Below are 130000 nucleotides of genomic sequence, written 5' to 3' on the forward strand. Positions count from 1 at the left end.
AAAGCTGCTGCAGGTCCACAACAAATGTGTACAGGCAAGCTGATGTATCAATGCAAACACACACACACAGACAATGGGAAGCTTGAGAAGAAATTTGTCCTCAAGCTGTAGAAGCTACTACACACAAGCAGTTCTCGCCTCTCAAGCTACCAGTAACCCCGTCACTATACAGCCATACATCCATATAGCTACACAACCATACAGCACATTACAACAGTTGTTTATGGAGGGATTGACTAGTATGAGAAAGGACTACTGCCCAGGTTAGTACCCTGAGGAAATGGTTATTTTTCTGGGTTATTTTTAGTCTTTGTTGAGTGGCTAGCTCTGAGCTTGGGGGGGCATATTCATTCAGTGCTAGTTCAGTCAGACTCATATTTAGTGCAGTGCTCAGTGCATCATCTGGGGTCGAGCGCTGGTGCAGAGCCTTTAGGGACCCTGTATGGCACAGTGGGAAGAGGGGGGGGCTGTATGGCACAGCTGGAAGAGGGGAGGGACCCTGGGCACAGCGGGAAGAGGGGGGGGGGCCTGTATGGCACAGCGGGAAGAGGGGGGACCCTGTATGGCACAGCGGGAAGAGGAGGGGGGACCCTGTATGGCACAGCGGGAAGAGGGGGGGCCCTGTATGGCACAGCGGGAAGAGGAGGGGGGACCCTGTATGGCACAGCGGGAAGAGGAGAGGGGGACCCTGTATGGCACAGCGGGAAGAGGAGGGGGGACCCTGGCACAGCGGGAAGAGGAGGGGGACCCTGTATGGCACAGCAGGAAGAGGAGGGGGGACCCTGTATGGCACAGCAGGAAGAGGGGGGCCCTGTATGGCACAGCTGGAAGAGGGGGGACCCTGTATGGCACAGCGGGAAGAGGAGGGGGGACCCTGTATGGCACAGCAGGAAGAGGGGGCCTGTATGGCACAGCTGGAAGAGGGGGGACCCTGTATGGCACAGCTGGAAGAGGGGGGAGGGACCCTGTATGGCACAGCTGGAAGAGGGGGAGGGACCCTGTATGGCACAGCGGGAAGAGGGGGAGGGACCCTGTATGGCACAGCTGGAAGAGGGGGAGGGACCCTGTATGGCACAGCTGGAAGAGGGGAGGGACCCTGTATGGCACAGCGGGAAGAGGGGGGACCCTGTATGGCACAGCTGGAAGAGGGGGAGGGACCCTGTATGGCACAGCTGGAAGAGGGGGAGGGACCCTGTATGGCACAGCTGGAAGAGGGGGAGGGACCCTGTATGGCACAGCGGAAGAGGAGGGGGGACCCTGTATGGCACAGCTGGAAGAGGGGGGCCCTGTATGGCACAGCTGGAAGAGGGGGAGGGACCCTGTATGGCACAGCTGGAAGAGGGGGAGGGACCCTGTATGGCACAGCTGGAAGAGGGGGGAGGGACCCTGTATGGCACAGCGGGAAGAGGGGGGGCCCTGTATGGCACAGCGGGAAGAGGAGGGGGACCCTGTATGGCACAGCGGGAAGAGGAGGGGGGGGACCCTGTATGGCACAGCGGGAAGAGGAGGGGGGGGACCCTGTATGGCACAGCAGGAAGAGGGGGGACCCTGTATGGCACAGCGGGAAGAGGGGGGACCCTGTATGGCACAGCGGGAAGAGGAGGGGGGACCCTGTATGGCACAGCGGGAAGAGGAGGGGGGGACCCTGTATGGCACAGCAGGAAGAGGGGGGACCCTGTATGGCACAGCGGGAAGAGGGGAGGGACCCTGTATGGCACAGCAGGAAGAGGGGGGACCCTGTATGGCACAGCGGGAAGAGGAGGGGGGGGACCCTGTATGGGCACAGCGGGAAGAGGGGGAGGGACCCTGTATGGCACAGCAGGAAGAGGGGGGACCCTGTATGGCACAGCGGGAAGAGGGGGGCCCTGTATGGCACAGCGGAAGAGGAGGGGGACCCTGTATGGCACAGTGGGAAGAGGAGGGGGGACCCTGTATGGCACAGCGGGAAGAGGGGGGACCCTGTATGGCACAGCAGGAAGAGGAGGGGGGACCCTGTATGGCACAGCAGGAAGAGGAGGGGGACCCTGTATGGCACAGCAGGAAGAGGAGGGGGACCCTGTATGGCACAGCAGGAAGAGGAGGGGGACCCTGTATGGCACAGCAGGAAGAGGAGGGGGGGCCCTGTATGGCACAGCAGGAAGAGGAGGGGGGCCCTGTATGGCACAGCAGGAAGAGGGGGAGGGACCCTGTATGGCACAGCGGGAAGAGGAGGGGGGGGACCCTGTATGGCACAGCGGGAAGAGGGGGGGGACCCTGTATGGCACAGCAGGAAGAGGGGGGACCCTGTATGGCACAGCGGGAAGAGGAGGGGGGACCCTGTATGGCACAGCAGGAAGAGGGGGAGGGACCCTGTATGGCACAGCTGGAAGAGGGGGGACCCTGTATGGCACAGCGGGAAGAGGAGGGGGGACCCTATATGGCACAGCAGGAAGAGGAGGGGGACCCTGTATGGCACAGCAGGAAGAGGAGGGGGGACCCTGTATGGCACAGCAGGAAGAGGAGGGGGGACCCTGTATGGCACAGCAGGAAGAGGAGGGGGACCCTGTATGGCACAGCGGGAAGAGGAGGGGGACCCTGTATGCACAGCGGGAAGAGGAGGGGGGGGGACCCTGTATGGCACAGCAGGAAGAGGAGGGGGGGGACCCTGTATGGCACAGCAGGAAGAGGAGGGGGGGACCCTGTATGGCACAGCAGGAAGAGGAGGGGGGACCCTGTATGGCACAGCAGGAAGAGGAGGGGGGGACCCTGTATGGCACAGCAGGAAGAGGAGGGGGACCCTGTATGGCACAGCAGGAAGAGGAGGGGGGGACCCTGTATGGCACAGCAGGAAGAGGAGGGGGGGGGACCCTGTATGGCACAGCAGGAAGAGGAGGGGAGGGACCCTGTATGGCACAGCAGGAAGAGGAGGGGGGGAGGGACCCTGTATGGCACAGCGGGAAGAGGAGGGGGGGGGGGCCCTGTATGGCACAGCAGGAAGAGGGGGGGAGGGACCCTGTATGGCACAGCAGGAAGAGGAGGGGGGAGGGGGGTCATCGTCAGATGATCCTGGATCTGAGCAACACAGAAATCCCTAATATTCCAATCGGAGGGCCAGTCATCATAACCCTATGAAGACGAGGCTTGGTGCTGTCCTAGAATCCTCTAGAACATCTACAAAACAGTCCGGACAGATCTGCTCTACATTCGACCACGAAGAGAAAGTCTCTGGGGAATCGTTGGATGACTGTTGTGGCAGCTGATGCTCTGTTGCTCTGAAAGAAAAATAAATTAGCTGTCTGTCCATTCCTCCCTCTGTCTGTCTGTCTGTCTGAGATCTGTCTGTCTGTCTATTCCTCCCTCTGGCTGACTGAGATCTGTCTGTCTGTCCATTCCTCCCTCTGGCTGACTGAGATCTGTCTGTCTGTCCATTCCTCCCTCTGGCTGACTGAGATCTGTCTGTCTGTCCATTCCTCCCTCTGGCTGACTGAGATCTGTCTGTATTTTCCTCCCTCTGGCTGACTGAGATCTGTCTGTCTGTCTGTCTGTCTGTATTTTCCTCCCTCTGGCTGACTGAGATCTGTCTGTCTGTCTGTCTGTCTGTTTAGTAAATATTTTCTTAACTCTATCTATTGAACTGCATTGTTGGTTAAGGGCTTGTAAGCATTTCATGGTTGTATTCGGCGCATGTGACAACCTGGTCCACTATGTCTCAGGCACCTGAGGACAACCTGGTCCACTATGTCTCAGGCACCTGAGGACAACCTGGTCCACTATGTCTCAGGCACCTGAGGACAACCTGGTCCACTATGTCTCAGGCACCTGAGGACAACCTGGTCCACTATGTCTCAGGCACCTGAGGACAACCTGGTCCACTATGTCTCAGGCACCTGAGGACAACCTGGTCCACTATGTCTCAGGCACCTGAGGACAACCTGGTCCACTATGTCTCAGGCACCTGAGGACAACCTGGTCCACTATGTCTCAGGCACCTGAGGACAACCTGGTCCACTATGTCTCAGGCACCTGAGGACAACCTGGTCCACTATGTCTCAGGCACCTGAGGACAACCTGGTCCACTATGTCTCAGGCACCTGAGGACAACCTGGTCCACTATGTCTCAGGCACCTGAGGAACACCCCAAAGGTTAAAAAAATAAAAATAAATAGGGAATAGGGGTCTGGTCTAAAGTAGTGCACTATATAGGGAATAGGGCTCTGGTCTAAAGTAGTGCACTATATAGGGAATAGGGCTCTGATCTATAGTAGTGCTCTATATAGTGCACTACTTTAGACCAGAGCCCGATTCCCTATGTAGTGCACTACTACATGGGGAGGAAGAAAAAGTGAGTGTTTCGGTGTGACCAAGGGCCCTATTGACAAGGGATCAAACGTAGTGCACCGTATAGGGAACAGGGTGTCATTTGGGATAGTCTCATCAACGTACCAGGCAGGAACTTGAGGTTCTGGAGAAGTTGTCTCTCCTGGGTAAAGTCCACCATCAGATGGTTCATGTTGTCTGTGACCTTGGGCTTCATGGTCAGTCTGAAGGCTGAGGCCATGGTTACCCTGTAGGGAGGAACAAGGCACAGTGAGACTAACACCGCCACAGAGGACAGATGGAAACCCTTGCTGTGACTACAGTGTGTTATTGGCAACGCCTTCTGGCTGCCGATGAGCAACGGCTGTTTTTGATGATTAAATATATTCTGGTCAGCGGCACGGGTACCATCTATCCCTCGTTCTGGTGTGTGGGGTCTTTCAGACCACCCTCCAGCTAACATAGACACACACACACCACATCACTTACCTGGGATCAGTCACAACAAACACACATACGTATGTAACCACACATAACAATGTAAACATGTAACCATGTAAACACGTAACCATGTAAACACGTAACCACACATACCATGTGACCACACAACACTACCATTCAAAGGTTTGGGGTCACCTAGAAATGTTTTTTATTTTATTTTTTTAACTGACATTTTTTTGTCCTTGTTTTTGAAAGAAAACATTTTTTTGTCCATTAAAATAACATCAAATTGATCAGAAATACAGTGTAGACATTGAAAATGACTATTGTAGCTGGAAAAAGCTGATATCTACAGTGCCTTGCGAAAGTATTCGGCCCCCTTGAACTTTGCAACCTTTTGCCACATTTCAGGCTTCAAACAAAAATATATAAAACTGTATTTTTTTGTGAAGAATCAACAACAAGTGGGACACAATCATGAAGTGGAATGACATTTATTGGATATTTCAAACTTTTTTAACAATTCAAAAACTGAAAAATTGGGCGGGCAAAATTTCTGATCAATTTGATGTTATTTAATGGACAAAAAAATGTGCTATTATTTAAGAAATGTATAAAAACAAGGACATTTCTCAGTGACCCCAAACTTTTGAACGGTAGTTCAGGTCAAGTACATGTCACTATCAGTTCACTGACGTCAGACTAGTGATGAAAAGAACACAAACACATCTGCTAAACTATCTATCTATCTATCTCAACCATGCACGAAGCAAGGCTTCTCACTGCAGCCGATAACAGACATGTCCACAGACTAGACAAGGGACGAGTATACCTACCTATCTTTGATCTGCTTGGCAGCCTTGGAAGAAGAAGAGGAGAGGAGCGTATAGGAGAAAGAAGAAGAGTTGGTTAGTACAGACATGCAGGTTGGAGGGCATGCAGCAGGGTTCTGTACACAGACACGCAGGCAGGGCCCTCACACTCAGACACGCAGGCAGGGCCCTCACACTCAGACACGCAGGCAGGGCCCTCACACTCAGACACGCAGGCAGGCAGGGTAGCCTAGTGGTTAGGGCCCTCACACAGACACGCAGGCAGGGCCCTCACACACAGACACGCAGGCAGGGCCCTCACACTCAGACACACAGGCAGGGCCCTCACACTCAGACACGCAGGCAGGGCCCTCACACTCAGACACGCAGGCAGGGCCCTCACACTCAGACACGCAGGCAGGGCCCTCACACACAGACACGCAGGCAGGGCCCTCACACACAGACACGCAGGCAGGGCCCTCACACACAGACACGCAGGCAGGGCCCTCACACTCAGACACGCAGGCAGGGCCCTCACACTCAGACACGCAGGCAGGGCCCTCACACACAGACACACAGGCAGGCAGGGCCCTCACGCTCATACACGCAGGCAGGGCCCTCACACTCAGACACGCAGGCAGGGCCCTCACACAGACACACAGGCAGGCAGGGCCCTCACGCTCATACACGCAGGCAGGGCCCTCACACTCAGACACGCAGGCAGGGCCCTCACACACAGACACACAGGCAGGCAGGGCCCTCACGCTCATACACGCAGGCAGGGCCCTCACACTCAGACACGCAGGCAGGGCCCTCACACACAGACACACAGGCAGGCAGGGCCCTCACGCTCATACACGCAGGCAGGGCCCTCACACTCAGACACGCAGGCAGGGCCCTCACACACAGACACGCAGGCAGGGCCCTCACACTCATACCCAATGGGAAGCTGTGCCCTCACACTCAGACAGGCAGGCAGGGCCCTCACGCTCATACACGCAGGCAGGGCCCTCACACTCAGACACGCAGGCAGGGCCCTCACACTCAGACACGCAGGCAGGGCCCTCACACTCAGACACGCAGGCAGGCAGGGCCCTCACACTCAGACACGCAGGCAGGCAGGGCCCTCACACTCAGACAGGCAGGCAGGGCCCTCACGCTCATACACGCAGGCAGGGCCCTCACACTCAGACACGCAGGCAGGGCCCTCACACTCAGACACGCAGGCAGGGCCCTCACACTCAGACACGCAGGCAGGGCCCTCACACTCAGACAGGCAGGCAGGGCCCTCACACTCATACCCAATGGGAAGCTGAGCCCTCACACTCAGACCCAATGGGAAGCTGAGCCCTCACACTCAGACAGGCAGGCAGGGCCCTCACGCTCATACACGCAGGCAGGGCCCTCACACTCAGACACGCAGGCAGGGCCCTCACACTCAGACACGCAGGCAGGGCCCTCACACTCAGACACGCAGGCAGGCAGGGCCCTCACACTCATACCCAATGGGAAGCTGAGCCCTCACACTCATACCCAATGGGAAGCTGAGTAGAGCATGGTGATCAACATCACACAGAAAAAGCAGCATGACTTAAACATTAGACGAAGTGGAACTGACTGCGTTTTAACTACTTTGCAGAAATTAAATAAACAAGACAATCATAAGACCAGTCAAAAATGTAAAATATTCCCAGTTTATGCTGCAAAACCAACTTTATACAGACTCTTTGAAAAAAAGGTTTTTATTTAACTCTACATCCCATGACGTACAGTGAGATATTGTTGGCAGAATAGATGCAGTTCAACGCTTGATTCATATAATTCCCCAATACACTTCTAGGGTAGCCTAGTGGTTAGAGTGTAGAGGAGGTAGGGTAGTCTAGTGGTTAGAGTGTAGAGGAGGCAGGTAGCCTAGTGGTTAGAGTGTAGAGGAGGCAGGTAGCCTAGTGGTTAGAGTGTAGAGGAGGCAGGTAGCCTAGTGGTTAGAGTGTAGAGGAGGCAGGTAGCCTAGTGGTTAGAGTGTAGAGGAGGTAGGGTAGCCTAGTGGTTAGAGTGTAGAGGAGGCAGGTAGCCTAGTGGTTAGAGTGTAGAGGTGGCAGGTAGCCTAGTGGTTAGAGTGTGGAGGTGGCAGGTAGCCTAGTGGTTAGAGTGGAGGGGTGGCAGGTAGCCTAGTGGTTAGAGTGTAGAGGAGGCAGGTAGCCTAGTGGTTAGAGTGTAGAGGAGGCAGGTAGCCTAGTGGTTAGAGTGTAGAGGTGGCAGGTAGTCTAGTGGTTAGAGTGTAGAGGAGGTAGGTAGTCTAGTGGTTAGAGTGTAGAGGAGGCAGGTAGTCTAGTGGTTAGAGTGTAGAGGAGGTAGGTAGTCTAGTGGTTAGAGTGTAGAGGTGGCAGGTAGTCTAGTGGTTAGAGTGTAGAGGTGGCAGGTAGTCTAGTGGTTAGAGTGTAGAGGAGGCAGGTAGCCTAGTGGTTAGAGTGTAGAGGAGGTAGGTAGCCTAGTGGTTAGAGTGTAGAGGAGGCAGGTAGCCTAGTGGTTAGAGTGTAGAGGTGGCAGGTAGCCTAGTGGTTAGAGTGTAGAGGAGGCAGGTAGTCTAGTGGTTAGAGTGTAGGGGGGCAGGTAGCCTAGTGGTTAGAGTGTAGAGGAGGTAGGGTAGCCTAGTGGTTAGAGTGTAGAGGTGGCAGGTAGCCTAGTGGTTAGAGTGTAGAGGAGGTAGGTAGCCTAGTGGTTAGAGTGTAGAGGAGGCAGGTAGCCTAGTGGTTAGAGTGTAGAGGAGGCAGGTAGCCTAGTGGTTAGAGTGTAGAGGCGGCAGGTAGTCTAGTGGTTAGAGTGTAGAGGAGGTAGGTAGTCTAGTGGTTAGAGTGTAGAGGAGGCAGGTAGTCTAGTGGTTAGAGTGTAGAGGAGGTAGGTAGTCTAGTGGTTAGAGTGTAGAGGTGGCAGAGTAGCCTAGTGGTTAGAGTGTAGAGGTGGCAGGTAGTCTAGTGGTTAGAGTGTAGAGGTGGCAGAGTAGCCTAGTGGTTAGAGTGTAGAGGAGGCAGGTAGCCTAGTGGTTAGAGTGTAGAGGTGGCAGGTAGTCTAGTGGTTAGAGTGTAGAGGTGGCAGAGTAGCCTAGTGGTTAGAGTGTAGAGGAGGCAGGTAGCCTAGTGGTTAGAGTGTAGAGGAGGCAGGTAGCCTAGTGGTTAGAGTGTAGAGGAGGCAGGTAGCCTAGTGGTTAGAGTGTAGAGGAGGCAGGTAGCCTAGTAGTTAGAGTGTAGAGGAGGCAGGTAGCCTAGTGGTTAGAGCATAGAGGTTGCAGGTAGCCTAGTGGTTAGAGTGTAGAGGAGGCAGGTAGCCTAGTGGTTAGAGTGTAGAGGAGGCAGGTAGCCTAGTGGTTAGAGTGTAGAGGAGGCAGGTAGCCTAGTGGTTAGAGTGTAGAGGAGGCAGGTAGCCTAGTAGTTAGAGTGTAGAGGAGGCAGGTAGCCTAGTGGTTAGAGTGTAGAGGAGGCAGGTAGCCTAGTGGTTAGAGTGTAGAGGAGGCAGGTAGCCTAGTAGTTAGAGTGTAGAGGTTGCAGGTAGCCTAGTGGTTAGAGTGTAGAGGTGGCAGGTAGTCTAGTGGTTAGAGTGTAGAGGAGGCAGGGTAGCCTAGTGGTTAGAGTGTAGAGGAGGTAGGTAGCCTAGTGGTTAGAGTGTAGAGGAGGCAGGTAGCCTAGTGGTTAGAGTGTAGAGGAGGCAGGTAGCCTAGTGGTTAGAGTGTAGAGGAGGCAGGTAGCCTAGTGGTTAGAGTGTAGAGGAGGCAGGTAGCCTAGTGGTTAGAGTGTAGAGGAGGCAGGTAGTCTAGTGGTTAGAGTGTAGAGGAGGCAGGTAGCCTAGTGGTTAGAGTGTAGAGGAGGCAGGGTAGCCTAGTGGTTAGAGTGTAGAGGTGGCAGGTAGCCTAGTGGTTAGAGTGTAGAGGAGGCAGGTAGCCTAGTGGTTAGAGTGTAGAGGAGGTAGGTAGCCTAGTGGTTAGAGTGTAGAGGTGGCAGGTAGCCTAGTGGTTAGAGTGTAGAGGAGGCAGGTAGCCTAGTGGTTAGAGTGTAGAGGAGGCAGGTAGCCTAGTGGTTAGAGTGTAGAGGAGGCAGGTAGCCTAGTGGTTAGAGTGTAGAGGAGGCAGGTAGTCTAGTGGTTAGAGTGTAGAGGAGGCAGGTAGTCTAGTGGTTAGAGTGTAGAGGTGGCAGGTATCCTAGTGGTTAGAGTGTAGAGGTGGCAGGTAGCCTAGTGGTTAGAGTGTAGAGGAGGCAGGTAGCCTAGTGGTTAGAGTGTAGAGGAGGCAGGTAGCCTAGTGGTTAGAGTGTAGAGGAGGCAGGTAGTCTAGTGGTTAGAGTGTAGAGGAGGCAGGTAGCCTAGTGGTTAGAGTGTAGAGGTGGCAGGTATCCTAGTGGTTAGAGTGTAGAGGTGGCAGGTAGCCTAGTGGTTAGAGTGTAGAGGAGGCAGGTAGCCTAGTGGTTAGAGTGTAGAGGTGGCAGGTAGCCTAGTGGTTAGAGTGTAGAGGTGGCAGGTAGCGTAGTGGTTAGAGTGTAGAGGAGGCAGGTAGCCTAGTGGTTAGAGTGTAGAGGAGGCAGGTAGTCTAGTGGTTAGAGTGTAGAGGAGGCATGTAGTCTAGTGGTTAGAGTGTAGAGGTGGCAGAGTAGCCTAGTGGTTAGAGTGTAGAGGTGGCAGGTAGTCTAGTGGTTAGAGTGTAGAGGTGGCAGAGTAGCCTAGTGGTTAGAGTGTAGAGGAGGCAGGTAGCCTAGTAGTTAGAGTGTAGAGGTGGCAGGTAGTCTAGTGGTTAGAGTGTAGAGGTGGCAGAGTAGCCTAGTGGTTAGAGTGTAGAGGAGGCAGGTAGCCTAGTGGTTAGAGTGTAGAGGAGGCAGGTAGCCTAGTGGTTAGAGTGTAGAGGAGGCAGGTAGTCTAGTGGTTAGAGTGTAGAGGAGGCAGGTAGCCTAGTGGTTAGAGTGTAGAGGTGGCAGGTATCCTAGTGGTTAGAGTGTAGAGGTGGCAGGTAGCCTAGTGGTTAGAGTGTAGAGGAGGCAGGTAGCCTAGTGGTTAGAGTGTAGAGGAGGCAGGTAGCCTAGTGGTTAGAGTGTAGAGGAGGCAGGTAGTCTAGTGGTTAGAGTGTAGAGGAGGCAGGTAGCCTAGTGGTTAGAGTGTAGAGGTGGCAGGTATCCTAGTGGTTAGAGTGTAGATGTGGCAGGTAGCCTAGTGGTTAGAGTGTAGAGGAGGCAGGTAGCCTAGTGGTTAGAGTGTAGAGGTGGCAGGTAGCCTAGTGGTTAGAGTGTAGAGGTGGCAGGTAGCCTAGTGGTTAGAGTGTAGAGGTGGCAGGTAGTCTAGTGGTTAGAGTGTAGAGGAGGCAGGTAGCCTAGTGGTTAGAGTGTAGAGGAGGCAGGTAGCCTAGTGGTTAGAGTGTAGAGGAGGCAGGTAGCCTAGTAGTTAGAGTGTAGAGGTGGCAGGTAGCCTAGTGGTTAGAGTGTAGAGGTGGCAGGTAGCGTAGTGGTTAGAGTGTAGAGGAGGCATGTAGTCTAGTGGTTAGAGTGTAGAGGTGGCAGAGTAGCCTAGTGGTTAGAGTGTAGAGGTGGCAGGTAGTCTAGTGGTTAGAGTGTAGAGGTGGCAGAGTAGCCTAGTGGTTAGAGTGTAGAGGAGGCAGGTAGTCTAGTGGTTAGAGTGTAGAGGAGGCAGGTAGCCTAGTGGTTAGAGTGTAGAGGAGGTAGGTAGCCTAGTGGTTAGAGTGTAGAGGAGGCAGGTAGCCTAGTGGTTAGAGTGTAGAGGTGGCAGGTAGTCTAGTGGTTAGAGTGTAGAGGAGGTAGGTAGCCTAGTGGTTAGAGTGTAGAGGAGGCAGGTAGCCTAGTGGTTAGAGTGTAGAGGTGGCAGGTAGTCTAGTGGTTAGAGTGTAGAGGAGGCAGGGTAGCCTAGTGGTTAGAGTGTAGAGGAGGTAGGTAGCCTAGTGGTTAGAGTGTAGAGGAGGCAGGTAGCCTAGTGGTTAGAGTGTAGAGGAGGCAGGTAGTCTAGTGGTTAGAGTGTAGAGGAGGCATGTAGTCTAGTGGTTAGAGTGTAGAGGTGGCAGAGTAGCCTAGTGGTTAGAGTGTAGAGGTGGCAGGTAGTCTAGTGGTTAGAGTGTAGAGGTGGCAGAGTAGCCTAGTGGTTAGAGTGTAGAGGAGGCAGGTAGCCTAGTGGTTAGAGTGTAGAGGTGGCAGGTAGTCTAGTGGTTAGAGTGTAGAGGAGGCAGGGTAGCCTAGTGGTTAGAGTGTAGAGGAGGTAGGTAGCCTAGTGGTTAGAGTGTAGAGGAGGCAGGTAGCCTAGTGGTTAGAGTGTAGAGGAGGCAGGTAGCCTAGTGGTTAGAGTGTAGAGGAGGCAGGTAGCCTAGTGGTTAGAGTGTAGAGGAGGCAGGTAGCCTAGTGGTTAGAGTGTAGAGGAGGCAGGTAGCCTAGTGGTTAGAGTGTAGAGGAGGCAGGTAGCCTAGTAGTTAGAGTGTAGAGGAGGCAGGTAGCCTAGTGGTTAGAGCATAGAGGTTGCAGGTAGCCTAGTGGTTAGAGTGTAGAGGAGGCAGGTAGCCTAGTGGTTAGAGTGTAGAGGAGGCAGGTAGCCTAGTGGTTAGAGTGTAGAGGAGGCAGGTAGCCTAGTGGTTAGAGTGTAGAGGAGGCAGGTAGCCTAGTGGTTAGAGTGTAGAGGTTGCAGGTAGCCTAGTGGTTAGAGTGTAGAGGAGGCAGGTAGCCTAGTAGTTAGAGTGTAGAGGAGGCAGGTAGCCTAGTGGTTAGAGTGTAGAGGAGGCAGGTAGCCTAGTGGTTAGAGTGTAGAGGAGGCAGGTAGCCTAGTGGTTAGAGTGTAGAGGAGGCAGGTAAACTAGTGGTTAGAGTGTAGAGGAGGCAGGTAGCCTAGTGGTTAGAGTGTAGAGGAGGCAGGTAGCCTAGTAGTTAGAGTGTAGAGGAGGCAGGTAGCCTAGTGGTTAGAGCATAGAGGTTGCAGGTAGCCTAGTGGTTAGAGTGTAGAGGAGGCAGGTAGCCTAGTGGTTAGAGTGTAGAGGAGGCAGGTAGCCTAGTGGTTAGAGTGTAGAGGAGGCAGGTAGCCTAGTGGTTAGAGTGTAGAGGAGGCAGGTAGCCTAGTAGTTAGAGTGTAGAGGAGGCAGGTAGCCTAGTGGTTAGAGTGTAGAGGAGGCAGGTAGCCTAGTGGTTAGAGTGTAGAGGAGGCAGGTAGCCTAGTGGTTAGAGTGTAGAGGTGGCAGGTAGCCTAGTGGTTAGAGTGTAGAGGAGGCAGGTAGCCTAGTGGTTAGAGTGTAGAGGAGGCAGGTAGCCTAGTGGTTAGAGTGTAGAGGAGGTAGGTAGCCTAGTAGTTAGAGTGTAGAGGAGGCAGGTAGCCTAGTGGTTAGAGTGTAGAGGAGGCAGGTAGCCTAGTGGTTAGAGTGTAGAGGAGGCAGGTAGCCTAGTAGTTAGAGTGTAGAGGTTGCAGGTAGCCTAGTGGTTAGAGTGTAGAGGAGGCAGGTAGCCTAGTGGTTAGAGTGTAGAGGAGGCAGGTAGCCTAGTGGTTAGAGTGTAGAGGAGAGGCAGGTAGCCTAGTGGTTAGAGTGTAGAGGTGGCAGGTAGCCTAGTGGTTAGAGTGTAGAGGAGGCAGGTAGCCTAGTGGTTAGAGTGTAGAGGAGGCAGGTAGCCTAGTGGTTAGAGTGTAGAGGAGGCAGGTAGCCTAGTGGTTAGAGTGTAGAGGAGGCAGGTAGCCTAGTGGTTAGAGTGTAGAGGAGGCAGGTAGCCTAGTGGTTAGAGTGTAGAGGAGGCAGGTAGCCTAGTAGTTAGAGTGTAGAGGTTGCAGGTAGCCTAGTGGTTAGAGTGTAGAGGAGGCAGGTAGCCTAGTGGTTAGAGTGTAGAGGAGGCAGGTAGCCTAGTGGTTAGAGTGTAGAGGAGGCAGGTAGCCTAGTGGTTAGAGTGTAGAGGAGGCAGGTAGCCTAGTGGTTAGAGTGTAGAGGAGGCAGGTAGCCTAGTAGTTAGAGTGTAGAGGAGGCAGGTAGCCTAGTGGTTAGAGCATAGAGGTTGCAGGTAGCCTAGTGGTTAGAGTGTAGAGGTGGCAGGTAGCCTAGTGGTTAGAGTGTAGAGGAGGCAGGTAGCCTAGTGGTTAGAGTGTAGAGGAGGCAGGTAGCCTAGTGGTTAGAGTGTAGAGGAGGCAGGTAGCCTAGTGGTTAGAGTGTAGAGGTGGCAGGGTAGCCTAGTGGTTAGAGTGTAGAGGTGGCAGGTAGCCTAGTGGTTAGAGTGTAGAGGTGGCAGGTAGCCTAGTGGTTAGAGTGTAGAGGTGGCAGGTAGCCTAGTGGTTAGAGTGTAGAGGAGGCAGGTAGCCTAGTGGTTAGAGTGTAGAGGAGGCAGGTAGCCTAGTGGTTAGAGTGTAGAGGTGGCAGGTAGTCTAGTGGTTAGAGTGTAGAGGAGGTAGGTAGCCTAGTGGTTAGAGTGTAGAGGAGGCAGGTAGTCTAGTGGTTAGAGTGTAGAGGAGGCAGGTAGCCTAGTGGTTAGAGTGTAGAGGAGGCAGGTAGCCTAGTGGTTAGAGTGTAGAGGAGGCAGGTAGCCTAGTGGTTAGAGTGTAGAGGTGGCAGGTAGTCTAGTGGTTAGAGTGTAGAGGAGGCAGGTAGCCTAGTGGTTAGAGGGAGGCAGGTAGCCTAGTGGTTAGAGTGTAGAGGTGGCAGGTAGTCTAGTGGTTAGAGTGTAGAGGAGGCAGGGTAGCCTAGTGGTTAGAGTGTAGAGGAGGCAGGTAGCCTAGTGGTTAGAGTGTAGAGGAGGCAGGTAGCCTAGTGGTTAGAGTGTAGAGGAGGCAGGTAGTCTAGTGGTTAGAGTGTAGAGGAGGCATGTAGTCTAGTGGTTAGAGTGTAGAGGTGGCAGGTAGCCTAGTGGTTAGAGTGTAGAGGTGGCAGGTAGTCTAGTGGTTAGAGTGTAGAGGTGGCAGAGTAGCCTAGTGGTTAGAGTGTAGAGGAGGCAGGTAGCCTAGTGGTTAGAGTGTAGAGGTGGCAGGTAGTCTAGTGGTTAGAGTGTAGAGGAGGCAGGGTAGCCTAGTGGTTAGAGTGTAGAGGAGGTAGGTAGCCTAGTGGTTAGAGTGTAGAGGAGGCAGGTAGCCTAGTGGTTAGAGTGTAGAGGAGGCAGGTAGCCTAGTGGTTAGAGTGTAGAGGAGGCAGGTAGCCTAGTGGTTAGAGTGTAGAGGAGGCAGGTAGCCTAGTGGTTAGAGTGTAGAGGAGGCAGGTAGCCTAGTGGTTAGAGTGTAGAGGAGGCAGGTAGCCTAGTAGTTAGAGTGTAGAGGAGGCAGGTAGCCTAGTGGTTAGAGCATAGAGGTTGCAGGTAGCCTAGTGGTTAGAGTGTAGAGGAGGCAGGTAGCCTAGTGGTTAGAGTGTAGAGGAGGCAGGTAGCCTAGTGGTTAGAGTGTAGAGGAGGCAGGTAGCCTAGTGGTTAGAGTGTAGAGGAGGCAGGTAGCCTAGTGGTTAGAGTGTAGAGGAGGCAGGTAGCCTAGTGGTTAGAGTGTAGAGGAGGCAGGTAGCCTAGTAGTTAGAGTGTAGAGGAGGCAGGTAGCCTAGTAGTTAGAGTGTAGAGGTTGCAGGTAGCCTAGTGGTTAGAGTGTAGAGGTGGCAGGTAGTCTAGTGGTTAGAGTGTAGAGGAGGCAGGTAGCCTAGTGGTTAGAGTGTAGAGGAGGCAGGTAGCCTAGTGGTTAGAGTGTAGAGGAGGCAGGTAGCCTAGTGGTTAGAGTGTAGAGGAGGCAGGTAGCCTAGTGGTTAGAGTGTAGAGGAGGCAGGTAGCCTAGTGGTTAGAGTGTAGAGGAGGCAGGTAAACCTAGTGGTTAGAGTGCAGAGGAGGCAGGTAGCCTAGTGGTTAGAGTGTAGAGGAGGCAGGTAGCCTAGTAGTTAGAGTGTAGGGGAGGCAGGTAGCCTAGTGGTTAGAGCATAGAGGTTGCAGGTAGCCTAGTGGTTAGAGTGTAGAGGAGGCAGGTAGCCTAGTGGTTAGAGTGTAGAGGAGGCAGGTAGCCTAGTGGTTAGAGTGTAGAGGTGGCAGGTAGCCTAGTGGTTAGAGTGTAGAGGAGGCAGGTAGCCTAGTGGTTAGAGTGTAGAGGAGGCAGGTAGCCTAGTGGTTAGAGTGTAGAGGAGGCAGGTAGCCTAGTGGTTAGAGTGTAGAGGAGGCAGGTAGCCTAGTGGTTAGAGTGTAGAGGAGGCAGGTAGCCTAGTGGTTAGAGTGTAGAGGTTGGCAGGTAGCCTAGTGGTTAGAGTGTAGAGGAGGCAGGTAGCCTAGTGGTTAGAGTGTAGAGGAGGCAGGTAGCCTAGTGGTTAGAGTGTAGAGGAGGCAGGTAGCCTAGTGGTTAGAGTGTAGAGGTGGCAGGTAGCCTAGTGGTTAGAGTGTAGAGGAGGCAGGTAGCCTAGTGGTTAGAGTGTAGAGGTGGCAGGTAGCCTAGTGGTTAGAGTGTAGAGGAGGCAGGTAGCCTAGTGGTTAGAGTGTAGAGGAGGCAGGTAGCCTAGTGGTTAGAGTGTAGAGGAGGCAGGTAGCCTAGTGGTTAGAGTGTAGAGGAGGCAGGTAGCCTAGTGGTTAGAGTGTAGAGGAGGCAGGTAGCATAGTGGTTAGAGTGTAGAGGTGGCAGGTAGCCTAGTGGTTAGAGTGTAGAGGAGGCAGGTAGCCTAGTGGTTAGAGTGTAGAGGAGGCAGGTAGCCTAGTGGTTAGAGTGTAGAGGAGGCAGGTAGCCTAGTGGTTAGAGTGTAGAGGAGGCAGGTAGCCTAGTGGTTAGAGTGTAGAGGAGGCAGGTAGCCTAGTGGTTAGAGTGTAGAGGAGGCAGGTAGCCTAGTGGTTAGAGTGTAGAGGTGGCAGGTAGCCTAGTGGTTAGAGTGTAGAGGAGGCAGGTAGCCTAGTGGTTAGAGTGTAGAGGAGGCAGGTAGCATAGTGGTTAGAGTGTAGAGGAGGCAGGTAGCCTAGTGGTTAGAGTGTAGAGGAGGCAGGTAGCCTAGTGGTTAGAGTGTAGAGGAGGCAGGTAGCCTAGTGGTTAGAGTGTAGAGGAGGCAGGTAGCCTAGTGGTTAGAGTGTAGAGGAGGCAGGTAGCCTAGTGGTTAGAGTGTAGAGGAGGCAGGTAGCCTAGTGGTTAGAGTGTAGAGGAGGCAGGTAGCCTAGTAGTTAGAGTGTAGAGGTTGCAGGTAGCCTAGTGGTTAGAGTGTAGAGGAGGCAGGTAGCGTAGTGGTTAGAGTGTAGAGGAGGCAGGTAGCCTAGTGGTTAGAGTGTAGAGGAGGCGGGTAGCCTAGTGGTTAGAGTGTAGAGGAGGCAGGTAGCCTAGTGGTTAGAGTGTAGAGGAGGCAGGTAGCCTAGTAGTTAGAGTGTAGAGGAGGCAGGTAGCCTAGTGGTTAGAGTGTAGAGGTTGCAGGTAGCCTAGTGGTTAGAGTGTAGAGGTGGCAGGTAGCCTAGTGGTTAGAGTGTAGAGGAGGCAGGTAGCCTAGTGGTTAGAGTGTAGAGGAGGCAGGTAGCCTAGTGGTTAGAGTGTAGAGGAGGCAGGTAGCCTAGTGGTTAGAGTGTAGAGGAGGCAGGTAGCCTAGTGGTTAGAGTGTAGAGGAGGCAGGTAGCCTAGTGGTTAGAGTGTAGAGGAGGCAGGTAGCCTAGTGGTTAGAGTGTAGAGGAGGCAGGTAGCCTAGTGGTTAGAGTGTAGAGGTGGCAGGGTAGCCTAGTGGTTAGAGTGTAGAGGAGGCAGGTAGCCTAGTGGTTAGAGTGTAGAGGTGGCAGGTAGCCTAGTGGTTAGAGTGTAGAGGTGGCAGGTAGCCTAGTGGTTAGAGTGTAGAGGAGGCAGGTAGCCTAGTGGTTAGAGTGTAGAGGCGGCAGGTAGCCTAGTGGTTAGAGTGTAGAGGAGGCAGGTAGTCTAGTGGTTAGAGTGTAGAGGAGGCAGGTAGCCTAGTGGTTAGAGTGTAGAGGTGGCAGGTAGCCTAGTGGTTAGAGTGTAGAGGTGGCAGGTAGCCTAGTGGTTAGAGTGTAGAGGTGGCAGGTAGCCTAGTGGTTAGAGTGTAGAGGAGGCAGGGTAGCCTAGTGGTTAGAGTGTAGAGGAGGCAGGTAGCCTAGTGGTTAGAGTGTAGAGGAGGCAGGTAGCCTAGTGGTTAGAGTGTAGAGGAGGCAGGTAGCCTAGTGGTTAGAGTGTAGAGGTGGCAGGTAGCCTAGTGGTTAGAGTGTAGAGGTGGCAGGTAGCCTAGTGGTTAGAGTGTAGAGGAGGCAGGTAGCCTAGTGGTTAGAGTGTAGAGGTGGCAGGTAGCCTAGTGGTTAGAGTGTAGAGGAGGCAGGTAGCCTAGTGGTTAGAGTGTAGAGGTGGCAGGTAGCCTAGTGGTTAGAGTGTAGAGGTGGCAGGGTAGCCTAGTGGTTAGAGTGTAGAGGAGGCAGGTAGCCTAGTGGTTAGAGTGTAGAGGAGGCAGGTAGCCTAGTGGTTAGAGTGTAGAGGTGGCAGGTAGCCTAGTGGTTAGAGTGTAGAGGAGGCAGGTAGCCTAGTGGTTAGAGTGTAGAGGTGGCAGGTAGCCTAGTGGTTAGAGTGTAGAGGAGGCAGGTAGCCTAGTGGTTCGAGTGTAGAGGTGGCAGGTAGCCTAGTGGTTAGAGTGTAGAGGTGGCAGGTAGCCTAGTGGTTAGAGTGTAGAGGTGGCAGGTAGCCTAGTGGTTAGAGTGTAGAGGTGGCAGGAAGCCTAGTGGTTAGAGTGTAGAGGTGGCAGGAAGCCTAGTGGTTAGAGTGTAGAGGTGGCAGGTAGCCTAGTGGTTAGAGTGTAGAGGAGGCAGGTAGCCTAGTGGTTAGAGTGTAGAGGAGGCAGGTAGCCTAGTGGTTAGAGTGTAGAGGAGGCAGGTAGCCTAGTGGTTAGAGTGTAGAGGTGGCAGGTAGCCTAGTGGTTAGAGTGTAGAGGAGGCAGGTAGCCTAGTGGTTAGAGTGTAGAGGAGGCAGGTAGCCTAGTGGTTAGAGTGTAGAGGAGGCAGGTAGCCTAGTGGTTAGAGTGTAGAGGAGGTAGGTAGCCTAGTGGTTAGAGTGTAGAGGTGGCAGGTAGCCTAGTGGTTAGAGTGTAGAGGTGGCAGGAAGCCTAGTGGTTAGAGTGTAGAGGTGGCAGGTAGCCTAGTGGTTAGAGTGTAGAGGAGGCAGGTAGCCTAGTGGTTAGAGTGTAGAGGAGGCAGGTAGCCTAGTGGTTAGAGTGTAGAGGAGGCAGGTAGCCTAGTGGTTAGAGTGTAGAGGTGGCAGGTAGCCTAGTGGTTAGAGTGTAGAGGTGGCAGGTAGCCTAGTGGTTAGAGTGTAGAGGAGGCAGGTAGCCTAGTGGTTAGAGTGTAGAGGGGGCAGGTAGCCTAGTGGTTAGAGTGTAGAGGAGGCAGGTAGCCTAGTGGTTAGAGTGTAGAGGAGGCAGGTAGCCTAGTGGTTAGAGTGTAGAGGAGGCAGGTAGCCTAGTGGTGGTTAGAGTGTAGAGGAGGCAGGTAGCCTAGTGGTTAGAGTGTAGAGGAGGCAGGTAGCCTAGTGGTTAGAGTGTAGAGGTGGCAGGGAACCTAGTGGTTAGAGTGTAGAGGTGGCAGGTAGCCTAGTGGTTAGAGTGTTGGACTAGTAACCGGAAGGTTGCAAGTTTAAACCCCGAGCTGACAAGGTACAAATCTGTCGTTCTGCCCCTGAACAGGCAGTTAACCCACTGTTCCTAGACCAGTTAACCCACTGTTCCTAGACCAGTTAACCCACTGTTCCTAGGCCGTCAATGAAAATAAGAATTTGTTCTTAACTGACTTGCCTGGTTAAATAAAGGTAAAATAACCAGGAGTAACTGACACCTGCGTTGGAGCGCAGTTAAATAAAGGTGTATAACCTTTATATACAGATTTTAATAAGACTGTCAGTTGCCACTTTAAGATTCTGAAAATATTATATAGGAAATTGAGAAGTTTGTTAGTTTAATTAAGAGAACCATTCTACATGGGTCACCTTTAAAAGTATATTTTAAGCTTGTTAAAACAAAAACGTTGTCATTCATTTCCATTAATTTAATCACATTGTATTTGGAAACAAATCCAAAACAGTCATATAAACTTTCACTTTAGAACGAGGACTACAATCTACCAAATTTAGCTGGATGAGGCCAACATTTTCTTGACTCATTTTCCCCAGCAGCATTCAACGTTGACCTTTACCTACTTCCTGGTTTCCCTTGTCAGCTGATCACATTCAAATAATCTTCTTGTCTAGAAGCCTAGAAAGCCAATGAGCTGTCGTTTCACACCACATCCTGTATCCTGTATGATGTCACAGACCAGCAGCCTCTACCTTAGTGAACTCGTCCTCGTCTTGAACATCCAGAGCATTGTTGGCGAACTCCAGGAGCTCCTCGGCACTCTCCAAGGCGTCGCTGCTCTGGGTCAGTTGATTCTATGCAACACAGGGGAAACCAAGAGGGAACTAATGAGCTGGTACAGCACATTCAGTTCGCAGGTTTGTTTCTGTTCAAAGGCCAAATGCAGCTGTTTTTATATCAATATCAAATCCTTTCTGGGTAACAATTAAGTACATTACTGTATGTAATAGATTTCCAAATTAATTAATACAATTCAGTTCCAAACTAATTTTTTCAGCAAAAAAAGTATTTCTCATGCAAAAAGGATTTTGCCAGGACTGTCTGGGAATTGCCGAGGGGCGAGTGGAAAACTGAACATCTAATTTGATTGGTCACATGCATAAATTTAGCAGATGTAGCGAAATGCTTGTGTTCCTAAGTCCAACAGTAAAGTAGTAAACAAACAATACACACAGATCTAAAAGTAAAATAATGGAATTTAGAAATATATAAATATTAGATTGAGCCATGTCGGAGTGACATAGACTAAAATACAGTAGAATAGAATACAGGATATACATATGAGATGATTAAAGCAGTATGTAAACATTATTAAAGTGACCAGTGATTCCATGTCTATGTATATTGGGCAGCAGTCTCTAAGGTGCAGGGTTACGTAACCGTAGCCGGAGAGTGGTGGCTGTTTAACAGTCTGACGGCCTTGAGATAGAAGCTGTTTTTCAGTCTCTCGGTCCCTGCTTTGATCCACCTGTACTGACCTCGCCTTCTGGATGATAGCGGGGTGAACAGGCAGTGGCTCGGGTGGTTGTTGTCCTTGATGATCTTTATGGCCTTCCTGTGACATCGGGTGCTGTAGGTGTCCTGGAGGGCAGGTAGTTTGCCCCCGGTGATGCGTTGTGCAGACCACACCACCCTCTAGAGAGCCTTGCGGTTGAGGGCGGTGCAGTGGCCGTACCAGGTGGTGCAGTTGCTGTACCAGGTGGTGCAGTGGCCGTACCAGGTGGTGCAGTTGCTGTACCAGGTGGTGCAGTGGCTGTACCAGGTGGTGCAGTTGCTGTACCATGATACAGCTCAACAAGATGCTCTCAATTGTGCATCTGTAAACATTTGTGAGGGTTTTAGGGGCCAAGTAAAATTTCTTCAGCCTCCTGAGGTTGAAGAGGCGCTGCTACACCTTCTTCACCACCCTGTCTGTGTGGGTGGACCATTTCAGTTTGTCAGTGATGTGTACGCAGAGGAACTTTACACCTTCTCCACTGCGGTCCCGTCGATGTGGATAGGGGGGTGCTCCCTCTGCTGTTACCTGAAGTCCACAATCAGCTCCTTTTGTTTTGTTGACGTTGAGGGAGAGGTTGTTTTCCTGGCACCACTCTCCCAGGGCCCTCAACTAGCTGTTATTGGCAGAGAGGTTTGCTCTTGGTGTATTAACCAATTTAACACATGGTGATGTCACCAAGGGAAGCTGAAACTCCCCCCCATATAAACCTGCTGATTAGAAGGTCCTGAAACTCCCCCCCATATAAACCTGAAACTCCCACCCATATAAACCTGAAACTCCCCCCCATATAAACCTGAAACTCCCACCCATATAAACCTGAAACTCCCACCCATATAAACCTGAAACTCCCCCCCATATAAACCTGAAACTCCCCCATATAAACCTGAAACTCCCACCCATATAAACCTGAAACTCCCCCCATATAAACCTGAAACTCCCCCATATAAACCTGAAACTCCCCCCATATAAACCTGAAACTCCCACCCATATAAACCTGAAACTCCCACCCATATAAACCTGAAACTCCCCCCATATAAACCTGAAACTCCCACCCATATAAACCTGAAACTCCCCCCCATATAAACCTGAAACTCCCCCCCATATAAACCTGAAACTCCCACCCATATAAACCTGAAACTCCCCCCCATATAAACCTGAAACTCCCCCCCATATAAACCTGAAACTCCCCCCCATATAAACCTGAAACTCCCCCCATATAAACCTGAAACTCCCCCCCATATAAACCTGAAACTCCCACCCATATAAACCTGAAACTCCCCCCCATATAAACCTGAAACTCCCCCATATAAACCTGAAACTCCCCCCATATAAACCTGAAACCCATATAAACCTCCCCCATATAAACCTGAAACTCCCCCCATATAAACCTGAAACTCCCCCCATATAAACCTGAAACTCCCCCATATAAACCTGAAACTCCCCCATATAAACCTGAAACTCCCCCATATAAACCTGAAACTCCCCCATATAAACCTGAAACTCCCCCATATAAACCTGAAACTCCCCCATATAAACCTGAAACTCCCCCCATATAAACCTGAAACTCCCCCATATAAACCTGAAACTCCCCCCCATATAAACCTGAAACTCCCCCCATATAAACCTGAAACTCCCACCCATATAAACCTGAAACTCCCCCATATAAACCTGAAACTCCCCCATATAAACCTGAAACTCCCCCATATAAACCTGAAACTCCCCCATATAAACCTGAAACTCCCCCATATAAACCTGAAACTCCCCCCATATAAACCTGAAACTCCCCCCCATATAAACCTGAAACTCCCCCCCATATAAACCTGAAACTCCCCCCCATATAAACCTGAAACTCCCCCCCATATAAACCTGAAACTCCCCCCCATATAAACCTGAAACTCCCCCCCATATAAACCTGAAACTCCCCCATATAAACCTGAAACTCCCCCATATAAACCTGAAACTCCCCCATATAAACCTGAAACTCCCCCCATATAAACCTGAAACTCCCACCCATATAAACCTGAAACTCCCACCCATATAAACCTGAAACTCCCCCCATATAAACCTGAAACTCCCCCATATAAACCTGAAACTCCCCCATATAAACCTGAAACTCCCCCATATAAACCTGAAACTCCCCCCATATAAACTGAAACTCCCCCATAAAACCTGAAACTCCCCCCATATAAACCTGAAATCCCCAAACCTGAAACTCCCCCATATAAACCTGAAACTCCCCCATATAAACCTGAAACTCCCCCATATAAACCTGAAACTCCCCCCCATATAAACCTGAAACTCCCCCATATAAACCTGAAACTCCCCCATATAAACCTGAAACTCCCCCATATAAACCTGAAACTCCCCATATAAACCTGAAACTCCCCCATATAAACCTGAAACTCCCCCATATAAACCTGAAACTATAAACCTGAAACTCCCCCATATAAACCTGAAACTCCCCCATAAAACCTGAAACTCCCCCATATAAACCTGAAACTCCCCCATATAAACCTGAAACTCCCCCATATAAACCTGAAACTCCCCCCATATAAACCTGAAACTCCCCCATATAAACCTGAAACTCCCCCATATAAACCTGAAACTCCCCCATATAAACCTGAAACTCCCCCATATAAACCTGAAACTCCCCCCATATAAACCTGAAACTCCCCCATATAAACCTGAAACTCCCCCCATATAAACCTGAAACTCCCCCCATATAAACCTGAAACTCCCCCCATATAAACCTGAAACTCCCCCATATAAACCTGAAACTCCCCCCATATAAACCTGAAACTCCCCCATATAAACCTGAAACTCCCCCATATAAACCTGAAACTCCCCCATATAAACCTGAAACTCCCCCATATAAACCTGAAACTCCCCCATATAAACCTGAAACTCCCCCATATAAACCTGAAACTCCCCCATATAAACCTGAAACTCCCCCATATAAACCTGAAACTCCCCCATATAAACCTGAAACTCCCCCATATAAACCTGAAACTCCCCCCCATATAAACCTGAAACTCCCCCCATATAAACCTGAAACTCCCCATATAAACCTGAAACTCCCCCATATAAACCTGAAACTCCCCCATATAAACCTGAAACTCCCCCATATAAACCTGAAACTCCCCCCATATAAACCTGAAACTCCCCCATATAAACCTGAAACTCCCCCATAAAACCTGAAACTCCCCCCATATAAACCTGAAACTCCCCCCCCCATATAAACCTGAAACTCCCCCATATAAACCTGAAACTCCCCCCATATAAACCTGAAACTCCCCCATATAAACCTGAAACCCCCCATATAAACCTGAAACTCCCCCATATAAACCTGAAACTCCCCCATATAAACCTGAAACTCCCCCCCATATAAACCTGAAACTCCCCCCATATAAACCTGAAACTCCCCCATATAAACCTGAAACTCCCCCCATATAAACCTGAAACTCCCCCATATAAACCTGAAACTCCCCCATATAAACCTGAAACTCCCCCATATAAACCTGAAACTCCCCCCCATATAAACCTGAAACTCCCCCCATATAAACCTGAAACTCCCCCCCATATAAACCTGAAACTCCCCCATATAAACCTGAAACTCCCCCCCATATAAACCTGAAACTCCCCCATATAAACCTGAAACTCCCCCATATAAACCTGAAACTCCCCCATATAAACCTGAAACTCCCCCATATAAACCTGAAACTCCCCCCATATAAACCTGAAACTCCCCCCATATAAACCTGAAACTCCCCCATATAAACCTGAAACTCCCCCATATAAACCTGAAACTCCCCCATATAAACCTGAAACTCCCCCATATAAACCTGAAACTCCCCCATATAAACCTGAAACTCCCCCCATATAAACCTGAAACTCCCCCATATAAACCTGAAACTCCCCCATATAAACCTGAAACTCCCCCCATATAAACCTGAAACTCCCCCATATAAACCTGAAACTCCCCCCATATAAACCTGAAACTCCCCCCATATAAACCTGAAACTCCCCCCATATAAACCTGAAACTCCCCCATATAAACCTGAAACTCCCCCCATATAAACCTGAAACTCCCCCATATAAACCTGAAACTCCCCCATATAAACCTGAAACTCCCCCATATAAACCTGAAACTCCCCCATATAAACCTGAAACTCCCCCATATAAACCTGAAACTCCCCCATATAAACCTGAAACTCCCCCATATAAACCTGAAACTCCCCCATATAAACCTGAAACTCCCCCATATAAACCTGAAACTCCCCTGATATAAACCTGAAACTCCCCCCATATAAACCTGAAACTCCCCCATATAAACCTGAAACTCCCACCCATATAAACCTGAAACTCCCCCCATATAAACCTGAAACTCCCCCCATATAAACCTGAAACTCCCACCCATATAAACCTGAAACTCCCCCATATAAACCTGAAACTCCCCCCATATAAACCTGAAACTCCCACCCATATAAACCTGAAACTCCCCCATATAAACCTGAAACTCCCCCATATAAACCTGAAACTCCCACCCATATAAACCTGAAACTCCCCCATATAAACCTGAAACTCCCACCCATATAAACCTGAAACTCCACCCCATATAAACCTGCACCTCCCCCATATAAACCTGAAACTCCCACCCATATAAACCTGAAACTCCCCCCCATATAAACCTGAAACTCCCACCCATATAAACCTGCTGATTAGACGGTCCTGAAACTCCCCCATATAAACCTGCTGATTAGACGGTCCTGAAACTCCCCCCATATAAACCTGAAACTCCCCCATATAAACCTGAAACTCCCCCATATAAACCTGAAACTCGCCCCCATATAAACCTGAAACTCCCCCATATAAACCTGAAACTCCCACCCATATAAACCTGAAACTCCCCCCATATAAACCTGAAACTCCCCCATATAAACCTGAAACTCCCACCCATATAAACCTGAAACTCCCCCATATAAACCTGAAACTCCCACCCATATAAACCTGAAACTCCCCCATATAAACCTGAAACCCCCCATATAAACCTGAAACTCCCCCATATAAACCTGAAACTCCCACCCATATAAACCTGAAACTCCCCCATATAAACCTGAAACTCCCCCATATAAACCTGAAACTCCCACCCATATAAACCTGAAACTCCCCCCCATATAAACCTGCTGATTAGACGGTCCTGAAACTCCCCCCCATATAAACCTGCTGATTAGACGGTCCTGAAACTCCCCCCCATATAAACCTGCTGATTAGAAGGTCCTGAAACTCCCCCCCATATAAACCTGCTGATTAGACGGTCCTGTGTAAATGGTTATTTCTTGATTGTTGCTGGTTGAAAATACAATGTTCACATTGTTTTACAGTGTTATTTTCATCAGCTGTTGTACAACACGATACTGTAAAACGCAAGAGGGAAAACCTAACATGCTGACGCCACTGGGCCTTTCGGACATCTTGGTTCTCTATCTCGCAGCTGACTGCAGTGCTGTTCAATGTCCTTCTCAAAAAGGTCAAAGCTAAGAAGACAATATCCTTCCCTCTGGAAGTGCTGCGTGTTTGGCAGTCAGCCTGAAGTCTCTGCTGAGTCACACTGAGGATGTGTCTCTGTTCCCTATATGGTGCACTACTTTTAACCAGATCCCTATGGATGGGCCCTGGTCAACAGTACTGCACTACAGTATATAGGGAATGGGGTGCACTACAGTATATAGGGAATAGGGTACACTATAGTATATAGGGAATGGGGTACACTATAGTATATAGGGAATGGGGTACACTACAGTATATAGGGAATGGGGTACACTATAGTATATAGGGAATGGGGTACACTACAGTATATAGGGAATGGGGTACACTATAGTATATAGGGAATGGGGTACACTACAGTATATAGGGAATGGGGTGCACTACAGTATATAGGGAATGGGGTGCACTACAGTATATAGGGAATAGGGTACACTACAGTATATAGGGAATAGGTTACACTATAGTATATAGGGAATAGGGTGCACTACAGTATATAGGGAATGGGGTGCACTACAGTATATAGGGAATAGGGTGCACTACAGTATATAGGGAATAGGGTACACTATAGTATATAGGGAATAGGGTACACTATAGTATATAGGGAATAGGGTACACTATAGTATATAGGGAATAGGGTGCACTACAGTATATAGGAAATGGGGTGCACTACAGTATATAGGGAATGGGGTGCACTACAGTATATAGGGAATGGGGTACACTACAGTATATAGGGAATAGGGTACACTATAGTATATAGGGAATAGGGTGCACTACAGTATATAGGGAATGGGGTGCACTACAGTATATAGGGAATGGGGTGCACTACAGTATATAGGGAATGGGGTGCACTACAGTATATAGGGAATGGGGTGCACTACAGTATATAGGGAATGGGGTGCACTACAGTATATAGGGAATAGGGTACACTACAGTATATAGGGAATAGGGTACACTATAGTATATAGGGAATAGGGTGCACTACAGTATATAGGGAATAGGGTGCACTACAGTATATAGGGAATGGGCTGCACTACAGTATATAGGGAATAGGGTGCACTACAGTATATAGGGAATAGGGTACACTATAGTATATAGGGAATGGGGTACACTATAGTATATAGGGAATAGGGTACACTATAGTATATAGGGAATAGGGTACACTATAGTGTATAGGGAATAGGGTGCACTACAGTATATAGGGAATAGGGTGCACTACAGTATATAGGGAATAGGGTGCACTACAGTATATAGGGAATGGGGTGCACTACAGTATATAGGGAATAGGGTACACTACAGTATATAGGGAATAGGGTACACTACAGTATATAGGGAATAGGGTACACTATAGTATATAGGGAATAGGGTACACTATAGTATATAAGGAATAGGGTACACTACAGTATATAGGGAATGGGGTGCACTACAGTATATAGGGAATAGGGTACACTATAGTATATAGGGAATAGGGTACACTACAGTATATAGGGAATAGGGTACACTACAGTATATAGGGAATAGGGTACACTATAGTATATAGGGAATAGGGTACACTATAGTATATAGGGCAGTATATAGGGAATAGGGTGCACTACAGTATATAGGGAATAGGGTACACTACATTATATAGGGAATAGGGTACACTACAGTATATAGGGAATAGGGTACACTATAGTATATAGGGAATAGGGTACACTATAGTATATAGGGAATAGGGTACACTATAGTATATAGGGAATAGGGTGCACTACAGTATATAGGGAATAGGGTACACTACATTATATAGGGAATAGGGTACACTACAGTATATAGGGAATAGGGTACACTATAGTATATAGGGAATAGGGTACACTATAGTATATAGGGAATAGGGTACACTACAGTATATAGGGCAGTATATAGGGAATAGGGTACACTACAGTATATAGGGAATAGGGTACACTACATTATATAGGGAATTGGGTACACTACAGTATATAGGGAATAGGGTACACTACAGTATATAGGGAATAGGGTGCACTATAGTATATAGGGAATAGGGTGCACTACAGTATATAGGGAATAGGGTGCACTATAGTATATAGGGAATAGGGTACACAGGTCTTCTCATGGTCAGCTAACAGAAAGACGATCAGCTGCTATTGCTAAGTCTCCTCTCAGGTTCCTGGGACCCCAAGGAGAGAGGACCAGAGAGGGGGGGGGGGAACGATTACCCCAAGGAGAGAGGACCAGAGAGGGGGGAACGATTACCCCAAGGAGAGGGGACCAGAGAGGGGGGAAACGATTACCCCAAGGAGAGAGGACCAGAGAGGGGGAGGGGGAAACGGAACGATTACCCCAAGGAGAGGGGACCAGAGAGGGGGAAACGGAACGATTACCCCAAGGAGAGGGGACCAGAGAGGGGGGACAGAACGATTACCCCAAGGAGAGAGGACCAGAGAGGGGGAAACGGAACGATTACCCCAAGGAGAGTGGACCAGAGAGGGGGAAACAGAACGATTACCCCAAGGAGAGGGGACCAGAGAGGGGGAAACGGAACGATTACCCCAAGGAGAGTGGACCAGAGAGGGGGAAACAGAACGATTACCCCAAGGAGAGAGGACCAGAGAGGGGGAAACGGAACGATTACCCCAAGGAGAGGGGACCAGAGAGGGGGGGACAGAACGATTACCCCAAGGAGAGTGGACCAGAGAGGGGGAAACAGAACGATTACCCCAAGGAGAGAGGACCAGAGAGGGGGAAACGGAACGATTACCCCAAGGAGAGAGGACCAGAGAGGGGGAAACGGAACGATTACCCCAAGGAGAGGGGACCAGAGAGGGGGGAAACAGAACGATTACCCCAAGGAGAGAGGACCAGAGAGGGGGAAACGGAACGATTACCCCAAGGAGAGGGGACCAGAGAGGGGGGAAACGGAACGATTACCCCAAGGAGAGTGGACCAGAGAGGGGGAAACAGAACGATTACCCCAAGGAGAGGGGACCAGAGAGGGGGAAACGGAACGATTACCCCAAGGAGAGTGGACCAGAGAGGGGGAAACGGAACGATTACCCCAAGGAGAGTGGACCAGAGAGGGGGAAACAGAACGATTACCCCAAGGAGAGAGGACCAGAGAGGGGGAAACGGAACGATTACCCCAAGGAGAGGGGACCAGAGAGGAGGAAACAGAACGATTACCCCAAGGAGAGGGGACCAGAGAGGGGGAAACAGAACGATTAGGGGGACCAGAGAGGGGGAGGGGGAAACGGAACGATTAGGGGGACCAGAGAGGGGGAGGGGGGAAACGGAACGATTACCCCAAGGAGAGGGGACCAGAGAGGGGGAAACGGAACGATTACCAAGGAGAGTGGACCAGAGAGGGGGAAACGGAACGATTAGGGGGACCAGAGAGGGGGGACAGTACACCTTCTTGGTTGGTAAAGGCTAGATAAGCTCACAGTGACACAATAACATTTTGGTTCGTCAGCTGACAGACAAACTCATAATAATGGTGAATGCTGGCAAAACAAAGTCTAGACAGACAAACTCATAATAATGGTGAATGCTGGCAAAACAAAGTCTAGACAGACAAACTCATAATAATGGTGAATGCTGGCAAAACAAAGTCCAGACAGACAAACTCATAATAATGGTGAATGCTGGCAAAACAAAGTCCAGACAGACAAACTCATAATAATGGTGAATGCTGGCAAAACAAAGTCCAGCTCTTAGACTGTTGAATCAAAAGGTATCATTAACAACATGCTGTGGTTTTAGTCTTTCAAAAAGGTTGGTGCCACTGGCACGCATTTAACAACTTAGAATAAATTAAACAAAACCAGGTGTATGTTATTCATTTAACTGATGAAAATACATGTTTTCCTGAGTCACATGATGAGACATGAGTATGCGAGTTGATACTGGGTGTGAAGTAGAGTTGGATGTAAACGGGAAACAGAATACCAGGCAGGGCTCACCCTACAAAGAGGGACAATGGGGAATCTCATATCTGGGGGTATAATTTCAGACACTTTTTGTTCCTGCTCAATCGACTTAGAGAGTTGGCCAGAGAACTGCCATAGCAGCACGATGACGTCACACACACCCCAGGCTGTCTGAGAGAGGGGTGTATGGAGACACTACAACATCACACACACCCCAGGCTGTCAGAGAGAGGGGTGAGAGGGGTGTATGGAGACACTACAACATCACACACACCCCAGGCTGTCAGAGAGAGGGGTGTATGGAGACACTACAACATCACACACACCCCAGGCTGTCTGAGAGAGGGGTGTATGGAGACACTACAACATCACACACACCCCAGGCTGTCTGTGAGAGGGGTGTATGGAGACACTACAACATCACACACACCCCAGGCTGTCTGAGAGAGGGGTGTATGGAGACACTACAACATCACACACACCCCAGGCTGTCTGTGAGAGGGGTGTATGGAGACACTACAACATCACACACACCCCAGGCTGTCTGAGAGAGGGGTGAGAGGGGTGTATGGAGACACTATAACATCACACACACCCCAGGCTGTCAGAGAGAGGGGTGTATAGAGACACTACAACATCACACACACCCCAGGCTGTCAGAGAGAGGGGTGTATGGAGACACTACAACATCACACACACCCCAGGCTGTCTGAGGGAGGGGTGTATTGAGACACTACAACATCACACACACCCCAGGCTGTCAGAGAGAGGGGTGTATAGAGACACTACAACATCACACACACCCCAGGCTGTCAGAGAGAGGGGTGTATGGAGACACTACAACATCACACACACCCCAGGCTGTCAGAGAGAGGGGTGTATGGAGACACTACAACATCACACACACCCCAGGCTGTCAGAGAGGGGTGTATGGAGACACTACAACATCACACACACCCCAGGCTGTCTGAGAGAGGGGTGAGAGGGGTGTATGGAGACACTACAACATCACACACACCCCAGGCTGTCTGAGAGAGGGGTGTATGGAGACACTACAACATCACACACACCCCAGGCTGTCAGAGAGAGGGGTGTATGGAGACACTACAACATCACACACACCCCAGGCTGTCTGAGGGAGGGGTGTATGGAGACACTACACCATCACACACACCCCAGGCTGTCAGAGAGAGGGGTGTATGGAGACACTACAACATCACACACACCCCAGGCTGTCTGAGAGAGGGGTGTATGGAGACACTACAACATCACACACACCACCCCAGGCTGTCTGAGAGAGGGGTGAGAGGGGTGTATGGAGACACTATAACATCACACACACCCCAGGCTGTCAGAGAGAGGGGTGTATGGAGACACTACAACATCACACACACCCCAGGCTGTCAGAGAGAGGGGTGTATGGAGACACTACAACATCACACACACCCCAGGCTGTCTGAGGGAGTGGTGTATGGAGACACTACAACATCACACACACCCCAGGCTGTTAGAGAGAGGGGTGTATAGAGACACTACAACATCACACACACCCCAGGCTGTCTGAGAGAGGGGTGAGAGGGGTGTATGGAGACACTATAACATCACACACACCCCAGGCTGTCTGAGAGAGGGGTGTATGGAGACACTACAACATCACACACACCCCAGGCTGTCAGAGAGAGGGGTGTATGGAGACACTACAACATCACACACACCCCAGGCTGTCAGAGAGAGGGGTGTATGGAGACACTACAACATCACACACACCCCAGGCTGTCAGAGAGAGGGGTGTATGGAGACACTACAACATCACACACACCCCAGGCTGTCAGAGAGAGGGGTGTATGGAGACACTACAACATCACACACACCCCAGGCTGTCTGAGAGAGGGGTGTATGGAGACACTACAACATCACACAGACCCCAGGCTGTCAGAGAGAGGGGTGTATGGAGACACTACAACATCACACACCCCAGGCTGTCAGAGAGAGGGGTGTATGGAGACACTACAACATCACACACACCCCAGGCTGTCAGAGAGAGGGGTGAGAGGGGTGTATGGAGACACTACAACATCACACACACCCCAGGCTGTCAGAGAGAGGGGTGTATGGAGACACTACAACATCACACACACCCCAGGCTGTCTGAGAGAGGGGTGTATGGAGACACTATAACATCACACACACCCCAGGCTGTCTGAGAGAGGGGTGTATGGAGACACTACAACATCACACACACCCCAGGCTGTCAGAGAGAGGGGTGTATGGAGACACTACAACATCACACACACCCCAGGCTGTCTGAGAGAGGGGTGAGAGGGGTGTATATGGAGACACTACAACATCACACACACCCCAGGCTGTCTGAGAGAAGGGTGTATGGAGACACTACAACATCACACACACCCCAGGCTGTCTGAGAGAGGGGTGTATGGAGACACTACAACATCACACACACCCCAGGCTGTCAGAGAGAGGGGTGTATGGAGACACTACAACATCACACACACCCCAGGCTGTCAGAGAGAGGGGTGAGAAGGGTGTATGGAGACACTACAACATCACACACACCCCAGGCTGTCAGAGAGAGGGGTGTATGGAGACACTACAACATCACACACAACCCAGGCTGTCAGAGAGAGGGGTGAGAGGGGTGTATGGAGACACTACAACATCACACACACCCCAGGCTGTCTGAGAGAGGGGAGAGAGGGGTGTATGGAGACACTACAACATCACCCACACCCCAGGCTGTCTGAGAGAGGGGTGTATGGAGACACTACAACATCACACACACCCCAGGCTGTCTGAGAGAGGGGGGTGAATGGAGACACTACAACATCACACACACCCCAGGCTGTCAGAGAGAGGGGTGAGAGGGGTGTATGGAGACACTACAACATCACACACACCCCAGGCTGTCTGAGAGAGGGGTGTATGGAGACACTACAACATCACACACACCCCAGGCTGTCAGAGAGAGGGGTGTATGGAGACACTACAACATCACACACACCCCAGGCTGTCAGAGAGAGGGGTGTATGGAGACACTACAACATCACACACACCCCAGGCTGTCTGAGAGAGGGGTGAGAGGGGTGTATGGAGACACTACAACATCACACACACCCCAGGCTGTCAGAGAGAGGGGGGAGAGAGGGGTGTATGGAGACACTACAACATCACACACACCCCAGGCTGTCAGAGAGAGGGGTGAGAGGGGTGTATGGAGACACTACAACATCACACACACCCCAGGCTGTCAGAGAGAGGGGTGTATGGAGACACTACAACATCACACACACCCCAGGCTGTCTGAGAGAGGGGTGTATGGAGACACTACAACATCACACACACCCCAGGCTGTCTGAGAGAGGGGTGAGAGGGGTGTATGGAGACACTACAACATCACACACACACCAGGCTGTCAGAGAGAGGGGTGTATGGAGACACTACAACATCACACACACCCCAGGCTGTCTGAGAGAGGGGTGAGAGGGGTGTATGGAGACACTACAACATCACACACCCCAGGCTGTCAGAGAGAGGGGTGTATGGAGACACTACAACATCACACACACCCCAGGCTGTCTGAGAGAGGGGTGTATGGAGACACTACAACATCACACAGACCCCAGGCTGTCAGAGAGAGGGGTGTATGGAGACACTACAACATCACACACCCCAGGCTGTCAGAGAGAGGGGTGTATGGAGACACTACAACATCACACACACCCCAGGCTGTCAGAGAGAGGGGTGAGAGGGGTGTATGGAGACACTACAACATCACACACACCCCAGGCTGTCAGAGAGAGGGGTGTATGGAGACACTACAACATCACACACACCCCAGGCTGTCTGAGAGAGGGGTGTATGGAGACACTATAACATCACACACACCCCAGGCTGTCTGAGAGAGGGTGTATGGAGACACTACAACATCACACACACCCCAGGCTGTCAGAGAGAGGGGTGTATGGAGACACTACAACATCACACACACCCCAGGCTGTCAGAGAGATGGGTGTATGGAGACACTACAACATCACACACACCCCAGGCTGTCTGAGAGAGGGGTGAGAGGGGTGTATATGGAGACACTACAACATCACACACACCCCAGGCTGTCTGAGAGAAGGGTGTATGGAGACACTACAACATCACACACACCCCAGGCTGTCTGAGAGAGGGTGTATGGAGACACTACAACATCACACACACCCCAGGCTGTCAGAGAGAGGGGTGTATGGAGACACTACAACATCACACACACCCCAGGCTGTCAGAGAGAGGGGTGAGAAGGGTGTATGGAGACACTACAACATCACACACACCCCAGGCTGTCAGAGAGAGGGGTGTATGGAGACACTACAACATCACACACAACCCAGGCTGTCAGAGAGAGGGGTGAGAGGGTGTATGGAGACACTACAACATCACACACACCCCAGGCTGTCTGAGAGAGGGGAGAGAGGGGTGTATGGAGACACTACAACATCACCCACACCCCAGGCTGTCTGAGAGAGGGGTGTATGGAGACACTACAACATCACACACACCCCAGGCTGTCTGAGAGAGGGGTGAGAGGGGTGTATGGAGACACTACAACATCACACACACCCCAGGCTGTCAGAGAGAGGGGTGAGAGGGGTGTATGGAGACACTACAACATCACACACACCCCAGGCTGTCTGAGAGAGGGGTGTATGGAGACACTACAACATCACACACACCCCAGGCTGTCAGAGAGAGGGGTGTATGGAGACACTACAACATCACACACACCCCAGGCTGTCAGAGAGAGGGGTGTATGGAGACACTACAACATCACACACACCCCAGGCTGTCTGAGAGAGGGGTGAGAGGGGTGTATGGAGACACTACAACATCACACACACCCCAGGCTGTCAGAGAGAGGGGAGAGAGGGGTGTATGGAGACACTACAACATCACACACACCCCAGGCTGTCAGAGAGAGGGGTGAGAGGGGTGTATGGAGACACTACAACATCACACACACCCCAGGCTGTCAGAGAGAGGGGTGTATGGAGACACTACAACATCACACACACCCCAGGCTGTCAGAGAGAGGGGTGTATGGAGACACTACAACATCACACACACCCCAGGCTGTCAGAGAGGGGTGTATGGAGACACTACAACATCACACACACCCCAGGCTGTCTGAGAGAGGGGTGAGAGGGGTGTATGGAGACACTACAACATCACACACACCCCAGGCTGTCTGAGAGAGGGGTGTATGGAGACACTACAACATCACACACACCCCAGGCTGTCAGAGAGAGGGGTGTATGGAGACACTACAACATCACACACACCCCAGGCTGTCTGAGGGAGGGGTGTATGGAGACACTACACCATCACACACACCCCAGGCTGTCAGAGAGAGGGGTGTATGGAGACACTACAACATCACACACACCCCAGGCTGTCTGAGAGAGGGGTGTATGGAGACACTACAACATCACACACACCACCCCAGGCTGTCTGAGAGAGGGGTGAGAGGGGTGTATGGAGACACTATAACATCACACACACCCCAGGCTGTCAGAGAGAGGGGTGTATGGAGACACTACAACATCACACACACCCCAGGCTGTCAGAGAGAGGGGTGTATGGAGACACTACAACATCACACACACCCCAGGCTGTCTGAGGGAGTGGTGTATGGAGACACTACAACATCACACACACCCCAGGCTGTTAGAGAGAGGGGTGTATAGAGACACTACAACATCACACACACCCCAGGCTGTCTGAGAGAGGGGTGAGAGGGGTGTATGGAGACACTATAACATCACACACACCCCAGGCTGTCTGAGAGAGGGGTGTATGGAGACACTACAACATCACACACACCCCAGGCTGTCAGAGAGAGGGGTGTATGGAGACACTACAACATCACACACACCCCAGGCTGTCAGAGAGAGGGGTGTATGGAGACACTACAACATCACACACACCCCAGGCTGTCAGAGAGAGGGGTGTATGGAGACACTACAACATCACACACACCCCAGGCTGTCAGAGAGAGGGGTGTATGGAGACACTACAACATCACACACACCCCAGGCTGTCTGAGAGAGGGGTGTATGGAGACACTACAACATCACACAGACCCCAGGCTGTCAGAGAGAGGGGTGTATGGAGACACTACAACATCACACACCCCAGGCTGTCAGAGAGAGGGGTGTATGGAGACACTACAACATCACACACACCCCAGGCTGTCAGAGAGAGGGGTGAGAGGGGTGTATGGAGACACTACAACATCACACACACCCCAGGCTGTCAGAGAGAGGGGTGTATGGAGACACTACAACATCACACACACCCCAGGCTGTCTGAGAGAGGGGTGTATGGAGACACTATAACATCACACACACCCCAGGCTGTCTGAGAGAGGGGTGTATGGAGACACTACAACATCACACACACCCCAGGCTGTCAGAGAGAGGGGTGTATGGAGACACTACAACATCACACACACCCCAGGCTGTCAGAGAGATGGGTGTATGGAGACACTACAACATCACACACACCCCAGGCTGTCTGAGAGAGGGGTGAGAGGGGTGTATATGGAGACACTACAACATCACACACACCCCAGGCTGTCTGAGAGAAGGGTGTATGGAGACACTACAACATCACACACACCCCAGGCTGTCTGAGAGAGGGGTGTATGGAGACACTACAACATCACACACACCCCAGGCTGTCAGAGAGAGGGGTGTATGGAGACACTACAACATCACACACACCCCAGGCTGTCAGAGAGAGGGGTGAGAAGGGTGTATGGAGACACTACAACATCACACACACCCCAGGCTGTCAGAGAGAGGGGTGTATGGAGACACTACAACATCACACACAACCCAGGCTGTCAGAGAGAGGGGTGAGAGGGGTGTATGGAGACACTACAACATCACACACACCCCAGGCTGTCTGAGAGAGGGGAGAGAGGGGTGTATGGAGACACTACAACATCACCCACACCCCAGGCTGTCTGAGAGAGGGGTGTATGGAGACACTACAACATCACACACACCCCAGGCTGTCTGAGAGAGGGGTGAGAGGGGTGTATGGAGACACTACAACATCACACACACCCCAGGCTGTCAGAGAGAGGGGTGAGAGGGGTGTATGGAGACACTACAACATCACACACACCCCAGGCTGTCTGAGAGAGGGGTGTATGGAGACACTACAACATCACACACACCCCAGGCTGTCAGAGAGAGGGGTGTATGGAGACACTACAACATCACACACACCCCAGGCTGTCAGAGAGAGGGTGTATGGAGACACTACAACATCACACACACCCCAGGCTGTCTGAGAGAGGGGTGAGAGGGGTGTATGGAGACACTACAACATCACACACACCCCAGGCTGTCAGAGAGGGGAGAGAGGGGTGTATGGAGACACTACAACATCACACACACCCCAGGCTGTCAGAGAGAGGGGTGAGAGGGGTGTATGGAGACACTACAACATCACACACACCCCAGGCTGTCAGAGAGAGGGGTGTATGGAGACACTACAACATCACACACACCCCAGGCTGTCTGAGAGAGGGGTGTATGGAGACACTACAACATCACACACACCCCAGGCTGTCTGAGAGAGGGGTGAGAGGGGTGTATGGAGACACTACAACATCACACACACACCAGGCTGTCAGAGAGAGGGGTGTATGGAGACACTACAACATCACACACACCCCAGGCTGTCTGAGAGAGGGGTGAGAGGGGTGTATGGAAACACTACAACATCACACACCCCAGGCTGTCAGAGAGAGGGTGTATGGAGACACTACAACATCACACACACCCCAGGCTGTCTGAGAGAGGGGTGTATGGAGACACTACAACATCACACAGACCCCAGGCTGTCAGAGAGAGGGTGTATGGAGACACTACAACATCACACACCCCAGGCTGTCAGAGAGAGGGGTGTATGGAGACACTACAACATCACACACACCCCAGGCTGTCAGAGAGAGGGGGTGAGAGGGGTGTATGGAGACACTACAACATCACACACACCCCAGGCTGTCAGAGAGAGGGGTGTATGGAGACACTACAACATCACACACACCCCAGGCTGTCTGAGAGAGGGTGTATGGAGACACTATAACATCACACACACCCCAGGCTGTCTGAGAGAGGGGTGTATGGAGACACTACAACATCACACACACCCCAGGCTGTCAGAGAGAGGGGTGTATGGAGACACTACAACATCACACACACCCCAGGCTGTCAGAGAGATGGGTGTATGGAGACACTACAACATCACACACACCCCAGGCTGTCTGAGAGAGGGGTGAGAGGGGTGTATATGGAGACACTACAACATCACACACACCCCAGGCTGTCTGAGAGAAGGGTGTATGGAGACACTACAACATCACACACACCCCAGGCTGTCTGAGAGAGGGGTGTATGGAGACACTACAACATCACACACACCCCAGGCTGTCAGAGAGAGGGGTGTATGGAGACACTACAACATCACACACACCCCAGGCTGTCAGAGAGAGGGGTGAGAAGGGTGTATGGAGACACTACAACATCACACACACCCCAGGCTGTCAGAGAGAGGGGTGTATGGAGACACTACAACATCACACACAACCCAGGCTGTCAGAGAGGGGTGAGAGGGGTGTATGGAGACACTACAACATCACACACACCCCAGGCTGTCTGAGAGAGGGGAGAGAGGGGTGTATGGAGACACTACAACATCACCCACACCCCAGGCTGTCTGAGAGAGGGGTGTATGGAGACACTACAACATCACACACACCCCAGGCTGTCTGAGAGAGGGGTGAGAGGGGTGTATGGAGACACTACAACATCACACACACCCCAGGCTGTCAGAGAGAGGGGTGAGAGGGGTGTATGGAGACACTACAACATCACACACACCCCAGGCTGTCTGAGAGAGGGGTGTATGGAGACACTACAACATCACACACACCCCAGGCTGTCAGAGAGAGGGGTGTATGGAGACACTACAACATCACACACACCCCAGGCTGTCAGAGAGAGGGGTGTATGGAGACACTACAACATCACACACACCCCAGGCTGTCTGAGAGAGGGGTGAGAGGGGTGTATGGAGACACTACAACATCACACACACCCCAGGCTGTCAGAGAGAGGGGAGAGAGGGGTGTATGGAGACACTACAACATCACACACACCCCAGGCTGTCAGAGAGAGGGGTGAGAGGGGTGTATGGAGACACTACAACATCACACACACCCCAGGCTGTCAGAGAGAGGGGTGTATGGAGACACTACAACATCACACACACCCCAGGCTGTCTGAGAGAGGGGTGTATGGAGACACTACAACATCACACACACCCCAGGCTGTCTGAGAGAGGGGTGAGAGGGGTGTATGGAGACACTACAACATCACACACACACCAGGCTGTCAGAGAGAGGGGTGTATGGAGACAGTACAACATCACACACACCCCAGGCTGTCTGAGAGAGGGGTGTATGGAGACAGTACAACATCACACACACCCCAGGCTGTCTGAGAGAGGGGTGTATGGAGACACTACAACATCACACACACCCCAGGCTGTCTGAGAGAGGGGTGTATGGAGACACTACAACATCACACACACCCCAGGCTGTCTGAGAGAGGGGTGTATGGAGACACTACAACATCACACACACCCCAGGCTGTCTGAGAGAGGGGTGTATGGAGACAGTACAACATCACACACACCCCAGGCTGTCTGAGAGAGGGGTGTATGGAGACACTACAACATCACACACACCCCAGGCTGTCTGAGAGAGGGGTGTATGGAGACACTACAACATCACACACACCCCAGGCTGTCAGAGAGAGGGGTGAATGGAGACAGTACAACATCACACACACCCCAGGCTGTCTGAGGGAGGGGTAGAGGAGTGAGAGGAGTAGAGGGGTGAGAGGGGGTAGAGGGTGTCATGACGTTGGCCTCTGAGTATAGCAACCCCCCCCCCCCTTGCCTCCTTCAACTAGGCTGCTGTGGTCAGAGGTCGTAAATTCCTGAGAAGACGCCGCCACACACACACACACACACACACACACACACACACACACACACCAGGGTTGATGCCAAATAAACACACACACACCAGGGTTGATGCCAGATACACACGTCACAGGAGCCTCCCAGGTATTGCATTCACTACTGTACACATGAGACAAATCCTCTCCGTCTGTAGTAGGTCACAGGGACATGAGACAAGTCCTCTCAGTCTGTAGTAGGTCACAGGGACATGAGACAAGTCCTCTCAGTCTGTAGTATGTCACAGGGACAAGAGACAAGTCCTCTCTGTCTGTAGTAGGTCACAGGGACAAGAGACAAGTCCTCTCAGTCTGTAGTAGGTCACAGGGACAAGAGACAAGTCCTCTCAGGCTGTAGTAGGTCACAGGGACATGAGACAAGTCCTCTCAGTCTGTAGTAGGTCACAGGGACATGAGACAAGTCCTCTCAGTCTGTAGTAGGTCACAGGGACATGAGACAAATCCTCTCAGTCTGTAGTAGGTCACAGGGACATGAGACAAGTCATCTCAGTCTGTAGTAGGTCACAGGGACATGAGACAAATCCTCTCAGTCTGTAGTAGGTCACAGGGACATGAGACAAATCCTCTCAGTCTGTAGTAGGTCACAGGGACATGAGACAAGTCCTCTCAGTCTGTAGTATGTCACAGGGACATGAGACAAGTCCTCTCAGTCTGTAGTAGGTCACAGGGACATGAGACAAGTCCTCTCAGTCTGTAGTAGGTCACAGGGACAAGAGACAAGTCCTCTCAGTCTGTAGTAGGTCACAGGGACATGAGACAAGTCCTCTCAGTCTGTAGTAGGTCACAGGGACAAGAGACAAGTCCTCTCAGTCTGTAGCATGTCACAGGGACATGAGACAAGTCCTCTCAGTCTGTAGCATGTCACAGGGACATGAGACAAATCCTCTCAGTCTGTAGTAGGTCACAGGGACATGAGACAAGTCCTCTCAGTCTGTAGTAGGTCACAGGGACATGAGACAAGTCCTCTCAGTCTGTAGTAGGTCACAGGGACATGAGACAAGTCCTCTCAGTCTGTAGTAGGTCACAGGGACATGAGACAAATCCTCTCAGTCTGTAGTAGGTCACAGGGACATGAGACAAATCCTCTCAGTCTGTAGTAGGTCACAGGGACATGAGACAAGTCCTCTCAGTCTGTAGTATGTCACAGGGACATGAGACAAGTCCTCTCAGTCTGTAGCATGTCACAGGGACATGAGACAAGTCCTCTCAGTCTGTAGCATGTCACAGGGACATGAGACAAATCCTCTCAGTCTGTAGTAGGTCACAGGGACATGAGACAAGTCCTCTCAGTCTGTAGTAGGTCACAGGGACATGAGACAGTAGTAGGCTGTCTGTTGATCCCTGTAGCTCCTAGGATTTACAGACCTATTCCTGTGTGTTGGGTTTAGGGTCAGGTACCTGTAGCTCGTGAGCCTTCTGGCCCCTTTCTGTTTGATGGTGTTGGGTTAGGGGTTAGGGGTTATGGGTCAGGTACCTGTAGCTTGTGAGCCTTCTGGCCCCTTCCTGTTTGATGCTGTTGGGTTAAGGGTTAGGGGTCAGGGGTCAGGTACCTGTATTTCCTGTGTCTTCTTGGCCCCTTCCTGTTTGATGGTGTTGATCATGCTCTCCTTCATCTCAACCAGGATGGTGAATAACCTGTCAAACTCCTCCTCCAGGTCGGACACCACCTGTGTGGAGTTCACCTGTCACAATCACACATATTGATTCATCTCTGCACCCGGAATCAATCTCTGCCTCACTACTCTATAGATTAACATTTCATATTTGATGATTTGATTGATTAACATATTTTGGAAGTTACTGTACAAAATTGTGATTTCACGGTTAATATTGCTTTATGTTGTGGTAGCCTAGTGGTTAGAGTGTAGAGGCGGCAGCGTAGCCTAGTGGTTAGAGTGTAGAGGCGGCAGCGTAGCCTAGTGGTTAGAGTGTAGAGGTGGCAGGTAGCCTAGTGGTTAGAGCGTTGGACTAGTAACCGGAAGGTTGCGAGTTCAAACCCGGGAGCTGACAAGGTACAAATCTGTCGTTCTGCCCCTGTTCCCAGGCCGTCATTGAAAATAAGAATTTGTTCTTTATTAACTGACTTGCCTGGTTAAATAAAGGTATAAAAAAATAAAAAATAAAATAATGTCATTACATCATCCATTGTGAGTGTTATTATGCGTCTTACCTGGACACCGGCCAGAGAGTGACTAAGTGTTTCCATGAAGTTATGGACGTCCTCATTTTTATTGGCCAACGTGGTTATTATCCTTTGCAGGGCCTCCTGAAAGACAGACACATCATGTGTCTGCAACACATCAATACATCGGCCTACTATTGTATTTCAGGCTAATCAATCACATGTTCAAAGTGCTTGTCAGGCTCGTTTCCGTGTTAGAAGAAGTTCACTCACGACCAGTTATAACCTCCCTCTATGTTCAGGACCCTGACTGACTGACTGACTGTCCTCTAGGTTGCTACCATACGGCTCCTGCCCTGCCTCAGGCATAGGGAGAAATGGGACTGTGACTTCCTTACCATCATCAGAAGTGTCAGACAGTCAGAATCCACACAGCAGGATTACAATAAAGTGGCCAGACTAGTGTGATGCAAAAGACAATGAGTAACTTATTATCAGGTAGTATACTAGCCGGTATAAGAACCTAGGTCTGGACCCCTCGTCCACTATTTTGTCCATACAGATGTACAGTGTGAGACAGAGACAATCTCTACCATGGTACCCAGCCAGGGCATCTCCAGCCACACAGCCAGGGAACATCCAGCCAGGGCACCTCCAGCCTCACAGCCAGGGCACCTCCAGCCTCACAGCCAGGGCACCTCCAGCCTCACAGCCAGGGCACCTCCAGGGCACCTCCAGCCAGGGCACCTCCAGCCACCTCCAGCCAGGGCACCTCCAGCCACACAGCCAGGGCACCTCCAGCCACACAGCCAGGGCACCTCCAGCCACACAGCCAGGGCACCTCCAGCCAACCAGCCAGGGCACCTCCAGCCAACCAGCCAGGGCACCTCCAGCCTCACAGGGGGTTAGGGGTCAGGTACCAGCCAGGGCACCTCCAGCCTCACAGGGGGTTAGGGGTCAGGTACCAACCAGGGCACCTCCAGCCTCACAGGGGGTTAGGGGTCAGGTACCAGCCAGGGCACCTCCAGCCAACCAGCCAGGGCACCTCCAGCCTCACAGGGGTTAGGGGTCAGGTACCAGCCAGGGCACCTCCAGCCTCACAGGGGGTTAGGGGTCAGGTACCAGCCAGGGCACCTCCAGCCTCACAGGGGGTTAGGGGTCAGGTACCAGCCAGGGCACCTCCAGCCTCACAGGGGGTTAGGGGTCAGGTACCAGCCAGGGCACCTCCAGCCTCACAGGGGTTAGGGGTCAGGTACCAGCCTCACAGGGGGTTAGGGGTCAGGTACCAGCCAGGGCACCTCCAGCCTCACAGGGGGTTAGGGGTCAGGTACCAGCCAGGGCACCTCCAGCCTCACAGGGGGTTAGGGGTCAGGTACCAGCCAGGGCACCTCCAGCCTCACAGGGGGTTAGGGGTCAGGTACCAGCCTCACAGGGGGTTAGGGGTCAGGTACCAGCCAGGGCACCTCCAGCCTCACAGGGGTTAGGGGTCAGGTACCAGCCAGGGCACCTCCAGCCTCACAGGGGTTAGGGGTCAGGTACCAGCCAGGGCACCTCCAGCCTCACAGGGGGTTAGGGGTCAGGTACCAGCCAGGGCACCTCCAGCCTCACAGGGGGTTAGGGGTCAGGTACCAGCCTCACAGGGGGTTAGGGGTCAGGTACCAGCCAGGGCACCTCCAGCCTCACAGGGGGTTAGGGGTCAGGTACCAGCCAGGGCACCTCCAGCCTCACAGGGGTTAGGGGTCAGGTACCAGCCAGGGCACCTCCAGCCTCACAGGGGGTTAGGGGTCAGGTACCAGCCAGGGCACCTCCAGCCTCACAGGGGGTTAGGGGTCAGGTACCAGCCTCACAGGGGTTAGGGGTCAGGTACCAGCCAGGGCACCTCCAGCCTCACAGGGGTTAGGGGTCAGGTACCAGCCAGGGCACCTCCAGCCTCACAGGGGTTAGGGGTCAGGTACCAGCCTCACAGGGGTTAGGGGTCAGGTACCAGCCTCACAGGGGTTAGGGGTCAGGTACCAGCCTCACAGGGGGCTAGGGGTCAGGTACCAGCCTCACAGGGGGTTAGGGGTCAGGTCCCAGCCAGGGCACCTCCAGCCACACAGCCAGGGCACCTCCAACCTCCCAGCCAGGGCACCTCCAGCCAACCAGCCAGGGCACCTCCAGCCTCACAGGGGGTTAGGGGTCAGGTACCAGCCAGGGCACCTCCAGCCTCACAGGGGGTTAGGGGTCAGGTACCAACCAGGGCACCTCCAGCCTCACAGGGGTTAGGGGTCAGGTACCAGCCAGGGCACCTCCAGCCAACCAGCCAGGGCACCTCCAGCCTCACAGGGGGTTAGGGGTCAGGTACCAACCAGGGCACCTCCAGCCTCACAGGGGGTTAGGGGTCAGGTACCAGCCAGGGCACCTCCAGCCAACCAGCCAGGGCACCTCCAGCCTCACAGGGGTTAGGGGTCAGGTACCAGCCAGGGCACCTCCAGCCTCACAGGGGGTTAGGGGTCAGGTACCAGCCAGGGCACCTCCAGCCTCACAGGGGTTAGGGGTCAGGTACCAGCCAGGGCACCTCCAGCCTCACAGGGGTTAGGGGTCAGGTACCAGCCTCACAGGGGTTAGGGGTCAGGTACCAGCCAGGGCACCTCCAGCCTCACAGGGGTTAGGGGTCAGGTACCAGCCAGGGCACCTCCAGCCTCACAGGGGGTTAGGGGTCAGGTACCAGCCAGGGCACCTCCAGCCTCACAGGGGGTTAGGGGTCAGGTACCAGCCAGGGCACCTCCAGCCTCACAGGGGTTAGGGGTCAGGTACCAGCCTCACAGGGGTTAGGGGTCAGGTACCAGCCAGGGCACCTCCAGCCTCACAGGGGTTAGGGGTCAGGTACCAGCCAGGGCACCTCCAGCCTCACAGGGGTTAGGGGTCAGGTACCAGCCAGGGCACCTCCAGCCTCACAGGGGGTTAGGGGTCAGGTACCAGCCAGGGCACCTCCAGCCTCACAGGGGGTTAGGGGTCAGGTACCAGCCTCACAGGGGGTTAGGGGTCAGGTACCAGCCAGGGCACCTCCAGCCTCACAGGGGTTAGGGGTCAGGTACCAGCCAGGGCACCTCCAGCCTCACAGGGGTTAGGGGTCAGGTACCAGCCTCACAGGGGTTAGGGGTCAGGTACCAGCCTCACAGGGGTTAGGGGTCAGGTACCAGCCTCACAGGGGTTAGGGGTCAGGTACCAGCCTCACAGGGGTTAGGGGTCAGGTACCAGCCAGGGCACCTCCAGCCTCACAGGGGGTTAGGGGTCAGGTACCAGCCTCACAGGGGGTTAGGGGTCAGGTACCAGCCTCACAGGGGGTTAGGGGTCAGGTACCAGCCTCACAGGGGGTTAGGGGTCAGGTACCAGCCTCACAGGGGTTAGGGGTCAGGTACCAGCCTCACAGGGGTTAGGGGTCAGGTACCAGCCTCACAGGGGGTTAGGGGTCAGGTACCAGCCTCACAGGGGTTAGGGGTCAGGTACCAGCCTCACAGGGGGTTAGGGGTCAGGTACCAGCCTCACAGGGGGTTAGGGGTCAGGTACCAGCCAGGGCACCTCCAGGCTCACAGGGGGTTAGGGGTCAGGTACCAGCCAGGGCACCTCCAGCCTCACAGGGGGTTAGGGGTCAGGTACCAGCCAGGGCACCTCCAGCATCACAGGGGGTTAGGGGTCAGGTACCAGCCTCACAGGGGGTTAGGGGTCAGGTACCAGCCTCACAGGGGGGTTAGGGGTCAGGTACCAGCCAGGGCACCTCCAGGCTTCAGCGGCAGCGTTTCTGTACCGGCTGCCAGTGACAGATTCAGGATCAGCACATGCAGTTCCACGAGTCATTTAAAGCCCAGTGCTGTGTGTAGAGAGCTGACAAGCCTTCTGTTGAACTATGGCCGCACATAGTCCAGGCTACACACGATTTGTATAAATTTGCCCTAATTTTTCCTGTGTTTCTATAAAACGGAGTCATATTCAGTAACCCACATTATAGATGAAATCACCCTAAAGGCTGGTTGTGAATGGCCTACATAACAAGTCATGCTGAAACCTCACAACTGCTCGACTCTCTACTTGGACTGCCTAGGGAATGAGGACCATGGTAGTTGTACTGTCTTCTATGTGGGTGGGTATCTGGCACCAACGCAGTGCCTGGGAACCGTATTCTTTATATAGTGCACAGGGGTCACGTTCGTGGAAAAAGGACCCATGAGCACCAACGTGTGACGTTTATAAGGAGCATATCAAATTGGGTGTCAAATGAACGATACAAGTTTATTTATTTTTTTTTTTTTTGGGGGATTAAGGCGTAGAGATATTTGTTCAACTATGGGGGATTAAGGCGTAGAGATATTTGTTCAACTATGTTGCATTTTAAAAAGGGGACGTTAAAAAAATGGTCTTAGATTTTGGGTCAAACAGAAGGAAAATGAGTCTTAGAAATCCAAACATCACCAGAAAATACATCAAAACACCATGTTGAAGACTCCTGACATCAAAACACCATGTTGAAGACCCCTGACATCAAAACACCATGTTGAAGACCCCTGACATCAAAACACCATGTTGAAGACCCCTGACATCAAAACACCATGTTGAAGACCCCTGACATCAAAACACCATGTTGAAGACCCCTGACATCAAAACACCATGTTGGAGACCCCTGACATCAAAACACCATGTTGAAGACCCCTGACATCAAAACACCATGTTGAAGACCCCTGACATCAAAACACCATGTTGAAGACCCCTGACATCAAAACACCATGTTGAAGACCCCTGCCAACTAATATCAACACTTAGATTTCCATTTAAGAACCATTGCCTTGTAATTATGTAAACAAAAACCCAGATACTGTATTTTTAAGATATTTTCTAACTTCTCTCCCTCAGGAGGGAGGAAAAAGTCCACAGAAGTAACAAGTAAAGCTAGACCTACCAATTAGTTAGTGTATTTACTAATATACATTTTTATTTATTAAAAGTCTTCATTCTGATACCAAATCGGAAACAGAATAACAGACCAATCAGTAATGGTATTACTGCAATTGAACTGGCTACAGTGGGAACTCAGTGTCTCCTGCTACTGTCCTCCCTTCCACGGTACTGAAATCTAGTACTGAACTGTACTGCTGTACTGAAATCTACTGAACTGTACTACTGTACTGAAATCTACTGAACTGTACTACTGAACTGTACTGAAATCTACTGAAATGTACCGAAATCTACTGAACTGTACTACTGTACTGAACTGTACTGAAATCTACTGAACTGTACTACTGTACTGAAATCTACTGAACTGTACTACCGAACTGTACTACTGTGCTGAAATCTACTGAACTGTACTACTGTACTGAAATCTACTGAACTGTACTGAAATCTACTACTGAACTGTACCAGTGAACTGTACTGAAATCTACTGAACTGTACTACTGTACTGAAATCTACTACTGAACTGTACTGAAATCTACTGAACTGTACTGAAATCTACTGAACTGAAATCTACTGAACTGTACTACTGAACTGTACTGAAATCTACTGAAATGTACTACTGTACTGAAATCTACTGAACTGTACTACTGTACTGAAATCTACTGAACTGTACTACTGAACTGTACTGAAATCTACTGAAATGTACTGAAATCTACTGAACTGTACTACTGAACTGTAAAGAAATCTACTGAACTGAAATCTACTGAACTGTACTACTGAACTGTACTGAAATCTACTGAACTGTACTACTGTACTGAAATCTACTGAACTGTACTACTGTACTGAAATCTACTGTACTGTTCTACTGTACTGAACTGTACTACTGAACTGTACTACTGTACTGAACTGTACTGAACAGTTGCCATCAGCTGCTCCAGAGTTCATGTCAACACATGGGAAAAAAAGGACTACGACACTAGTTATGGTCTCCTTTACGACCCCACTCCTGTCAGTGCATCAGTCGTGGCCAAAAGTTTGGAGAATGACACAAATATTCATTTTCACTAAATATGCTGCCTCAGTTTGTATGATGGCAATTTGCATATACTCCAGAATAGCATGAAGAGTGATCAGATGATTTGCAATTAATTACAAAGTACCTCTTTGCCATGCAAATGAACTGAAACCCCAAACCAGTACACCACCAATGGCAGCAGGCAGGTGTGAGTGCATCTGCGCACACAGTGAGGCAAAGACTTTTGGAGGATGGCCTGGTGTCAAGAAGGGCAGCAAAGAAACCAAAGTCATTTTCTCTGATGAATCCCCTTTCCTATTGTTTGGGGCATCAGGAAAAAAGCTTGTCCGGAGAAGACAAGGTGAGCGCTACCATCAGTCCTGTGTTATGCCAACAGGAAAGCATCCTGAGACCATTCATGTGTGGGGTTACTTCTCAGCCAAGGGAGTGGGCTCACTCACAATTTTGCCTAAGAACACAGCCATGAATAAAGAATGGTACCAACACATCCTCCAAGAGCATCTTCTCCCAACCATCCAGGAACAGTTTGGTGATGAACAATGCCTTTTCCAGTATGATGGCGCACCTTGCCATAAGGCAAAAGTGATAACTAAGTGGCTCGGGGAACAAAACATCGATATTTTGGGTCCATCGCCAGGAAACTCCCCAGACCTTAATCCCATTGAGAACTTGTGGTCAATCCCCAAGAGGCAGGTGGTCAAACAAAACCCCACAAATTCTGACAAACTCCAAGCATTGATTATGCAAGAATGGGCTGCCATCAGTCAGGATGTGGCCCAGAAGTTAATTGACAGCATGCCATCAGTCAGGATGTGGCCCAGAAGTTAATTGACAGCATGCCAGGGCGGATTGCAGAGGTCTTGAAAAAGAAGGGTCGACACTGCAAATATTGACTCTTTGCATCAACTTCCTGTGATTGTCAATAAAAGCCCTTGACACTTATAAAATGCTTGTAATTATACTTCAGCAGCGAACTTTGTGGAAATGAATATTTGTGTCTTTCTGAAATCTTTTGGCCACGACTGTAAACTGTCAATGTTGCCTACCGGAAAGAACTGCCATGGAAATAAGCCCTAGGGGTCTAAATGAATCTAAATGGTCATTTGTATTTCTTTGTGGTCATTGTATTTTATTGTGGTCATTGTATTTCATTGTGGTCATTGTGGTCATTGTATTTCATTGTGGTCATTGTATTTCATTGTGGTCATTGTGGTCATTGTATTTCATTGTGGTCATTTGTATTTCATTGTGGTCATTGTATTTCATTGTATTTCATTGTGGTCATTGTGGTCATTGTATTTCATTGTATTTCATTGTGGTCATTGTATTTCATCGTGGTCATTGTATTTCATTGTGGTCATTGTATGTCATTGTGGTCATTGTGGTCATTGTGGTCATTGTATTTCATTGTGGTCATTGTATTTCATTGTGGTCATTGTATTTCATTGTGGTCATTGTGGTCATTGTATTTCATTGTGGTCATTGTATTTCATTGTGGTCATTGTATTTCATTGTAGTCATTGTATTTCATTGTGGTCATTGTATTTCATTGTGGTCATTGTGGTCATTTGTATTTCATCTCCGAAAAAGAGGGAAACGCGGCGGTCTCCTGGTCAGACTCCGGAGACGGGCACACAGTGTACCACTCCCTAGCATCCTTCTTGCCAATGTCCAGTCTCTAGACAACAAGGTTGATGAAATCCGAGCAAGCATTCCAGAGGGACATCAGAGACTGTAACGTTCTGTGCTTCACGGAAACATGGCTCACTGGAGAGACGCTATCTGAAGCGGTGCAGCCAGCTGGTTTCTCCACGCATCGCGCCGACAGAAACAAATATCTTTCTGGTAAGAAGAGGGGCGGGGGCGTATGCCTTATGACTAATGAGACATGGTGTGATGAAAGAAACATACAGGAACTCAAATCCTTCTGTTCACCTGATTTAGAATTCCTCACAATCAAATGTAGACCGCATTATCTACCAAGAGAATTCTCTTCGATTATAATCACAGCAGTATATATCCCCCCCCCAAGCAGACACATCGATGGCTCTGAACGAACTTTATTTAACTCTTTGCAAACTGGAAACCATTTATCCGCAGGCTGCATAAATTGTAGCTGGGGATTTTAACAAGGCTAATCTGAAAACAAGACTCCCTAAATTTTATCAGCATATCGATTGCGCAACCAGGGGTGGAAAAACCTTGGATCATTGTTACTCTAACTTCCACGACGCATATAAGGCCCTGCCCCGCCCCCCTTTCGGAAAAGCTGACCACGACTCCATTTTGCTGATCCCTGCCTACAGACAGAAACTAAAACTAGAGGCTCCCACGCTGAGGTCTGTCCAACGCTGGTCCGACCAAGCTGACTCCACACTCCAAGACTGCTTCCAGCACGTGGACTGGAATATGTTTCGTATTGCGTCAGATAACAACATTGACGAATATGCTGAATCGGTGTGCGAGTTCATTAGAACGTGCGTTGAAGATGTCGTTCCCATAGCAACGATTAAAACATTCCCTAACCAGAAACCGTGGATTAATGGCAGCATTCGCGTGAAACTGAAAGCGAACCACTGCTTTTAATCAGGGCAAGGTGTCTGGTAACATGACCGAATACAGCTATTCTCTCCGCAAGGCTATTAAACAAGCTAAGCGTCAGTACAGAGACAAAGTAGAATCTCAATTCAACGGCTCAGACACAAGAGGCATGTGGCAGGGTCTACAGTCAATCACGGACTACAGGAAGAAATCCAGCCCAGTCACGGACCAGGATGTCTTGCTCCCAGGCAGACTAAATAACTTTTTTGCCCGCTTTGAGGACAATACAGTGCCACTGATACGGCCTGCAACGAAAACATGCGGTCTCTCCTTCACTGCAACCGAGGTGAGTAAGACATTTAAACGTGTTAACCCTCGCAACGCTGCAGGCCCAGACGGCATCCCCAGCCGCGCCCTCAGAGCATGCGCAGACCAGCTGGCCGGTGTGTTTACGGACATATTCAATCAATCCCTATACCAGTCTGCTGTTCCCACATGCTTCAAGAGGGCCACAATTGTTCCTGTTCCCAAGAAAGCTAAGGTAACTGAGCTAAACGACTACCGCCCCGTAGCACTCACTTCCGTCATCATGAAGTGCTTTGAGAGACTAGTCAAGGACCATATCACCTCCACCCTACCTGACACCCTAGACCCACTCCAGTTTGCTTACCGTCCAAATAGGTCCACAGACGATGCAATCTCAACCACACTGCACTAACCCATCTGGACAAGAGGAATACCTATGTGAGAATGCTGTTCATCGACTACAGCTCGGCATTCAACACCATAGTACCCTCCAAGCTCGTCATCAAGCTCGAGACCCTGGGTCTCGACCCCGCCATGTGCAACTGGGTACTGGACTTCCTGACGGGCCGCCCCCAGGTGGTGAGGGTAGGTAACAACATCTCCTCCCCTCTGATCCTCAACACTGGGGCCCCACAAGGGTGCGTTCTGAGCCCTCTCCTGTACTCCCTGTTCACCCACGACTGCATGGCCACGCACGCCTCCAACTCAATCATCAAGTTTGCGGACGACACAACAGTGGTAGGCTTGATTACCAACAACGACGAGACGGCCTACAGGGAGGAGGTGAGGGCCCTCGGAGTGTGGTGTCAGGAAAATAACCTCACACTCAACGTCAACAAAACTAAAGGAGATGATTGTGGAGTTCAGGAAACAGCAGAAGGAACACCCCCCTATCCACATCGATGGAACAGTAGTGGAGAGGGTAGCAAGTTTTAAGTTCCTCGGCATACACATCACAGACAAACTGAATTGGTCCACTCACACAGACAGCATCGTGAAGAAGGCGCAGCAGCGACTCTTCAACCTCAGGAGGCTGAAGAAATTTGGCTTGTCACCAAAAGCACTCACAAACTTCTACAGATGCACAATCGAGAGCATCCTGGCGGGCTGTATCACCGCCTGGTACGGCAACTGCTCCGCCCTCAACCGTAAGGCTCTCCAGAGGGTAGTGAGGTCTGCACAACGCATCACCGGGGGCAAACTACCTGCCCTCCAGGACACCTACACCACCCGATGTTACAGGAAGGCCATAAAGATCATCAAGGACATCAACCACCCGAGCCACTGCCTGTTCACCCCGCTATCATCCAGAAGGCGAGGTCAGTACAGGTGCATCAAAGCTGGGACCGAGAGACTGAAAAACAGCTTCTATCTCAAGGCCATCAGACTGTTAAACAGCCACCACTAACTTTGAGTGGCCGCTACCAACACACTGACTCAACTCCAGCCACTTTAATAATGGGAATTGATGGGAATGATGTAAATATATCACTAGCCACTTTAAACAATGCTACCTTATATAATGTTACTTACCCTACATCATTCATCTCATATGCATACGTATATACTGTACTCTATATCATCTACTGCATCCTTATGTAATACATGTATCACTCGCCACTTTAACTATGCCACTTTGTTTACTTTGTCTACACACTCATCTCATATGTATATACTGTACTCTACATCATCGACTGCATCCTTATGTAATACATGTATCACTAGCCACTTTAACTATTCCACTTTGTTTACTTTGTCTACACACTCATCTCATATGTATATACTGTACTTGATACCATCTACTGTATGCTGCTCTGTACCATCACTCATTCATATATCCTTATGTACATATTCTTTATCCCCTTACACTGTGTATAAGACAGTAGTTTAGGAATTGTTAGTTAGATTACTTGTTGGTTATTACTGCATTGTCGGAACTAGAAGCACAAGCATTTCGCTACACTCGCATTAACATCTGCTAACCATGTGTATGTGACAAATAAAATTTGATTTGATTTGATTGTGGTCATTGTATTTCATTGTGGTCATTGTATTTCATTGAGGTCATTGTAGTCATTGTATTTCATTGTGGTCATTGTATTTCATTGTGGTCGTTGTATTTCATTGTGGTCATTGTATTTCATTGTGGTCATTGTATTTCATTGTGGTCATTGTATTTCATTGTAGTCATTGTGGTCATTGTATTTCATTGTGGTCATTGTATTTCATTGTAGTCATTGTATTTCATTGTAGTCATTGTGGTCATTGTATTTCATTGTATTTCATTGTGGTCATTGTGGTCATTGTATTTCATTGTGGTCATTGTATTTCATTGTATTTCATTGTGGTCATTGTATTTCATTGTGGTCATTGTATTTCATTGTGGTCATTGTGGTCATTGTATTTCATTGTGGTCATTGTATTTCATTGTGGTCATTGTGGTCATTGTATTTCATTGTGGTCAGTGGTTATTGTGGTCATTGTATTTCATTGTGGTCAATTGTATTTCATTGTGGTCATTTGTATTTCATTGTGGTCATTTGTATTTCATTGTATTTCATTGTGGTCATTGTATTTCATTGTCGTCATTGTATTTCATTGTGGTCATTGTATTTCATTGTGGTCATTGTGGTCATTGTATTTCATTGTGGTCATTGTGGTCATTGTATTTCATTGTGGTCATTTGTGGTCATTGTATTTCATTGTGGTCATTGTGGTCATTGTATTTCATTGTGGTCATTGTGGTCATTGTATTTCATTGTGGTCATTGTATTTCATTGTGGTCATTGTGGTCATTGTATTTCATTGTGGTCATTGTATTTCATTGTGGTCATTGTATTTCATTGTGGTTATTGTATTTCATTGAGGTCATTGTGGTCACTGTATTTCATTGTGGTCATTTGTATTTCATTGTGGTCATTGTATTTCATTGTGGTCATTGTGGTCATTGTATTTCATTGTGGTCATTGTATTTCATTGTGGTCATTGTGGTCATTGTATTTCATTGTGGTCATTGTATTTCATTGTGGTCATTGTGGTCATTGTATTTCATCGTGGTCATTGTATTTCATTGTGGTCATTGTGGTTATTGTATTTCATCGTGGTCATTGTATTTCATTGTGGTCATTGTGGTCATTGTATTTCATTGTGGTCATTGTGGTCATTGTATTTCATTGTATTTCATTGTGGTCATTGTATTTCATTGTGGTCATTGTGGTCATTGTATTTCATTGTGGTCATTGTATTTCATTGTCGTCATTGTATTTCATTGTGGTCATTGTATTTCATTGTGGTCATTGTATTTCATTGTGGTCATTGTATTTCATTGTGGTCATTGTATTTCATTGTGGTCATTGTGGTCATTGTATTTCATTGTGGTCATTGTGGTCATTGTATTTCATTGTGGTCATTTGTGGTCATTGTATTTCATTGTGGTCATTGTGGTCATTGTATTTCATTGTGGTCATTGTGGTCATTGTATTTCATTGTGGTCATTGTATTTCATTGTGGTCATTGTGGTCATTGTATTTCATTGTGGTCATTGTATTTCATTGTGGTCATTGTATTTCATTGTGGTTATTGTATTTCATTGAGGTCATTGTGGTCACTGTATTTCATTGTGGTCATTTGTATTTCATTGTGGTCATTGTATTTCATTGTGGTCATTGTGGTCATTGTATTTCATTGTGGTCATTGTATTTCATTGTGGTCATTGTGGTCATTGTATTTCATTGTGGTCATTGTATTTCATTGTGGTCATTGTGGTCATTGTATTTTATCGTGGTCATTGTATTTCATTGTGGTCATTGTGGTTATTGTATTTCATCGTGGTCATTGTATTTCATTGTGGTCATTGTGGTCACTGTATTTCATTGTGGTCATTGTGGTCATTTGTATTTCATTGTGGTTATTGTATTTCATTGAGGTCATTGTGGTCACTGTATTTCATTGTGGTCATTGTGGTCATTGTATTTCATTGTGGTCATTGTATTTCATTGTGGTTATTGTATTTCATTGAGGTCATTGTGGTCACTGTATTTCATTGTGGTCATTGTGGTCATTTGTATTTCATTGTGGTTATTGTATTTCATTGAGGTCATTGTGGTCACTGTATTTCATTGTGGTCATTGTGGTCATTTGTATTTCATTGTGGTCATTGTATTTCATTGTGGTCATTGTGGTCATTGTATTTCATTGTGGTCATTGTATTTCATTGTGGTCATTGTGGTCATTGTATTTCATTGTGGTCATTGTATTTCATTGTGGTCATTGTGGTTATTGTATTTCATCGTGGTCATTGTATTTCATTGTGGTCATTGTGGTCATTGTATTTCATTGTGGTCATTGTGGTCATTGTATTTCATTGTGGTCATTGTATTTCATTGTGGTCATTGTATTTCATTGTGGTCATTGTGGTCATTGTGGTCATTGTATTTCATTGTGGTCATTGTGGTCATTGTATTTCATTGTGGTCATTGTATTTCATTGTGGTCATTGTATTTCATTGTGGTCATTGTGGTCATTGTATTTCATTGTGGTCATTGTATTTCATTGTGGTCATTGTGGTCATTGTATTTCATTGTGGTCAGTGGTTATTGTGGTCATTGTATTTCATTGTGGTCAATTGTATTTCATTGTGGTCATTTGTATTTCATTGTGGTCATTTGTATTTCATTGTATTTCATTGTATTTCATTGTGGTCATTGTATTTCATTGTCGTCATTGTATTTCATTGTGGTCATTGTATTTCATTGTGGTCATTGTATTTCATTGTGGTCATTGTATTTCATTGTGGTCATTGTGGTCATTGTATTTCATTGTGGTCATTGTGGTCATTGTATTTCATTGTGGTCATTTGTGGTCATTGTATTTCATTGTGGTCATTGTGGTCATTGTATTTCATTGTGGTCATTGTGGTCATTGTATTTCATTGTGGTCATTGTATTTCATTGTGGTCATTGTATTTCATTGTGGTTATTGTATTTCATTGTGGTCATTGTGGTCATTGTGGTCATTGTATTTCATTGTGGTTATTGTATTTCATTGTGGTTATTGTATTTCATTGAGGTCATTGTGGTCACTGTATTTCATTGTGGTCATTTGTATTTCATTGTGGTCATTGTATTTCATTGTGGTCATTGTGGTCATTGTATTTCATTGTGGTCATTGTGGTCATTGTATTTCATTGTGGTCATTGTGGTCATTGTATTTCATTGTGGTCATTGTATTTCATTGTGGTCATTGTGGTCATTGTATTTCATCGTGGTCATTGTATTTCATTGTGGTCATTGTGGTTATTGTATTTCATCGTGGTCATTGTATTTCATTGTGGTCATTGTGGTCATTGTATTTCATTGTGGTCATTGTATTTCATTGTATTTCATTGTGGTCATTGTATTTCATTGTGGTCATTGTATTTCATTGTGGTCATTGTGGTCATTGTATTTCATTGTGGTCATTGTATTTCATTGTGGTCATTGTATTTCATTGTGGTTATTGTATTTCATTGAGGTCATTGTGGTCACTGTATTTCATTGTGGTCATTGTGGTCATTTGTATTTCATTGTGGTTATTGTATTTCATTGAGGTCATTGTGGTCACTGTATTTCATTGTGGTCATTGTGGTCATTTGTATTTCATTGTGGTCATTGTATTTCATTGTGGTCATTGTGGTCATTGTATTTCATTGTGGTCATTGTATTTCATTGTGGTCATTGTGGTCATTGTATTTCATTGTGGTCATTGTATTTCATTGTGGTCATTGTGTTTATTGTATTTCATCGTGGTCATTGTATTTCATTGTGGTCATTGTGGTCATTGTATTTCATTGTGGTCATTGTGGTCATTGTATTTCATTGTATTTCATTGTGGTCATTGTATTTCATTGTGGTCATTGTATTTCATTGTGGTCATTGTGGTCATTGTGGTCATTGTATTTCATTGTGGTCATTGTGGTCATTGTATTTCATTGTGGTCATTGTATTTCATTGTGGTCATTGTATTTCATTGTGGTCATTGTGGTCATTGTATTTCATTGTGGTAATTGTATTTCATTGTGGTCATTGTATTTCATTGTGGTCATTGTGGTCATTGTGGTCATTGTATTTCATTGTGGTCATTGTATTTCATTGTATTTCATTGTGGTCATTGTATTTCATTGTGGTCATTGTATTTCATTGTGGTCATTGTATTTCATTGTGGTCATTGTATTTCATTGTGGTCATTGTATTTCATTGTGGTCATTGTATTTCATTGTGGTCATTGTATTTCATTGTGGTCATTGTATTTCATTGAGGTCATTGTGACGCATCATATTATTATGGGCGCCAGGAAACTCTGAAAAACAGAAACCTTTAGGGCTTTATGTATTCATTACATTCTGTGTATGTTAGCTAATATGGTCAATGTATACTGCATGTTAATGGAGCCCACAGTCCATGGTCAGCCTATAGACAGTCTAAGATACCCACCACACACACACCAATGTATACTGCATGTTAATGGAGCCCACAGTCCATGGTCAGCCTATAGACAGTCTAAGATACCCACCACACACACACCAATGTATACTACATGTTAATGGAGCCCACAGTACATGGTCAGCCTATAGACAGTCTAAGATACCCACCACACACACACACCAATGTATACTGCATGTTAATGGAGCCCACAGTCCATGGTCAGCCTATAGACAGTCTAAGATACCCACCACACACACACCAATGTATACTGCATGTTAATGGAGCCCACAGTCCATGGTCAGCCTATAGACAGTCTAAGATACCCACCACACACACACACCAATGTATACTGCATGGTAATGGAGCCCACAGTACATGGTCAGCCTATAGACAGTCTAAGATACCCACCACACACACACCAATGTATACTACATGTTAATGGAGCCCACAGTACATGGTCAGCCTATAGACAGTCTAAGATACCCACCACACACACACCAATGTATACTGCATGTTAATGGAGCCCACAGTCCATGGTCAGCCTATAGACAGTCTAAGATACCCACCACACACACACCAATGTATACTGCATGTTAATGGAGCCCACAGTCCATGGTCAGCCTATAGACAGTCTAAGATACCCACCACACACACACCAATGTATACTGCATGTTAATGGAGCCCACAGTCCATGGTCAGCCTATAGACAGTCTAAGATACCCACCACACACACACCAATGTATACTGCATGTTAATGGAGCCCACAGTCCATGGTCAGCCTATAGACAGTCTAAGATACCCACCACACACACACCAATGTATACTGCATGTTAATGGAGCCCACAGTCCATGGTCAGCCTATAGACAGTCTAAGATACCCACCACACACACACACCAATGTATACTACATGTTAATTATTGCTGAAGGCTAGTCATCGAGGGGCATTTGGGATGTGTAATCTCCAGCCCTCTGTTTGGGCATTTGGGATGTGTAATCTCCAGCCCTCTGTTTGGGCATTTGGGATGTGTAATCTCCAGCCCTCTGTTTGGGCATTTGGGATGTGTAATCTCCAGCCCTCTGTTTGGGCATTTGGGATGTGTATGTTATGTCATGTGTGAGTTCCCGGTGGGACTGAGCGAGTGAGCGAGCGACCGTGCAACTGAGCAACAGGACATGATTAGGCATATTTGAGGATCAGGCTTCACTTCTATTTCAAAATGCTGCACGACACCAGGGACAGAGTATTAGTATATATGATTATACATGACCCTACCGGGTCGTTCCATAACCCTACCGGGTCGCTCCATAACCCTACCGGGTCGTTCCATAACCCTACCGGGTCGTTCCATGACCCTACCGGGTCGTTCCATAACCCTACCGGGTCGTTCCATAACCCTACCGGGTCGTTCCATGACCCTACCGGGTCGGTACATAACCCTGCAGGGTCGTTCCATAACCCTACCGGGTCGCTCCTTAACCCTGCCGGGTCGGTCCATAACCCTGCCGAGTCGTTCCACAACCCTACCGGGTCGCTCCTTAACCCTACCGGGTCGCTCCTTAACCCTACCGTGTCGCTCCTTAACCCTACCGGGTCGGTCCATAACCCTACCGGGTCGCTCCATAACCCTGCCGAGACGGTCCAGAACCCTACCGGGTCGCTCCATAACCCTGCCGAGACGGTCCAGAACCCTACCGGGTCGCTCCATAACCCTGCCGAGACGGTCCAGAACCCTACCGGGTCGCTCCTTAACCCTGCCGAGATGGTCCATAACCCTACCGGGTCGCTCCTTAACCCTACCGGGTCGCTCCTTAACCCTACCGGGTCGCTCCTTAACCCTGCCGAGTCGTTCCATGACCCTACCGGGTCGGTCCATAACCCTACCGGGTCGCTCCTTAACCCTACCGGGTCGCTCCTTAACCCTGCCGAGTCGTTCCATGACCCTACCGGGTCGCTCCATAACCCTACCGGGTCGCTCCTTAACCCTGCCGAGTCGTTCCAGAACCCTACCGGGTCGCTCCTTAACCCTGCCGGGTCGCTCCATAACCCTACCGGGTCGTTCCATAACCCTGCCGAGTCGCTCCTTAACCCTGCCGAGTCGTTCCATGACCCTGCCGGGTCGGTCCATAACCCTACCGGGTCGCTCCTTAACCCTGCCGAGTCGTTCCATGACCCTGCCGAGTCGTTCCATGACCCTACCGGGTCGCTCCTTAACCCTACCGGGTCGCTCCTTAACCCTGCCGAGTCGTTCCATGACCCTACCGGGTCGCTCCTTAACCCTGCCGAGTCGTTCCATGACCCTACCGGGTCGCTCCTTAACCCTGCCGAGTCGTTCCATGACCCTACCGGGTCGCTCCATAACCCTGCCGAGTCGTTCCATGACCCTACCGGGTCGCTCCATAACCCTACCGAGTCGTTCCATGACCCTACCGGGTCGCTCCTTAACCCTGTCGAGTCGTTCCATGACCCTACCGGGTCGCTCCATAACCCTACCGAGATGGTCCATAACCCTGCCGAGTCGTTCCATGACCCTACCGGGTCGCTCCTTAACCCTGCCGAGTCGGTCCATAACCCTACCGGGTCGCTCCTTAACCCTGCCGAGTCGTTCCATGACCCTACCGGGTCGCTCCATAACCCTACCGGGTCGCTCCTTAACCCTGCCGAGTCGTTCCATGACCCTGCCGGGTCGGTCCATAACCCTACCGAGTCGCTCCTTAACCCTGCCGAGTCGTTCCATGACCCTGCCGAGTCGTTCCATGACCCTACCGGGTCGCTCCTTAACCCTACCGGGTCGCTCCTTAACCCTGCCGAGTCGTTCCATGACCCTACCGGGTCGCTCCTTAACCCTGCCGAGTCGTTCCATGACCCTACCGGGTCGCTCCTTAACCCTGCCGAGTCGTTCCATGACCCTACCGGGTCGCTCCTTAACCCTGCCGAGTCGTTCCATGACCCTACCGGGTCGCTCCTTAACCCTGCCGAGTCGTTCCGTGACCCTACCGGGTCGCTCCTTAACCCTGCCGAGTCGTTCCGTGACCCTACCGGGTCGCTCCATAACCCTACCGAGATGGTCCATAACCCTGCCGAGTCGTTCCATGACCCTACCGGGTCGCTCCATGACCCTACCGGGTCGCTCCATAACCCTGCCGGGTCGTTCCATAATCCTGCCGGGTCGCTCCATAACCCTGCCGGGTCGCTCCTTGACCCTACCTGGTCACTCCATAACCCTACCGGGTCGTTCCATAACCCTACCGGGTCGCTCCATAACCCTACCGGGTCGCTCCATAACCCTACCGGGTCGTTCCATAACCCTACCGGGTCGTTCCATAACCCTACCGGGTCGCTCCATAACCCTACCGGGTCGCTCCATAACCCTACCGGGTCGCTCCATAACCCTACCGGGTCGCTCCATAACCCTACCGGGTCGCTCCATAACCCTACCGGGTCGCTCCATAACCCTACCGGGTCGCTCCATAACCCTACCGGGTCGCTCCATAACCCTACCGGGTCGCTCCATAACCCTACCGGGTCGTTCCATAACCCTACCGGGTCGCTCCATAACCCTACCGGGTCGTTCCATAACCCTACCGGGTCGTTCCTTAACCCTACCGGGTCGTTCCTTAACCCTACCGGGTCGTTCCTTGACCCTACCGGGTCGTTCCTTAATCCTACCGGGTCGTTCCTTAACCCTGCCGGGTTAATTTTAATTGATAGGATTCAGATCATATTCAATATTAGTACCGAACATCTGATTTGGACCAAACTTCTGCCTACCAATGAGTAAGACAAGAAGAAACCAAAGAAACGGTATAAAGACACCTACGGACCCCCCCGCAACCCACACCACCCCACCCCGCAACCCCCCACACACCAACCCCCTCCACACACCAATCCCACCCCACCTCACACTCTCTCTCTGGTGTGACCTCGCTCTCTCTCTCTCTCTGGTGTGATCTCTCTCCAACAGTTATAATAGACCTGTACCACGGTGTGACCTCTCTCTCTCTCTAACAGTTATGATAGACCTGTACCACGGTGTGACCTCTCTCTCTCTAACAGTTATAATAGACCTGTACCACGGTGTGACCTCTCTCTCTCTAACAGTTATAATAGACCTGTACCACAGTGTGACCTCTCTCTCTCCCTCTGACTGAGTAATAGACCTGTACCACAGTGTGACCTCTCTCCCTCCCTCTGACTGAGTAATAGACCTGTACCACAGTGTGACCTCTCTCCCTCCCTCTGACTGAGTAATAGACCTGTACCACAGTGTGACCTCTCTCCCTCCCTCTGACTGAGTAATAGACCTGTACCACAGTGTGACCTCTCTCCCTCCCTCTGACTGAGTAATAGACCTGTACCACAGTGTGACCTCTCTCTCTCTAACAGTTATAATAGACCTGTACCACGGTGTGACCTCTCTCCCTCCCTCTGACTGAGTAATAGACCTGTACCACAGTGTGACCTCTCTCCCTCCCTCTGACTGAGTAATAGACCTGTACCACAGTGTGACCTCTCTCCCTCCCTCTGACTGAGTAATAGACCTGTACCACAGTGTGACCTCTCTCCCTCCCTCTGAGTAATAGACCTGTACCACAGTGTGACCTCTCTCCCTCCCTCTGACTGAGTAATAGACCTGTACCACAGTGTGACCTCTCTCTCTCTCTAACAGTTATAATAGACCTGTACCACGGTGTGACCTCTCTCTCTCCCTCTGACTGAGTAATAGACCTGTACCACAGTGTGACCTCTCTCCCTCCCTCTGACTGAGTAATAGACCTGTACCACAGTGTGACCTCTCTCCCTCCCTCTGACTGAGTAATAGACCTGTACCACAGTGTGACCTCTCTCTCTCCCTCTGACTGAGTAATAGACCTGTACCACAGTGTGACCTCTCTCCCTCCCTCTGACTGAGTAATAGACCTGTACCACAGTGTGACCTCTCTCCCTCCCTCTGACTGAGTAATAGACCTGTACCACAGTGTGACCTCTCTCCCTCCCTCTGACTGAGTAATAGACCTGTACCACAGTGTGACCTCTCTCCCTCCCTCTGACTGAGTAATAGACCTGTACCACAGTGTGACCCCTCTCTCTCTAACAGTTATAATAGACCTGTACCACGGTGTGACCTCTCTCTCTCCCTCTGACTGAGTAATAGACCTGTACCACAGTGTGACCTCTCTCCCTCCCTCTGACTGAGTAATAGACCTGTACCACAGTGTGACCTCTCTCCCTCCCTCTGACTGAGTAATAGACCTGTACCACAGTGTGACCTCTCTCCCTCCCTCTAACAGTTATAATAGACCTGTACCACAGTGTGACCTCTCTCCCTCCCTCTGACTGAGTAATAGACCTGTACCACAGTGTGACCTCTCTCCCTCCCTCTGACTGAGTAATAGACCTGTACCACAGTGTGACCTCTCTCCCTCCCTCTGACTGAGTAATAGACCTGTACCACAGTGTGACCTCTCCCTCTCTCTAACAGTTATAATAGACCTGTGACCTCTCTCTCTCCCTCTGACTGAGTAATAGACCTGTACCACAGTGTGACCTCTCTCCCTCCCTCTGACTGAGTAATAGACCTGTACCACAGTGTGACCTCTCTCTCTCTAACAGTTATAATAGACCTGTACCACGGTGTGAACTCTCTCCCTCCCTCTGACTGAGTAATAGACCTGTACCACAGTGTGACCTCTCTCCCTCCCTCTGACTGAGTAATAGACCTGTACCACAGTGTGACCTCTCTCTCTCTAACAGTTATAATAGACCTGTACCAGTGTGACCTCTCTCCCTCCCTCTGACTGAGTAATAGACCTGTCCCACAGTGTGACCTCTCTCTCTCCCTCTGACTGAGTAATAGACCTGTACCACAGTGTGACCTCTCTCCCTCCCTCTGACTGAGTAATAGACCTGTACCACGGTGTGACCTCTCTCCCTCCCTCTGACTGAGTAATAGACCTGTACCACGGTGTGACCTCTCTCCCTCCCTCTGACTGAGTAATAGACCTGTACCACAGTGTGACCTCTCTCCCTCCCTCTGACTGAGTAATAGACCTGTACCACAGTGTGACCTCTCTCTCTCTAACAGTTATAATAGACCTGTACCACGGTGTGACCTCTCTCCCTCCCTCTGACTGAGTAATAGACCTGTACCACAGTGTGACCTCTCTCTCTCTAACAGTTATAATAGACCTGTACCACAGTGTGACCTCTCTCCCTCCCTCTGACTGAGTAATAGACCTGTACCACAGTGTGACCTCTCTCCCTCCCTCTGACTGAGTAATAGACCTGTACCACGGTGTGACCTCTCTCCCTCCCTCTGACTGAGTAATAGACCTGTACCACAGTGTGACCTCTCTCCCTCCCTCTGACTGAGTAATAGACCTGTACCACAGTGTGACCTCTCTCTCTCTAACAGTTATAATAGACCTGTACCACAGTGTGACCTCTCTCCCTCCCTCTGACTGAGTAATAGACCTGTACCACAGTGTGACCTCTCTCTCTCTAACAGTTATAATAGACCTGTACCACAGTGTGACCTCTCTCCCTCCCTCTGACTGAGTAATAGACCTGTACCACAGTGTGACCTCTCTCTCTCTAACAGTTATAATAGACCTGTACCACAGTGTGACCTCTCTCCCTCCCTCTGACTGAGTAATAGACCTGTACCACAGTGTGACCTCTCTCCCTCCCTCTGACTGAGTAATAGACCTGTACCACAGTGTGACCTCTCTCTCTCTAACAGTTATAATAGACCTGTACCACAGTGTGACCTCTCTCCCTCCCTCTGACTGAGTAATAGACCTGTACCACAGTGTGACCTCTCTCCCTCCCTCTGACTGAGTAATAGACCTGTACCACAGTGTGACCTCTCTCTCTAACAGTTATAATAGACCTGTACCACAGTGTGACCTCTCTCCCTCCCTCTGACTGAGTAATAGACCTGTACCACAGTGTGACCTCTCTCTCTCTAACAGTTATAATAGACCTGTACCACAGTGTGACCTCTCTCCCTCCCTCTGACTGAGTAATAGACCTGTACCACAGTGTGACCTCTCTCTCTCTAACAGTTATAATAGACCTGTACCACAGTGTGACCTCTCTCCCTCCCTCTGACTGAGTAATAGACCTGTACCACAGTGTGACCTCTCTCCCTCCCTCTGACTGAGTAATAGACCTGTACCACAGTGTGACCTCTCTCCCTCCCTCTGACTGAGTAATAGACCTGTACCACAGTGTGACCTCTCTCCCTCCCTCTGACTGAGTAATAGACCTGTACCACAGTGTGACCTCTCTCCCTCCCTCCCTCTGACTGAGTAATAGACCTGTACCACAGTGTGACCTCTCTCCCTCCCTCTGACTGAGTAATAGACCTGTACCACGGTGTGACCTCTCTCCCTCCCTCTGACTGAGTAATAGACCTGTACCACAGTGTGACCTCTCTCCCTCCCTCTGACTGAGTAATAGACCTGTACCACAGTGTGACCTCTCTCTCTCCCTCCCTCTGACTGAGTAATAGACCTGTACCACAGTGTGACCTCTCTCCCTCCCTCTGACTGAGTAATAGACCTGTACCACAGTGTGACCTCTCTCCCTCCCTCTGACTGAGTAATAGACCTGTACCACGGTGTGACCTCTCTCCCTCCCTCTGACTGAGTAATAGACCTGTACCACAGTGTGACCTCTCTCCCTCCCTCTGACTGAGTAATAGACCTGTACCACAGTGTGACCTCTCTCTCTCCCTCTGACTGAGTAATAGACCTGTACCACAGTGTGACCTCTCTCCCTCCCTCTGACTGAGTAATAGACCTGTACCACGGTGTGACCTCTCTCCCTCCCTCTGACTGAGTAATAGACTTAGAAGAAGCTTAGATTGACAACACGTGTTCAAGACTAAACCGTCCTTTTACTCTTCTCCCTCCCTTTATCCAGTACATTATCCTCTTTTGATAGTCACACCCTAGTTACACCGATAACAAACAATGCCAAAAGATACGCTCCTCTGGTTGCTATACAGTCCCTTGACAACAGACTTGAAACAAATCGGATGCTTATTTTCAGGGTGATGATTATGATCATGTTCCGAGATGGATGACAAAACCATGACAACTTGACCACTACAATTACCTTTTTGTTTTTGTTGTTGGTCATCACGTTGATGTTTCGTTGGTTAGTTGTTGCAATAACAGACTGTCTGATGTACACGCAGGCAAATAAAACAATTATCCTATTGTAAAGACAGATCTGCTGTGACTGTCAAACTCTCAAAGCCATACTACTAGCAAGTAGGAAGTGAATCACTTTACAGACGTGCACCTGTGTGCAATCATGTTCTATCTCAACATCAATGTGTCAAATCATTGAAAGGGTATAGAGTTTTCCCAGGAAATATACGAATTGAACCACCAGCCTTTGAACGAATAAAGAGAATTAGTGGGTCGAAAGAGACATAGGAGCCTTTCAGAAGATATCTAGTTTCCAGGTCAATAGATTCTTCCCAAGTAGGCAACAGAGCTCGTGTGAAAATGTGTCCGCCGCTGAACGCATATTGATGATTCACATTGACAATATAACCGCAATGTTGAACTAATGTTGGAGATCGTTTCGACCGTCCAGTGAGTGACACACAACTATCACGTTGAATAACCCCGCTGCTTCCAAGCTGGATACAATGTCGCCGATCAGAATCGATATCAGTTCATGATATACACCGGGTGTACTTACTTTTTGAGAGTCCATACCGCGGGGACCGAAACACAACCGTAATCAAATCCAATGCATAGGCAGGCAGGCACGCCACGCTTTCTCCAAAGAAGAAGATTATCCCAGTGGATGGTGGTCAGAGTTTAGTGTACATGCGCAATAGTTTGTTAACCCCCACCCTCCTAAATGAGTCGAGCTTGATAACAACTGTAGAGTCATTGTGCCCTCCACTGGCCTGAAGATGACTTGCAGATGTCCAAGTCCACTTCCAAGTTCAGGCACGAGGATCAGGATTTTGCATATGGATCACTCTACTCGCAGGGATTTCCACAAAGTCTCGCGATAATGGTCGGTTGCTGTGGTTACGTCTGTTTTTTTAATATGATTTTTTATCTAACAAACAAATATCAACAAACAAAATAGGAATAGTCACACGCAAACCAGATTACATACAAACTATTTACATTGCCAGGAATCCTAAACAAACACATCTCAATAATAAAACAACCTTTAGTTGCCTTGTTGTTTTTCCTTTTAGTTAAAGTGGTGCCATATTGTTTAAATTAATTTATAAAGTCAAAAAAGTTAGGTTTTGAATTAGTTGAATTAGACCATTTGCATTTGTGAATATGAAATGTACATAAATATTATTAAATCAAGTCAAATTGTATTTGTCACATGCGCCGAATACAACAGGTACAGTGAAATGCCTTACACCTTACAGTGAAATGCCTTACAGTGAAATGCCTTACACCTTACAGTGAAATGCCTTACAGTGAAATGCCTTACACCTTACAGTGAAATGCCTTACAGTGAAATGCCTTACACCTTACAGTGAAATGCCTTACACCTTACAGTGAAATGCCTTACAGTGAAATGCCTTACAGTGAAATGCCTTACACCTTACAGTGAAATGCCTTACAGTGAAATGCCTTACACCTTACAGTGAAATGCCTTACACCTTACAGTGAAATGCCTTACAGTGAAATGCCTTACAGTGAAATGCCTTACACCTTACAGTGAAATGCCTTACAGTGAAATGCCCTTACACCTTACAGTGAAATGCCTTACACCTTACAGTGAAATGCCTTACACCTTACAGTGAAATGCCTTACACCTTACAGTGAAATGCCTTACAGTGAAATGCCTTACACCTTACAGTGAAATGCCTTACAGTGAAATGCCTTACACCTTACAGTGAAATGCCTTACACCTTACAGTGAAATGCCTTACAGTGAAATGCCTTACACCTTACAGTGAAATGCCTTACACCTTACAGTGAAATGCCTTACACCTTACAGTGAAATGCCTTACACCTTACAGTGAAATGCCTTACAGTGAAATGCCTTACACCTTACAGTGAAATGCCTTACAGTGAAATGCCTTACACCTTACAGTGAAATGCCCTTACACCTTACAGTGAAATGCCTTACACCTTACAGTGAAATGCCTTACAGTGAAATGCCCTTACACCTTACAGTGAAATGCCTTACACCTTACAGTGAAATGCCTTACACCTTACAGTGAAATGCCTTACACCTTACAGTGAAATGCCTTACACCTTACAGTGAAATGCCTTACACCTTACAGTGAAATGCCCTTACACCTTACAGTGAAATGCCTTACACCTTACAGTGAAATGCCTTACACCTTACAGTGAAATGCCTTACACCTTACAGTGAAATGCCTTACACCTTACAGTGAAATGCCTTACACCTTACAGTGAAATGCCTTACAGTGAAATGCCTTACACCTTACAGTGAAATGCCTTACACCTTACAGTGAAATGCCTTACACCTTACAGTGAAATGCCTTACACCTTACAGTGAAATGCCTTACAGCCTTACAGTGAAATGCCTTACACCTTACAGTGAAATGCCTTACACCTTACAGTGAAATGCCTTACACCTTACAGTGAAATTCAGTGAAATGCTTACACCTTACAGTGAAATGCCCTTACACCTTACAGTGAAATGCCTTACACCTTACAGTGAAATGCCTTACACCTTACAGTGAAATGCCTTACACCTTACAGTGAAATGCCTTACAGTGAAATGCCTTACACCTTACAGTGAAATGCCTTACAGTGAAATGCCCTTACACCTTACAGTGAAATGCCTTACACCTTACAGTGAAATGCCTTACAGTGAAATGCCCTTACACCTTACAGTGAAATGCCCTTACACCTTACAGTGAAATGCCTTACACCTTACAGTGAAATGCCTTACACTTTACAGTGAAATGCCTTACAGTGAAATGCCTTACAGTGAAATGCTTACTTACGAGCCCCTAACCAGCAATGCAGTTAAAAAATATATTTAAAAATGAAATAAAACACACCAAGAAAGTCGTGAAGAGGAGCACAACAAAACCTATTCCCCGTCAGGAGACTGAAAAGATTTGGCATTAGGTCCTCAGATCCTCAAAACGGTTCTACATATGCACCATCGAGAGCATCCTGACCGGTTGCATCACCGCCTGGTATTCATGTATTCATTCTTTCATTCAGCCCTAACCCTAACTGTTTGCATACTATATTCTTGTAGCTGAAAATACAGAACGGCAGAGTTGTGGATGTCATATTCACAGAGAGACGAGAATAAGTACTCAGATATATATTTAATAAGACAAAATGTTGATTACTTACACTATGTCTCCGGCAGTAGAACGTTGCAAGTAGCCTAAATCACGACCTCAAAACACCTCACATGGTCGGTCCTTTCCCTGAATTCCAACATTTTCAAAACTTGCAAATATTTACAAATGTACACAACTTTTAGGGGCACGTTTTTGTCACAAAAAAAAGACCTAACAATAAACGATCATCAGTGGCAGCAGGCTATGCACGGTTTACGGACGGACAACCGTGACCTTCTGATACTATGAGTGAATAGAGTAGAATTGGATCATTTATCGTCCATTATTTCAATGGAAAGGGATCATTTTGATGTCATAATACCCAAACTCAGGACTCTTGGCAGATTAGTCCAAGTGAGAGATATCCAAATCAAATCAAACAGACATACACAACCAGAAGGCTAGGAGAAACTCAGAGAGCATTATGGGTGTCTGTTGTCTTCATAGACTCCAGGCTCTATATAACGGTCCTCTATGTATCCATCCTCCTCATTATCCAACCCGTCTAGCCCGTGGTCCAGCTCATGGGCGCTGGTCTCCGTTTGCTCCGTGTCCAAGCTGAAACTAGAGTAGCGCCCCGTAGTGTACACGTCAGCATCCTCGTCATCTCTCAGACGCTGGTGCCGATAGTTGAACAGCAGCTTGTACCAAGACGGCGCCTTGACGGCACACACGATGAGCATAGAGGTGGTCAGGGCGATGGCTACCACACCCAGGAGAAACGTCCAGGTGTTCCCCACCACTGGCACCCCACTGCCACTGACTGGGCCCACACCTGAGCAAACAGAAACATCCGGGGGTCACATACTTTTTTACCATTCTTCTGAGGTCTCCTCAGCAGGACGGGGGTCAATTCAAATTGAAGGCTGCCAATTCAGGAACTACACTGAAATTCCAATTCAATATTTGGGAAAAGTGGGCGTCTATTTTCACTGACTATAATAAACTGGAAAGTATAATCCATTATTGAATTATTATTATTATTATTATTATTATTATTGTTATTATTATTATTATTATTGATTATTATGATTGATTATTATTACTACTATTATTATTATTATTATTATTATTATTATTATTATTATTATTGATTATTATGATTGATTATTATTACTTATTATTGATTATTATTATTATTATTGATTATTATTATTATTATTATTGATTATTATTATTATTATTATTATTATTATTGATTATTATTATTATTATTATTATTATTATTATTATTATTATTGATTAGTATTATTGATTATTATTATTATTATTATTGATTATTATTATTATTATTATTACTATTATTATTATTATTGATTAGTATTATTATTATTATTATTGATTATTATTATTATTGATTATTATTATTATTATTGATTATTCACGTTTGTCAATTGTCTATTTGAATTGACCCCAACCTCGCTCCTCAGGATATGGGGCCTCATCAGACCACATTGTTATAGAGTGATTTAAATCTCCTTTCTCAGGGTAAGTGTGCTGATCTAGGATCTCAGGTCCCCCCACCTGTATGTGTAATCTTATGTATTATGATCTTAAAAGCAACACTGATCCTAGATCAGCACTCTTACTCTTAACGAATACGGACCCCGGAGTCACGTTTTGAACTCTTACGAGGTCTCCTTGGAGTGCAGCTGCTCTTGTCTAGATGACGGTTTCCTGCCGACTGAATCATAACTGAAGTCATCTACGACAGTATCAGTAGGTCACCTCTCTCATGCGCTTCTGTTTTCAACAGTAGCTGTATTCAGTGTTTTAACCATCCAGCAAACCAAAGCTGTTTAGCTTGAAAATTCTAGATCATATGATGTTGACAAGAGGAAACTATATCTACTGTAAGACCAAGTCAATTGACTTTTAAAAAATTTAAAAATCTTACCGGTTAAGACGAGGCTTGCATTTTTAGGAACTGCAAGTGACACTGAGAGTGTAGTGGTCTCGGCTGAGGTTGGCTTGGTGGTTGACTGAGTTGTAGGTGGGGGAAGTGTTGTTGTTGTTGATGATGACCCCGAAGAGCAGCTGGTACCGTTGTCCAGGATCCCTTTACCGGACTGGTCCTCAGGGCTGGCACAGGTGGCATTTGAGACTCCCGAAGAAATACACACATTGCGTTTTTATCAACATGAAGGCACACTCGGTAAAGCAGGCCTCCTTTAAACATTGGTGTCCAGCATGGCGTAAGTAAGTGAATGGGGAAAAAAATAGACCATGAGGATTACAAGCAAACAGAGAGAGGAAAAAGATACTTACTCATCTGAACCTTTGAGTCGTTAATCGATTTAATCCGGTTGAGAAATACACAAGAACAGTTCCAGGGATTTCCCTTCAGATCTAAAACCTTTAATGAATTCACAGAGATGTCCAACTCCCGCAGTGTGTTCCCCACTAGCCTGAGGATAGACAGATTCTTTAAATCATCCAGTAGATGTAGAGGTAGTGACTGTAGACGATTGTAGGACAGGTCCAGCTCCCTCAGGTTAACCAGGCCGGCCAACGCCTTTGGCTCCACTCTACTGATGTTATTGTGGGACAGGTTGAGGACCTCCAGCTTTGACATGGCCTCAAACAGCTTCCCTGGCAGGCCAGTCAACCAGTTACCATCTAGATGGAGCTCAATCAGATTGGAGTAGTTCTTCAGAGCAGCTTCATCAGCGCTGGATAACGTTATGAGGTTATTGCTCAGAATTAGTTTGGTGATGGTTTGACTGTAATTTGAGGGTATGAATTGCAGTGTCTTGAAGCTACAGTTCACAACCTGTAAATAGGATGACAAGTTAGGTTGAAGTTATTATTCAAGATGTATGCTATTATCTCTTCAAAAGTTTCCCTCTCACTGAGCAGTTCATAGTTTCCCTCTCACTAAGCAGTTCATAGTTTCCCTCTCATTAAGCAGTTCATAGTTTCCCTCTCACTAAGCAGTTCATAGTTTCCCTCCTCTCACTGAGCAGCTCATAGTTTCCCTCTCACCAAGCAGTTCATAGTTTCCCTCTCACCAAGCAGTTCATAGTTTCCCTCTCACTAAGCAGTTCATAGTTTCCCTCTCACTGAGCAGTACATAGTTTCCCTCCTCTCACCAAGCAGTCAATAGTTTCCCTCCTCTCACTGAGCAGTTCATAGTTTCCCTCCTCTCACTAAGCAGTTCATAGTTTCCCTCTCACTAAGCAGTTCATAGTTTCCCTCCTCTCACTGAGCAGTTCATAGTTTCCCTCTCATTAAGCAGTTCATAGTTTCCCTCTCACCAAGCAGTTCATAGTTTCCCTCTCACTAAGCAGTTCATAGTTTCCCTCTCACTGAGCAGTACATAGTTTCCCTCCTCTCACCAAGCAGTCAATAGTTTCCCTCCTCTCACTGAGCAGTTCATAGTTTCCCTCCTCTCACTAAGCAGTTCATAGTTTCCCTCTCACTAAGCAGTTCATAGTTTCCCTCCTCTCACTGAGCAGTTCATAGTTTCCCTCCTCTCACCAAGCAGTTCATAGTTTCCCTCCTCTCACTAAGCAGTTCATAGTTTCCCTCTCACCAAGCAGTTCATAGTTTCCCTCTCACTAAGCAGTTCATAGTTTCCCTCTCACTGAGCAGTTCATAGTTTCCCTCCTCTCACCAAGCAGTTCATAGTTTCCCTCCTCTCACCAAGCAGTACATAGTTTCCCTCCTCTCACCAAGCAGTACATAGTTTCCCTCCTCTCACCAAGCAGTCAATAGTTTCCCTCCTCTCACTAAGCAGTACATAGTTTCCCTCCTCTCACTAAGCAGTTCATAGTTTCCCTCTCACTGAGCAGTTCATAGTTTCCCTCCTCTCACCTAGCAGTCAATAGTTTCCCTCATCTCACTGAGCAGTACATAGTTTCCCTCCTCTCACCAAGCAGTACATAGTTTCCCTCCTCTCACCAAGCAGTACATAGTTTCCCTCCTCTCACCAAGCAGTCAATAGTTTCGCTCCTCTCACTGAGCAGTTCATAGTTTCCCTCCTCTCATTAAGCAGTTCATAGTTTCCCTCCTCTCACTGAGCAGTTCATAGTTTCCCTCCTCTCATTAAGCAGTTCATAGTTTCCCTCCTCTCACTGAGCAGTTCATAGTTTCCCTCCTCTCACTGAGCAGTTCATAGTTTCCCTCCTCTCATTAAGCAGTTCATAGTTTCCCTCCTCTCACTGAGCAGTTCATAGTTTCCCTCCTCTCACTAAGCAGTTCATAGTTTCCCTCCTCTCACTGAGAAGTTCATAGTTTCCCCCCTCTCACTAAGCAGTTCATAGTTTCCCTCCTCTCACCAAGCAGTTCATAGTTTCCCTCCTCTCACTGAGCAGTTCATAGTTTCCCTCCTTTCACTGAGCAGTTCATAGTTTCCCTCTCATTCAGCAGTTCATAGTTTCCCCCCTCTCACCAAGCAGTTCATATTTTCCCTCTCATTCAGCAGTTCATAGTTTCCCTCCTCTCACCAAGCAGTTCATAGTTTCCCTCCTCTCACTGAGCAGTTCATAGTTTCCCTCCTCTCACTGAGCAGTTCATAGTTTCCCTCCTCTCACCAAGCAGTTCATAGTTTCCCTCCTCTCACTGAGCAGTTCATAGTTTCCCCCCTCTCACTGAGCAGTTCATAGTTTCCCTCCTTTCACCAAGCAGTTCATAGTTTCCCTCTCATTCAGCAGTTCATAGTTTCCCTCCTCTCACCAAGCAGTTCATAGTTTCCCCCTCTCACTGAGCAGTTCATAGTTTCCCTCCTTTCACCAAGCAGTTCATAGTTTCCCTCTCATTCAGCAGTTCATAGTTTCCCTCCTCTCACCAAGCAGTTCATAGTTTCCCCCTCTCACTAAGCAGTTCATAGTTTCCCTCCTCTCACTGAGCAGTTCATAGTTTCCCTCTCATTAAGCAGTCCATAGTTTCCCTCCTCTCACTAAGCAGTTCATAGTTTTCCTCCTCTCATTCAGCAGTTCATAGTTTCCCTCTCATTCAGCAGTTCATAGTTTCCCTCTCATTAAGCAGTTCATAGTTTCCCTCCTCTCACTAAGCAGTTCATAGTTTCCTCCTCTCATTCAGCAGTTCATAGTTTCCCTCTCATTCAGCAGTTCATAGTTTCCCTCCTCTCACTAAACAGTTCATAGTTTCCCTCCTCTCACTGAGCAGTTCATAGTTTCCCTCTCATTAAGCAGTTCATAGTTTCCCTCCTCTCACTAAGCAGTTCATAGTTTCCCTCTCATTAAGCAATTCATCGTTTCCCTCTCATTGAGAAGTTCATAGTTTCCCTCCTCTCACTAAGCAGTTCATAGTTTCTCTCATATCACTGAGCAGTTCATAGTTTCCCTCTCATTCAGAAGTTCATAGTTTCCCTCCTCTCACTAAGCAGTTCATAGTTTCCCTCCTCTCACTAAGCAGTTCATAGTTTCCCTCCTCTCACTAAGCAATTCATAGTTTCTCTCATCTCACTGAGCAGTTCATAGTTTCCCTCTCATTCAGCAGTTCATAGTTTCCCTCCTCTCACTAAGCAGTTCATAGTTTCCCTCTCATTAAGCAGTTCATAGTTTCCCTCCTCTCACTGAGCAGTTCATAGTTTCCCTCCTCTCACTAAGCAGTTCATAGTTTCCCTCCTCTCATTAAGCAGTTCATAGTTTCCCTCCTCTCACTAAGCAGTTCATAGTTTCCCTCCTCTCACTGAGCAGTTCATAGTTTCCCTCCTCTCAACAAAGCTGTTCATAGTTTCCCTCCTCTCATTCAGCAGTTCATAGTTTCCCTCTCACTGAGCAGTTCATAGTTTCCCTCCTCACTGCAAAGCAGTTCATAGTTTCCCTTCTCACTGAGCAGTTCATAGTTTCCCTCTCACTGAGCAGTTCATAGTTTCCTCCTCTCACTGAGCAGTTCATAGTTTCCCTCTCACTACAAAGCAGTTCATAGTTTCCCTCCTCTCATTAAGCAGTTCATAGTTTCCCTCCTCTCACTAAGCAGTTCATAGTTTCCCTCCTCTCACTGAGCAGTTCATAGTTTCCCTCCTCTCAACAAAGCTGTTCATAGTTTCCCTCCTCTCACTAAGCAGTTCATAGTTTCCCTCCTCTCACTGAGCAGTTCATAGTTTCCCTCCTCACTACAAAGCAGTTCATAGTTTCCCTCCTCTCATTCAGCAGTTCATAGTTTCCCTCTCACTAAGCAGTTCATAGTTTCCCTCCTCTCACTGAGCAGTTCATAGTTTCCCTCCTCTCAACAAAGCTGTTCATAGTTTCCCTCCTCTCACTGAGCAGTTCATAGTTTCCCTCCTCACTACAAAGCAGTTCATAGTTTCCCTCATCTCACTAAGCTGTTCATAGTTTCCCTCCTCTCATTAAGCAGTTCATAGTTTCCCTCCTCTCACTGAGCAGTTCATAGTTTCCCTCCTCTCACTAAGCAGTTCATAGTTTCCCTCCTCTCATTCAGCAGTTCATAGTTTTCCTCCTCTCATTAAGCAGTTCATAGTTTCCCTCCTCTCACTAAGCAGTTCATAGTTTCCCTCCTCTCATTAAGCAGTTCATAGTTTCCCTCCTCTCACTAAGCAGTTCATAGTTTCCCTCCTCTCACTGAGCAGTTCATAGTTTCCCTCCTCACTACAAAGCAGTTCATAGTTTCCCTCCTCTCACTAGGCAGTTCATAGTTTCCCTTTCATTAAGCAGTCCATAGTTTCCTTCTCACTCAGTTCATAGTGTACACTCACCAGTCCTCCAGCAGTCACCAGTTGGTCCTCAGCCCCAGCTACTCCAGCAGTCACCATTTGGTCCTCAGCCCCAGCTACTCCAGCAGTCACCATTTGGTCCTCAGCCCCAGCTACTCCAGCAGTCAGCAGCGTGCTCGCCAGCCACACTAGCAGAAGTTCACTTGCAGCCATGTTCTTTTCCTTCAATGAATAATATGAAAGATAATAAATACCATAAAAAGCTATTGAGAATTCAGATCATACTGAAGAGATATAGAAACAATAACAGAGTGTTTCCTTTGTGCTTCCCCGCTCACTCTGTAAGGCAATGATGAGTCTGTCTGTCTGTCTGTCTGTCTGTTTGTCTGTCTGATGACACTGACAGTACAGGAGATCACTGTCTGTCTGTCTGTCTGTCTGTCTGTCTGTCTGTCTGTCTGTCTGTCTGTCTGTCTGTCTGTCTGTCTGTCTGTCTGTCTGTCTGTCTGTCTGATGACACTGACAGTACAGGAGATCACTGTCTGTCTGTCTGTCTGTCTGTCTGTCTGTCTGTCTGTCTGTCTGTCTGTCTGTCTGTCTGTCTGTCTGTGTCTGTCTGTCTGTCTGTCTGCCTGTCTGTCTGTCTGTCTGTCTGTCTGTCTGTCTGTCTGTCTGTCTGATGACACTGACGGTACAGGAGATCACAGTCTGGATAATCAACATCACAGGTTGTGTGAAGGACTGTCTTCTCTCTAGTTTCTCTGTGTTTGTGTTTACTCCTCCACCGCGTCACAATGGAATGACACGGTACTTACCACAGTACTTCCTATCCATCATGACGTGTAGCGATTGATGATCACTATTTGAAACAAATTACTCGTCCGTGTCACGATAATGGAATGAGAAAAATGTTGCTTTACTAGGATCACGATAGGAGTCTCAATTATCACTATAAACCTGTCGAGCAACATCATGATCATGAGCACGGTATGTGGCTGATAGAGTATGAGTGATGCGTGTCTCTCTGGCAGCTAATAGGCCAGGTCTGAGTAGTTAATTCCTTGAATAAAAAGCATTTATCTTGCTAAACAGATGTAGGATCTTAATTTGATCATATTGTTGCAGAATTATTTTTTACTTGTAGTGTATTTGAGGCTTAAAAATCCTTCTGAAGTTTGTAATTTCCACTTTTTAATTTCAGACTTGAAATTTTCCCTTAAGAAAAATGTATCAACCCCAACAAAAATGTCTGTTAATTAATTAATTAATTAATCCACATAATAATGTCTTCTTGCTGCAGGATTATTTTTGTGTTGTAACAAACTGGCTCAAATTAAGATCCTACATCTTGTATCACACACATGAATATTTTGTAGTGTAGTTTGACAAACAAATGTTTCCTGTTTGTCTGAAACTATGAAATTCCTTTAGCCACAAAGGCAATAGGTTGTCATGCACATTCTCATAAAATAGAAAAATAAAAACCACTAGGACTTGTTGACATATAAAAAACATGTCAACCCAAAAAACAAAACATGATACTTTATAGATATTTAAGTGAAACTCTTACCTGTGTGGGCTGAGGAGTGGAGCCTGTTGGAATGAGAGCAATGTAGAGAACCTTTGGTCTGGGTCATAAAATACGTTCAACTAGCTAGCTAAAGATTGACCACAATGTGTCTTTCTTATGAACTGAAAAACATTTATCAGACTTTGTCCTCAAAACCCCCGTGACACTATGATCCAGGTTATTAGTTAGACAAATTGCATTTGTAGAGCGCCTGTCATTTTCAGACAGAAGTCACAAAGATGTTAACATTATCAGCAAGCGTTTCAAAGAAGGGCTTGAATAAAAAAGACAAAAAAAACTTTAAGCTTCAAGAAAATAATTGTATTATTCGTCATCACAGTGTTTTGAAATGAATGAAATGTTTGGGGCTAGGAAGAGTGAAAGAAATATGGAAACATAATTTCTCCCATAGAGAGCTCTGATGGTTTCTACAGGAAGGAGGACAGAATACTAACTCTGGTTTCTACAGGCAGGAGGACAGAATACTAACTCTGGTTTCTATAGGAAGGAGGACATGAGACTAACTCTGGTTTCTATAGGCAGGAGGACATGATACTAACTCTGGTTTCTATAGGCAGGAGGACATGATACTAACTCTGGTTTATATAGGCAGGAGGACATGATACTAACTCTGGTTTCTATAGGAAGGAGGACATGATACTAACTCTGGTTTCTATAGGAAGGAGGACATGATACTAACTCTGGTTTCTATAGGAAGGAGGACATGAGACTAACTCTGGTTTCTATAGGAAGGAGGACATGATACTAACTCTGGTTTCTACAGGCAGGAGGACAGAATACTAACTCTGGTTTCTATAGGCAGGAGGACATGATACTAACTCTGGTTTCTATAGGCAGGAGGACAGGATACTAACTCTGGTTTCTATAGGCAGGAGGACAGGATACTAACTCTGGTTTCTACAGGCAGGAGGACAGAATACTAACTCTGGTTTCTACAGGCAGGAGGACAGAATACTAACTCTGGTTTCTACAGGCAGGAGGACAGAATACTAACTCTGGTTTCTACAGGCAGGAGGACAGAATACTAACTCTGGTTTCTATAGGCAGGAGGACATGATACTAACTCTGGTTTCTATAGGAAGGAGGACATGATACTAACTCTGGTTTCTATGGGCAGGAGGATATGATACTAACTCTGGTTTCTATAGGCAGGAGGACATGATACTAACTCTGGTTTCTATAGGCAGGAGGACATGATACTAACTCTGGTTTCTACAGGAGGACAGAATACTAACTCTGGTTTCTAGGAGGAGGACATGACAGATAGGAAGGAGGACATACTAACTCTGGTTTCTATAGGCAGGAGGACATGATACTAACTCTGGTTTCTATAGGCAGGAGGACATGATACTAACTCTGGTTTCTATAGGCAGGAGGACATGATACTAACTCTGGTTTCTATAGGCAGGAGGACATGATACTAACTCTGGTTTCTATAGGCAGGAGGACATGATACTAACTCTGGTTTCTATAGGCAGGAGGACATGATACTAACTCTGGTTTCTATAGGCAGGAGGACATGATACTAACTCTGGTTTCTATAGGAAGGAGGACATGATACTAACTCTGGTTTCTATAGGCAGGAGGACATGATACTAACTCTGGTTTCTATAGGCAGGAGGACATGATACTAACTCTGGTTTCTATAGGCAGGAGGACATGATACTAACTCTGGTTTCTATAGGCAGGAGGACATGATACTAACTCTGGTTTCTATAGGCAGGAGGACATGATACTAACTCTGGTTTCTATAGGAAGGAGGACATGATACTAACTCTGGTTTCTATAGGCAGGAGGACAGGATACTAACTCTGGTTTCTATAGGCAGGAGGACATGATACTAACTCTGGTTTCTATAGGAAGGAGGACATGATACTAACTCTGGTTTCTATAGGCAGGAGGACATGATACTAACTCTGGTTTCTATAGGCAGGAGGACAGAATACTAACTCTGGTTTCTATAGGCAGGAGGACATGATACTAACTCTGGTTTCTATAGGCAGGAGGACATGATACTAACTCTGGTTTCTATAGGCAGGAGGACAGAATACTAACTCTGGTTTCTATAGGCAGGAGGACATGATACTAACTCTGGTTTCTATAGGCAGGAGGACAGATACTAACTCTGGTTTCTATAGGCAGGAGGACAGATACTAACTCTGGTTTCTACAGGAAGGAGGACATGATACTAACTCTGGTTTCTATAGGCAGGAGGACATGATACTAACTCTGGTTTCTATAGGCAGGAGGACATGATACTAACTCTGGTTTCTATAGGCAGGAGGACATTTCTACTAACTCTGGTTTCTATAGGCAGGAGGACATGATACTAACTCTGGTTTCTATAGGCAGGAGGACAGATACTAACTCTGGTTTCTATAGGAAGGAGGACATGATACTAACTCTGGTTTCTATAGGCAGGAGGACATGACTAACTATAGGCAGGAGGACATGATACTAACTCTGGTTTCTATAGGCAGGAGGACATGATACTAACTCTGGTTTCTATAGGCAGGAGGACAGAATACTAACTCTGGTTTCTATAGGCAGGAGGACATGATACTAACTCTGGTTTCTATAGGCAGGAGGACATGATACTAACTCTGGTTTCTATAGGCAGGAGGACATGATACTAACTCTGGTTTCTATAGGCAGGAGGACATGATACTAACTCTGGTTTCTATAGGCAGGAGGACATGATACTAACTCTGGTTTCTATAGGAAGGAGGACATGATACTAACTCTGGTTTCTATGGTTTCTCTGGTTTCTATAGGCAGGAGGACATGATACTAACTCTGGTTTCTATAGGCAGGAGGACATGATACTAACTCTGGTTTCTATAGGCAGGAGGACATGATACTAACTCTGGTTTCTATAGGCAGGAGGACATGATACTAACTCTGGTTTCTATAGGCAGGAGGACAGATACTAACTCTGGTTTCTATAGGCAGGAGGACATGATACTAACTCTGGTTTCTATAGGAAGGAGGACATGATACTAACTCTGGTTTCTATAGGCAGGAGGACATGATACTAACTCTGGTTTCTATAGGCAGGAGGACATGATACTAACTCTGGTTTCTAGGCAGGAGGACATGATACTAACTCTGGTTTCTATAGGCAGGAGGACATGATACTAACTCTGGTTTCTATAGGCAGGAGGACATGATACTAACTCTGGTTTCTATAGGCAGGAGGACATGATACTAACTCTGGTTTCTATAGGAAGGAGGACATGATACTAACTCTGGTTTCTATAGGAAGGAGGACATGATACTAACTCTGGTTTCTATAGGAAGGAGGACATGATACTAACTCTGGTTTCTATAGGCAGGAGGACATGATACTAACTCTGGTTTCTATAGGCAGGAGGACATGATACTAACTCTGGTTTCTATAGGCAGGAGGACATGATACTAACTCTGGTTTCTATAGGCAGGAGGACATGATACTAACTCTGGTTTCTATAGGCAGGAGGACATGATACTAACTCTGGTTTCTATAGGCAGGAGGACATGATACTAACTCTGGTTTCTATAGGAAGGAGGACATGATACTAACTCTGGTTTCTATAGGCAGGAGGACATGATACTAACTCTGGTTTCTATAGGCAGGAGGACATGATACTAACTCTGGTTTCTACAGGCAGGAGGACAGAATACTAACTCTGGTTTCTATAGGCAGGAGGACATGATACTAACTCTGGTTTCTATAGGCAGGAGGACAGATACTAACTCTGGTTTCTATAGGCAGGAGGACATGATACTAACTCTGGTTTCTATAGGAAGGAGGACATGATACTAACTCTGGTTTCTATAGGCAGGAGGACATGATACTAACTCTGGTTTCTATAGGCAGGAGGACATGATACTAACTCTGGTTTCTATAGGCAGGAGGACAGAATACTAACTCTGGTTTCTATAGGCAGGAGGACAGAATACTAACTCTGGTTTCTATAGGCAGGAGGACATGATACTAACTCTGGTTTCTATAGGCAGGAGGACATGATACTAACTCTGGTTTCTATAGGCAGGAGGACATGATACTAACTCTGGTTTCTATAGGCAGGAGGACATGATACTAACTCTGGTTTCTATAGGCAGGAGGACATGATACTAACTCTGGTTTCTATAGGCAGGAGGACAGAATACTAACTCTGGTTTCTATAGGCAGGAGGACAGAATACTAACTCTGGTTTCTATAGGCAGGAGGACATGATACTAACTCTGGTTTCTATAGGCAGGAGGACATGATACTAACTCTGGTTTCTATAGGCAGGAGGACATGATACTAACTCTGGTTTCTATAGGCAGGAGGACATGATACTAACTCTGGTTTCTATAGGCAGGAGGACATGATACTAACTCTGGTTTCTATACTAACTCTGGTTTCTAAGGAGGACATGATACTAACTCTGGTTTCTATAGGCAGGAGGACATGATACTAACTCTGGTTTCTATAGGCAGGAGGACAGAATACTAACTCTGGTTTCTATAGGCAGGAGGACATGATACTAACTCTGGTTTCTAACTCTGGTTTCTATAGGCAGGAGGACATGATACTAACTCTGGTTTCTATAGGCAGGAGGACATGATACTAACTCTGGTTTCTATAGGCAGGACATGATACTAACTCTGGTTTCTATAGGCAGGAGGACATGATACTAACTCTGGTTTCTATAGGAAGGAGGACATGATACTAACTCTGGTTTCTATAGGAAGGAGGACATGATACTAACTCTGGTTTCTATAGGCAGGAGGACAGAATACTAACTCTGGTTTCTATAGGCAGGAGGACATGATACTAACTCTGGTTTCTATAGGCAGGAGGACATGATACTAACTCTGGTTTCTACAGGCAGGAGGACAGAATACTAACTCTGGTTTCTATAGGCAGGAGGACATGATACTAACTCTGGTTTCTATAGGAAGGAGGACATGATACTAACTCTGGTTTCTATAGGAAGGAGGACATGATACTAACTCTGGTTTCTATAGGCAGGAGGACATGATACTAACTCTGGTTTCTATAGGCAGGAGGACATGATACTAACTCTGGTTTCTATAGGCAGGAGGACATGATACTAACTCTGGTTTCTATAGGCAGGAGGACATGATACTAACTCTGGTTTCTATAGGAAGGAGGACATGATACTAACTCTGGTTTCTATAGGAAGGAGGACATGATACTAACTCTGGTTTCTATAGGCAGGAGGACATGATACTAACTCTGGTTTCTATAGGCAGGAGGACATGATACTAACTCTGGTTTCTATAGGCAGGAGGACATGATACTAACTCTGGTTTCTATAGGCAGGAGGACATGATACTAACTCTGGTTTCTATAGGCAGGAGGACAGAATACTAACTCTGGTTTCTATAGGCAGGAGGACATGATACTAACTCTGGTTTCTATAGGAAGGAGGACATGATACTAACTCTGGTTTCTATAGGAAGGAGGACATGATACTAACTCTGGTTTCTATAGGAAGGAGGACATGATACTAACTCTGGTTTCTATAGGCAGGAGGACATGATACTTACTCTGGTTTCTATAGGCAGGAGGACATGATACTAACTCTGGTTTCTATAGGCAGGAGGACATGAGACTAACTCTGGTTTCTATAGGCAGGAGGACATGATACTAACTCTGGTTTCTATAGGCAGGAGGACATGATACTAACTCTGGTTTCTATAGGCAGGAGGACATGATACTAACTCTGTTTCTATAGGCAGGAGGACAGAATACTAACTCTGGTTTCTATAGGCAGGAGGACATGATACTAACTCTGGTTTCTATAGGCAGGAGGACATGATACTAACTCTGGTTTCTATAGGCAGGAGGACATGATACTAACTCTGGTTTCTATAGGCAGGAGGACATGATACTAACTCTGGTTTCTATAGGCAGGAGGACATGATACTAACTCTGGTTTCTATAGGCAGGAGGACATGATACTAACTCTGGTTTCTATAGGGAGGACAGGAGTTTCTATAGGCAGGAGGACATGATACTAACTCTGGTTTCTATAGGCAGGAGGACATGATACTAACTCTGGTTTCTATAGGCAGGAGGACATGATACTAACTCTGGTTTCTATAGGCAGGAGGACATGATACTAACTCTGGTTTCTATAGGCAGGAGGACATGATACTAACTCTGGTTTCTATAGGCAGGAGGACATGATACTAACTCTGGTTTCTATGAGGCAGGAGGACATGATACTAACTCTGGTTTCTATAGGCAGGAGGACATGATACTAACTCTGGTTTCTATAGGCAGGAGGACAGAATACTAACTCTGGTTTCTATAGGCAGGAGGACAGAATACTAACTCTGGTTTCTATAGGCAGGAGGACATGATACTAACTCTGGTTTCTATAGGCAGGAGGACATGATACTAACTCTGGTTTCTATAGGCAGGAGGACATGATACTAACTCTGGTTTCTATAGGCAGGAGGACATGATACTAACTCTGGTTTCTATAGGCAGGAGGACATGATACTAACTCTGGTTTCTATAGGCAGGAGGACATGATACTAACTCTGGTTTCTATAGGCAGGAGGACAGAATACTAACTCTGGTTTCTATAGGCAGGAGGACATGATACTAACTCTGGTTTCTATAGGCAGGAGGACATGATACTAACTCTGGTTTCTATAGGAAGGAGGACATGATACTAACTCTGGTTTCTATAGGCAGGAGGACATGATACTAACTCTGGTTTCTATAGGCAGGAGGACATGATACTAACTCTGGTTTCTATAGGAAGGAGGACATGATACTAACTCTGGTTTCTATAGGCAGGAGGACATGATACTAACTCTGGTTTCTATAGGCAGGAGGACATGATACTAACTCTGGTTTCTATAGGCAGGAGGACATGATACTAACTCTGGTTTCTATGGGCAGGAGGACATGATACTAACTAACTCTGGTTTCTATAGGCAGGAGGACATGATACTAACTCTGGTTTCTATAGGCAGGAGGACATGATACTAACTCTGGTTTCTATAGGCAGGAGGACATGATACTAACTCTGGTTTCTATAGGCAGGAGGGTTTCTACAGGAGGACATGATACTAACTCTGGTTTCTATAGGCAGGAGGACATGATACTAACTCTGGTTTCTATAGGCAGGAGGACATGATACTAACTCTGGTTTCTATAGGCAGGAGGACATGATACTAACTCTGGTTTCTATAGGCAGGAGGACATGATACTAACTCTGGTTTCTATAGGAAGGAGGACATGATACTAACTCTGGTTTCTATAGGAAGGAGGACATGATACTAACTCTGGTTTCTATAGGCAGGAGGACATGATACTAACTCTGGTTTCTATAGGCAGGAGGACATGATACTAACTCTGGTTTCTATAGGCAGGAGGACATGATACTAACTCTGGTTTCTATAGGCAGGAGGACATGAATACTAACTCTGGTTTCTATAGGCAGGAGGACATGAATACTAACTCTGGTTTCTATAGGCAGGAGGACATGATACTAACTCTGGTTTCTATAGGCAGGAGGACATGATACTAACTCTGGTTTCTATAGGCAGGAGGACATGATACTAACTCTGGTTTCTATAGGCAGGAGGACATGATACTAACTCTGGTTTCTATAGGCAGGAGGACATGATGAACTAATAGGAAGGAGGACATGATACTAACTGGTTTCTATAGGAAGGAGGACATGATACTAACTCTGGTTTCTATAGGCAGGAGGACATGATACTAACTCTGGTTTCTATAGGCAGGAGGACAGAATATAGGCAGGAGGAGGACAACTGATACTAACTCTGGTTTCTATAGGCAGGAGGACATGATACTAACTCTGGTTTCTATAGGCAGGAGGACATGATACTAACTCTGGTTTCTGTAGGCAACCTTCCCAAGTTCTCTCACGGAGGACATGACTAACTCTGGTTTCTATAGGCAGGAGGACATGATACTAACTCTGGTTTCTATAGGCAGGGGACATGATACTAACTCTGGTTTCTAGGCAGGAGGACATGATACTAACTCTGGTTTCTATAGGCTATACTAACTCTGGTTTCTATAGGCAGGAGGACATGATACTAACTCTGGTTTCTATAGGCAGGAGGACATGATACTAACTCTGGTTTCTATAGGCAGGAGGACATGATATACTAACTCTGGTTTCTATAGGCAGGAGGACATGATACTAACTCTGGTTTCTATAGGCAGGAGGACATGATACTAACTCTGGTTTCTATAGGTTTCAGGAGGACATGATACTAACTCTGGTTTCTATAGGCAGGAGGACATGATACTAACTCTGGTTTCTATAGGCAGGAGGACATGATACTAACTCTGGTTTCTATAGGAAGGAGGACATGATACTAACTCTGGTTTCTATAGGCAGGAGGACATGATACTAACTCTGGTTTCTATAGGCAGGAGGACAGAATACTAACTCTGGTTTCTATAGGCAGGAGGACATGATACTAACTCTGGTTTCTATAGGCAGGAGGATACTAACTGGTTTCTATACATAACTCTGGTTTCTATAGGCAGGAGGACATGATACTAACTCTGGTTTCTATAGGCAGGAGGACATGATACTAACTCTGGTTTCTATAGGCAGGAGGACATGATACTAACTCTGGTTTCTATAGGAAGGAGGACATGATACTAACTCTGGTTTCTATAGGCAGGAGGACATGATACTAACTCTGGTTTCTATAGGCAGGAGGACATGATACTAACTCTGGTTTCTATAGGCAGGAGGACATGATACTAACTCTGGTTTCTATAGGCAGGAGGACATGATACTAACTCTGGTTTCTATAGGAAGGAGGACATGATACTAACTCTGGTTTCTACCAGGAAGGAGGACATGATACTAACTCTGGTTTCTATAGGCAGGAGGACAGAATATAGGTTTCTAAGGAGGAGGACATGATACTAACTCTGGTTTCTATAGGCAGGAGGACAGAATACTAACTCTGGTTTCTATAGGCAGGAGGACATGATACTAACTCTGGTTTCTATAGGCAGGAGGACATGATACTAACTCTGGTTTCTATAGGCAGGAGGACATGATACTAACTCTGGTTTCTATAGGAAGGAGGACATGATACTAACTCTGGTTTCTATAGGCAGGAGGACATGATACTAACTCTGGTTTCTATAGGCAGGAGGACATGATACTAACTCTGGTTTCTATAGGCAGGAGGACATGATACTAACTCTGGTTTCTATAGGCAGGAGGACAGAATACTAACTCTGGTTTCTATAGGCAGGAGGACATGATACTAACTCTGGTTTCTATAGGCAGGAGGACATGATACTAACTCTGGTTTCTATAGGCAGGAGGACATGATACTAACTCTGGTTTCTATAGGCAGGAGGACATGATACTAACTCTGGTTTCTATAGGCAGGAGGACATGATACTAACTCTGGTTTCTATAGGAAGGAGGACATGATACTAACTCTGGTTTCTATGGGCAGGAGGATATGATACTAACTCTGGTTTCTATAGGCAGGAGGACATGATACTAACTCTGGTTTCTATAGGCAGGAGGACAGAATACTAACTCTGGTTTCTGTAGGCAGGAGGACAGAATACTAACTCTGGTTTCTATAGGCAGGAGGACATGATACTAACTCTGGTTTCTATAGGCAGGAGGACATGATACTAACTCTGGTTTCTATAGGAAGGAGGACATGATACTAACTCTGGTTTCTATAGGCAGGAGGACATGATACTAACTCTGGTTTCTATAGGCAGGAGGACATGATACTAACTCTGGTTTCTATAGGCAGGAGGACATGATACTAACTCTGGTTTCTATAGGCAGGAGGACATGATACTAACTCTGGTTTCTATAGGCAGGAGGACATACTAACTCTGGTTTCTATAGGCAGGAGGACTAACTAACTGGTTTCTATAGGAAGGAGGACATGATACTAACTCTGGTTTCTATAGGAAGGAGGACATGATACTAACTCTGGTTTCTATAGGCAGGAGGACATGATACTAACTCTGGTTTCTATAGGCAGGAGGACATGATACTAACTCTGGTTTCTATAGGCAGGAGGACATGATACTAACTCTGGTTTCTATAGGCAGGAGGACAGAATACTAACTCTGGTTTCTATAGGAAGGAGGACATGAATACTAACTCTGGTTTCTATAGGCAGGAGGACATGATACTAACTCTGGTTTCTATAGGCTATAGGCAGGAGGACATAACTAACTCTGGTTTCTATAGGCAGGAGGACATGATACTAACTCTGGTTTCTATAGGCAGGAGGACATGATACTAACTCTGGTTTATATAGGCAGGAGGACATGATACTAACTCTGGTTTCTATAGGCAGGAGGACATGATACTAACTCTGGTTTCTATAGGAAGGAGGACATGATACTAACTCTGGTTTCTATAGGCAGGAGGACATGAGACTAACTCTGGTTTCTATAGGAAGGAGGACATGATACTAACTCTGGTTTCTATAGGCAGGAGGACCGGATACTAACTCTGGTTTCTACAGGAAGGAGGACATGATATTAACTCTGGTTTCTATAGGAAGGAGGACATGATACTAACTCTGGTTTCTATAGGCAGGAGGACATGATACTAACTCTGGTTTCTATAGGCAGGAGGACATGATACTAACTCTGGTTTCTATAGGCAGGAGGACAGATACTAACTCTGGTTTCTATAGGCAGGAGGACATGATACTAACTCTGGTTTCTATAGGCAGGAGGACATGATACTAACTCTGGTTTCTATAGGCAGGAGGACATGATACTAACTCTGGTTTCTATAGGCAGGAGGACATGATACTAACTCTGGTTTCTATAGGAAGGAGGACATGATACTAACTCTGGTTTCTATAGGCAGGAGGACATGATACTAACTCTGGTTTCTATAGGCAGGAGGACATGATACTAACTCTGGTTTCTATAGGCAGGAGGACATGATACTAACTCTGGTTTCTATAGGAAGGAGGACATGATACTAACTCTGGTTTCTATAGGAAGGAGGACATGATACTAACTCTGGTTTCTATAGGCAGGAGGACAGAATACTAACTCTGGTTTCTATAGGAAGGAGGACATGATACTAACAATAGTTTCTATAGGCAGGAGGACATGATACTAACTCTGGTTTCTATAGGCAGGAGGACATGATACTAACTCTGGTTTCTATAGGAGGAGGACATGATACTAACTCTGGTTTCTATAGGCAGGAGGACATGATACTAACTTTGGTTTCTATAGGAAGGAGGACATGATACTAACTCTGGTTTCTATAGGCAGGAGGACATGATACTAACTCTGGTTTCTATAGGTTTCTATAGGCAGGAGGACATGATACTAACTCTGGTTTCTATAGGAAGGAGGACATGATACTAACTCTGGTTTCTATAGGCAGGAGGACATGATACTAACTCTGGTTTCTATAGGAAGGAGGACATGATACTAACTCTGGTTTCTATAGGAAGGAGGACATGATACTAACTCTGGTTTCTATAGGCAGGAGGACATGATACTAACTCTGGTTTCTATAGGAAGGAGGACATGATACTAACTCTGGTTTCTATAGGCAGGAGGACATGATACTAACTCTGGTTTCTATAGGCAGGAGGACATGATACTAACTCTGGTTTCTATAGGCAGGAGGACATGATACTAACTTTGGTTTCTATAGGAAGGAGGACATGATACTAACTCTGGTTTCTATAGGCAGGAGGACATGATACTAACTCTGGTTTCTATAGGCAGGAGAAATGTTTTGGTCCTGTAGCTCAGTTCCATGGCAGAGGGTAGTGGGTTCTGATCCCCGGGACCACCCATCTGAATATGCACACATGACTGTAAGTTTTCTGGATAAAAGCGTCTGAAATGGCATATATGATATTATTATTATTATTATCCTGCAGAGAGTGCTGACCTTTAGTCTGATATGCTGACCTTTAGTCTGATATGCTGACCTTTAGTCTGATATGCTGACCTTTAGTCTGATATGCTGACCTTTAGTCTGATATGCTGACCTTTAGTCTGATATGCTGACCTTTAGTCTGATATGCTGACCTTTAGTCTGATATGCTGACCTTTAGTCTGATATGCTGACCTTTAGTCTGATATGCTGACCTTTAGTCTGATATGCTGACCTTTAGTCTGATAGTTCAGCAACACGTGAGTTCAAGACCTTCAGCCGTTGATTAAGATGACGGATCATTGATATAGATCAAGAATCAGCCACCGACACAAAACTCATCCTCCTAAAACTTGAAAGTATTTTACAGGACAGTGATCATCCCCTTCACTCAAAATTCAGTCACAATAGCAGCGGGACAAGAGACTTCTTCAGTAGAAAATGGGGACTATTTTATTCCAACAACCATTAGGCTAGGCTGTATAATAGATAGTCTGTTTGTCCCTCCAGTGTACAGCATATTGTAGTGTCACTTTAAATGTCTATAGCACTTTGAATTAATTATTTTGTGTCGTTTCTGTGTTTTCATGTTTTATGTACCTGATTTTTACGCACTTGACCAAATTAATTTGGGAATTTAATTTCCCCTCTGGACGGATAATAAAGTTGATCTGAATCTGAGGAACTGTGGAGCTCTGTTAGAGTTACCATTGGGTTCCTGGTCACCTCCCTGACCAAGGCCCTTCTCCCCAGATTGCTTAGTTTGGCCGGGCAGCCAGCTCTAGGAAGAGTCTTGGTGGTTCCAAACTTCATCCATTTTAAGAATGATGGAGGCCACTGTGTTCTTGGGGACCTTCAATGCTGCAGAAATGTGTTGCTCCCCTTCCCCAGATCTGTGCCTCGACACAATCCTGTCTCAGAGCTCTACGTACAATTCCTTTGACCTCATGGCTTGGTTTCTGCTCTGACATGTACTGTCAACTGTGGGACTGTATATAGACAGATGTGCTCCTTTCCAAATCATGTCCAATCAATTGAATTTACCACAGGTGGACACCAATCAAGTTGTAGAAACATCTCAAGGATGATCAATGGAAACAGGATGCACTTGAGCTCAATTTCGAGTCTCATAGCAAAGGGTCTGAATACTTATGTAAATAAGGTATTTCTGTTTTTGAAAATGTTTAATACATTTGCAAACATTTCTAAAAACCTGTTTTCGCTTTGTCATTATGGGGCATTGTGATGTCATTATGGGGTATTGTGATGTCATTATGGGGTATTGTGATGTCATTATGGGGTATTGTGATGTCATTATGGGGTATTGTGATTACATTGTTTATTCCATCAATTTTAGAATAAGGCTGTAACGTAACAAAAATGTGGGAAAGTCAAGGGGTCTGAATACTTTCTGAATGCTCTGTAGGTGAACAGCGACTGTAGCTATCAGTACATCCGGTTAGCTGTAAATGACTAAAGCAACTTGAGTATGACCGAGCCCTCTCTGTCTGTACCCACTCTGCTGGCCCTGTAAATAACATCTATTCAGCTATTATATTGTCTCTGATAACAACATCAGTCGGCCTAATAGCTGTCAGGAAGCTGGTTAAATGGTGGTTTCCTGCTCTAATATTACACAGCTGTCAGGAAGCTGGTTAAATGGTGGTTTCCTGCTCTAATATTACACAGCTGTCAGGAAGCTGGTTAAATGGTGGTTTCCTGCTCTAATATTACACAGCTGTCAGGAAGCTGGTTAAATGGTGGTTTCCTGCTCTAATATTACACAGCTGTTAGGAAGCTGGTTAAATGGTGGTTTCCTGCTCTAATATTACACAGCTGTTAGGAAGCTGGTTAAATGGTGGTTTCCTGCTCTAATATTACACAGCTGTTAATGGTTAAATGGTGGTTTCCTGCTCTAATATTACACAGCTGTTAGGAAGCTGGTTAAATATTACACAGCTGTTAGGAAGCTGGTTAAATGGTGGTTGGTTAAATGGTGGTTTCCTGCTCTAATATTACACAGCTGTTAGGAAGCTGGTTAAATGGTGGTTTCCTGCTCTAATATTACACAGCTGTTAGGAAGCTGGTTAAATGGTGGTTTCCTGCTCTAATATTACACAGCTGTTAGGAAGCTGGTTAAATGGTGGTTTCCTGCTCTAATATTACACAGCTGTCAGGAAGCTGGTTAAATGGTGGTTTCCTGCTCTAATATTACACAGCTGTTAGGAAGCTGGTTAAATGGTGGTTTCCTGCTCTAATATTACACAGCTGTAAGGAAGCTGGTTAAATGGTGGTTTCCTGCTCTAATATTACACAGCTGTTAGGAAGCTGGTTAAATGGTGGTTTCCTGCTCTAATATTACACAGCTGTCAGGAAGCTGGTTAAATGGTGGTTTCCTGCTCTAATATTACACAGCTGTTAGGAAGCTGGTTAAATGGTGGTTTCCTGCTCTAATATTACACAGCTGTTAGGAAGCTGGTTAAATGGTGGTTTCCTGCTCTAATATTACACAGCTGTCAGGAAGCTGGTTAAATGGTGGTTTCCTGCTCTAATATTACACAGCTGTTAGGAAGGAAGCTGGTTAAATGGTGGTTTCCTGGTGGTTTCCTGCTCTAATATTACACAGCTGTTAGGAAGCTGGTTAAATGGTGGTTTCCTGCTCTAATATTACACAGCTGTCAGGAAGCTGGTTAAATGGTGGTTTAAATGGTGGTTTCCTGCTCTAATATTACACAGCTGTCAGGAAGCTGGTTAAATGGTGGTTTCCTGCTCTAATATTACACAGCTGTCAGGAAGCTGGTTAAATGGTGGTTTCCTGCTCTAATATTACACAGCTGTCAGGAAGCTGGTTAAATGGTGGTTTCCTGCTCTAATATTACACAGCTGTTAGGAAGCTGGTTAAATGGTGGTTTCCTGCTCTAATATTACACAGCTGTCAGGAAGCTGGTTAAATGGTGGTTTCCTGCTCTCAGGAGCTGGAGCAGTGAGTATTCTGTACTCTGATCTCACAACCGCAATAAACATCTCTGTCCACGTCACGAGGGCATCCAGCTCCCGAGATACTATAAAGACAGACATTGTGAGATCAGAGTACAGAATACTCACAGCTTCACACTCCTCACTCTGTGGTTGTCACGGCGCACCCTTGACCTCTCTTCCAAACAGGCTGTTTGGCATTCATTAGAAACAGGGAATTGCTGAATGTTTTCATAGCTAGATTTTGCAAGATCTCCTCTTGTTCTTCTCGGTGAAAGTTTTCACTTTTCACTTCTCCTATGTTTATCTCGTCACATTGAAAGTTGTTGATTTTGTCACATAAATGTAATCGGACCACTTGTCATATCCTGACCGTAGTTCCTGTTTTATGTCTGTGTTAGTTTGGTCAGGGCGTGAGTTGGAGTGGGTAGTGCATATGAGATGAATAATGTAGGGTAAGTAACATTATATAAGGTAGCATTGTTTAAAGTGGCTAGTGATATATTTACATCATTCCCATCAATTCCCATTATTAAAGTGGCTGGAGTTGAGTCAGTGTGTTGGCAGCGGCCACTCAATGTTAGTGGTGGCTGTTTAACAGTCTGATGGCCTTGAGATAGAAGCTGTTTTTCAGTCTCTCGGTCCCAGCTTTGATGCACCTGTACTGACCTCGCCTTCTGGATGATAGCGGGGTGAACAGGCAGTGGCTCGGGTGGTTGATGTCCTTGATGATCTTTATGGCCTTCCTGTAACATTGGGTGGTGTAGGTGTCCTGGAGGGCAGGTAGTTTGCCCCCGGTGATGCGTTGTGTAGACCTCACTACCCTCTGGAGAGCCTTACGGTTGAGGGCGGAGCAGTGTATATATACTGTACTCTATATCATCGACTGCATCCTTATGTAATACATGTATCACTAGCCACTTTAACTATGCCACTTTGTTTACACACTCATCTTATATGTATATACTGTACTCGATACCATCTACTGTATCTTGCCTATGCTGCTCTGTACCATCACTCATTCATATATCCTTATGTACATATTATTTATCCCCTTACACTGTGTATAAGACAGTAGTTTAGGAATTGTTAGTTAGATTACTTGTTGGTTATCACTGCATTGTCGGAACTCGGAACTAGAAGCACAAGCATTTCGCTACACTCGCATTAACATCTGCTAACCATGTGTATGTGACAAATAAAATGTGATTTGATTTGATTTGATTTGATGAAACACTGTCTCCGCTTGTGACACGTGACTCCTAGGAAGTGCAGCGTCTATCAGGAGATCTATCGCACAATCCCCCCCAATGAGGTGTTAATTGAGTCTCTTTCTTTTTACAGAAGGCGAGAGCCAAATCGGCATATTCTGGGGGAATGCGCACGGTGGAGACCTGGTCTGGACTTTCCACCGTAACCAATGGAAACCCCTAAACACCTCCCCGAGCGCTTTTGCAACCACCCCGTAAGAGCCCTCTGTGGCCAAGAAACAATCCTGCTGACTTCATATTTTTGGTCAGAGATTCTGTCATGCCGTGTGTGTGTGGTGGCAGGTGGAGAATGACAGGGTATAAATGGAGTTTAAAAATAGTAATAAAAATATTTAGTATAATATAAAGTTATAGTATAAAAAAGTTTGATAACGTAAGATAAAACTCCAAAAACAAAGTAGTAATAAAATAAATGTGGGAACAAGAACCCGTCACCCCCCCCGATCCATAAAACAACAAGAACCCGATCCATAAAAAAACAACAAGAACCCGAACCCGTCACCCCCGATCCATAAAAACAACAAGAACCCGTCACCCCCAACCCATAAAACAACAAGAACCCGTCACCCCCCAACCCATAAAACAACAAGAACCCGATCCATAAAACAACAAGAACCCGTCACCCCCCAACCATAAAACAACAAGAACCCGAACCCGTCACCCCCCAACCCATAAAAAAACAACAAGAACCCGTCACCCCCAACCCATAAAACAACAAGAACCCGAACCCGTCACAACCCATAAAACAACAAGAACCCGTCAAACCCATAAAACAACAAGAACCCGAAACCCATAAAACAACAAGAACCCGTCACACCCCCCAACCCATAAAACAACAAGAACCCGTCACCCCCAACCCATAAAACAACAAGAACCCGAACCCGTCACCCCCAACCCATAAAACAACAAGAACCCGTCATAAAAAAACAACAAGAACCCGAACCCGTCACACCCCAACCCAAAAACAACCATAAAACAACAAGAACCCGTCCCGTCACACCCCAACCCATAAAACAACAAGAACCCGTCACACCCCAACCCATAAAACAACAAGAACCCGTCACACCCCAACCCATAAAACAACAAGAACCCGTCACACCCCAACCCATAAAACAACAAGAACCCGTCACACCCCAACCCATAAAACAACAAGAACCCGTCACAACCCATAAAACAACAAGAACCATAAAACAACAAGAACCCGTCACACCCCAACCCATAAAACAACAAGAACCCGTCACACCCCAACCCATAAAACAACAAGAACCATAAATAAAACAACAAGAACCCGTCACACCCCAACCCATAAAACAACCATAAATAAAAACAAGAACCCGTCACACCCCAACCCATAAAACAACAAGAACCCGTCACACCCCAACCCATAAAACAACAAGAACCATAAAACAACAAGAACCCGTCACACCCCAACCCATAAAACAACAAGAACCATAAAACAACAAGAACCCGTCACACCCCCCCAAAAACAACAAGAACCCGTCACACCCAAATAAAACAACAAGAACCCGTAAAAAACACACCCCAATCCATAAAACAACAAGAACCCGTCACACCCCACACCCCAACCCATAAAACAACAAGAACCCGTCCACCCCCAACCCATAAAACAACAAGAACCCGTCACACCCCCCAATCCATAAAACAACAAGAACCCGTCACACCCCCCAATCCATAAAACAACAAGAACCCGTCACACCCCCCAATCCATAAAACAACAAGAACCCGTCACACCCCCAATCCATAAAACAACACCCCCACCCCCAATCCATAAAACAACAAGAACCCGTCACACCCCCCAATCCATAAAACAACAAGAACCCGTCACACCCCAATCCATAAAACAACAAGAACCCGTCAACAACAAGAACCCGTCACACCCCGATCCATAAAACAACAAGAACCCGTCACACCCCCCAATCCATAAAACAACAAGAACCCGTCACACCCCGATCCATAAAACAACAAGAACCCGTCACACCCCGATCCATAAAACAACAAGAATAAACAATCTCTGTCAAGGACATGAGGAGAAACAGAGGGTTAAATACACAACATATAATCCATATGGGATTGGAACCAGGTGTGTGGGAGGACAAGACAAAACCAATGGAAAATTAAACAACATGGATCAATGATGGCTAGAAGACCGGTGAAGTCGACCGCCGAGCACCGCCCGAACAAGGAGAGGTATCGACTTCGGCAGAAGTTGTGACAACCACACTATCTACCTAGAGAGTTTTTTATCTGTATTTGTCGTAGCTGTTTTACATACCACCACAGTCAGAGGCACTAAGGCAGCATTGAATGAGCTGTAATCCGCCATAAGAAAACGCCCGAGGCGGCGCTCCTAGTGGCCGGGGACTTTAATGAAGGGAAACCTAAATCCGTATTAACAAATTTCTATCAACATATTAAATCAATCAGAGAAGAAAATAAATTCTAGACCACCTGTACTCACAGAGACGCGTACAAAGCTCTCCCCCGCCCTCCATTTGGCAAATCTGACCATAATTCTATCCTCCTGATTCCTGCTTACAAGTTCAAATTAAATCAGGAAGCACCAGTGACTTGGTCTATAAAAAAGTGGTCAGATGAAACAGATGCTAAACTACAGGACTGTTTTGCACAGCTGAAATGTGTTCCGGGATTCCTCCGATGGCATTGAGGAGTACACCACATCAGTCACTGGCTTCATCAATAAGTGCATCAATGACGTCGTCCCCACAGTCACTGTACGTACATACCCCAACCAGAAGCCATGGATTACAGGCAGCATCTGCACTGAGCTAAAGGCTAGAGATGCCGCTTTCAAGGAGCGGGACTCTAACCCAGAAACATATAAGAAATCCCGCTATGCCTACTACACCGGCTCTGACACTTGTCAGGGCCTGCAAACCATTACACACCACAAAGGGAAGCACAGCTGAGAACTGCCCAGTGACACGAGCCTACCAGACGAGCTAACCTAATTCTATGCTCGCTTCAAGGGCAAATGGCACTGAACCATGCATGAGAGCACCAGCTGTTGCGGAACACTGTGTGATCACGCTCTCCGCAGCCGATGTGAGTAAGACCATTAAAACAGGTCAGACCTTGGTCTGACTATCAGTGATGAGTTATGGGCGGAGGTTTGCGACAGGGTATACTGCTCCTCTGCCAGTGTAAAAAGGAAAAAATCAAATTTTATTATACTCCTTTGAGACTCCATAGAATGAAAACAGATATGTCTCCTAACTGTAAAAGATGTACCTCTGAAAGTGGAACCTATATGCACGTATTTTGGAGCTGTAGGGAGATTGCCAGATTCTGGCAATCTAAACATACTGCTGCACAGAAAATACTAGAGGTACAGTTTGATATGACCCCATGTATCTATCTTCTTAATGCCCAGCAGGACTTTGTTCTTGATCCTGACAGAGAAAATTTGCTTATGACAATTACATACTTTGCTAAGAAATGTATTCTTCTATTGTGGGCCTCTAATACCCCCCTACATTTAAAATGTGGATTGACCAGATTGTTGACTTTCTTATAATATAATAATATATGCCTTTAGCTTTTATCCAAAGAAAGTCATGTGTGCATACATTCTACGTATGAAAAGCTCCATGACCTCCACAGAGACAGCCCAAGTTTGATAGACTCTGGTCTCCACTATTCAACTATATTTCAAACTGGACAGAGTGAACGGGGTGACTAGGGAAATGCGCAGATACATGTTGTGTAAGGTACTGTTAAAACCTAAAAACGAACTATTGGCCCGTCGTCTCAGCGAATGCTTGAAATAGCTGATAAGAACCTTGATAGTGCTGCTGCAAGGGTTATATGGTTTTTGTGTGTTTTTATTTTAATTTAGTTTTTGAGTACGTGTGCGTATGTGTGTGTGTGTATGTATATGTGTGTATGTATGTACGTATGTATGTATGTATGTATGTATGTATGTATGTATGTATGTATGTATGTATGTATGTATGTATGTATGTATGTATATACAGTGCCTTGCGAAAGTATTCGGCCCCCTTGAACTTTGCGACCTTTTGCCACATTTCAGGCTTCAAACATAAAGATATAAAACTGTATTTTTTTGTGAAGAATCAACAACAAGTGGGACACAATCATGAAGTGGAACGACATTTATTGGATATTTCAAACTTTTTTAACAAATCAAAAACTGAAAAAATGGTTGCATCACTGCCTGATATGGCAACTGCTCAGCCTCCGACCGTAAGCCACTACAGAGGGTAGTGCGTACTGCCCAGTACATCACTGGGGACAAGCTTCCTGCCATCCAGGACCTCTATACCAGGCTGCGTCAGAGGAAGGCCCTAAAAATGGTCAGACTCCAGCCACTCTAGTCTTAGACTTTTCTCTCTGCTACCGCACGGCAAGCGGTACCAGAGTGCCAAGTATAGGTCCAAGAGGCTCCTAAACAGCTTCTACCCCCAAAGCCATAAGACTCCCGAACAGCGAATCAGATGGCTACCCAGACTATTTGCATTGCCCCCCCCCCCTCTTTTACACCACTGCTACTCTCTGTTGTTATTATCTATGCATTGTCACTTTAATAACTCTATGTACATATTACCTCAACTAACCTGTGCCCCGGCACATTGACTCTGTACCGTAACACCCTGTATATAGCCTCCACATTGACTCTGTACCGTAATACCCTGTATATAGCCTCCACATTGACTCTGTACCGTAATACCCTGTATATAGCCTCCACATTGACTCTGTACCGTAATACCCTGTATATAGCCTCCACATTGACTCTGTACCGTAACACCCTGTATATAGTCTCCACATTGACTCTGTACCGTAACACCCTGTATATAGTCTCCACATTGACTCTGTACCGTAATACCCTGTATATAGTCTCCACATTGACTCTGTACCGTAACACCCTGTATATAGTCTCCACATTGACTCTGTACCGTAATACCCTGTATATAGCCTCCACATTGACTCTGTACCGTAACACCCTGTATATAGTCTCCACATTGACTCTGTACCGTAATACCCTGTATATAGTCTCCACATTGACTCTGTACCGTAACACCCTGTATATAGCCTCCACATTGACTCTGTACCGTAACACCCTGTATATAGTCTCCACATTGACTCTGTACCGTAATACCCTGTATATAGTCTCCACATTGACTCTGTACCGTAAAACCCTGTATATAGTCTCCACATTGACTCTGTACCGTAATACCCTGTATATAGCCTCCACATTGACTCTGTACCGTAACACCCTGTATATAGTCTCCACATTGACTCTGTACCGTAATACCCTGTATATAGCCTCCACATTGACTCTGTACCGTAACACCCTGTATATAGCCTCCACATTGACTCTGTACCGGTACCCCCTGTATATAGTCTCCCTATTGTTATTTTACTGCTGCTCTTTAATTACTTGTTACTTTTATTTCTTATTCTCATCCGTATTTATATTTTAAAAATGTAACTGCATTGTTGGTTAGTAAGTAAGCAACTCACTGTAAGGTCTACTACACCTGTTGTATTCGGCGCATGTGACTAATAATGATTTTTGCTTTGTTGTGTGTCGATTGATGAGGGAAAAAATCTATTTCATCCATTTTAGCAAAAGGCGGAAAAAGTCAAGGGGTGTAACGAACTTCTTCCTCGTCTGATGAGAAGTAGAAAGAATCGGACCAAAATGCAGCGTTGTAAATGTCCATGATCATTTATTATATCAGAACTCGAAAAATACAAAATAACAAAGTGAAGGGAAGAAATGAAAAATCGAAACAGTTCTGTGAAAACACAGACACAGAAAACAACTACCCACAACCCATAGTGGGAAAACAGGCTGCCTAAATATGGTTCTCAATCAGAGACAACGATAGACAGCTACCTCTGATTGGGAACCATACCAGGTCAAACACCTAGAAATATAACACACAGAACAAAACATAACCAGGCGGTGATACAGCCCGCCAGGATGCTCTCGATTGTGCATCTGTAGAAGTTTGTGAGTGCTTTTGGTGACAAGCCGAATTTCTTCAGCCTCCTGAGGTTGAAGAGGCGCTGCTGCGCCTTCTTCACGATGCTGTCTGTGTGATTGGACCAATTCAGTTTGTCTGTGATGTGTATGCCGAGGAACTTAAAACTTTCTACCCTCTCCACTACTGTTCCATCGATGTGGATAGGGGGGTGTTCCCTCTGCTGTTTCCTGAAGTCCACAATCATCTCCTTAGTTTTGTTGACGTTAAGTGTGAGGTTATTTTCCTGACACCACACTCCGAGGACCCTCACCTCCTCTCTGTAGGCCGTCTCGTCGTTGTTGGTAATCAAGCCTACCACTGTTGTGTCGTCCGCAAACTTGATTATTGAGTTGGAGGCGTGCGTGGCCACGCAGTCGTGGGTGAACAGGGAGTACAGGAGAGGGCTCAGAACACACCCTTGTGGGGCCCCAGTGTTGAGGATCAGAGGGGAGGAGATGTTGTTACCAACCCTCACCACCTGGGGGCGGCCCGTCAGGAAGTCCAGTACCCAGTTGCACAGGGCGGGGTCGAGACCCAGGGTCTCGAGCTTGATGACGAGCTTGGAGGGTACTATGGTGTTGAATGCCGAGCTGTAGTCGATGAACAGCATTCTAACATAGGTATTCCTCTTGTCCAGATGGGTTAGGGCAGTGTGCAGTGTGCAAACAACAATAATGTAACACTCATCACCACAAATAATAATGTAACACTCATCACCACAATTATGTAACACTCATCACAACAAACAATAATGTAACACTCATCACCACAAACAATAATGTAACACTCATCACAACAAACAATAATAATGTAACACTCATCACCACAAACAATAATAATGTAACACTCATCACCACAAACAATAATAATGTAACACTCATCACCACAAACAATAACGTAACACTCATCACAACAATAATGTAACACTCATCACCACAAACAACAATAATGTAACACTCATCACCACAAATAATAATGTAACACTCATCACAACAAACAATAATGTAACACTCATCACCACAATAATGTAACACTCATCACCACAAACAATAACGTAACACTCATCACAACAAACAATAACGTAACACTCATCACCACAAATAATAATGTAACACTCATCACAACAAACAATAATGTAACACTCATCACCACAATAATGTAACAATCACCACAATAATGTAACACTCATCACCACAAACAATAATGTAACACTCATCACCACAATAATGTAACACTCATCACAACAATAATGTAACACTCATCACCACAATAATGTAACACTCATCACCACAATAATGTAACTCATCACCACAAACAATAATGTAACACTCATCACCACAATAATGTAACACTCATCACAACAATAATGTAACACTCATCACCACAATAATGTAACACTCATCACCACAATAATGTAACACTCATCACAACAAACAATAATGTAACACTCATCACAACAATAATGTAACACTCATCACCACAAACAATAATGTAACACTCATCACCACAAACAATAATGTAACACTCATCACAACAAACAACAATAATGTAACACTCATCACAGCAATAATGTAACTCATCACCACAAACAATAACGTAACACTCATCACAACAAACAACAATAATGTAACACTCATCACAACAATAATGTAACACTCATCACCACAAACAACAATAATGTAACACTCATCACCACAATAATGTAACACTCATCACAACAATAATGTAACACTCATCACAACAATAATGTAACACTCATCACAACAATAATGTAACTCATCACCACAAACAATAATGTAACACTCATCACAACAAACAACAATAATGTAACACTCATCACAGCAATAATGTAACTCATCACAACAATAATGTAACACTCATCACCACAATAATGTAACACTCATCACAACAATAATGTAACACTCATCACAACAATAATGTAACACTCATCACAGCAATAATGTAACTCATCACCACAAACAATAATGTAACACTCATCACCACAAACAATAATAATGTTTTCAGAAATTACTTTGTCAAAGCAACAAGAATGACGAGGGATTTACCAATGATGATGACGAGGGTGGGCGAGGGCTTTACCAATGATGATGAAAGCTTGGAAACATTTTTGGGGTAAGTGGGCGAGGGTGGGCGAGGGTCCACGGAGGGATGTGTCAAAATGCTGAATCTGGCCACTTTAGCAAGTCGTTATTCTTAATAAAAATGTGATTTAGTGAATGTGGTCTAAAGTAAAGGGCAGTTCATTTAATATATCAGGCTTTTAAAATGAAATATTTTTACTTAAAATATATTACAGGCCTCCCGTGTGGTGCAGTGGTCTAGGCCACCAGAGACTCTGGGTTCGCGTCCAGGCTCTGTCGCAGCCGGCCGTGGCCGGGAGGTCCGTGGGGCGACGCACAATTGGCCTAGCGTCGTCCGGGTTAGAGAGGGTTGGGCCGGTAGGGATATCCTTGTCTCATCGCTCACTAGCGACTCCTGTGGCGGGCCGGGCGCAGTGCGCGCTAACCTGGTCGCCAGGTGCATGGTGTTTCCTCCGACACATTGGTGCGGCTGGCTTCCGGGTTGGATGCACGCTGTGTTAAGAAGCAGTGCGGCTTGGTTGGGTTGTGTATCGGAGGACTCATGACGTTCGACCTTCGTCTCTCCCAAGCCAGTACGGGAGTTGTAGCGATGAGACAAGATAGTAACTACTAAGAATTGAATACCATGAAATTGGGGAGAAAATTTGGTAAAATTAAAAAAATATATATATATTACAATATGTAATTTAACTTTTCATCCAAAGCAATTTAGTCACACATTCATATATGTTACATATGTGTAACAGTCTAGCCTCTCCTCGTCCCTACCTGGGCTCAAACCAGGGACCCTCTGCACACATCAACAACAGTTGAAGCATCGTTACCCCCTTAACTTCTGTCTCCCAACATTGCAAGCTCTGATATGGTTATAATCTGGAATACAAGTAGTCAGTTGTATGCCCCACACATACACAAATAAATAGCATTAGGATATCTTAATGAGTCTAGTAAATATAGACCTGCAAACACAGAGATACAATAGGCAGAAGTATCTCCTATGAATATTTATGATGAATGTAAGTTTTACTTTATGGTAGTTGATTAATAGACAACTTTCAAGTCAGAGCTGTATGACAACAAACAATACTCATACAGATACATGTATTTTGATGTTGTAATCGTCACACAAGCTCAGACATGAAGATTACATTTTTTGGGGTCCAAAGTTTGTTGAAGGATTTTGTATCTTTAAGCCCTCACTGTTGCAATTTAGTCACCACAAATGATCTATGGGGCCAGCCTGGAATCCAATATGGCATCCAAAATCCAATATGGCATCCAAAATCCAATATGGCATCCAGAATCCAATATGGCATCCAGAATCCAATATGGCATCCAAAATCCAATATGGCATCCAAAATCCAATATGGCATCCAGAATCCAATATGGCATCCAGAATCCAATATGGCATCCAAAATCCAATATGGCATCCAGAATCCAATATGGCATCCAGAATCCAATATGGCATCCAGAATCCAATATGGCATCCAAAATCCAATATGGCATCCAGAATCCAATATGGCATCCAGAATCCAATATGGCATCCAGAATCCAATATGGCATCCAGAATCCAATATGGCATCCAAAATCCAATATGGCATCCAGAATCCAATATGGCATCCAGAATCCAATATGGCATCCAGAATCCAATATGGCATCCAGAATCCAATATGGCATCCAAAATCCAATATGGCATCCAAAATCCAATATGGCATCCAGAATCCAATATGGCATCCAGAATCCAATATGGCATCCAAAATCCAATATGGCTGCCATACTACCATTTGATGATGGTCAAAGCATGTGTAAATGCATTTTGCATTTTGTAGATGAGACATTATTTCTGAATCGTGTACAACACTCATGCCTACAGAAACTGTTTTGGTGTAAATCAATTTTATTCCAAATACAAAATGGCCAACATAATTACACTCAAACTCCTTCGCCCAGAGGCATCATTCCCATAGAAGGCACAAGGGGTACGTGCCCCCTCAGATTTGGCTTTGTTGGGGTTGTAATACTAACCACCTAGACATTTTATGAATCTGGCTTCCAGCCCAAATAGGTTTCCTTTATGAATCTGGCTTCCAGCCCAAATAGGTTTCCTTTATGAATCTGGCTTCCAGCCCAAATAGGTTTCCAATCTCCCAACCTCATAACAAGCTACCAAGTAGTCATTTCAGGTTACAGTAGCTCGCTAGTCTAACTATTTTAGCTAGAATTCCTGCAGACAAGGTTGGCAGACTTCAGAAAAGTAAGTAAGAACTAAATGTACTGAATAAGACTCACATTAATTTCTGGAGACAACAGCTGTGTTCGAATACTCATACTAACCTCACTAACCCTACTTTTTGCGACGTAATTGAGTATGTAGTGTGCCAAAAGTTCCCTGATGTCGTACTACATTCACCAAAACATGAAGTATACAAGCAGTGGACACTATTTACGTGCTTTAAGGGCCCATAATGCAATTCTTCGTAAAATGGGCGTGGCTTCAGAACATTTTCTGATTTGAAGAAAATGGTGGAAAATATGCAGCCGAAGTCTGACGAGAACTGATACAAATTCATTGCTTTAATTATGACAAATGTAAGGAAAATGTTGAGCAATGTAATAAAGCAATGACTTTTCAAATAAGTTATGTTGGCTGACAATTTGTTAGCTACACTATCCTTACAAACTGCATAGCATATCATTACAGCAGTATATTAGTATGTTAGCTAGCTACCTAAGTAACGTCGCTAGTTGGCTACTAATACATCGAACTTTTCAGTATATTAACTATGTGCTATCTAAATAACTACCCTGCGTTTATTGACACGATTATTCTTAGTTTAGCTAATTGGCATAGTCATTGTTAATTCGGGTGCATTCGTAAATTCGCTCTGGCTATTTTCTCCGATTCTAGAGCACTCGTCTGAGTGTGCCAGAGCACAGAATAACTGATGAATTTACCAACACTCAACACCTGTTGAATACGGCCGGTGTCGGTAAATGTTGTCAAAAAAGCGTAATTAAATTGTTGCCAGCAGCACAGTTACAGTCACCAACACTCTGGATAACATAAAAAAACAGCCTAACCAGCTCTGCTAGGGTGAGTAAAATGGTCAAAGTTCTCTCATTTGTGTCAGGAAGTAGGTAAGATGCTAGCCAACGCTAGCCAGTTTGCTTGACTGCTGTGTTGTGAGGTCGGATCAACCCTACTCCACGGCCAGAGCATCCAGTGTGCGCTCTGAATTTACATGAACACCCAGAGCGCACTCTGGCACTGCAGATTGAATTTACGAACACCCAGAGCGCACTCTGGCACTGCAGATTGAATTTACCAACACCCAGAGCGCACTCTGGCACTGCAGATTGAATTTACGAACACCCAGAGCGCACTCTGGCACTGCAGATTCAATTTACGAACACCCAGAGCGCACTCTGGCACTGCAGATTGAATTTACCAACACCCAGAGCGCACTCTGGCACTCCAGATTGAATTTATGAACACCCAGAGCGCACTCTGGCACTGCAGATGGAATTTATGAACACCCAGAGCGCACTCTGGCACTGCAGATGGAATTTACGAACACCCAGAGCGCACTCTGGCACTGCAGATTGAATTTAACACCCAGACGCACTCTGGCACTGCAGATTGAATTGACCAACGCCCAGCGCACTCTGGCACTGCAGACTCTGGCACTGAATTTATGAACACCCAGAGCGCACTCTGGCACTGCAGATTGAATTTACGAACACCCAGAGCGCACTCTGGCACTGCAGATTGAATTTACCAACACCCAGAGCGCACTCTGGCACTGCAGATTGAATTTACCAACACCCAGAGCGCACTCTGGCACTGCAGATTGAATTTACGAACACCCAGAGCGCACTCTGGCACTGCAGATTGAATTTACGAACACCCAGAGCGCACTCTGGCACTGCAGATTGAATTTATGAACACCCAGAGCGCACTCTGGCACTGCAGATTGAATTTACGAACACCCAGAGCCGCACTCTGGCACTGCAGATTGAATTTATGAACACCCAGAGCGCACTCTGGCACTGCAGATTGAATTTATGAACACCCAGAGCGCACTCTGGCACTGCAGATTGAATTTATGAACACCCAGAGCCGCACTCTGGCACTGCAGATTGAATTTACCAACACCCAGAGCCGCACTCTGGCACTCCAGATTCAATTTACGAAAAACACACGAAGACATAAAATGTCTAGCTAGTCATTTTTAATGCTAACAAGCTAGCAAGAGGTTGCATAGCAACAGAATCAACTTCCAGTAGACAGACATCGCGCGCTAGTACGCTCAACTGAAAGGATACCGTTCATTTACAGTATAATGAAATTAACTAATAATAGTTAATTAATTAATTAACTAATAGTATGTAGTATACAGTTTATTAGTATGGGTATTGGAACACAGGTAACGGGTTTTCCCGTTTTCGAGTGGCATCGAAACTGGATAAGGAGACCGGGTGTGGTACCAGGTGAATTCACTACTTTATGCACTGTGGAAAGACACAGAAATGGTCTTACAATGCATTTCTCCTTTGATGACTTCAATGACGAGTTAGACTATGATGTGGTGATCGAAAAAACGGAATGAACATGTTGTGCCACCGGAGCAACGCGATTCACCAACGAGCGTGTTTCCATAAACGGATTTGAAATAAAGGGGGGAAGAGACAGTGGAATCTGGTATGAGCTCGCTGAACACTGCTGAGTTTGGAACTGAAGAAAAACAGAAAATAAATAAGGGACAGGATTTGTGACGGACATTATGCACGGCGATGTTTCACTAAAGCTACAGCCAGACTTGACCGTGGAGAAAGAAACAAGCCAGTCAGAGCAGAATAAAGCAGCGACATTGAAGAGGTGAGACTCAAACCACAGCATCACAACAAACACTCTTAAGCAGACTGCTTGCTTGCAAGCCAGAACAAACAGTTTCAGAAAAGAAACAGTCAAGTCAGTCAGAACAGGGAAAATTGCTCAAGTTGTAAGCGCAGCTATTGTCCAGCAAGCAACAACAAAAATGCTGGAAGTAAAACAAAATGGGTCAAAGAAGTTACAGCGGAAGAGGAAATGCAAAAGGGCTGTTAGGATCAGTTGCCAAGCAGTATGATTCTGAAGATCAGTGGCATGTTGAGCTCCCAGTGAATGGCACTGGTGCTGATATTATAGTGATTCCTCAGAACACTTACCAGAGCTTGCCACAGCGCCCCCTGCTGGCTGACATTGAAACTGCTGTTCACAGCCCAGGTGGCAGGATTGATTGTAATGGGGATAAAAATAAAGTTTATTTAACGAGGCAAGTCAGTTAAGAACAAATTCTTATTTACAATGACGGCCCTAGGAACAGTGAGTTAACTGCCTTGTTCAGGGGCAGAACAACAGATTTTTTACCTTGTCAGCTCAGGGACTACAATCTAGTAGCCTTTCGGTTACTGGCCCAACGCTCTTAACTACTAGGCTACCTAACCACGAGTGAAAGAAAAGGAGAAATGTAGCAATTCTGGATCTTTGTGATTCGAGGACCAAACGTTAATAACATACTTAGCAGAACCGTTGCATGAAAGACGGCTTTGGCCCTCAGATGTGTTCGGAGAGATAGGCCTACTGAACTGTGAACCGGTCAAGATTGAGTTTAGGTCCTCAGAACAGATGTCACAGTCCCTGTGGGGAGATTCTGTAGTCCCTGTGGGGAGATTCTGCAGTCCCTGTGGGGAGATTCTGTAGTCTCTGTGGGGATTCTGCAGTCCCTGTGGGGAGATTCTGTAGTCCCTGTGGGGAGATTCTGCAGTCCCTGTGGGGAGATTCTGCAGTCCCTGTGGGGAGATTCTGTAGTCCCTGTGGGGAGATTCCGCAGTCCCTGTGGGGAGATTCTGTAGTCCCTGTGGGGAGATTCTGTAGTCCCTGTGGGGAGATTCTGTAGTCCCTGTGGGGAGATTCTGTAGTCCCTGTGGGGAGATTCCGTAGTCCCTGTGGGGAGATTCTGTAGTCCCTGTGGGGAGATTCCGCAGTCCCTGTGGGGAGATTCTGTAGTCCCTGTGGGGAGATTCTGCAGTCCCTGTGGGGAGATTCTGCAGTCCCTGTGGGGAGATTCTGCAGTCCCTGTGGGGAGATTCTGTAGTCCCTGTGGGGATTCTGCAGTCCCTGTGGGGAGATTCTGCAGTCCCTGTGGGGAGATTCTGTAGTCCCTGTGGGGAGATTCTGCAGTCCCTGTGGGGAGATTCTGCAGTCCCTGTGGGGAGATTCTGTAGTCCCTGTGGGGAGATTCTGTAGTCCCTGTGGGGAGATTCTGCAGTCCCTGTGGGGAGATTCTGTAGTCCCTGTGGGGAGATTCTGTAGTCCCTGTGGGGAGATTCTGTAGTCCCTGTGGGGAGATTCTGCAGTCCCTGTGGGGAGATTCTGCAGTCCCTGTGGGGAGATTCTGCAGTCCCTGTGGGGAGATTCTGTAGTCCCTGTGGGGAGATTCTGCAGTCCCTGTGGGGAGATTCTGTAGTCCCTGTGGGGAGATTCTGTAGTCCCTGTGGGGAGATTCTGTAGTCCCTGTGGGGAGATTCTGCAGTCCCTGTGGGGAGATTCTGTAGTCCCTGTGGGGAGATTCTGTAGTCCCTGTGGGGAGATTCTGCAGTCCCTGTGGGGAGATTCTGTAGTCCCTGTGGGGAGATTCTGCTTCAAGCTCCTTCCTTTTTGGAATAACCAGTGCGCCAGAGATCTTTCACAGGGAGATGAGCTCCTGAGAGGACGGATGACATACTGGTCTATGGTGCAGCAAACAAGGGAAGAACACAACAGGAATCTGAGCAAAGTGCTACAGACCATCAAAGAGTCAGGACTACAAGCTGAACAAAGACAAAGTGCCACTTTGGGAAGTAAGGTGATACAATACTTCGGTCATGTGATCGGAACAGACTTAAGAGCCCAATCCTGTAGACAGTTATACCACAGTTGGTATACAGGAAGTTGTAGAGCTAGGGAGAGTGTGTCTAGGGTTCTCCTCTAAGTTCTCTCATTTATCCTCAAAGAGACTCATGACTTGGAATACTTGCTGTTGCCATGACAAACAGTCTCCTGCCTTTTACAAAACATTTTTGAATGTAATTTTTTTTACAACCATCCATTTCATAAATGGGAGACATTAGAGATGAGTTAATCAGACGAAGAGATTGAAGCTCCGCGTTTCTCTCAACAACAGATGTACACAACAACAGCAGAATGTGAAACTACCCCCCCCCCAAATGAAATGACAGGAAGTGTCTGAGAAAGGCATAAAAAAAAACACTTTATTGTTTCTGGTGTAGTAATGTAGACCTGGAATCATGAACAGTCAAACAGCATTTAAATAAAAAAACACTTTATTGTTTCTGGTGTAGTAATGTACATTACATTACATTTACATTTAAGTCATTTACAGCATTTAAATCCAAAAACACTTTATTGTTTCTGGTGTATAATGTACATTCTATTAGAATTTGCACATGACTTAAGTCATTTAGCAAAAGCTCTTATCCAGAGCGATATATATAAATTATATATATACACCTTATGACATCCAGTGGAACAGCCACTTACAATAGTGCATCTAAATCTTTTTAGGGGGGGAGAAGGATTACTTACCCTATCCTAGGTATTCCTTGAAGAGGTGGGGTTTCAGGTGTCTCCGGAAGGTGGTGATTGACTCCGCTGTCCTGGCGTCGTGAGGGAGTTTGTTCCACCATTGGGGGGCCAGAGCAGCGAACAGTTTTGACTGGGCTGAGCGGGAACTGTACTTCCTCAGTGGTAGGGAGGCGAGCAGGCCAGAGGTGGATGAACGCAGTGCCCTTGTTTGGGTGTAGGGCCTGATCAGAGCCTGGAGGTACTGAGGTGCCGTTCCCCTCACAGCTCCGTAGGCAAGCACCATGGTCCTGCTAAATGGCATATATTATTATTATATATTGTAGCGGATGCGAGCTTCAACTGGAAGCCAGTGGAGAGAGCGGAGGAGCGGGGTGACGTGAGAGAACTTGGGAAGGTTGAACACCAGACGGGCTGCGGCGTTCTGGATGAGTTGTAGGGGTTTAATGGCACAGGCAGGGAGCCCAGCCAACAGCGAGTTGCAGTAATCAAGACGGGAGATGACAAGTGCCTGGATTAGGACCTGCGCCGCTTCCTGTGTGAGGCAGGGTCGTACTCTGCGGATGTTGTAGAGCATGAACCTACAGGAACGGGACACCGCCTTGATGTTAGTTGAGAACGACAGGGTGTTGTCCAGGATCACGCCAAGGTTCTTAGCGCTCTGGGAGGAGGACACAATGGAGTTGTCAACCGTGATGGCGAGATCATGGAACGGGCAGTCCTTCCCCGGGAGGAAGAGGAGCTCCGTCTTGCTGAGGTTCAGCTTGAGGTGGTGATCCGTCATCCACACTGATATGTCTGCCAGACATGCAGAGATGCGATTCGCCACCTGGTCATCAGAAGGGGGAAAGGAGAAGATTAATTGTGTGTCGTCTGCATAGCAATGATAGGAGAGACCATGTGAGGTTATGACAGAGCCAAGTGACTTGGTGTATAGCGAGAATAAGAGAGGGCCTAGAACAGAGCCCTGGGGGACACCAGTGGTGAGAGCGCGTGGTGAGGAGACAGATTCTCGCCACGCCACCTGGTAGGAGCGACCTGTCAGGTAGGACGCAATCCAAGCGTGGGCCGCGCCGGAGATGCCCAACTCGGAGAGGGTGGAGAGGAGGATCTGATGGTTCACAGTATCGAAGGCAGCCGATAGGTCTAGAAGGATGAGAGCAGAGGAGAGAGAGTTAGCTTTAGCAGTGCGGAGCGCCTCCGTGATACAGAGAAGAGCAGTCTCAGTTGAATGACTAGTCTTGAAACCTGACTGATTTGGATCAAGAAGGTCATTCTGAGAGAGATAGCGGTAGAGCTGGCCAAGGACGGCACGCTCAAGAGTTTTGGAGAGAAAAGAGAGAAGGGATACTGGTCTGTAGTTGTTGACATCGGAGGGATCGAGTGTAGGTTTTTTCAGAAGGGGTGCAACTCTCGCTCTCTTGAAGACGGGAGGGACGTAGCCAGCGGTCAGGGATGAGTTGATGAGCGAGGTGAGGTAAGGGAGAAGGTCTCTGGAAATGGTCTGGAGAAGAGAGGAGGGGATAGGGTCAAGCGGGCAGGTTGTTGGGCGGCCGGCCGTCACAAGACGCAAGATTTCATCTGGAGAGAGAGGGGAGAAAGAGGTCAGAGCATAGGGTAGGGCAGTGTGAGCAGAACCAGCGGTGTCGTTTGACTTAGCAAACGAGGATCGGATGTCGTCGACCTTCTTTTCAAAATGGTTGACGAAGTCATCTGCAGAGAGGGAGGAGGGGGGGGGATTCAGGAGGGAGGAGAAGGTGGCAAAGAGCTTCCTAGGGTTAGAGGCAGATGCTTGGAATTTAGAATGGTAGAAAGTGGCTTTAGCAGCAGAGACAGAGGAGGAAAATGTAGAGAGGAGGGAGTGAAAGGATGCCAGGTCCGCAGGGAGGCGAGTTTTCCTCCATTTCCGCTCGGCTGCCCGGAGCCCTGTAGACCTGGAATCATGAACAGTCAAACAGCATTTACAAAAAAAACACTTTATTGTTTCTGGTGTAGTAATGTAGACCTGGAATCATGAACAGTCAAACAGCATTTAAATAAAAAAACACTTTATTGTTTCTGGTGTAGTAATGTAGACCTGGAATCATGAACAGTCAAACAGCATTTAAAAAAAAAACAGAACAGTAAATATATGTGTCAGTGTTTTTTTTTAATAGTAAAAACAGAAATAAACATTCAGCGACTGTGTAAGACCGAGGCTGGGATTTTTACACGTTAGGCTACATACACGTTAGGCTACATACAGACTGTGATGATTGTATTGACAGACTGGATGGTCATTGTTGTTAAAAGTCTCACACAGGTCTACCATATTCCCCAGGACAAAGATGTCAGCACTACAGGTCCAGATTGAAATAGAAAGAAGTCCTCACGGTGAAGTGATTGAAAAAACATGATCGATGATTGACGTACATCTTACTTGAAGAGTAAGTCAATGCTAAAGGACCTGTGAAACTACCAAAGCTACAGTTGGTTATTCCATTTGCACTGCTGTTATTGATCATTCTGGGTACCTGAAGTCAAGTCACAGTATTTAAGTTTAACAAGTATATGCCAGTATATATAGTATATGCCATTTAGCAGACGCTTTTATCCAAAGTGACTTACAGTCATGTGTGCATACATTCTACGTATGGGTGGTCCCGGGGATCGAACCCACTACCCTGGCGTTACAAGCGCCATGCTCTACCAACTGAGCTACAGAAGGACCAACAAAAAATATACAAAAAATAAAGTTTAACAAAAGTATTTATTTAACAAAAATGTGGAAGAAACACCGCTGTCCATATGCTTTTGAATCGTAAAAACGGATGAAACATCAAATTAACTCGACGTGATTCAACAAATAAATGTCATTTTTATAAAATATAAACTATAAACTAAGCAATCGCAGATTCAACCACATGAACGGCAGCTAAATCATGACGGCTCCCAGCCAAACACACGATGACACTTGTCACGTCTGCAAGGTTAAACTCACAAAACACAAGACTAAATGAAGGAAATCAACTGAATGATTTGGCCGTCTCCACGCTAAAGACAGTTAATTTACAAACACACGAGAACTTGAAAATCATCACAAGATGTCACCTGTTCATGTGAAAAGTACCAGGAAAAGCAGGTTTCCGAGACGAGACAGAATCAAACAACAAAAACAATGGCATCGTTGGAAAAAGACAAACTGCAACCAACACCGTCTGTATCCGTCCACATCAAATACCTCATCCGTGTATTAAAACCTGGTCAGTGTAGTAGAACCTCATCCGTGTATCTTTACCTCATCAGTGTATTAAAACCTCATCAGTGTACTAAAACCTCATCCGTGTATCATTACCTCATCAGTGTATCATTACCTCATCAGTGTATCATTACCTCATCCGTGTATTAAAACCTCATCAGTGTATCATTACCTCATCAGTGTATTAAAACCTCATCAGTGTATTAAAACCTCATCAGTGTACTAAAACCTCATCAGTGTATCATTACCTCATCAGTGTATTAAAACCTCATCAGTGTATCATTACCTCATCAGTGTATTAAAACCTCATCAGTGTATCATTACCTCATCAGTGTATCATTACCTCATCAGTGTATCATTACCTCATCAGTGTATCATTACCTCATCAGTGTATTAAAACCTCATCAGTGTATCATTACCTCATCAGTGTATTAAAACCTCATCAGTGTATCATTACCTCATCAGTGTATCATTACCTCATCAGTGTATCATTACCTCATCCGTGTATCATTACCTCATCAGTGTATCATTACCTCATCAGTGTATTAAAACCTCATCAGTGTATTAAAACCTCATCAGTGTATTAAAACCTCATCAGTGTATTAAAACCTCATCAGTGTATCATTACCTCATCCGTGTATTAAAACCTCATCAGTGTATTAAAACCTCATCAGTGTATTAAAACCTCATCAGTGTATCATTACCTCATCAGTGTACTAAAACCTCAGTGTATCATTACCTCATCAGTGTACTAAAACCTCATCAGTGTATCATTACCTCATCAGTGAATTAAAACCTCATCAGTGTACTAAAACCTCAGTGTATCATTACCTCATCAGTGTATTAAAACCTCATCAGTGTATCATTACCTCATCAGTGTATTAAAACCTCATCAGTGTATTAAAACCTCATCAGTGTATTAAAACCTCATCAGTGTATTAAAACCTCATCAGTGTATCATTACCTCATCCGTGTATTAAAACCTCATCAGTGTATTAAAACCTCATCAGTGTATTAAAACCTCATCAGTGTATCATTACCTCATCAGTGTATTAAAACCTCATCAGTGTATCATTACCTCATCAGTGTATTACAACCTCATCAGTGTATTAAAACCTCATCAGTGTATCATTACCTCATCAGTGTATCATTACCTCATCAGTGTACTAAAACCTCATCAGTGTATTAAAACCTCATCAGTGTATTAAAACCTCATCAGTGTATTAAAACCTCATCCGTGTATCATTACCTCATCAGTGTACTAAAACCTCATCCGTGTATCATTACCTCATCAGTGTATTAAAACCTCATCAGTGTATCATTACCTCATCCGTGTATCATTACCTCATCAGTGTATTAAAACCTCATCAGTGTATCATTACCTCATCAGTGTATTATAACCTCATCAGTGTACTAAAACCTCATCAGTATATCATTACCTCATCAGTGTATCATTACCTCATCCGTGTATCATTACCTCATCCGTGTATCATTACCTCATCCGTGTATCTTTACCTCATCAGTGTACTAAAATCTCATCAGTGTACTAAAACCTCATCAGTGTATTAAAACCTGGTCAGTGAATTAAAACCTCATCAGAGTATGAACCATGGGCAGCATTCTACAAAGCTTTAGTCCTACTGTAGAGCGCCCCATAGTGGAGAAAGGAGGTCAAACCTGTGTGTAGATTCTACCAACAGTCAGTCAGGTGGTCCTAGTAGTCATAGGGTTGTGTCTCAAATGGAATCCCATTCCCTATATAGTGCACTACTTTCAATAGTCAGAACTCACAGGGCTCTGGTCTAAAGTAGTGTACAATATAGGGAATAGGGTGCGATTTTAGATGTACGACTACTATGCAATCAACTCATGTAAAAGTTAGTTACTCAGCTCCTCCTCAGTGACGTGGTGATACAGAGGGAGGTCCTCCTCAGTGACGTGGTGTTAGAGGAAGGTCCTCCTCAGTGACGTGGTGATACAGAGGGAGGTCCTCCTCAGTGACGTGGTGTTAGAGGGAGGTCCTCCTCAGTGACATGGTGTTAGAGAGGGAGGTCCTCCTCAGTGACGTGATGTTAGAGAGGGAGGTCCTCCTCAGTGACGTGGTGTTAGAGAGGGAGGTCCTCCTCAGTGACGTGGTGATACAGAGGGAGGTCCTCCTCAGTGACGTGGTGATAGAGAGGAGGTCCTCCTCAGTGATGTGGTGTTACAGAGGGAGGTCCTCCTCAGTGACGTGGTGATACAGAGGGAGGTCCTCCTCAGTGATGTGGTGATACAGAGGGAGGTCCTCCTCAGTGACGTGGTGATACAGAGGGAGGTCCTCCTCAGTGACGTGGTGTTAGAGGGAGGTCCTCCTCAGTGATGTGGTGTTAGAGAGGGAGGTCCTCCTCAGTGACGTGGTGTTAGAGGGAGGTCCTCCTCAGTGACGTGGTGATAGAGAGGGAGGTCCTCCTCAGTGACGTGGTGTTAGAGGGAGGTCCTCCTCAGTGACGTGGTGTTAGAGGGAGGTCCTCCTCAGTGACGTGGTGTTAGAGGGAGGTCCTCCTCAGTGACGTGGTGTTAGAGGGAGGTCCTCCTCAGTGATGTGGTGTTAGAGGGAGGTCCTCCTCAGTGATGTGGTGTTAGAGGGAGGTCCTCCTCAGTGACGTGGTGTTAGAGGGAGGTCCTCCTCAGTGATGTGGTGTTAGAGAGGGAGGTCCTCCTCAGTGATGTGGTGTTAGAGAGGGAGGTCCTCCTCAGTGACGTGGTGTTAGAGGGAGGTCCTCCTCAGTGACGTGGTGTTAGAGGGAGGTCCTCCTCAGTGACGTGGTGTTAGAGGGGAGATCCTCCTTAGTGACGTGGTGATACATAGGGAGGTCCTCCTCAGTGATGTGGTGTTAGAGGGAGGTCCTCCTCAGTGATGTGGTGTTAGAGGGAGGTCCTCCTCAGTGACGTGGTGTTAGAGGGAGGTCCTCCTCAGTGATGTGGTGTTAGAGAGGGAGGTCCTCCTCAGTGATGTGGTGTTAGAGAGGGAGGTCCTTTCTAACTACAGTAGAAATAGTAGAATGTCTTTGCTACAGTGTTCATCCATCATCCATCATCCATCCATTATCCAGCCATCTATCCATTATCTATTCATCATCCATCCATATATCCCTCCCTCCATCCATCCAGCCAACCATCTATCCATCATCCATCCAGCCAACCATCTATCCATCATCCATTCATTCAATCATCCATTCATTATTCATTCATTCGTTCATTTATTCATCCATCCATATATCCAGCCAGCCAGCCAGCCAGCCAGTCAGTCAGTCAGTCAGCCAGTCAGCCAGTCAGCCAGCCAGTCAGCCAGTCAGCCAGGTATATCTGCAGGTAACAGGCTCTTCTCTTGCTATCAGAATGACACAGTGATGACATCGAGCTAGTTGAATCACACTGATGATGTCATCAAGCTTCAGAGTCAACTGTGTACCCCTCCGTATCTCCATGGTAACCTCCTGCCGAGCCAGCAGGGCGTCCCAGACAGTCCCTCAGCTGCTCCAGTAGTTCTGCTACTCCTCAGTGACACATCCCAGAAGTCATCTCTTTCTGGACGAGAGAAAAGAAACACACAGTGAAACGATGTTAACACACACATCCTGTTAGACACAAGGTCAACATGTTGACACATCCTGTTAGACACAAGGTCAACCTACCAACACACACATCCCGTTAGACACAAGGTCAACCTACCAACACACACATCCTGCCTGTTAGACACAAGGTCAACCTACCAACACACACATCCTGTTAGACACAAGGTCAACCTACCAACACACACATCCTGCCTGTTAGACACAAGGTCAACCTACCAACACACACATCCTGTTAGACACAAGGTCAACATGTTGACACATCCCGTTAGACACAAGGTCAACCTACCAACACACACATCCTGTTAGACACAAGGTCAACATGTTGACACATCCTGTTAGACACAAGGTCAACCTACCAACACACACATCCTGTTAGACACAAGGTCAACATGTTGACACATCCTGTTAGACACAAGGTCAACCTACCAACACACACATCCTGTTAGACACAAGGTCAACCTACCAACACACACATCCTGTTAGACACAAGGTCAACCTACCAACACACACATCCTGTTAGACACAAGGTCAACATGTTGACACATCCTGTTAGACACAAGGTCAACCTACCAACACACACATCCTGTTAGACACAAGGTCAACCTACCAACACACACATCCTGTTAGACACAAGGTCAACATGTTGACACATCCTGTTAGACACAAGGTCAACCTACCAACACACACATCCTGTTAGACACAAGGTCAACCTACCAACACACACATCCTGCCTGTTAGACACAAGGTCAACCTACCAACACACACATCCTGTTAGACACAAGGTCAACATGTTGACACATCCTGTTAGACACAAGGTCAACCTACCAACACACACATCCTGTTAGACACAAGGTCAACCTACCAACACACACATCCTGTTAGACACAAGGTCAACCTACCAACACACACATCCTGTTAGACACAAGGTCAACATGTTGACACATCCTGTTAGACACAAGGTCAACCTACCAACACACACATCCTGTTAGACACAAGGTCAACCTACCAACACACACATCCTGTTAGACACAAGGTCAACATGTTGACACATCCTGTTAGACACAAGGTCAACCTACCAACACACACATCCTGTTAGACACAACGTCAACCTACCAACACACACATCCTGTTAGACACAAGGTCAACCTACCAACACACACATCCTGCCTGTTAGACACAAGGTCAACCTACCAACACACACATCCCCTCATAGACACAAGGTCAACCTACCAACACACACATCCTGCCCGTTAGACACAAGGTCAACCTACCAACACACACATCCTGTTAGACACAAGGTCAACCTACCAACACACACATCCTGCCTGTTAGACACAAGGTCAACCTACCAACACACACATCCTGCCTGTTAGACACAAGGTCAACCTACCAACACACACATCCTGTTAGACACAAGGTCAACCTACCAACACACACATCCTGTTAGACACAAGGTCAACCTACCAACACACCATCCTGTTAGACACAAGGTCAACCTACCAACACACACATCCTGTTAGACACAAGGTCAACCTACCAACACACACATCCCGTTAGACACAAGGTCAACCTACCAACACACACATCCTGCCTGTTAGACACAAGGTCAACCTACCAACACACACATTCATCTTCTTCACATCTATCACTCCAGTGTTTAATTGCTATAGTGTAATTACTTCGCCACAACAGGCTATTTATTGCCTTTACCTCCCTTATCTTACCTCATTTACACTCTCTCTCCATCCTCCTCTAACCCTACCTCTTCTCTCTCTCTCTTCCTCATACCCTACCTCTTCTCTCTCTCTCTTCCTCCTCTAACCCTACCTCTTCTCTCTCTCTCTCTTCCTCACACCCTACCTCTTCTCTCTCTCCATCCTCCTCATACCCTACCTCTTCTCTCTCTCCATCCTCCTCCTCCTAACCCTACCTCTTCTCTCTCTCCATCCTCCTCATACCCTACCTCCTTCTCTCCATCCTCCTCATACCCTACCTCCTCTCTCTCCATCCTCCTCTAACCCTACCTCTTCTCTCTCTCCATCCTCCTCATACCCTACCTCTTCTCTCTCTCTCCCATCCTCCTCTAACCCTACCTCTTCTCCTCTCTCCATCCTCCTCATACCCTACCTCTTCTCTCTCTCCATCCTCCTCTAACCCTACCTCTTCTCTCTCTCCATCCTCCTCATACCCTACCTCTTCTCTCTCTCTCCATCCTCCTCTAACCCTACCTCTTCTCCCTCTCCATCCTCCTCATACCCTACCTCTTCTCTCTCTCCATCCTCCTCTAACCCTACCTATTCTCTCTCTCCATCCTCCTCATACCCTACCTCTTCTCTCTCTCCATCCTCCTCTAACCCTACCTCTTCTCTCTCTCCATCCTCCTCATACCCTACCTCTTCTCTCTCTCCATCCTCCTCCTAACCCTACCTCTTCTCTCTCTCCATCCTCCTCATACCCTACCACTTCTCTCTCTCCATCCTCCTCTACCCTACCTCTTCTCTCTCTCCTCCTCCTCATACCCTACCTCTTCTCTCTCTCTTCCTCCTCATACCCTACCTCTTCTCTCTCTCCATCCTCCTCTAACCCTACCTCTTCTCTCTCTCCATCCTCCTAACCCTACCTCTTCTCCCTCTCCATCCTCCTCATACCCTACCTCTCTCTCTCTCTCCTCCTCATACCCAACCTCTTCTCTCTCTCTCCTCCTCATACCCTACCTCATCTCTCTCTCTTCCTCATACCCTACCTCTTCTCTCTCTCTCTCTCCTCCTCATACCTTACCTCTTCTCTCTCTCTTCCTCATACCCTACCTCTTCTCTCTCTCTCTCTCTCTCTCTCCTCCTCATACCCTACCTCTTCTCTCTCTCTTCCTCATACCCTACCTCTTCTCTCTCTCCTCCTCATACCCTACCTCTTCTCTCTCTCTCCTCCTCATACCCTACCTCTTCTCTCTCTCTCCTCCTCATACCCTACCTCTTCTCTCTCTCTTCCTCATACCCTAACTATTCTCTCTCTCTCTCCTCATACCCTACCTCTTCTCTCTCTCCTCCTCATACCCTAACTATTCTCTCTATCCTCCTCATACCCTACCTCTTCTCTCTCTCCTCCTCATACCCTAACTATTCACTCTCTCTTCCTCATACCCTAACTATTCTCTCTCTCCTCCTCATACCCTACCTCTTCTCTCTCTCCTCCTCATACCCTAACTATTCACTCTCTCTTCCTCATACCCTAACTATTCTCTCTCTCCTCCTCATACCCTACCTGTTCTCTCTCTCTTCCTCATACCCTAACTATTCTCTCTCTCCCTCCTCATACCCTACCTCTTCTCTCTCTCTCCTCCTCATACCCAACCTCTTCTCTCTCTCTCCTCCTCATACCCTACCTCTTCTCTCTCTCTCCTCCTCATACCCTACCTCCTTCTCTCTCTCTCCTCCTCATACCCTACCTCTTCTCTCTCTCTTCCTCATACCCTAACTATTCTCTCTCTCCTCCTCATACCCTAACTATTCTCTCTCTCCTCCTCATACCCTACCTCTTCTCTCTCTCTTCCTCATACCCTACCTCTTCTCTCTCTCTCCTCATACCCTACCTCTTCTCTCTCTCCCTCCTCATACCCTACCTCCTCTCTCTCTCTTCCTCATACCCTACCTCTTCTCTCTCTCTCTCCTCATACCCTAACTATTCTCTCTCTCTCCTCCTCATACCCTACCTCTTCTCTCTCTCTTCCTCATACCCTAACTATTCTCTCTCTCCTCCTCATACCCTACCTCTTCTCTCTCTCTCTTCCTCATACCCTACCTCTTCTCTCTCTCCTCCTCATACCCTACCTCTTCTCTCTCTCTTCCTCATACCCTACCTCTTCTCTCTCTCCTCCTCATACCCTACCTCTTCTCTCTCTCCTCCTCATACCCTACCTCTTCTCTCTCTCTTCCTCATACCCTACCTCTTCTCTCTCTCCTCCTCATACCCTACCTCTTCTCTCTCTCTTCCTCATACCCTACCTCTTCTCTCTCTCTCTCCTCCTCATACCCTACCTCTTCTCTCTCTCCTCCTCATACCCTACCTCTTCTCTCTCTCTCCTCCTCATACCCTAACTATTCTCTCTCTCTCTCCTCATACCCTAACTATTCTCTCTCTCTTCTCCTCATACCCTACCTCTTCTCTCTCTCTCCTCCTCATACCCTAACTATTCTCTCTCTCTCCTCCTCATACCCTACCTCTTCTCTCTCTCTTCCTCATACCCTACTATTCTCTCTCCCTCCTCATACCCTACCTCTTCTCTCTCTCTCTTCCTCATACCCTACCTCTTCTCTCTCTCCTCCTCATACCCTACCTCTTCTCTCTCTCTCTCCTCATACCCTACCTTTTCTCTCTCTCCTCCTCATACCCTACCTCTTCTCTCTCTCTCTCCTCATACCCTACCTCTTCTCTCTCTCTCCTCCTCATACCCTACCTCTTCTCTCTCTCCTCCTCATACCCTACCTCTTCTCTCTCTCTCCTCATACCCTACCTCTTCTCTCTCTCCATCCTCCACTAACCCTACCTCTTCTCTCTCTCCTCCTCATACCCTACCTCTTCTCTCTCTCTCCTCCTCATACCCTAACTATTCTCTCTCTCTTCCTCATACCCCACCTCTTCTCTCTCTCTTCCTCATACCCTACCTCTTCTCTCTCTCCTCCTCATACCCTACCTCTTCTCTCTCTCTCCTCCTCATACCCTACCTCTTCTCTCTCTCCTCATACCTTACCTCTTCTCTCTCTCCTCCTCATACCCTACCTCTTCTCTCTCTCTCCTCCTCATACCCTACCTCTTCTCTCTCTCTCTTCCTCATACCCTACCTCTTCTCTCTCTCCTCCTCATACCCTACCTCTTCTCTCTCTCTCTCCTCATACCCTAACTCTTCTCTCTCTCTCTTCCTCATACCCTACCTCTTCTCTCTCTCTCTCCTCATACCCTACCTCTTCTCTCTCTCCTCCTCATACCCTACCTCTTCTCTCTCTCTCCTCCTCATACCCTAACTCTTCTCTCTCTCCTCCTCATACCCTACCTCTTCTCTCTCTCTCCTCCTCATACCCAACCTCTTCTCTCTCTCCTCCTCATACCCTACCTCTTCTCTCTCTCTCCTCCTCATACCCTACCTCTTCTCTCTCTCTCTCTCCTCATACCCTACCTCTTCTCTCTCTCCCTCCTCATACCCTACCTCTTCTCTCTCTCTCTCCTCATACCCTAACTCTTCTCTCTCTCTCTCCTCATACCCTACCTCTTCTCTCTCTCTCCTCCTCATACCCTAACTATTCTCTCTCTCTCTCCTCCTCATACCCTAACTATTCTCTCTCTCTTCCTCCTCATACCCTACCTCTTCTCTCTCTCCTCCTCATACCCTACCTCTTCTCTCTCTCTCCTCCTCATACCCTAACTATTCTCTCTCTCTCCTCATACCCTAACTATTCTCTCTCTCTCTCTTCCTCATACCCTAACTCTTCTCTCTCTCTCTCCTCATACCCTACCTCTTCTCTCTCTCTCTTCCTCATACCCTACCTCTTCTCTCTCTCTCTTCCTCATACCCTACCTCTTCTCTCTCTCCTCCTCATACCCAACTCTTCTCTCCATCTCTCTCCTCTCTCATACCCTACCTCTTCTCTCTCTCTCCTCCTCATACCCTACCTCTTCTCTCTCTCCTCCTCATACCCTACCTCTTCTCTCTCTCCATCCTCCTCATACCCTACCTATTCTCTCTCTCTCTCCTCATACCCTACCTCTTCTCTCTCTCTCCTCCTCATACCCTACCTCTTCTCTCTCTCCTCCTCATACCCTACCTCTTCTCTCTCTCTCCTCATACCCTACCTCTTCTCTCTCTCTCCTCCTCATACCCTACCTCTTCTCTCTCTCTCTCCTCATACCCTACCTCTTCTCTCTCTCCTCTTCCTCATACCCCACCTCTTCTCTCTCTCTTCCTCATACCCTACCTCTTCTCTCTCTCCTCATACCCTACCTCTTCTCTCTCTCCTCCTCATACCCTACCTATTCTCTCTCTCCTCCTCATACCCTACCTCTTCTCTCTCTCTCCTCCTCATACCCTAACTATTCTCTCTCTCCTCCTCATACCCTACCTCTTCTCTCTCTCTTCCTCATACCCTACCTCTTCTCTCTCTCTTCCTCATACCCTACGTCTTCTCTCTCTCTCCTCCTCATACCCTACCTCTTCTCTCTCTCTCCTCCTCATACCCTACCTCTTCTCTCTCTCTCTTCCTCATACCCTACCTCTTCTCTCTCTCTCCTCCTCATACCCTACCTCTTCTCTCTCTCTGCGTGGGTGTTGGCAATCTCCTGCCTTGGTCATGGGGATCTCTTATGATAGTCAAGAGAAAGAAGCCATTGTTTATTTGCTCTTTAGCTATGTTTTGTTCAATTATTTTTATTTTCTCGCCCCCCACCCTCTCCCGCCCCTCTCCCACCCCCCTTATCCAGTGTTCATTGTCTGCTTGTGTTCTGTTTACAGGAACTCACTTGTAAGCCTGTTTTATATTCACATTTAAGTCAGAAGGGATTTGAGTTAAAGGAGTTTTAGGCAGCAGGACTGAGAAGAACGTCTCTCTCTGTGTGCAAATAACAGCTCCTTTAGTCATTATTCATGATCACCGAAGGCGTTTTCATTCTGAAATGTGGAAAAAGCAAGAACGCAAAATAAGAGATAGGGTAGGATTTATTAGACCAGGAGAGAGAGGTTTAATAGACCAGGAGAGAGGGGTTTATTAGACCAGGAGAGAGGGGTTTAGTAGACCAGGAAGGGGTTTAGTAGACCAGGAGAGAGGGGTTTATTAGACCAGGAGAGAGGGGTTTAGTAGACCAGGAGAGAGGGGTTTAGTAGACCAGGAGAGAGGGGTTTATTAGACCAGGAGAGAGGGGTTTATTAGACCAGGAGAGAGGGGTTTAGTAGACCAGGAGAGAGGGGTTTAGTAGACCAGGAGAGAGGGGTTTATTAGACCAGGAGAGAGGGATTTATTAGACCAGGAGAGAGGGGTTTAGTAGACCAGGAGAGAGGGGTTTAGTAGACCAGGAGAGAGGGGTTTAGTAGACCAGGAGAGAGGGGTTTATTAGACCAGGAGAGAGGGGTTTATTAGACCAGGAGAGAGGGGTTTAGTAGACCAGGAGAGAGGGGTTTAGTAGACCAGGAGAGAGGGGTTTAGTAGACCAGGAGAGAGGGGTTTATTAGACCAGGAGAGAGGGGTTTATTAGACCAGGAGAGAGGGGTTTAGTAGACCAGGAGAGAGGGGTTTAGTAGACCAGGAGAGAGGGGTTTAGTAGACCAGGAGAGAGGGGTTTAGTTGACCAGGAGAGAGGGGTTTAGTAGACCAGGAGAGAGGGGTTTAGTAGACCAGGAGAGAGGGGTTGGTAGGTCAGGACCGAGGGGTTCCCTATTAGACCCGTAGGTCACACCAGACTTCCTCTAACCCGGAGAGTCACACCGACTTCCCTCTAGACCCGTAGGACACCGACTTCCTCTAACCCGTAGGTCGACCGAGAGGGGTTTCCTCTAACCCGTAGGAGAGAGGGGTTTCCCTCTAGACCAGTAGGTCACAGAGGACTTCCTCTAACCCGAGAGGTCACACAGACTTCCAGGAGAACCCGTTTAGGTCACACAGACTTCCCTCTAACCAGTAGGTCACACCGACTTCCCTCTAACCCGTTTAGGACCAGGACCGAGGGGTTCCCTCTAACCCGTAGGTCACACCGACTTCCCTCTAACCCGTAGGTCACACCGACTTCCCTCTAACCCGTAGGTCACACCGACTTCCCTCTAACCAGGTCACACCGACTTCCTCTAACCCGAGAGGGGTTTAGGTCACACCGACTTCCCTAGTAACCCGTAGGTCACACCGACTTCCTCTAACCCGTAGGTCACACCGAGAGAGACTTCCCTCTAACCCGTAGGTCACACCGACTTCCCTCTAACCCGTAGGTCACACCGACTTCCCTCTAACCCGTAGGTCACACCAGAGAGAGGGGTTCCCTCTAACCCGTAGGTCACACCGACTTCCTCTAACCCGTAGGTCACACCAGACTTCCCTCTAACCCGTAGGTCACACCGACTTCCTCTAACCCGTAGGTCACACCGACTTCCCTCTAACCCGTAGGTCACACCGACTTCCTCTAACCCGTAGGTCACACCGACTTCCCTCTAACCCGTAGGTCACACCGACTTCCTCTAACCCGTAGGTCACACCGACTTCCCTCTAACCCGTAGGTCACACCGACTTCCCTCTAACCCGTAGATCACACCGACTTCCCTCTAACCCGTAGATCACACAGACTTCCCTCTAACCCGTAGGTCACACAGACTTCCCTCTAACCCGTAGATCACACCGACTTCCCTCTAACCCATAGGTCACACCGACTTCCCTCTAACCCGTAGATCACACCGACTTCCCTCTAACCCGTAGATCACACCGACTTCCCTCTAACCCGTAGGTCACACGACTTCCCTCTAACCCGTAGGTCACACCGACTTCCCTCTAACCCGTAGGTCACACCGACTTCCTCTAACCCGTAGGTCACACCGACTTCCCTCTAACCCGTAGGTCACACCGACTTCCCTCTAACCCGTAGGTCACACAGACTTCCCTCTAACCCGTAGGTCACACCGACTTCCCTCTAACCCGTAGGTCACACCGACTTCCCTCTAACCCGTAGGTCACACAGACTTCCCTCTAACCCGTAGGTCACACAGACTTCCCTCTAACCCGTAGGTCACACAGACTTCCCTCTAACCCGTAGGTCACACCGACTTCCCTCTAACCCGTAGGTCACACCGACTTCCCTCTAACCCGTAGGTCACACCGACTTCCCTCTAACCCGTAGGTCACACCGACTTCCTCTAACCCGTAGGTCACACCGACTTCCCTCTAACCCGTAGGTCACACCGACTTCCCTCTAACCCGTAGGTCACACCGACTTCCCTCTAACCCGTAGGTCACACCGACTTCCCTCTAACCCGTAGGTCACACCGACTTCCCTCTAACCCGTAGGTCACACCGACTTCCCTCTAACCCGTAGGTCACACCGACTTCCCTCTAACCCGTAGGTCACACCGACTTCCCTCTAACCCGTAGGTCACACCGACTTCCCTCTAACCCGTAGGTCACACAGACTTCCCTCTAACCCGTAGGTCACACCGACTTCCCTCTAACCCGTAGGTCACACAGACTTCCCTCTAACCCGTAGGTCACACCGACTTCCCTCTAACCCGTAGGTCCAGTCAGTATAGAACATTTACATTTGAGTCATCTTACCAGGAGCGACTTACAGGATTGAAAAGGTGCTTGGTTCCTGGCCCAATGCTCTTAACCGCTAGCTACCCGCCGACATAGCAGATGACTACCGGGTGACATAGTAGATGACTACCGGGTGACATAGTAGATGACTACCGGGTGACATAGTAGATGACTACCGGGTGACATAGTAGATGACTACCGGGTGACATAGTACCCGTAGGTCACATAGTAGATGACTACCGGGTGACATAGTAGATGACTACCGGGTGACATAGTAGATGACTAACCACGTAGATGACTACCGGGTGACATAGTAGATGACTACCCGGGTGACACAGTAGACATAGTAGATGACTACCGGGTGACATAGTAGATGACTACCCGGGTGACATAGTAGATGACTAACCCGGGTCACACCGAGTAGACATAGTAGATGACTACCGGGTGACATAGTAGATGACTACACCGACATAGTAGATGACTACCGTGACATAGTAGATGACTACCGGGTGACATAGTAGATGACTACCGGGTGACATAGTAGATGACTACCTCTGACATAGTAGACATAGTAGATGACTACCGGGTGACATAGTAGATGACTACCGGGTGACATAGTAGATGACTACCGGGTGACATACCCGTAGATGACTACCGGGTGACATAGTAGATGACTACCGGGTGACATAGCAGATGACTACCGGGTGACATAGTAGATGACTACCGGGTGACATAGAGATGACTACCGGGTGACATAGTAGATGACTACCGGGTGACAGTAGATAGAACTACCGGGTGACATAGTAGATGACTACCGGGTGACATAGTAGATGACTACCGGTGACATAGTAGATGACTACCGGGTGACATAGTAGATGACTACCGGGTGACATAGTAGATGACTACCGGGTGACATAGTAGATGACTACCGGGTGACATAGTAGATGACTACCGGGTGACATAGTAGATGACTACCGGGTGACATAGTAGATGACTACCGGGTGACATAGTAGATGACTACCGGGTGACATAGTAGATGACTACCGGGTGACATAGTAGACTACCGGGTGACATAGTAGATGACTACCGGGTGACATAGTAGATGACTACCGGGTGACATAGTAGATGACTACCGGGTGACATAGTAGATGACTACCGGGTGACATAGTAGACATAGATGACTACCGGGTGACATAGTAGATGACTACCGGGTGACATAGTAGATGACTACCGGGTGACATAGTAGATGACTACCGGGTGACATAGTAGATGACTACCGACTACATAGTAGACATAGTAGATGACTACCGGGTGACATAGTAGATGACTACCGGGTGACATAGTAGACATAGTAGATGACTACCGGGTGACATAGTAGATGACTACCGGGTGACATAGTAGATGAGATGACTACCGGGTGACATAGTAGATGACTACCGGGTGACATAGTAGATGACTACCGGGTGACATAGTAGATGACTACCGGGTGACATAGTAGATGACTACCGGGTGACATAGTAGATGACTACCGGGTGACATAGTAGATGACTACCGGGTGACATAGTAGATGACTACCGGGTGACATAGTAGATGACTACCGGGTGACATAGTAGATGACTACCGGGTGACATAGTAGTAGATGACTACCGGGTGACATAGGATGACATAGTGAGATAGACTACCGGGTGACATAGTAGAGACTACCGGGTGACATAGTAGATGACTACCGGGTGACATAGTAGATGACTACCGGGTGACATAGTAGATGACTACCGGGTGACATAGTAGATGACTACCGGGTGACATGACTACCGGGTGACATAGTAGATGACTACCGGGTGACATAGTAGATGACTACCGGGTGACATAGTAGATGACTACCGGGTGACATAGTAGATGACTACCGGGTGACACAGTAGATGACTACCGGGTGACATAGTAGATGACTACCGGGTGACATAGTAGATGACTACCGGGTGACATAGTAGATGACTACCGGGTGACATAGTAGATGACTACCGGGTGACATAGTAGATGACTACCGGGTGACATAGTAGATGACTACCGGGTGACATAGTAGACATAGTAGATGACTACCGGGTGACATAGTAGATGACTACCGGGTGACATAGTAGATGACTACCGGGTGACATAGTAGATGACTACCGGGTGACATAGTAGATGACTACCGGGTGACATAGTAGATGACTACCGGGTGACATAGTAGATGACTACCGGGTGACATAGTAGATGACTACCGGGTGACATAGTAGATGACTACCGGGTGACATAGTAGATGACTACCGGGTGACACAGTAGATGACTACCGGGTGACATAGTAGATGACTACCGGGTGACATAGTAGATGACTACCGGGTGACATAGTAGATGACTACCGGGTGACATAGTAGATGACTACCGGGTGACATAGTAGATGACTACCGGGTGACATAGTAGATGACTACCGGGTGACATAGTAGATGACTACCGGGTGACATAGTAGATGACTACCGGGTGACATAGTAGATGACTACCGGGTGACATAGTAGATGACTACCGGGTGACATAGTAGATGACTACCGGGTGACATAGTAGATGACTACCGGGTGACATAGACATAGTAGATGACTACCGGGTGACATAGTAGACATAGTAGATGACTACCGGGTGACATAGTAGATGACTACCGGGTGACATAGTAGATGACTACCGGGTGACATAGTAGATGACTACCGGGTGACATAGTAGATGACTACCGGGTGACATAGTAGATGACTACCGGGTGACATAGTAGATGACTACCGGGTGACATAGTAGATGACTACCGGGTGACATAGTAGATGACTACCGGGTGACATAGTAGACATAGTAGATGACTACCGGGTGACATAGTAGATGACTACCGGGTGACATAGTAGATGACTACCGGGTGACATAGTAGATGACTACCGGGTGACATAGTAGATGACTACCGGGTGACATAGTAGATGACTACCGGGTGACATAGTAGATGACTACCGGGTGACATAGTAGATGACTACCGGGTGACATAGTAGATGACTACCGGGTGACATAGTAGATGACTACCGGGTGACATAGTAGATGACTACCGGGTGACATAGTAGACATAGTAGATGACTACCGGGTGACATAGTAGATGACTACCGGGTGACATAGTAGATGACTACCGGGTGACATAGTAGATGACTACCGGGTGACATAGTAGATGACTACCGGGTGACATAGTAGATGACTACCGGGTGACATAGTAGATGACTACCGGGTGACATAGTAGATGACTACCGGGTGACATAGTAGATGACTACCGGGTGACATAGTAGATGACTACCGGGTGACATAGTAGATGACTACCGGGTGACATAGTAGATGACTACCGGGTGACACAGTAGATGACTACCGGGTGACATAGTAGATGACTACCGGGTGACATAGTAGATGACTACCGGGTGACATAGCAGATGACTACCGGGTGACATAGTATGACTACCGGGTGACATAGTAGATGACTACCGGGTGACATAGTTTTAGATGACACCTCGGTGACATAGAGATGATAGAGTTGTTTAACATAGTAGATGACTACTGGTGAAAGTAGATGCATTATATAGGGAATAGGATGACTCTGGTCTAAAGTAGTGTATATAGGGAATAGGATGCTCTGCTAAAGTAGTGACTATAGGGAATAGACATAGTAGATGACTATATAGGGACTAGGGCTCTGGTCTAAAGTGACTATAGGGAATAGGGACTCTGGTCTAAAGTAGATGCACTATATAGGGAATAGGGCCCTGGTCTAAAGTGACTATATAGGGAATAGGGCTCTGGTCTAAAGTAGTGACTTTATAGGGAATAGGGCCCTGGTCTAAAGTAGATGACTATATAGGGAATAGGGCCCTGGATGACTAAAGTAGTGACTTTATAGATGAATAGGGCTGAAAGTAGATGATTATATAGGGAATAGGGCTCTGGTCTATAGTAGATGACTATACTCTGGTCTATAGTAGATGACTATATAGGAATAGGGCCCTGGTCTAAAGTAGTGCACTATATAGGGAATAGGGCCCTGGTCTAAAGTAGATGACTATATAGGGAATAGGGCTCTGGTCTAAAGTAGTGCTCTATATAGGGAATAGGGCTCTGGTCTAAAGTAGTGCACTATATAGGGAATAGGGCTCTGGTCTAAAGTAGATGCACTATATAGGAATAGGGCTCTGGTCTAAAGTAGTGCACTATATAGGGACTAGGGCTCTGGTCTAAAGTAGTGCACTATATAGGGAATAGGGCTCTGGTCTAAAGTAGTGCACTATATAGGGAATAGGGCCCTGGTCTAAAGTAGTGCACTATATAGGGAATAGGGCTCTGGTCTAAAGTAGTGCACTTTATAGGGAATAGGGCCCTGGTCTAAAGTAGTGCACTATATAGGGAATAGGGCCCTGGTCTAAAGTAGTGCACTTTATAGGAATAGGGCTCTGGTCTAAAGTAGTGCATTATATAGGGAATAGGGCTCTGGTCTAAAGTAGTGCACTATATAGGGAATAGGGCTCTGGTCTAAAGTAGGAATAGGGCCCTGGTCTAAAGTAGTGCTATATAGGGAATAGGGCCCTGGTCTAAAGTAGTGCACTATATAGGGAATAGGGCTCTGGTCTAAAGTAGTGCTCTATATAGGGAATAGGGCTCTGGTCTAAAGTAGTGCACTATATAGGGAATAGGGCTCTGGTCTAAAGTAGTGCTCTATATAGGGAATAGGGCTCTGGTCTAAAGTAGTGCACTATATAGGGAATAGGGTTCTATAGGGCCCTGATCTAAAGTAGTGCACTAT

General features: G+C 47.1%; 3 protein-coding genes and 4 long non-coding RNA genes across 38 annotated transcripts in view; 2 read left to right on the forward strand and 5 right to left on the reverse strand.

Moving 5' to 3' along the window:
• Nucleotides 1-3022: 3022 nt before the first annotated feature.
• LOC127931611 (FSD1-like protein) lies at nucleotides 3023-66541 on the reverse strand. 4 transcript variants are annotated; one of them, XM_052524751.1, is made up of 7 exons: nucleotides 65673-65936; nucleotides 42328-42423; nucleotides 41708-41824; nucleotides 19767-19868; nucleotides 5574-5596; nucleotides 4423-4544; nucleotides 3023-3251 (listed from the first exon to the last, which is right to left on the reverse strand). In XM_052524751.1, exons 1-7 carry the CDS (start codon nucleotides 65694-65696, stop codon nucleotides 3178-3180), a joined length of 558 nt encoding a protein of 185 aa, XP_052380711.1. In that variant the 5' UTR covers nucleotides 65697-65936; the 3' UTR covers nucleotides 3023-3177. The 4 variants fall into 4 exon arrangements, with proteins under 4 accessions (XP_052380711.1, XP_052380712.1, XP_052380709.1 ...); XM_052524752.1 differs by lacking the exon at nucleotides 65673-65936 and adding an exon at nucleotides 66270-66541 and having other exon boundaries at nucleotides 3027-3251; XM_052524749.1 differs by having other exon boundaries at nucleotides 3027-3251; nucleotides 41708-41839; nucleotides 65673-65926.
• Nucleotides 7662-18048, forward strand: LOC127931612 (uncharacterized). 2 transcript variants are annotated; one of them, XR_008141906.1, is made up of 3 exons: nucleotides 7662-7673; nucleotides 13578-13777; nucleotides 17202-18048. It is a non-coding gene; the product is annotated as an uncharacterized LOC127931612 (long non-coding RNA). The 2 variants fall into 2 exon arrangements; XR_008141907.1 differs by lacking the exon at nucleotides 7662-7673 and adding an exon at nucleotides 13068-13104 and having other exon boundaries at nucleotides 13649-13777.
• On the reverse strand, nucleotides 61624-64352 carry LOC127931613 (uncharacterized). 2 transcript variants are annotated; one of them, XR_008141909.1, is made up of 3 exons: nucleotides 64209-64352; nucleotides 63882-64160; nucleotides 61624-61660 (listed from the first exon to the last, which is right to left on the reverse strand). It is a non-coding gene; the product is annotated as an uncharacterized LOC127931613 (long non-coding RNA). The 2 variants fall into 2 exon arrangements; XR_008141908.1 differs by lacking the exon at nucleotides 61624-61660 and adding an exon at nucleotides 63669-63737.
• Nucleotides 66542-68852: 2311 nt separating the features above from the next.
• On the reverse strand, nucleotides 68853-77189 carry LOC118378265 (leucine-rich repeat-containing protein 19-like). Its single transcript, XM_052524748.1, has 5 exons — nucleotides 77096-77189; nucleotides 75568-75747; nucleotides 71154-71658; nucleotides 70783-70989; nucleotides 68853-69660 (listed from the first exon to the last, which is right to left on the reverse strand). The coding sequence occupies exons 2-5, from the start codon at nucleotides 75736-75738 to the stop codon at nucleotides 69308-69310; spliced, it is 1236 nt and encodes a 411-aa protein (XP_052380708.1). The 5' UTR covers nucleotides 75739-75747; nucleotides 77096-77189; the 3' UTR covers nucleotides 68853-69307.
• Nucleotides 77190-113090: 35901 nt separating this feature from the next.
• Nucleotides 113091-113676, reverse strand: LOC127931614 (uncharacterized). 2 transcript variants are annotated; one of them, XR_008141911.1, is made up of 3 exons: nucleotides 113353-113676; nucleotides 113163-113257; nucleotides 113091-113105 (listed from the first exon to the last, which is right to left on the reverse strand). It is a non-coding gene; the product is annotated as an uncharacterized LOC127931614 (long non-coding RNA). The 2 variants fall into 2 exon arrangements; XR_008141910.1 differs by having other exon boundaries at nucleotides 113092-113105; nucleotides 113334-113676.
• A 502-nt stretch (nucleotides 113677-114178) lies between these two features.
• LOC127931615 (uncharacterized) lies at nucleotides 114179-115322 on the forward strand. Of its 25 annotated transcripts, none has more exons than XR_008141927.1 (5): nucleotides 114212-114358; nucleotides 114620-114840; nucleotides 114872-115061; nucleotides 115127-115188; nucleotides 115220-115322. It is a non-coding gene; the product is annotated as an uncharacterized LOC127931615 (long non-coding RNA). The 25 variants fall into 25 exon arrangements; XR_008141926.1 differs by having other exon boundaries at nucleotides 115253-115306; XR_008141935.1 differs by lacking the exon at nucleotides 115220-115322 and having other exon boundaries at nucleotides 114620-114809; nucleotides 114872-114902; nucleotides 114934-115061; nucleotides 115127-115204.
• LOC118380847 (MOB kinase activator 3B) overlaps nucleotides 115182-130000 on the reverse strand; it is a 63324-nt gene continuing 48505 nt past the window's right edge. For both annotated transcript variants that reach the window (XM_052524755.1, XM_052524753.1), the window contains exon 4: nucleotides 115182-115841. In XM_052524755.1, the coding sequence (XP_052380715.1) occupies nucleotides 115812-115841 (30 nt within the window). In that variant the 3' untranslated portion in view covers nucleotides 115182-115811. The remainder of the gene's footprint in view (nucleotides 115842-130000) is intronic.

This window comes from Oncorhynchus keta, chromosome 9, assembly GCF_023373465.1.
Source record: "Oncorhynchus keta strain PuntledgeMale-10-30-2019 chromosome 9, Oket_V2, whole genome shotgun sequence".
Lineage (NCBI taxonomy): Eukaryota > Metazoa > Chordata > Actinopteri > Salmoniformes > Salmonidae > Oncorhynchus > Oncorhynchus keta.

Bases quoted from the DNA above. Each gene is read 5' to 3' on its own strand.
- LOC127931611 (XM_052524749.1), bottom strand. From the start codon at position 65,696: ATGACCAACAACAAAAACAAAAAG. The intron at 41,840-42,327 runs GTAAGACGCATA...TGATTGTGACAG, and splicing joins ACTCTCTGGCCGGTGTCCAG to GTGAACTCCACACAGGTGGT. The intron at 3,252-4,422 runs GTACGTTGATGA...TTTTTCTTTCAG, and splicing joins GAACCTCAAGTTCCTGCCTG to AGCAACAGAGCATCAGCTGC.
- LOC118378265 (XM_052524748.1), bottom strand. From the start codon at position 75,738: ATGGCTGCAAGTGAACTTCTGCTAGTGTGGCTGGCGAGCACGCTGCTG. The intron at 71,659-75,567 runs GTGAGTGTACAC...TCCTATTTACAG, and splicing joins TGGTGACTGCTGGAGGACTG to GTTGTGAACTGTAGCTTCAA. The intron at 69,661-70,782 runs GTAAGATTTTTA...CTGTTTGCTCAG, and splicing joins TGCAAGCCTCGTCTTAACCG to GTGTGGGCCCAGTCAGTGGC.